The 140,902-nt window shown below is 42.2% G+C and overlaps 8 protein-coding genes across 23 annotated transcripts in view; 5 read left to right on the top strand and 3 right to left on the bottom strand.

The window, feature by feature from the left end:
- Positions 1-18,546: 18,546 nt before the first annotated feature.
- On the bottom strand, positions 18,547-18,810 carry TINCR (TINCR ubiquitin domain containing). Its single transcript, XM_072845961.1, has one exon. The coding sequence runs from the start codon at positions 18,808-18,810 to the stop codon at positions 18,547-18,549; it is 264 nt and encodes an 87-aa protein (XP_072702062.1).
- Positions 18,811-29,447: 10,637 nt separating this feature from the next.
- Positions 29,448-39,378, top strand: TPM4 (tropomyosin 4). 4 transcript variants are annotated; one of them, XM_072845748.1, is made up of 9 exons: positions 29,448-29,766; positions 32,264-32,389; positions 35,551-35,684; positions 35,981-36,098; positions 36,439-36,509; positions 36,673-36,748; positions 37,362-37,424; positions 37,504-37,573; positions 38,125-38,321. In XM_072845748.1, the coding sequence occupies exons 1-9, from the start codon at positions 29,653-29,655 to the stop codon at positions 38,205-38,207; spliced, it is 855 nt and encodes a 284-aa protein (XP_072701849.1). In that variant the 5' UTR covers positions 29,448-29,652; the 3' UTR covers positions 38,208-38,321. The 4 variants fall into 4 exon arrangements, with proteins under 4 accessions (XP_072701849.1, XP_072701848.1, XP_072701851.1 ...); XM_072845747.1 differs by lacking the exon at positions 38,125-38,321 and adding an exon at positions 38,860-39,378 and having other exon boundaries at positions 29,455-29,766; XM_072845750.1 differs by lacking the exon at positions 29,448-29,766 and adding an exon at positions 33,279-33,501 and having other exon boundaries at positions 38,125-38,302.
- Positions 39,379-39,476: 98 nt separating this feature from the next.
- On the top strand, positions 39,477-48,387 carry RAB8A (RAB8A, member RAS oncogene family). 4 transcript variants are annotated; one of them, XM_072845752.1, is made up of 8 exons: positions 39,477-39,881; positions 40,469-40,529; positions 40,798-40,858; positions 41,264-41,341; positions 41,832-41,921; positions 42,586-42,651; positions 43,204-43,254; positions 44,236-48,386. In XM_072845752.1, the coding sequence occupies exons 1-8, from the start codon at positions 39,758-39,760 to the stop codon at positions 44,326-44,328; spliced, it is 624 nt and encodes a 207-aa protein (XP_072701853.1). In that variant the 5' UTR covers positions 39,477-39,757; the 3' UTR covers positions 44,329-48,386. The 4 variants fall into 4 exon arrangements, with proteins under 4 accessions (XP_072701853.1, XP_072701854.1, XP_072701855.1 ...); XM_072845753.1 differs by lacking the exon at positions 44,236-48,386 and adding an exon at positions 44,003-44,229; XM_072845754.1 differs by lacking the exon at positions 42,586-42,651 and having other exon boundaries at positions 44,236-48,387.
- A 624-nt stretch (positions 48,388-49,011) lies between these two features.
- CIB3 (calcium and integrin binding family member 3) lies at positions 49,012-54,329 on the bottom strand. Of its 3 annotated transcripts, XM_072845757.1 has the most exons (7): positions 54,227-54,329; positions 53,368-53,504; positions 53,022-53,056; positions 51,201-51,312; positions 50,691-50,838; positions 49,564-49,759; positions 49,012-49,077 (listed from the first exon to the last, which is right to left on the bottom strand). In XM_072845757.1, exons 2-7 carry the CDS (start codon positions 53,416-53,418, stop codon positions 49,056-49,058), a joined length of 564 nt encoding a protein of 187 aa, XP_072701858.1. In that variant the 5' UTR covers positions 53,419-53,504; positions 54,227-54,329; the 3' UTR covers positions 49,012-49,055. The 3 variants fall into 3 exon arrangements, with proteins under 3 accessions (XP_072701858.1, XP_072701857.1, XP_072701859.1); XM_072845756.1 differs by lacking the exon at positions 54,227-54,329 and having other exon boundaries at positions 53,368-53,547; XM_072845758.1 differs by lacking the exons at positions 51,201-51,312; positions 53,022-53,056; positions 54,227-54,329 and having other exon boundaries at positions 53,368-53,547.
- A 159-nt stretch (positions 54,330-54,488) lies between these two features.
- Positions 54,489-55,807, top strand: FAM32A (family with sequence similarity 32 member A). Its single transcript, XM_072845759.1, has 4 exons — positions 54,489-54,638; positions 54,709-54,847; positions 54,986-55,039; positions 55,224-55,807. The coding sequence occupies exons 1-4, from the start codon at positions 54,562-54,564 to the stop codon at positions 55,290-55,292; spliced, it is 339 nt and encodes a 112-aa protein (XP_072701860.1). The 5' UTR covers positions 54,489-54,561; the 3' UTR covers positions 55,293-55,807.
- A 415-nt stretch (positions 55,808-56,222) lies between these two features.
- AP1M1 (adaptor related protein complex 1 subunit mu 1) lies at positions 56,223-64,660 on the top strand. The gene is made up of 12 exons (XM_072845552.1): positions 56,223-56,372; positions 57,023-57,179; positions 57,561-57,628; positions 58,187-58,317; positions 58,462-58,609; positions 59,193-59,319; positions 59,662-59,804; positions 60,659-60,730; positions 61,019-61,177; positions 61,836-61,961; positions 62,153-62,228; positions 62,831-64,660. The coding sequence occupies exons 1-12, from the start codon at positions 56,331-56,333 to the stop codon at positions 62,851-62,853; spliced, it is 1,272 nt and encodes a 423-aa protein (XP_072701653.1). The 5' UTR covers positions 56,223-56,330; the 3' UTR covers positions 62,854-64,660.
- Positions 64,661-92,284: 27,624 nt separating this feature from the next.
- KLF2 (KLF transcription factor 2) lies at positions 92,285-94,709 on the top strand. The gene is made up of 3 exons (XM_072845760.1): positions 92,285-92,368; positions 92,514-93,405; positions 93,868-94,709. Exons 1-3 carry the CDS (start codon positions 92,294-92,296, stop codon positions 94,041-94,043), a joined length of 1,143 nt encoding a protein of 380 aa, XP_072701861.1. The 5' UTR covers positions 92,285-92,293; the 3' UTR covers positions 94,044-94,709.
- A 6,441-nt stretch (positions 94,710-101,150) lies between these two features.
- EPS15L1 (epidermal growth factor receptor pathway substrate 15 like 1) overlaps positions 101,151-140,902 on the bottom strand; it is a 46,967-nt gene continuing 7,215 nt past the window's right edge. Inside the window, exons 6-25 of one of the 8 annotated variants that reach the window (XM_072845129.1) lie at positions 140,456-140,518; positions 139,393-139,518; positions 137,760-137,819; positions 137,187-137,423; positions 136,135-136,292; positions 135,515-135,671; positions 134,698-134,760; positions 133,024-133,109; positions 132,546-132,618; positions 131,840-132,001; positions 130,783-130,980; positions 130,338-130,502; positions 128,033-128,159; positions 127,860-127,910; positions 127,341-127,477; positions 126,201-126,261; positions 125,735-125,817; positions 124,152-124,284; positions 111,325-111,530; positions 101,151-106,658 (exon numbers count right to left, since the gene is read on the bottom strand). In XM_072845129.1, coding sequence (XP_072701230.1) covers positions 106,512-106,658; positions 111,325-111,530; positions 124,152-124,284; positions 125,735-125,817; positions 126,201-126,261; positions 127,341-127,477; positions 127,860-127,910; positions 128,033-128,159; positions 130,338-130,502; positions 130,783-130,980; positions 131,840-132,001; positions 132,546-132,618; positions 133,024-133,109; positions 134,698-134,760; positions 135,515-135,671; positions 136,135-136,292; positions 137,187-137,423; positions 137,760-137,819; positions 139,393-139,518; positions 140,456-140,518 — 2,493 coding nt within the window. In that variant the 3' untranslated portion in view covers positions 101,151-106,511. Of the gene's footprint in view, positions 106,659-111,324; positions 111,531-124,151; positions 124,285-125,734; positions 125,818-126,200; positions 126,262-126,792; positions 127,021-127,340; positions 127,478-127,859; positions 127,911-128,032; positions 128,160-130,337; positions 130,503-130,782; positions 130,981-131,839; positions 132,002-132,545; positions 132,619-133,023; positions 133,110-134,697; positions 134,761-135,514; positions 135,672-136,134; positions 136,293-137,186; positions 137,424-137,759; positions 137,820-139,392; positions 139,538-140,455; positions 140,519-140,902 lie in introns of those variants that run through there. The other 7 variants (XM_072845135.1, XM_072845134.1, XM_072845131.1 and 4 more) reach the window with 7 other exon arrangements.

The following is a 140,902-nucleotide window of genomic DNA, read 5'->3' on the forward strand; positions in this document are numbered from 1 at the left end:
TTGAGAGGAAACTATTCCCTGGTCTATGAAATTAGTGCATTTCAGAAAGAGGGCACAGCCAGTTCATGGAGCATCCTCAGTTTGTCATTTTCCCCACTGCTCCAATCACTTTGGGCTACCCTGGAGGATTGGGGCCGTAATCACCACCAGACACAAATCAAAGACAGGAAAAAAGTCTTTAGGGAAGTAGGGAAACCTGTGGCTCAAACTGTGTCTCTGCAAGAGCTGGAGAAAGCTGCAGCTTTCTGCAGCCACCTGGAGCTTAATTGCCACTTAAAGGAATTGTCTTCAGCCTTTATCCCTAAGAAAAACAACTATTTGTATGGAGCAGACAGACAGATAGGGAAGCACATTGGAAATCGCTTTGTAGACCTGCTTCCCCTCCTTTCCCCATGTTCAAAGTGAAAGAAAATAGAAACAAAATTCAGTCAACGGTGACAGGAAGGAGAAGAGGTGCTGGGCAGCACATGACCCTCCAGAAGCTGGAATAGGAGAGAAGAGACACTTCCAAGCATCCCCTGGTCTTGCGTTCCTTCCCCAAGCACCTGCAGTTGGTCACTGGCACACACTCCTGATGGACTGGCCCTACGTCTCACCAAGGGCACCCTTCTTATGTCACCTCTCAGGGTAACTTTTGCTGCTTTTGGCATTACTGTAATTAATGTTTTTAAGGAGTTCTCCCAGCATTTGATAGCCCAATGCCATCACTGGGATTCTGTCAGGAAGACTACTTCTTCTCTCCTTTAAAGAAAAAAGGAAGTTCTTTTCTCTTTCATATATACCAGGAGTAACTCCTTGCTGAAATGAGCTACTTGCTGTGGGAGAAAGGCATTGCACTGACAGGCTTGAAAACTGACAACTTACTATTAAAGTACAAAAAAGTCACCTCCCCAGTGATGGTGGAGGCTTAGCAGCAGGAGACTCTTCTCTTCCATTATCCTTTTGCTGTACTAAAAGCTTCAGAGGAAGTTGTAAGAAACCAGAACTGGGCAGGTCTAGCCAGATGTACCCAGAGCTTAAACTAGCCCTGGCTTAAACACGGAATTGGTTTTTTTACCCTCTTCACTGTCATACAGTCTCACCTCGCAACATCGTGTCCAGACTCCCTTCTGAACATCTTTCTGAGCACTTGGTACTGAGCCATCCAGGCCTCTCTACCACACTGCAGCAATCTGGAAGGATGCTCCACAGTAAGAATGGACTTCAGGGCTTAGGGCTAGACCAAGACTCCAGTTACTCATTCTTCCTTTTTTCTCCTTTTATTCCTAATGTTAGTGTCTCATTAGTCTGTGGGTGGCTCTCCTTACTCAGAGCTCTATCCCACATCTACCTTATGCCCCTGTCTCTCCTTCTTCACCCAAGCATCTCTACACACATTGATCCATATACATTATCTGTTGCATTCTCAGCATATGGCTTTCAAGTGCTTGCTTTTAGAAGCACCAAAATCACCTAAAATAATCCAGACTCTCTCCCATACCACCACATTCTCCAATTCACAATCAGGAGCTATCACCAAAGGCTTTATATTTAAAAAACTTATTGTGACTTTTTTCACAATTAAATATTTTAATTCAAACCATCCAGCATTACATTCACATGCCCTGAGAGGCAGAGCAGACAGTGAGAAAGTCCTCAAACTATCAGCATAAAAAGGGATTGATTGAAGGACGGCACTGCGTCAGTAAGACGTGCTCTAGACATTCATATCCCAAATAGGTAAGATTGGCATTTTGGAAGAATCGATTTTTTAGGAAATAACACATTTCCTGGAGTAACTACTTCCCTGGTCAAAAAGCTTCATACCTAGCAGTTTCTTGCTCTCGTTTTCTTGTCCTTGATCCTCAGCTCATGTATATCAGCATCTCTTTACAGAAGTCAATAGAGGTACATCTGTTTATGTGAGCTAAAGATCTGGTCCAAGTCTCAGTCTATATTACAAACAAGTTTCAAAGAGATTCTTGGCAAATGAAGAAGGAAAATAAAAGTCTTTTTGTACTCTAAAATTTCCCAGGAATAAAACAAATGCACAGTCAAAACTATTCAAATGACATTTCAGGAGACCAGTCATAGAATCTATTAATGCATTTCTTTTTAAACAGATGGAGTTTGCAAATTTAATTTGGGCTTATAGGCTAACCTGTTCTATTGCCATCATGGCCAAACCTGATTTCTGACATAAGACCCAGCTCTGTGTTCACAAGAGTCTCCATATGCTGAATTGGATAGGATTCTGCCCAACATAGATAGGGTTTATTTAGAAGAATACCTTAGTAAGAATCTTATCAAGGTTGTATCAGCTCTTGAAGCCAGGTTACATGCATGTTCAAGTAAGTCAGGCATACACCCACCAAAAATCACTTGATTTTTCAGAATACAAGATCAGAATGAAGTGTAGGGCCTCACATCCATACTGGCATAAAGCAGTGCTGTACCCTGGAGAAAGCTATTCTGAACTCAATGTGACTAGTCACTCAGTAAAGCTCTGCACAGCACAGTCCAGTCCACAGCATTTATAGCTAAAGGTTGTAGCTACAAGCTTGGGCCTGATTCCCCACTGCACAGTGTGAACAGTAAATTACAATTATTCCCACTTTTAAGGTCCTTGCCTAAAGAGTTTTATTCCTATAAAAGCAAATAACTGCCCCCCATCTTCTTGTATTGATGGAGCAGAAAATGTCTCTGCAATTGTGATTCTCTCTTGACTCTGTATTTGGTGGTCCTATTACACCCACCTCAATATAGGCTTTATTCTCATGTGCACTAGGATCATTTACAGGCAGCGAGTAAAGAGCGGTCATGCTGCTGAGACTCTCCAAGTAGGCTGGCAAATTGACTTTAGCTGGATTACATGTACTTTGCAGTCCAGTGCTGCCCATGACTGCATATGGTGCATTCTTGCAGAGAGCTGGGATTGGGCTAGGACCCAGTTACTTCTCATTTCTGCTTTCTGTTTGCTTCCAGTTCGTACATGCCAACTTCACCGACATGGATGAAATAAGCCTGTGGTACATGGCAAACAGAGTTACAGAGGCTGTGAGCAATGAGTAGACTGGAGCTTTTGTTTGTGTATCAACACCACAACTGTCAGGTGCATCCTGGCTGCAGGCATTTATTCCAGGTGATGCTGTAAACAACAGAAACAAGATAGCAAGACATTGCATGCCACATAGGGTCTGCAGTGCCAGCAATGAGAAAGCTCTCACAAATTAAGCACAGCTGACCTGCAGGAATAAGCCTAAGCAAGAGTAAGCCATAACAATCACAGCTCTTTGAAAGCCTCTGTTTTGTTAGAGAGACTTTAATAGCTTTATAAAATCAGGAAAGTATTTATTATAACAACTTACAGATGGGAACATAAAGACTCTGAGAGGTAGTGGCTGGCACATTCAGGTGCTGGTTGAGATCCATGCGTGTTTTTTTGCTAACAATCCAGCAAAGGGTGATTGTGCATGTCTCAGGTTGAACATCTACATATTAAAGCAACTATAGACAGGAGCCACTTGTGAAAATCTTTCCCAATTAACTTCCTGAAGATCCCACAGAAAATCAGTGGCAGAGAAATAGAAACAAGGGTTGCTGACCACACTGCTCCCCTAGCTCTTCTCACCAGGAGACTGATTGCAGGCCAGGCTCTGTGGTATTCAGACATTGGGCTCTAGCCAGTCCCTTGAAAGAGTTGTGTCCAGGCAAACAGTTATCCAACTTTCAGAAAACTCTTTACCTTTGAAACACTCTCCATAACTGTTATTACCATGTTTGCCTGGTCACCAACAAGATTTGTATTTGAATAATTGCTTTGCCCCTCCCTGAATCCCATTGACTTAGGGCTTTCGTTTGTTTGTGTGTCATCTTCTCCTCCTCCTGTTTTCATTAAGATACATTTCACTAATTATCCAAAGAGAAACATGAACACAGATTAAATACTAAATTATGTAAGAAGCTGGGGTAACTGAGATTGAAGGGAAGGGGCTGACGTGGCTGTGCTCTTACTCAGACATTGCACTTTTCCAGTGACTTTCACCCAGGGAGTCTAGTTTAGTCCTCTCAGTTTCCCCGTGAAGAGTGCCCCATCAGCAACGGGCTCTCCATGGCCAGCTGCACAGTGGCACAGAGAGGATGGGTAACTTGCCTGTGGGAACAGAGCATGACACAATTTCCTATTAGATCCATTAGGGAGGGTTATGGCTTATGGTTATGGCTCTGTTCTGACCATCTGACTGAACACAGCAAGAGCGGAAGTATGACAATATTTTGCTTATCTACTGAAAGGTCTCCTGTGCATCCTAGGAAATAGCTGGCCCTGACCACTGCTGGTGAGAAGGCAGTGAACTCGGCGTACTTCAGGGAAATCAGAATAGTTGTTGCAAAGGTCTGTCCTCCCGTGAGCTCAATCCTACTGCTCTACATTGTGAACACAGAGGAACAGGAGCAAGTTTAAGTGACTCCAAAACCAAGCTCAGTACTTCAGACTCATCATTTAGATTCTGAAAATGCTAGCGCAAGCAGCGCTCATTTGTTGATGTCTGTTTGCAGGCGTTTATTTGTTTGAAAAGGCTAATCAGCTATCAGGATGCAGAGGCAATTGCTTAAATGTAAAGGAAAAGGAAGAAATTGTTCAAAACTATTCAGATGAGGTAGCATGGTTTGCGTTTTGATGCTGATGTGCAGCCAACTGACAAATGCTGAGCCACAGTCTGGTGTAAATCCAGATGAATTCCATTAGAATCAACAGACTTGCTTCCAATTTATTCTGATGTAACAGAGAGCATATTTCCATTTAGATTTACATTAGATTTGTTTCCTGTTTTCCATAATTCAGTCAGTTTCCATTGTGTACAAAAACAGCCTGGGCCAGATCTTGATCTCATTTGCATTGGATGAAAACAGTTGTTTCAAATGGAGCTACACTGGATTTATAATTGCATAAATGAGAGCAGAATCTGATCTATTCTAAGTGAGAATTTCCCAGGGCGTTGCTGTGTGAGAACACCCCTGCCACAGTGAAGTGATCAGGTTCTTTGGCATCGATTTCAACGGAAAATTTTCATCTAAATCCTGGACCAGAGCCCTGAGCTTGACAGCTGCTGCTTCGCACACCCAAGGTATAGAAGCCCCTCTTTCCTTCAGAAGATAAGCTACCGAGCCAACACCGCCACCATCTCATACCTAACATACCAATACCATGCATTGGCTTAGAAGAAAGTCAGGAACAGAAAGAGCTCAGCCTTGCCTGGCAAAGTCTTCCTCAAAAGATATATTGGCCCTGATATATTTCATTTGTCACACACGTTGTTTATAACCCAAGTTCTCCATGTTGCCTTTTGATTCCTACAGAGCTTCTTCCCTTGAGGCCCTTCTGACTCCCCTTGTTCAGTTGTAATTAGAAATGAACTGAACAATACAATGATTCGCTGGCAGATAAGGCTGTCTGTTTTGGTGACCGTGCTGCTAGCGATAGATTGGGTTATTACTAATAAACAATAAGAGGGTTATTCCTGGCAACGTGTGCAATCAAATGGATTTACTCCTCCCCGTTGAAGCTGCTTCTTTCACTGCTAGTAGGAAAATAAGGCCATTTAGAGTCATTTATGGTAGTTGCAAAGGCTTTTCTGAGTAGATATACAAGCTATGTGTTGCCATAGCTTCTTGGAGGACTTTGAACTCAGCTCATCCATCTGGCTTCACAACCTCTCACTCTTGTTCCTTGCTGTCCTCTAGAAGCCACCATTTCAATGGGACATGAACAGGCATTGCTCTCCCTCTGGATCTTACAGGTACTGTACAAGCTCAGCTAACCCTTAAAGCACTTGCCTCCTGACTGCCAGCTATAATGCTTTATAAGCCTGGATATTGCACCTCAGTTCTCAAAGATGAGTTTTGGTATGAAAACATGCAGCTTGATTCTTTGTTACCCAGGGCCTGGGGAAATGCAAAGCTGATAGGCAGTAAAAGCAGCTACATGAGCAGCATATCGCTTTACATTGATATGGCTTGCCATTTTAAATGAAGACATACCTCTTCCATTTGCATATGCGGGACTCCTGTGTGTTTAATTCCACAGTAACTTTAGGTTCCTTTACAAATTTAAATATTTCTCTTAATTTACAACATTTAGCACCAAACATTGGAAGACAACAATTACAACAACAACAGCAACACCACCAATGATACCACCACACTTACAAGGCTATCAGTATTAGGAGCCCATTATGTGGCAGATTGAAATTTCAGCATCTCTACACTTCTCTCACCACGTCACCTCAGCCCTGCGCAGAGAGACTGGAAATTACCCATGGGTTGGCCTGCAGTATATAAAACAGAGCCTTGAAAAAACAAGGCAATCATCAAATTTCCAGTGTAGGCGGCAATCTGTCTGTTAGGTTTGCACACATACACATTATCAGGGCCCACGAGTGCCTAAAGGCAGTCTTACGCAGAGCAGCTCGGCAGCTCGTGCCTATAAAACACAAAGGCACACCAGGTTCTCTTCTGTCTGATGCTTCACAGCGAGCAGTAACTGAGCGGGACCCATCACGCAGTAACAAAGGCTGACATAAATACTTATTTGTGATTTTGTTCCCCACGGTTTTTATTCCACCGTGCAATTTGCATTACAACTGCATCCTAATTGTCCATTTTAGCAGGTAAAGAGCAATCTGATACAGATTATAATACGTGAGGTGAAGCAGCAACGTTACAAAATAGGTGCTACCAGCCAAAGACAGCCTTCCTGTCTCCCAGGGTTTTGACAACGGCTGATTAAGCAACTGGGCAGCTCTGCCTGGCATTAACATGAGCTCAAAAAAAAATCCAGGACAGTGGTAGTCTGCTTAACCAAAGTAAAAGTGCCATTCACTGGGGCTTCCTGATAGCCCTGAGTGTCTGAGGCAAGGTAGTCCTGAAAGCACCTTTGAGGTGACACGGTGCTACTCTCCTCGGTGAAGGGACAGCTGGGAAGTGACACGCCACAGGGCCAGTACGGCACGATGGCCTGACGGCCCTGCGAGGGAGCATCGGCACAGCCCCTGCAAAGCACCACTGGTCCTGCAGTGTTGCTGGGAGCTCCTGGGAGGTAATGAGGCACATTTGGCCTCAGCAGCCTGTCTGAGGTAGCACGGCAGAGTCGCCATGGGGACAGAGCCCCAGAAAGCAGCATGTGGCTCTGAAAAGAAAGCCATGTGGCTGAAAACCAGGAACACCTGGAAGGAGAGCAATTCCAGGAGGGAACGCTGCACAGCCAGCCTGACTAAGAGAGGCTAACGTGGCACAGCTGCCCTGTGCCAACAGGCCCCTGCAAGGAAATGTGATGCAGCTGCCATGGATTGGAGAGTGTGTGCGAGTGCTTCTGGGGGAGGGAAATCCATAATGAAGCAGCCTCAAAGGAGACGTGACAGAGCCTGCTCGAGACCCTGAGAGCTCAGCCAGCATAGCCACCACATTGAATTCTCCTGTATATGAAAAAATCCTCTGTATTCCCAGGGCTGCTAGCGCAGACTCATTGATTAGAAGGCAGGGCAGGAAATTAAATGAGGCAGGTGAATTAAAGCCAGACTTCACAGGCTGCATCTGTTCCTCCGTTCCCTCTGGGTACAACACTGATGTAACTTTAAAAAGTAAATTTAGGGCTGAGGAAAGCTGCCAGGCTGATGGCCCTGTAAACTGAAGCACTTGATGCATCCATGACTTGGGTACAGGAGAAGCACAGAAGAGCTGCTGAAACATGCCTCAGCCTGAGCTGCCTTGCTGAAATACAGCAGCTGGCAGAGATGGCCTGCCTGGGCTTGTCTTCTGCTCATGAAGCTCAGGAGAAGGAGCTAGCTGGGAAGGCCTGGCTGTGGCTCCAAGGTGGAGGTGAATGCAGCAGCAAGCAGCAGTGCTTTTGGTAATCCTGTCTGTGATACCCCATCAGTAGCAGGATCCCAAAGATAAACGCTCCTGACAAGAAGAAATCCCATCCATGGCGCAGCATGCAAAGTTGCAAACGTCTCCATCTTGCAATACACCCAGGCTGGCATGCAGATGGGAGCTTGCACACCTTTTGGCTTTGGTCCTTGGTTTTGTCCACACCTGTGTTCATAGAGAACAAGGGAAACATCCATTTCAGAGTAGTTCTTACTATCAGCATCTTTCCTGGTATTTGGACATACAACAACAGCCCTATACTCTGCAGTCTAAAGAGCCTGGCTGTTTTTTGATGGACCTAGACAAGCAAGGAGACATAGGACATCTCAAACGAGACCTATTTTGCCACCTACGTGGGTGTCCAGAAGAGGATTCGAAGCATGCCTCTCCCTCTTTGGAGACCCAGCCTTCTTCTTGGCCAGACTCAGGTAAACCCTAAACGTCTAAATTACATTGTAAAAAGTGGCTGTCACCTCTTCTGTGAGCAGCTGAATGATGTGATCCCAGTATTTAGCAAGCATTAAGGATGCCTGAAAATAAGGAGGAAGAGGCATTGTGGGGAGGAAGGCAGTAGAAGAGGCAGTGTAGAACAAGTGAGTAAAAGGTTGTCCCACTGACTTTCTAGTCCTCTCGTCACTGGAGGGTGGCACGGTCCTATCTGCAAAGCATTAAAAATCTCTTGAAGGAAAACAACATAATGAATAGTCAAAGAAAGAAAGAAAACAGTCAGCTCTTGTTCCTCAGAGCATAGCCTCTTTTCTCGTATATCTTGCGTTGGATTATGCATAGAGGGAAAAAACAGAAATACCACAAATACATCCAGTTAGTTTTACCTCTTTTTATGCTGTACCTGTGGCTGTTTCCAGGTGGTTTGCTTTTTTTTTTTCCTTCTTTTTCCCATGTGATAAGATCCATCATTTGAAGGACAGAACCAAACCAGCTCTTCCTGCTCTGAAGAAAGGCAGCAACTGCACTTAGAATAAAAGATTGTCAGGCAGATTTGAAGTGTCAATCAAAGCCTATCTCTGAAAAAAACATTAGTCCAGGCAGCTCACCACACCACCACAGTTAATTTACTCTTTCCAGATATCCCCCTGAGCTGCAAAAAGCCTTCCAGAGCTGACCAGAGCTGCCAGCTACAGGCATGAGGTGTTAGAGCAGATACTGGACCTAATTCAACTCAGGTCAGTTTGCCTTTTGCAGAGCAAAAGACTGTGATTATCAGGTCCAGAGAAGTAAATACTGGTCTCCTAGGCTTTGTGAGGCGAACTCTACCTTTTACTCGAAGAGGGACATCAATTTAGGACTCCGTTGCTGAGTGTGTCCCCTCTTCAGTGGCGCACCTCCACTTTAATATTATTATTATCATCATGATTTAAATTATTATTTATGACTGCACCTAGGGCTGCACAAGGCACTTTCCAAGCACTCAGGAAAGTACTGGCTCTGCTCCAAGAAACTCATTATTTCAGGACAGACAGACGCGCAGAGGCGCCGCATGGTCAAGTGGCAGAAATGCTGACCCAACAGCGCCAGCACACTCTCCACTCTGCGCTTAGCTTGTTGGTTGACCTTGGAAAAGTCACATTCCTTCTTCCCATGCTTAGTCCCATCCCACTCTTTGTCCATCTCAGTTGCTTGGACTGAAACATCTTCAGCTGTGACTATGTTCACATCTTTATCTGTCTTAGAATCTCTTTCTGTGCAAAGCCCAAGGAAGTACTTGGGGAAATATTTTTGTTCCTATGGAAAAAAAAAAAAAACTGGAATATGAGAATCTCCATTTTCAACGGCATTTCTTCAAATGCTTTTGCTGGGAAAAAGAATCAAATGTTTTCTTACTGCCAAAAAAGGTCCAGAAAGGCATGTTTTTCAACTGAAAAACAGAAAATGCAGGTTTGGGGGGTTTGGTAAGACAGTTGCCAGTCATTGAAATTTTCTGGGGAAAGTGCTGTAGTGGTTAAAGAAACACCCATTTTGTCCTGAAAATAAGTTTGAACCTAAAAATCAAGTAGTTGGTCTGTGAGCGGGGGAACTGGTGAAACCCGTTCTCCTTCTGATTTGTGTATTACAACTGCTTTTTATTTCTTCCTTTCTTGGTGCTCCCAGGGCACCCTTATTCCCTCCAGACCTCTCCAGCAAAGTCCTCGGCTCTTCCAACAGCTTCTTGCTTTGCAGGCAAGGGGCAGCAAGTGCAGTAGCTGGTTTGAAGCTAGGCAGGTACTGATTGACCAGCCAGTATCTAAATGCCAGCTGGTCACCTGGCTGCTGCATTTCAAAATAGATAGAGAGCAAGAGGTGTAATTGCCTTTCCTTCAGTAGGATATTAACTTAAATGTCTCTCTTTTATCCAGCTGCTGTTTTTTCACAAAAATTGCAGGAATGTCGGGTCTGTGAGACCTCTTTCTTTCCATCAAACTGGGTTGAATCAGGTCAGCTGGTTCAGAAGTTATTGGAGCAGGGGGACTAGCACGCAGATGGAAGAACAACACGAGGAGGCTCATTGCCTTATAAACCTTGGCTCAAAAATAAGGCAGATTTGGTGTAACAATGGGTCCCTAATGTCAGGTGAGGTAGTTGCCGTAACAGTCACCAACCAGTCTCTGTCCTTTGGACATATAAAGGCTGTCAAGCTCCAGGACTCTGTATAGCGTGCTTACTGCTTATCTGCTGTACAGAGCCTTCAACCTAGAAATCAGGGCCCTGCTGTATAGGAACTGCTCAGGAGCCCAGACAGTCCCTAACCTGAGTCAATTACAGCTGGATGGACAACGAGTGGGAGAAAGGGAAGAATAAATTATCTCAGACTTACACGTAGGAAAACAAAGGCCAAGATCAGCAACTTCCTGAGGAATCCTGTGAGAGAGTCGGAAGGAGTCTCAGATGTCCAATATCCCCATCTAGGGCCCTAAGCAAAGTCCACCTCAGCTCCTTCTCACTTCATCATCCAGGCAGAAGTCACCCTTTCATGGGCATTTCACTCTGATTCACTGCCCTCAGGAGCTGAGTCAGTCTTACCCACGCTTCTCCTTTGGCAGCTGAGGCCACATGGCACGCTGATGAGGAAACGTTATTTGTTGTTTTGTTTGGATTAATTATTCATGGGTACTGTGCTGAAAACACTCAGAGCTGCTTTCTGAGCAGTCCTTGAGCTGGCGTGCGGGGAGGGACTTACCAAACGCTGGTGGCCGGGCTGCCTTTCCACGGCCAAGCTCTCTTCCATCTGCTTCCCTTCAGCCCTTGTCACACTCCCCGTCTCTCATGGCTTTGGCTGTGCTCTTTGGCATTATCTGAATAAGAAAGAGGCAAATGCTTGGAGCACTGTAGACATGCAATCAAAAATGGCATTTGACCAAGGAGGAACTGACCCTGGCATGGGGAGAATATAAACCTGATCCTCTGACTGGTTTGTTTTTTCAGTCACACTATACAGCGGAAGATAAGCCACTTGCAGGGTTTCAGACCTGTTTATCCTTCCACAAAAGATGCCTTCACCCTCCAGATAACGTGCAACTGTCTGGAAGCCTTTTTCCCAAAGGCAAGGCTCTCCCTCTTTAGTGCATCCTCCTGGAAATCCCATTTTTCATCTCGGAATAGGGGAGCCTGTAGCTTTAGGAGCACTTTGAGGATGTTTACAGTAAGAGACAGAGCTTGAATTGCTCTGAACACGCTCACCCGCATGCATTAGCACTAAACAGTCGTTTTCTGGGATGATGGTTCCATAAACGTTTTCTGACAGGGGTACAGACCCTGCATAGAAGACTTAAGGTTAGCAAAAGTAGAATTACTTTCTTAGTTACTCTTCTGAAGACCCTTAGAAATGATCTAGGGCTACCCCCTGGGGTCTCCAGAACAGAGGCTGAAGCTCTTGCCAGTTTCTAGGGGTACCTCTTCAGGGCTAGCATTTGCTTAGAGAGTTCATTATCATGCCTTGGACTGCAACCAAGATACTCATGGCCCGTAGGCAGCAGCTCTACCAGGCAGCCACCCCACCCAGCCGAGCCAGTAAGTGCAGGGCTGAGTCTTCTGACTCCTGTGAATTGCTCTTTGCAATTATGCAGACGAGAAACTGAGCCTGTGCTGCAAACATTTCATTAGGACTTACAGAAGTTCAAAGTTTATGGGGTGGGGTTTTTTGTTGGGTCCTAGCAAAGGACACTACAAGTCTACTTAGGCTGACATCAATTGCTGGTTGGGTTTTCTGCAAAACGCAGAACAGGATTCATATTCCAGCACTTGCTTCCTCACTTGAAATTTCAGGGGATTGTAATAGCCAAGGATTTGCTGTGAGCCCACCCTGTAGCATATCAGCCCCATAAAACACCAGGACACAGGAGAGGGTATTTATCCCAACTGGGCAAAATCCTCACCTGGTGTAAATCAGCACAACTACAGAGAAGCCCAGGAAGCTGTGCCATATCACACCAGAAAAGAACCTAGTTTAGAATATACTTTCCATTCATTAATTCTTTGCCTAGAGCCAAGACAGACCCCCCCATGGGACGCATCAGCTCAGTTTCATCCACTGCAATCCCACGCAACTGCACAGGAGAGGAATTCACATCCTATGGACCATGTTCTCCACTGATGCAACCTTCTGCTTCTGTTAAATGAGCTTCTTGGGCTGAACAGTAAGTAACTGAGCTAAATACAGGTGTCTTTTTCTGGCCTGTATGCTGCAAGAGGTCAGCGGAGGTAATTGCACCGGTGCTTTCAGAGCTTAAAAATCACTTAACTGATTTCAAGGAGTTTACACCAGCAGAGAGCTTGGCCCGTGAGTAATACACATAAATACTACCTTCAGCCACAGAGATGAAGTCAGTCTCCCACCTGGCTGTTGCCTAAGTAACGCATCTCTAGGAGGATATTTTTTAAGCCAGTGTTATTTATCCAGTAGATGGAAGCAGGCCTGTTAAGACCATACCAGGTCAACATATGTCTAAGCATGTGCTGAAGAACTTAATTAGTTCTCCCTGAGAAGAGAGACTCCCAGTGCTATTTAAAGGATCGTTATCCTACTGTGAGATGCCTTGGAGCCTGCTGTTAGGCCTAAGCTTAACAGGGCAAGTCTGTAGTAGTTGGATAGGAACAAAAAGTCTCCCCACCATGCTGAGGAGTAATTGCTGAGCAACCCCGGAAGCTGGAAGGTCAGTGCAAGGAGCAGGCATCACAAAATCACACTGAAACCCTCTGTAAGGGACTTAATTGATGTCTGGGCTGTAATGTCAGCTTTCTACGCAGGGTCAAACTGTGTAGATCCCATTATTTTTCTGGTGTCTCTTTCTAGATATCCAACATCATGTGCTGTGCTTGGTGACTGCTTCTCAGGCAATTCCAGTGAGAGCGAGAAGGGGTGGCAGGATAGTGGAGTAATATAAGCCTGGAGTGAGCCACTGACGAGTGTCTATGTCAAACATCGATCCTTCTGTCTTCACGGGAGTCAAATGTAGGCAGTAGTTTCTTAGCATCAGCTAAACTGGACCTTATGCAAGTGGCTCAGTCATAGTTTTCATGCCAAGGCTCGGTCATAGTTTTCATTTATGAGGCCAAAAATCAGAGACTGTAAACTGAATGCCAATAAGGGAATTAGCTGGGTTCCCCAAAGATGGATGGTTTTGTTATTCTGCCAGGAGGTAACTCCTTGAGTGGACGGACCTTTGGAAAACTAGGCTGAACAGCCTCTGAATGATCAAGCAGGGTCCCAAGCGTATTGAAGCTTGTATAAGCACTGGCACTCACCAGGGACACTGAGGCTGGATTGCAGAAGAGGGAGGATCCTGGACATGCTTATCTTGACCAAAGAGTGGTTTATACATCACATGGGACCTTGGTCTGCTCTTTGAGCTGTCGGGAGTTGTTCCTTAGATGAGTTGTTATGGTAACTGCTAATGCCCCGAGATAGATGTTTTCAGGTGGCTCCAGGCCAGAAAATCAACACCACGAGATTCCAGATAATAGACTTCTGCTAAACTCAGTGCCGGCATCTACTTTATTTAACCTATTCACCAATGACTTATTGAACTCCATTCTCCAGGCGAGCCACATATGATGACAATAGCTGCTTGGCCTCAATGAACCTCAGCTTCCAAAAGACTGAGGGGATCCCACATGCTGTGGTTGAGTCTATGCCAGTAAACTAAATGTGCCTGGGACTTTCTTCTGCATTGAGAGGACAGCTGCTACAGAATGGCCAATGTTTTCATATTAAATTCTTACCCTCCAAATCTGCATGGTCACATCCAGACAGCCCATAAGGAACAGCCCCTGGCCCATGCTAGCTCCTGAAACGCATCTGGACTGGGACAAAACCGCAGTGCAACACTCCAACATCGTAACAGATAGCAGTCGTGGTACTGATTAATTTATTAGTACAGCACTTGTCTGACTAACTGCTAGAAGTGACCGCACAAGAGAGGAGGCTGAAACCAAGCATGAAGGCTCTGTCAATGTGCTTGTGCTTATACCATGTCCAGAGCCAGCTGGAGCTGTACATCCTTAGGAACAGTCAGTGACAGGCACACAGCACATCTAGGAATCGCTCTGGATCACCCATTTCTATCCTCTATTTGAAATAGCTCATGGGTTAAGTGGTGTATTCATCAGTTCAAGACAATATCCCGCCACCTAACATAGAATCATAGAGTAGTTTGGGTTGGAAGGGACCTTTAAAAGTCATCTAGTCCAACCCCCCTGCAAGAGCAGGGACATCTTTAACTAGATCAGGTTGCTCAGAGCCCCGTCCAACCTGACCTTGAATGCTTCCAGGGATGGGGCATCTACCACCTCTCTGGGCAACTGTTCCAGTGCCTCACCACCCTCATTGTAAAAAATTTCTTTCTTAAAACCAGTCTAAATCTGCCCTCCCTTAGTTTAAAACCATTGCTCCTTGTCCTGTCACAACAGGCCCTGCTAAAAAGTCTGTCCCCATCTTTCCTATAGCCCCCCTTGAAGTACTGGCAGGGGTCTCCCCGCAGCCTTCTCTTCCCCAGACTGAACAACCCCAACTCTCTCAGCCTGTCCTCGTAGGAGAGGTGCTTCATCCCTCTGATCATTTTCGTGGCCTCCTCTGGACCTGCTCCAGCAGCTCCATGTCCTTCTTGTGCTGAGGGCTCCAGAGCTGGATGCAAGTACTCCAGGTGAGGTCTCACCAGAGGAGAGCAGAATGCAGCCAGCATCAAAGTGCAGCCAACAGATTATCAACAAGGAGCAGCTAATGCCATACACCCACTATCCAGCACTGCTGCTGACTACACCGTGGGAGGCCTCTTTGGTTGGTGCTCCACAGCATGCAGCTAGCAAGGAGCATCTGGGCAGCTCGCTGCAGCAGACAAAATTCGGGAAGAGTCGTGCCAGTTTCAGGAACTCCCACATCACCACCAGACCAGCTGAGCAGCTACCTGGCTCTGAGGCCCTGCACCGCCTCCAGAGCGAGCCAAACAGGTTCTGCCGTGGCGTGGTCCACGGTGCCAGGACCGATCACGCCACGGGCATTTGGGACGGCCTGCTGCATGCCCTTGTGGATGCTGTTGTATCTGTGCTGGATGGCTGCTCTTTTCATGTTGAGACTCGCTGGTGGTCTCCTTGCATTGGGCACTGATGGCTTGAACACCACAGGCTGGCCCAAGGCTGCTGAGCTGGGGGGGGGGGTTCTCTCTCTGTTGTTCACTCACATTTCAAGTCTTGCTTTGCTTGTTTTACCCACTTGCAAACCATGTTATTGTAATATGTAGCTCTCTAGGGCAGAAACTGTTTTTCAATGCGTTCTTTGCTCAGCTTCTACTGCAACAGGATTGCAATCTCAATCAGTGCAGCAGTAATGCAATTAACAAGCTCTGCACAAGGGGGAATTGCATCCTCAGTGGATGTGATATTCCCAGTTCTGGGCTGCCTGTGTTTTTTCCCAGGGTGAGAGGTCATGTTGACTGAACTCCAAAATGGCTTGCTTGAACTTTTGAACACTAAGGTCCAAATAAATTTTCAGCATTAGCTGGTATGCTGATCCCTTTCCTGCCAAGCTGCAGCCCTAAGTGAATTTTTATGACTAAGTTATAAACCCCAGAAAACACGAGCAAGAACTGGAAATGCTGACTTAGCCTTTGCTAAATGCCAATTATCTACAAAGACATTAAGGGTGGGGGGATGAAAAATAGGGTCATTTTCATGTTTTCTCTGGTTCAGAGTAAACTGTCCTGTGAGCCCCTTGTAGGAACACATAGCATACAGAGTGACCATTAATATTTATAGGCACGACACTGAGCTGCAGACCTTGGCAATCAGAGCAACTCCACTTTTGGAATTAATATAGCTCTGCTTGGCTGGCATCTCAGTACAAAAGAGTAAGTAGGAGACACCAGGATTTTCAGGGAGAACTTAAGAAGCAGATACTGACCTTTGATGGAGAGGGTCCATACTTCACTGAGTCGGTGAAGTACTAAAACCAACTCTTAAATTCTCAGGGCTGCTGGCCAAACCCAGCACCATGTTCTCTATTCCTCTCTGCTCCTGTGGCTCCTAGGCAGTCCCAACACTGCGTAGGCTACTCTCCTCATATTCCCCAAGGTTGCATATTGTTACCCGGCTGATACAAACCAGCATATCTCCACGGACACTATTGGAGCAACATGGATTTATAATACCTAACAATCTGGCCAAATAATCTTAAGGCTCAAAATGGTGCTGTAATCTCAATTGCAATGCAGCACCTGCCTTCTCCCACTCTGTATTTCCTAACTCCCAGTTTGAGTGATAGAGAGCACCCTCTAAAAAATAGTCCTCTGCATGCTGAGGATCTGTTGAGGTGCTGAGTCACAGAGGCTCCACTCAGCCCAGGACTATGTACCGAGCAGGGTGATGACTGCCAAGCATGTCTCAGAAATATCTAGGGGGACCATGCTACAATGATAGCTCAGTCACCCCCATGAGCCTTTAGAGAAATGTATCCCCAGTACCTGGGCATTTATCACTCCTGCCACACAAAATACTTTGGGAGTGGCTGAAGTTGTCACAACCCAATAATCCTTCATGTCCAAGAACTCAAGGAGAGACGTGACTTCAGGGAGAGACTGTCCCCTCTCCACAATGCACCCAGCCCTGGGAAAAGGAATAAGAGATTGGACAAAGGTGCTTGTTCAGGAGCCAGGAAGGTTTTGATGAAATTCAAGGAGAAAATCCCACTAGAAATCCCACTCCTTTTTCATGTACTCACAAAAATTGAGCTGGAGCTTTCAGCAGAAGGCTCTAAATTTTCAAAAATGGCTAGTGACTTCAAGTGGGGACAGGATCTCGTGGTGATTTTTGCATTGCTGCAGTTACGCCCTGCTTTGGCAGCATGTGAGAAGGTGCATAGCACGTTATGGAAATCAGGCATCTGTCAAAAGAGCGTCAATATGTGCACTCCATCAACCGAGTCCCTCAGAATGCTTTTTTACTCTCAAAAATTCAGGCTGTACAATTTAGGAAAATAAACACTGGAAACAACAACAAATAGAAATGCTCCTGCCATTAAAAACAAGGTGAAAAGGAGGAGCTGAGCCAAGTTAATCAGAGAGCTGAAATGAGATGTTGGAGAAAGGGGCCATGGGTGACTTGGGGTTTGCAGTTAGCTGAGCGATGTGAAATCTCTTGTGTCTGGCTGAGCTCTGAAAGGAAATGCTTTATTAAATCTTCTTTGTGTGAGATTTCAAGCTGCCTCTGGACTGGAAAATAGGACCATTCCAGTATGTGGCATATAATCAGGAACTGAAGTCTTTAGAGCAGGATTTTCTGCAGGGGAAACTCTGATCAGCATAGACACATAATTCAGAGGGCTCAGGATTCAGAAAGCTGAATTAGACACAGTACACCCGTGCTCTGCTGTGCACCTCTACTACCTGGTATCCCCAAAATGCTTCACAGAATTAATCATGCTGGCAGCAACAACCAGGCATTAGGAAAGAAAGCGCAGGTGGGCATAAATTCACCCCACTGAATCTAAACTATCCTGTGGGCCAGTGGGTCTCAGGTCCATTATCTCAGCTTTCATTCCCACTGGAACATGGGACTTGCCCTGATTGATCTCCTTTGCACTGGCTATCCTGGAAGTCTCTAGTCTCACTGGGCATAACTGCCACGATCTGGCCACATTTTGGGAAGCTGCGGCCTCTTGCCGTCTCTGTCCAGCACTCATTGTGCTTTGCTGTAAGCTGGCGGCTCACAGCTCTTCCCTGTTAAAGCAGGACTGCGCCACCCCTGAATACTTGCAGAAAGTATCTCCTAAAAAGAAATGGAGAGAGCCAGGCAGGACAAGAAAGAATGAGGATGAGAGGCTCCCAGAACACTCCCCCACATCGCACAATCCCCCTTGCCCTTTTGCACGCCTTGTCTCTCCCTCTGTGCTTGGCCACGTAGTTGGGAAAGTGAGACCTGATCAGCGATGGGACAGGCAGCATCACCCAGATTTCCTCCTCCTCTTACCCCCTTATTTCACACCACAGCATGTCTGGAGCTCAAGAGCCTTGAATCTCAATCCACCTGCTGGAAGTTGCAGGGTTTGATTCCTGATCTGCTTTCTGCAAACCCCAACAGGAAAGCGTCCCAAGGGACTGAGATACACAGAGCATTCCCTTTCCTTTGCACCACCCCTGCTGCAGACGAGCTCCTTGCCTACCTTTTATTGCTGACAAGAAGCAGGACAGAGCCATTCTGGATATTGGCTTCTTTGAGAGTCTCGTGCTCCTCGAGCTGCCTGGAGTTGTAATAAAATGTCTTCTTCCAGGAAGTGACGCCCTCCCGTACTAAGTGAGCCCGTAGGTCCATCACTGTGTCTCTGGGCTTGACCGTCAGGGGCATCATCAGGTCCTCATCAGCCAGGTGCACCTTAATGTGGTACCTCTTCCAGCGAGAAAGGCTCCTTCGCAGCGTGTCCATCCTTTCCAGCTCACCAGGGCCAGTGTGGCAGAGAGGAACATCCAGCTGGGAGGTCGGTAAAGCAGGGATGTGGCTCTGAAGAGGCTGTCTGCCGTGAACAACTTAAAATGTCCTGCCAAACCTGTTCCGCCCAGTTGCCGTGCTGCATGCTTCACATTCCAGGGAAGAGCTCACCTGGCTCCAAGAGCTTGCTGGCTGGGAAACGTCTCCATGAATCATTTCCACACACCCCTAAATCCCACAATAATTATAACATCTTCACAAAGTGCTCTTCATTCCAGTGACTCTCAGAGGACTTTAAAGCTGGATCTCCATAGCCATTAGAAACGTGGGTGCATGTGAGAAATGAATGGGTTTAGTAACCTCATGTCTCCTGCTCTAAAAAGCTGCCAGCTCTGGAGTAGATTAGTTTGACAAAGTAGGCGTTGAGGAACCTCACAGCTATTCAACATGGCCATTTTAATGAGGAAAAGTACTCTGCATAGTGAAAAATTCCACATGGGGGAGAGCCAGAGCACCCTGAAGGAGCCATAGAGCCTGGCTGGTGTGAACACCCCTCATTAGTGCAGCGCAGTTTCCCCCTAGGAGATCTGTATAGTTATTGTAGGCAAACAGGCTGGGACCCTCCAAGAGGGGTAGGACTCATTCATTGCTCATACCATCAGATATCTAATACTGACTCACACATGCTCCTCACTGGTTCTTCATCTTGATTTCCTCTTCCTTTCAGATCCCTGCCTAATTGAAGGGCTGGTCGTATCCTGCTCAAGCACACGAGCAGGGACAGCATCACGGGGCTGCAGGCACACCACGCAAACAGGCAACAACAGAGGCGTCAGAATACCGAGAGGAACAAGCAATACTTTGGTAAATACAACGATACCTCTGAAAGGAAGCAATGCCAGCCACGGGAGCTGGCTGTAATTGAATGATCCTGCAAGGCAGACTCTGGCAGTCACAAGATGATACTTCAGAGCAAACATCATCAAGATAAGGAATTCTTTTTTTTTTTTTTTCTTTTTCTCAAAAAGATCAAGTCACCCTCTTATCTTGTAGGTAATTTCCTGTAGCCCATATTACAGGAATTAATTCCCTTGTCCATTCTTCTCAACGTAGACCAGTATTTTCAGACCAAAGTACTGCAAGATAGTTGACTTTGGAGTCATCTCTTCACTAAAAAGGGGCTGCTCTTGCCCATTAGATAATAAAACAAACTGCACATTTTCAGATATGGGAGCAGTCAGCTCCCATTGAGAACAAGAGAGGTGTCCGCTCTCCCATTGAGAAACAAGGAGGTCTCCACCCTGTCTTCACACCTCCTTTCTTTTTCCCTCCCCAGCACATTATGTCTCTGCCAAGAACAGCAGCAAATATCTTCAGTTACACTCCAGGCAATGGAGATTTCCCTGTGCACTTGAGAAGAACTGAAGCTTCTGCTAGCAAGATTTTCTTTCCAGGTTTGGTCACTGTAAAGGTATGATTGTTTTGGTGGGGACTGGGATTCTTGGCTCCTCACTCTGCCACTGAGTTGCTGCAAAGACGTGAGTCATGTCATGCCCTTGTATTTCTGTTTGCTCATCTCGTGACTGCTGCTTGGTGTAACACGTGTCCATTAAGCACCTTGTGGGAAATAGGAACAGCTTTTAGCACAGTCATGGTCTGGAAGCACTTAAAAATGCCTGGATCTACAGATATGTCAATAATCTTCTTGAAGGCAGGACACCAGCACCCCTATTAGAGAAGGAGAAACTGAGGCACAGAGTGGTGCAAAGCTGTTAGAACAAAAAATGTCAAAGGTTAGGCTCTGGTCCCCATATCTAGGCATCTCAGTGAGAGGTCTCATTTTCAGAGACCTACAGAAACTTTCAAACCTGGGGCCTGGTGTATCCTTCTCCATTGGGGTTACATTCACTTGGGGAGCCAAAATGCATCCCTGGTGTAAAGCCAGAGTCTCAGGGGTAAAGCAAGGGTCTGATCCAATTCCCACTGCCGTCCAAGGGCAGACTCTCATTGACAGCAGCCAGAACTGGATCAGGCCCCAGACACAATGAGGTCTGATGGCTCTGGCCAACAGAATTTGCCCAGTGAGTGCCAAGGGAAGCATAAGGCATTCTCATTTCAGCAGAGCCCGTCTGGTGTCAGCGAGTCCATCAGCTCCATCCTTCTAGCATACGTGACAGCCTGACAGCTGCCAAATACCTCCCTCAGACACCTTTCAGACGGCTCCTGTTTATTTTTAGGACAGCTCTTTCCAGTCAAGGCTCAGATGTGTACCATTACATAGAGAGGGGGGATGGTGGCAGGAAGAAAACACAGCTATGATTTTTATTTCTTTGCCTATGATGTGGTTGCAAACTTTTTTCATGTACCCCCATCCGCCCATATTGAGACCCTTCATTTTATGAAAAGAGATGATATTCTAGCCTATGAAAGCCAGGATAAGGAGAAGCATAGCAGTGAAGTCAGCTTATGAAATATTGAAGCAGTGAAACCCTCACTGGAACACGTGAATGTCTAATGCCAGTTCCAATTAATCTTGAATTTTTCATTAAACCATTATTAAAAGCAAGAGGACAGCAGAAATAAGGGAAATTGACTTGGGCAGTATATTAAGTACCTTAGTTTTGCTGGAGGATGTTTTATTATCTGTCCAAAGCAATTATTTCACCAGCTCCTGATGGTTTGTGGGCTAAACAGAGGTACAGGATAAAGTTCTGGATGGTCTTTCCTCAAAGTTATTTTAATCTCCATCCCCTACCCTGCGCCTTGCAGCCTGCTTGGGTGACGTCTCTGGCATGTCATATCTAGAGGACAAGACATGGAGTCAGAGTTCTGAGAATCTGCGATAATGTGTCACTGGCATTATTTACAAATCAAATAAAAACTTATTGACTTAAGCTTTTCCCCATATTGAGGGCAAATAGAAGACATGCAAACATTCAGAGGAACATTCATTAGGAAAGCCCAAAAAGCAATTTAAAACCCCGGTGGGGGAAGAAATAAAGCAACAGCATTTATAAAATGTTGTTTCCTCTTCTCTTGTTCTCAAAGCTTCCTTACTCCATTGACTAGAGCAAAAGAGAAACACCTGCCTAAATTAGGTGCTTCATTAAGATGCCTCAAGCTGGTTGAGGTGATCCTGGGCCTTATAATGTCTTCTTATAATGCCAGAATAGAGACTCTCATTTCTTAGGCTTTTTTTTTTTTTTTTTTTTTTGGGCAATGTTTTGCTGCTTGCTGTGCTGCTTTCCTTGCAGAGGACAACAGAGCATGTTGCTCTATAAGGAAATAAAGGTTTATTTCCTGGTAGCAATCATAGGGAAATTGCAACATTTGGGGAAAAACTGACCCTGATTCCCCTGGCAGAGCCTATAGGTCTTTGGAGAAACCACTCTCACAGCGCTGGCCTTTCAGGCAAGGAAGATAAGTCTGCTGTTTCAGGAAGCTCTCTGATCCCAGGACTTGCGGTCAGTAATGCTGAACACTAAGGATTTTCCTCTGATGTTTGTTTGGGGTGAGTTTGTGTTTGGGAGCAGATAGGCAGCAAGGGATGAAGTGTGAGAGGTGACTGCCCTGTCAGATTGGCCATGCTATACCTGCAACTCTACAACACTGCGTACCAAAGAGGGGCTTTGTGTTAGACTCCCCCAGGTGCACGATTCTGCTGGCGGGCACATTCTCTACCCCATGATTGTCCTCCTGCTCTGTTAACTGACGGTGCAGAAGAAAGGCTGCAGCGCCGTGAGCTCTTGAGACCCACACTGGACGCTGGGGAGCACGGGGCTGGGAAAGGTTCGCTCACAGGGAGTGAACGGCCACGCAGGACGAATCACGAGGCTTGACATTGGTAACTTAAGGTTGGAACTCTCCAGTCCAGTGTGCAGCCTGCCACCTAATTCATTCAGTGCCCCAGATATTTCAGGTGATGGGGCAGCTTAAGGTCCTAGTATTTATATTCCTGAAGTACCCAGAGGCCCCAGCTAGAGCTGTACCACCATGTGCCAAGTGCTTTACAGATAAGTAAGATGAGTAAGGCCTTTTCTATCACCCAGTGCTTTCCTCCTCCTGAGATGTGCTTGGTTATAAAATGATTGGGCTCACTTTATATGTCAAGTTACATCTACAGCAAATGAACAAAGAGCTAATAAATGATTAATAAATGCTTTGAAAAATGGGTAATTAAATGCAACAGCTTTTTAGAGTCCAACGGATAAGCACAAAATATGTAAGCCCAAGCGATAACGCTTTCTCCTGATATAACTTATCTACAGCATACTGCTCACATCTGCAAGAGTGCTTAGGAATACTATTAACTTCTTGTGCACCAGGAATAAAGAGAGCCTTTCTATGACGGAGGAGCACTTCTCCTGGGGATTAGGGCAAAATCCTCATTGATTAGACCATTTAAAATCCAGAAAAGCTGGAAGGTGCTTATGTTAACATATACGGGAGGTGTGAGCGAAGAGGGAAGGTGACAGCCTCTGCACTGACTCTGTCCTGTCGTCTGCCTGTCAAGCTATAGGGTCCTGTGCTCCCAGGCCAAACGGCCTCTCTGTTCCACTGAATTCCCAGCCACAGTCTCCCATCCTTGCCTGGCACAGGGGAAAATGTCCCTGTCATCCTGCCCTGTTCCAGACAACAGTCAGGAGCTCTCCGTCTGCTCCGGCAGCATAACAGATTTTTTTTAAAGAGATGTCTCAGAAAGGGGGGTTGATCCTCCTTTCATTCTTTTTGGTACACTTGAGGATTTCTGCCGCTAATGCAGCTGAAGTTACCAAGCCAGACAGATCCTGCTGCGGTATCAGAATCGGACTCCAAAAGATCCTACAGCTTCCCCAGCTAGCTGCCCAGCATCAATATTGCATTACTGGGAGCTGGTAGACTCTGTTTGGCATGGAACTGAACTTAAAACAGGCTCCAGAAAAAAAGCTATGTATATTCAGCTTTGAAGGAGCAAACTTGCCTGGTTTTGGAACACAAATGAACCTGCAAGTTTTCTGAGCAAAAGTTGGATGTGAGTTGGTGACATTTTCTGGTGGAAAGGGAAATGTGAAGGAAAAAAAAACAGTAACGCACATGTTAAATGAACCAGTCAAGTGCAGACAATGGAAAAGCTGAAAAATGGGTATGGGGGAAAGCATTTTGCGGTGGTAGTTATTTCTCACTGCAGTTCTTTGTAACTTCCCAGATGGGAGATTCATGACCCTAGGAAGAAGTCTGTATCCTCCAGGGTTTGGCCTGCGGCAGCCCATGACTCACTCGCCTACCAGGTTTGGCAGTAAGCTGAGAAAAAAGCAAGACAGCAAAATGTCTTGTGGAAACAGCAAAACAAGAGACAAATGAATTAATTGCTGGAAGAGCGAAAAAATAAACCTCTGTGCATAAAGGAGGGCCCTAGATGGAGAGAGAGGGCATGCTCATGCCACTGAGGACTCCAGTGGAGCTGGCATCCCAGGCAGCCAGCTCCATTCGTTTGCAGGCAAAATAAATTCAGGATGCCTCAGTCTTAAAAGGTGAGGTAGGCGGAAATAGAAGATTTGAGGCTCCACCAGCCATTCCACCAGCAGCAAGATGGTTTTCCAGGGGCTCAAGGAAGAAAGAGGATTTGTGGATCTACATTGCCACCTAATGGCAAGGAAGAGCTTAAAGCTTTCACTGTGGCCCAGAAATGGGCTATAATAGCAAAGTAACTGAAGAGGGGATGGTCCATACGGATGATTGTCCTTTGGTCTAAAGGACCGCAGAACCTTCTCTGCGACAGAATGGGTCTCACCCGTGAAGGCAATACAGCCAGCCCAGAGAAAGGAAGGGTAGCCAAAGTCTTGGGACAGAGGCTGCCGATTCCTCCTCTTCTGGCATCCTCTGCGCTCCATTCTTTATTAGCAAGGAATGTTAACGTGCATATAGGATGGGATTTGCTTTCTTCTGGTGTACCAGATATTGTCAGTGAGACAGGCTTCCCAAGCAGGTGCATGTTTCAGGTGCTGAGTGAATTCTGCCATCCTCTTCAAAACAGTGTCAAATTCACCATCTCGTGTAGCGGATTGATGCACAGACTCCGATCGAGGGGTAAATCGAAGACCCTTTATTGAACTATTACATGGCTTATATACTTTCTAATTGTACATGCGCTACTGAGAGAACTTTTATTGGTTTATATGTCTTGCTCACGCGTCCTTCATGCGTTCCTTCAGCTAATACGATTGGCTACCTTTTGCAACTTTGCAGCTCCTTTCTTCACAACAAAAAATCACGCGCTCACCTATCTCTCTCCAATCCCATCCACTCCTGCTCCTGACACACAGCCTCCTTCCCTCAGGCATAACCCAAACTCTCAGTACTTCAATCTTGTTAACCCTTTCACTCCTGCTATGCCTAATTCCTCCTCAATCTCGGGTGTTCAGGACCCTGCTGGGAAATGCAGATAACCAGGACTATGTAAGAAAATAGGTAAATTCCCCTTGGATCTAGGCACAGGAAGAGTAGATCTACCGTTTTGGTCGCACCTAGCCCAGTACCTTGTCTGCATCCGTGGTGAGTAATGGATACTTGATGAGAAAGTGTCAGAAAGAGGGTGTTACAGATGGTTACTGCCCTGCCATACCCGTCACACTGGGAGACAGCCCTGCAGGAAGAAACCCCAAAGAAAAGAAATTCAGTGAGATGTGAGGGTTTACGGATTTTGTCATTTAAAAGGAAACACCAGGAAGAGACAAGTTTGATGTTCATTCTAGTGCCACCTTTGCTACAGTGCGCTGCTAATGATACACCATATTATACAGTTTCTAGAACAGAAAATTTACAAGAGAGAGTGGACTGTTAGGAGATATTTACATTAAGAAACCGAAGGAAATTTGGTACAGGGATTGTCAACAGCTTCTTTCTTCTGCTTTGAAATGTTTCTAGCCTTGACACATGCAGTTTTGCATATGAGGAGGAGCTGGAGCTTGGTCAGTGTGAAAGAGAGGAAGGTGATCTTTTATGACCAGCAGTTTAGAACAGAGCAGGAGCTGGGGGAGAAAATGGGGATATAAAGTGTCTGCTTTTCCCAGGTAGTGAAATGGGACATGCTGTGGGTCCCAGCTAACTTGTGGGCAATAAAAAAGGAGCAGGGATTGAGAGTACAGAAAACTTTGAGACATGCCAGACTTCAGGCCACGGGTCTGACCCCCCCACCCCGAGTCTGTTAAAATGCCTGCTGCAACACGCTTCCCGTGCAGCGTGCTGTCAAACAAATGAGCGCACTCGCGAACAATCCAACTTCATTTCCTTCTGGTATTCTCTCGTATTTACACACCCAACCTTGCCAAGCCTTGCTAGGCCCAAAAAATCCCTCTGAAAGAAAAGGAAAAGGAAAAGCAAAGGGAAAACTCCTTATAGCACCCTCCCACCTGCCTGAAAAAAAACAAATGGTTTGGAGGGCTCTTCTTTCTTTCTTGGTTGCTCACTGTTTTCCAAGTTAATGAAAGCCAGAGGCGGTGGGAGTGACAGGATTATCATTACTGAGAGACCAGAGTGAATTTTTCAGGTACTTCTCTCCAGTTCGTGAAGCAGGGAGGGGAAGAAGGGAATGTACCTGGTTGAAGAGCTACACAGGGTGACATGTTCCTTTCTAAATGTGGCTCTGAGTCATGCTACAGAGTTGATTAGAAAAATTATCTTCCTGCAGTAGAAATACAAAGGCAAAAAAAGTCTTGTTCAGTGTTCACTTCCCCAGCCCTGATTCTGAGCCTGCCCAAGCCTGCAGCGGGAGAGGGGCTGGTGAGCTGGCTGGAAAGCCACCTCTGCTTATTCTAATAATCAGAAATTATGAAGAGGCTGTGAGAGCAGCCATAGAAACAGCTCTAAATGCACGCCTAAGGCTACATGCAGCTGTAGTCCCAGGGAGAGGTGTGCACGGTCTTGCATCTGCCGCCATCGCGCAAGTTCCCACGTGCCAGGTCAGACGGGGCAAACACAGTCCTTCCCCCTCCGTTTCCTCCCCCACTCGATGTGTCTCCAAAGCTGCGCCCCAAAACCTGCTCCTTCTGCAAAAGAGATGCAAACAGGGCCTGTGGCACATTCATCCCTCGTGGCGTGCAGGACCACAGGGTGAAACAGGTACGCCCATGCGGGGTCCGGTCTGGAGGCAGGATGCCAGCGATGGCGTGATTGAGGGAGGGAAGCCCCGAAGGAGCCATAAAACGCGGCCAAGTGGTTTGAACTCCCAGGAGCAACGTGTGAGCTGGACCACTGGGTCGCAGCCAGCAGAAGGAAGTTATTAAAGGTGCACTTTGAAGAAAGGTAGTGGAGATTGTCATGGCTGTGCCGCACTGGCTGGCCAAAGAGGCAGCTGCAGCATGGTGGGGGCTGCCAGGACCCTGTGTGTCTCCTCGGGCACTTCGTTGCTGATCTGTGATCACCAGCACTGACCCTAAATCGATGCCCGGGGTTTCACCATCAGCCCAAATCCCTGCAGCAACCCACTGCCCTCGGCCAGGGCTGAGCCAGCAAACTCACGTTGGAGGAGGGCAAGGGGAAATGCGAGCTGTGATGGTAATCGATATGGTTTATTAGTTTTTAATACCATTTCTGTGGGTTCAGCAGCACTGTTAATTTAGGGCCTCACCTCGACTCTTTAAACCTGTTCCCAGGCTCAGAACCTGCGTGTTTTTATCTTTCACTGTTCAAACCATAGGAATAGGACAAAAAATGCCTGTGAGGTCACCTTGTCATAGCAGTACCTGCGGGCCAGAGGAGGGGAGGCAAATATTCAGATTTCTGGGGGGAAAAGCGCATTTAATTACATGAGGTGTACCAGGGAATATGGGCGCACTCCGAGTCGGGAAGAGCCAGCACCGGTTTCCCAGTGAACACTCAATATACAGCTGTTAAAAATTCCGAGCATTGTTTTACATATGGGGAAAAAGAAAAACCCAAGCGCCTGAACCTGGAGTTCTTTAATCGCCGCTAATGAGGGGTGGAGGTACAGGCGGTGCTGCGCATGCCCGGCCCGGCGCTGAGGAGGGGCTGGTACCGAGCGCGCCGGCGGAACGATCGCGCACAGCCCTCTGGGAGTTGTAGTCCTCGGCGCGCCGCCATCTTGGCGCCACCAGACCACAGCGCCTCGGGGCGCTTCCTGGCAGCCATCTTGGGATGGGGGGGGCCGAAGCCCTCTTTATCGGGCAGTGGCTGGGGCTGCTGGGGGTTGGGGTCTTGGTTTTAGTAGCAGTGTGAGCATTGATTTTATTTTGAATCGAAACAGCAGTAAATCTCTCACAAAAGGCAGCCTGAACAGCCTAGCAAGTGCTCTGACTGGCCCAGTGGTGCTTTGGGGATGGTTTGTGGGGCTCTGGCCTTCCTCATGGACATTGTGCTGGTATTAGTTTTGTGTCCATTCTGCTGTTGAACTTAGAGAAATAAGGGGCAATTTTTCCTCAGAAGTCTCACCTGAAGGCCTTTCAGTGCCATGCCAGCTCACCCCAGAGGACGGGGGAGTTCTGGGTCTTGTGCTGAGTCTTTGGATACCTCTCATGGCTGGGGATGCTGTAAGCACTTCTGAGGGAAGGCCTGACAGGCTTTGTGAGGGTGTGCAGAGAGCTTGGGCTGTGTGTGGCTTGGGAGGGAGCACGGGGCTGTGGGGAGCAGAGCAGGGGCAGAATCAGGGGGGAAAGGATCATGGAGTGGTTACTGGGACCTGAATTTGGGAAAGAAGTAGGGGAATACAAGGGCATGCAGGTCCCCCTGCATAGCAAAGTCAACAAGTGCTTTCACTCTCTTCTGGGAAGTGGAGTGAGTAAGCCCTTGCTACAGTCAGGACAAAATAGGTGTCATGGGCTGTGAAGCTAAGCTAGAGCATATGAAGGGATGGAAGAGGGCAGCTGGGGCATGGGGATGTGTTTAATAGGGCTGGGAAGGGAAATGGGGCTCATCCTGGCACCTCTGGATGCTCTCGTTGGTGTCCTCAGTGGAGCTGCTCCTGATGTTCTTCCCAGAGCGTACTCTCGCCTTGCCTGACAGAGAGAAGGTGACTGCTTCATACAGCAGAAGAAATAATTTGCAGTGCTCATCAGACTGCAGTTTCAGGTGTATTTTTTGTTCAGTTCCCTAGTATTTAGTGAGTGACATTTCAAAGACAAGCACTCAAATTCACTGAATGCCTTTGAGCCTGAACTTGGAATCTAAATCTGATCCCTGTTATGTATTATACTATTACAGATTATAGTTCGTTCCTTAACACCAGTGCTTATTTTCACAGCAAAAAAACCTGCTGTCTCATTACATATCCTGCATCTTTTTATAACATAAATTTAGCTATCTCTTAAGTGTAGATTTTTTTTAATCTTATGTGTGAATTTATTTTGGAGTAATCCAAAAAGGTCCTTCCCTTTCCTTCATTAGTCTTATGCCACTATTATAAGAAGCCAGGCCATCCCCATACATCTTTTGGGCTGTTTAATTGCTCTGCAAGCACAGAGGGGTGCTAATAAGCTTTCTTTCAAGCATGTGTTCGTATGTCAACACTTTTGCTTCTGTCAGAAGCTTAAAAATGGAAACAGTTTTCTCTTTAAGAAAACAGGACCCAAATAAGGAGATGATGGAATGGTGAAGATTCCTCTAGTGAGTCTGTTCCAGCTCATTCCTTACAAAGGCTGTGTATGAAAGATCAGAGAAGAGGCCAGTAGATCTGGGTTTTGTCCAGGGGTCTCTGGGTTTAAAGCTCTCTACAACCACTTGAGCTCATTTTCCCTGGGACTTGGCTGGGTACAACTTCTTTCTCTGCCCAAGCTGTTAAAAATCTTAAACTTTACCCTTCAGAATTCTTTCACTTGCACGACAGATACAACCTATCCCTTAGCAAAAATGGAAGCTATCAAGAAAAAGATGCAGATGTTGAAATTAGACAAGGAGAATGCCATTGACAGAGCAGAGCAGGCTGAAACGGATAAGAAGGCAGCTGAGGACAAATGCAAACAGGTAAGTAGAAATAAAATCACTGATTGTGTGTTTGTGCTGTGGAAATAAGTGTAACAAAATACTGCGTTGCAACTTTCTGATTCAGAAAGCAAAATAATTTGAAGTCAGGTTTTCTGTTAATCTTCTTTTGAAGTCTTTTGCCTTTTTGTGATGGTACACTCATACAGCCAGGGCTAGGTATTAACTTCTCTTTTCAGCCATCTGAGTCTTTGCAAAATTAGCACTATCCACAGATTATTAAGAATATTTTGTCTGAGTTTTCTTGAATCTTACATAATTGCCTTAATTTTCTTGTGCTTGTGAGTCCATGAAAAAGGCCTCACGTAATCAAAATGAAAGCTGTATACCTTGAACACCTGTAGGGCTGGTGTTAATACCTCCTGAAGAGTCAGCTGTGTCTAAACAGTAATTGAGCCTCTCCTTGAAGTGAATTAATAAAGTTCACTTGACTAGTCCTTGGTATACAGAGTGCCCCTTAGAGGTACCAGCTGTGACTCAACAATAGATAATGTTGTATTATTTTTTTGTTAAGAATAATCAGAAATATCTTAATTGGAAAGCTCTTCTTTTAACTGAATTATACTGGTAACATTTTAATCTTCTTTTGCTTTTCCATGTTCTTTATTCTGGGTACCTACCTCATATTTGAGCTATAGTATTTTCAGAATGATCTTGAAATATAGGTTGACTACATTCACGTTTCTTATAGCACTTCTTGTAAAATGACCATGTCTTTTCCTTCTACATCTTCTAAATGTGGCTGCTTCTACTGCATCTTCCAGACCACTGTAATGCATTATTAGCATTAATTTGGCCAAATATTTCTTATGTTCAAGTTCAGTTTGAGATCCCGGGTGACGGAACTAAATTTTCAACTGATCATCCATTTAGCTAAAGCAACAGGAAAAAGTTTCCGAAAGGGTTAGCTGCTCCTGTCTTCCCCCTCCACAAGGAGAACTACTTGTCTCTTCTGTGTCATTACAGTAAGCTTCTACAAGCTGCACACATCGCCCTGTGTACATAGTCCCTGTTCCTTTCCTAGCTTCAGAGGTGTTGATCAGATGCTGTTCTGTTGGGCCACGGTTTCCCCAGCAAATCTTTCTGCACTCGCTAACAGCCAGAGCAGATTGTTATTCAGAGCAGCTAATGGTGATTGAATGCTTAGCCTTCCTTTACATTTAGTTATCAAAGGTGATTTCCTACGGAGTGATAAATGACACGCTTGTGGGAATTTTCAAGTATCCATATGAGGGTAATTCACAATAAAAAGCTAAAAGAGAAAAATAAATCTTTGATCTTACTTCTCTTTTCTGAATTGTCTCAAATTTTTCAGCTGTTTTTTTTAATATGGGCCCAGTACTCAAGTAGTGATTTTAATGTCATACACAAAGTAAGCATCACCTCCTTCATCCTGCTGACTGTCCCTCTGTTAAAGCATCCAAGCAAGCATATTCAGTTCTCTCACGCTATCTGGTTACTCCGAGTAAAAGTGTAGCAACATAACAACGTTCAAAATAGCACGCTACCAAAAATGTCGTTAAAGCTGTCTTTGAAGCAAGAATGAAGACAGTCAGTGCACTAAAACACAAACTATTTTGAGTGAACTATTTTGATAGACTAAATTTATGTGAAGGCAGAGCTAAATGGTTAAATCAGTTTCTCTGCAGACTGAACTGTTTTGTATTGCAACTGAAATGATGGAGCAGATGGGTTTGCAGGCCACCCTTATCAGCAGCAAGCCTCCTGATAATGTAAATTCTTTGGGGAGCATGAGACAGTTTGTCATTAAACAGTCTCCCAGCAGGTTATAAATAGTACCATTCCCATGTACAATATGGATTTATATGGTATGGAGGAGAGAGTCTGAACCTCATGGTAGGATGGAGCATACCTTGCCGGCCCACAATTAGTCAGAGAATAAGTCGGGTTGGAAGGGACCTCCGGAGGTCATCGAGTCCCACCTCCTGCTTACAGCAGGGTCTGTCGTGGGCCAGACCTGTTCCCTCCAGCTTCCAGAGTGTCACATTTGCCAAAAGATGATGAGGGGACGACCGCTTGTTTTTTCTAGCTATACAGGAATTGAATAGTTTCCTAATAAATCATCAGGTAATAGTGTTAGAACAAACACAAGGATGTCATTTTAAAACATTTATCATGATGCTGTAGAATTAACTGCTGCAGGGTGTTGTGGAGTCCAAAACAGAAATGAGGTGAAAAAGGGTTTATACCAAGTTATGTAGTAAACCAGATCCTGCGCATGCAGTGGCAGGGAATGTTGTTCTAAGGATGATATGTTCTGAATGAGCTTTCCCTGGCAACTGCTACCTGTTGTTCTCAGACTACCTGCCCCAGCAGAACTCTGATCTGGTCTTTTGTGACTCTTTGTATGTATTGTTAGGTTAAAACTAACAGTAAAGAGAGGTCTTAACCATATTAAACCGTAACTGATAATACGTCAGAATGCTCACTTTGGGTTTTTTTTTTCCTCTCTTGAAAGGTAGAGGATGAGCTGGTAGCTCTGCAGAAGAAGTTGAAAGGAACTGAAGATGAGCTGGATAAGTACTCGGAGGCTCTCAAAGATGCCCAGGAAAAACTAGAGCAGGCTGAAAAGAAGGCCACTGATGTACGTACCTACAGCGAACATTTGCCTGTAACTATGCTGTGTGTGTTTTGCAGTACGTATGTAGTACACGGATGAGAAGAATAGCTGAGAATTTTTGTATTGCAGTACTTTGTTCGGGGGGTAGGAAAGGCAGTGTTGTGTTCCAGGTCCGGAAGTCTCCTGTCCGCTCTGCCAAAATGAGCTCGGGCTGGCTGTTCGGCACCGAGCCCACAGCACGTGCGGCTGCCCCCGGGGGCCGGCGCCGCTCAGGGCTTAACGGGTACCCAGGGAGAATCCGTAGCACTGCACCCATCAGGGGGTTCCGAAACGGGGGGCAGTGTTTGTGGGCGGGAAGTCTTTAGGAAAGGTGACATCTCCTTCAATCAAAGTAAACAAAATGGTGATCTTCTGGGGAAGCTGGGACAGAAGCAGGGCTCTGCTGTGGCATAAGGATGCAGCTTGGCTTCAGCCACGCAGCAGGCTTAAAAACCAGTCCCAGCTCCCCAGCCGCAGCCCCCATTCGGTTTGCTGTCAGAACGGTTGGCTTTAGCTTCTCTCTCGCCTGCGTGGGCCCAGCCACGGCGGGAACAAACTGGAGCGCAGGACGTGGCAGCAGGGTGTCGAACCCCACCTTTGGGCTCCTCAGGATGGCCGGGGGGACCTGGCGAGCCCAGCAGTCCGGCAGCCGGTTGCGCATCACCGAGGGATGCGGCGCCCGGGACAGCGCGGAGCGGGCCCGGGCCCGGGCTCGGGCTCGGCGGGCGGTCTGGGCCCGGGCCGGCCCGCGGGGCTGCAGCGGGGACCCCCGCGGGACCGTGGGGGGAAACGGGCGGGGCGGCCCCGGGGCGCGACTGTCCCGGCGCTGCTTGCGCCGACTCTTCTGTGCTACGTCACCATCCTCCACCTCCAGCACGTGACGTCATCAGCCCATTGAAAGGCGCGGGGCCGCGCGCCGCCACGTGCAGCACCTCCGCGCCCTGCCCGCCGCCAGCGCCGCGCCCATGGCCGCGCCGAGCTCCCTGGAAGCGGTGAAGAGGAAGATCCAGTGCCTGCAGCAACAGGCGGATGAGGCGGAGGATCGCGCCCAGGTGCTCCAGCGGGAGCTGGACCTGGAACGGGACCTGCGGGAGAAAGTGAGACCGCCCGGGCTGCCTGCTCGCCTCTCTCGGTCGCTCTCTCCCGGGCTGCCCTGCTCCTTCCTTCCTGTCTCTGGCTCTCTCTCGCTGGGGCGCGCCTGGCTCTCCCCTGCTCCGGGAGGACGGCTCGGCCGCCGGCTGCCTTCATTCCTCGGCTGTCCCCCCCGCTGCTCCGCTCCGCAAACTCCCTGCGGAAACCGCTGGCGCTGCCGCAGCGCCTCGCCCGCACCGTCCTCCGGGGGCGGCGGCCAGTGCCCCGCGCCCGCGGCTTGCCGCGCTTTGGGCCGTTCCCTTCGGAAAAGGCTTTGCGAGCACCGATCGGCATCGGGAAGCGGTGACCAGTTTAGTAGGAAATGGCTGTTTAATTAGGAAAGAGCGCTGCATGACAACGAGCGGGGAGTTCCCGCCTCTGGGCGCCGCACCGCTGGCTCCAGCGCAGCTGGGAAATGTCCGAACTGCTGGAAAATAACTTTCCCTCCTGGTTTTCACAGAGAAATGAGCACTCTCCACTAGTGCGCGGCTCTCCCGGGGCAGGACAGCTGGTTTCATTTAGATTTATGTGTGATCAGCCTTCCCGGCATCTTCCTGCTATTTTATCACATGTCAGCGAGTTAGTTTTACCGTATAAGGACTGCGGGCTGCTTCTGGGAGAGGTGGAGCCAGACTAACTCCGGCTTCCCAGTGGCCCCGTCTCCATAGCTTTGGAATCTTGCTTAATTAAAATATGACTTAAAAGTGGCCTGCCTAGTGGAAGGAGTTGCAGACCGCCACATAACAGATGCCAGTTTGCTACGTGATCGATGCCCTGTGTGTAAATCGAGAAAGTTAAACACATAGCACTGGGTACAAAAACAAATGAAATGCAGGATAATTTATGACTAGAGGAATCCTGGGTCAGCTTCCATTTGGATCAGTCACTGACATCCTTTCCAAGCTGGTACAGCTATGAATGGAAACCACTTCCTCCGGCTTAGGAGGAGCGGTGGGTAACCAAATTCGAGAAGCTGCAGCAAAACAAATATTTTTTCAAAGTGTTTAACATAAAGCATAAAACAACTGCCCTTCCAGGATCTATAGCCCATAAAAGTGAGGGTTTTTTCAAAAAAAAGTTACTTTTACACGTGGCAATCGTGCTCAGATTTGGGGGCGATTAAGTGCACAAACCTGGCAGCTATTAAAGTAGGGGTTTATTTTCCTTCAAATAACAAGCAAGGAAAGGAGCCGTGTCTTAACAAACACAACGTGTTTATGGACACCAATTTGTTCACGTTGTATGCGAGCATTTCTCCCAACAGCCTCCCCATTTATTACCTAGTCTGGGTTTTTAAACATTAATAGTGTTTCCAATTACTGTGCAGTTTATTCAATCATATATAAACAGACCTTACTATTAAGAAATGCTTTCTGCCTAATTCCTTAAGTACCACAGGAAGCAATGAAAAAAGTGAACTTATTTTAAGAACGTATCTAATTTTGCCCTATTATGTTACAAAGAAGACTGACTCTGCCATGCTGAGGCCAACTGTATCTGCCCAGCTGACCGCGTAAAGATTATATAGCATTTGCAGGCAAAGGAGCCCATAATGGATAATGAAATGGCTTTAACTTCAGCAGTGTGCTGGGACAGGATATTGCTGCAATCTGTGATGAAACCAAGAACATAAAAATCAACTGTGAAGTTTTTGGAACAAGCCATTATGGAAAGAGTTTGGTTTTTAGCTTTGGAATCCTATGGGTAGCTCCTGCCCTGTAAAGTGATCTGAAAATAGTTCTCCATTGGCAGTCGGGGTCTAATCCTCCATTGCACGGCAGGAATGATAAGTACCATTCAAAAAGAAAGGAGAAGCACATACTCCATACCTTGAAATTCCTGAGATGCCATAGTTTAAACAAACAAAAAGCAGAGACAGGAAGGTTCCGAGAGCTTCCCTGCGCGTACCAAGGAGGAGCCTGTGCAGTTTTAAGGAGAACCGATTAGTTGAGAACCTTTGTCAGCCAGCGAGTGGCTTGTATGTAACCTCAGTTCTGGGTGGCTGTTTCATACAGGCTGAAGGTGAGGTGGCAGCTCTGAACAGACGTATCCAGCTCGTGGAAGAGGAGCTGGATCGTGCCCAAGAACGGCTGGCCACAGCCTTGCAGAAACTGGAGGAGGCTGAGAAAGCAGCGGATGAGAGCGAGAGGTATGTTTCCTTTTTCTTCTTTCCTTTTTTTTTTTTTTTTTGTAAAAAATTGAATATGTATGAATAAAATATTCCTGTACGATTTAGTATCTGCATGTGCTAATGTGCCTTGCGGGTCAGAGACTCAGAACTTTTTTACAAGCTTGAACGAGTAGTTCTGTTAGCCTCGAAGAACATGATAGTGTGGTCGTAACGGGCCGCGTTTTGGTTACAAATATTGAATTCCACTTTAGGACCTTTGAGATAAAAGTGCTAAAATGCTTCTACATTAAACACACTTGCTTTGACTTCTGCAGAGGAATGAAGGTTATTGAGAACAGAGCGATGAAAGATGAAGAGAAAATGGAAATTCAGGAAATGCAACTGAAGGAGGCTAAGCATATTGCTGAAGAGGCTGACCGCAAATATGAGGAGGTAAAAAGGATAAGGAAATCATGAAACACCCCGGAGAACCGAGAACAGCTTTGTTACTCCTCAGTTTAGTCTCTCTTTGTACGCTTTTCACCGTGTGATGGTTTGACTTGGGAACATTCCCAAAGAGGAGTAGTTTTAATAGTGACTTCAGCAGCACCTTAGATATTTAATGCTCAGAACACCGCAAAATCTAATTTATTTGGGGAAAAAGTCTGTCGTGTCTGTGCGTGTATGTTTTAACCTAATTCCGTTGCTCAGAAGGAAAGCACGAGTGTAGTGCTTTGAGAGGAACGTCTAAGAAATGACAGACTGGCTTGACACAGCTGGTTTCTCTTTACAGGTCGCCCGTAAACTGGTTATTTTGGAGGGTGAACTGGAAAGAGCTGAGGAGCGTGCAGAGGTGTCCGAAGTGTGAGTAACTTCAGCTACACGGAAGCAGTTTAGAATACAGTACAGCTCAAAGCTGTGTTGCCTTACAAAAATCTACTACTGGTAGGCAGGCATGTAGCATGTGTAGAACAGCTTAAGTTATAACAGGGAGAGTAGTAATTTATACTGGTTTTTTTCCCTATAGTAAATGTAGTGACCTTGAAGAGGAGTTAAAGAATGTCACGAACAACCTGAAGTCTTTGGAAGCTCAATCCGAAAAGGTTGGTTCTTTCTGTAAACTAAGGGATAGGGACAAAGTCAAAACTTGTAACTGAAATCCATAGAAATAACCCAGAAATACAAAGAAAGTGAAAGGGTTTAGCCATCTGCCTGTTTAACAGAGACCGCTGATAACGCTGAATCAGCTCGGCCCAAACCCAGGTCAGTAACCTGATAATTACCAAACCAGGACCTGAATCGCCCTTTCCCCCCCAGCACGCTGCTGCCTGCTCTTGATTTTCCAGTCTCGCTCTTTCTGTGGTTTCTGCCCTCAGTAACAAGGATTGTTAAAACTCTGGATTTCATTAAACGGTTGTTTCTGGCTAGTCTGAATTGGTGTGGCAGGCTTCCTGGTCTCTTGCACATGCAGCTATTGTTGTGCTGCACAAGGTCAGCCCATTAAGGTCTCAGACGACGCACGAAGGAACTTTGACGTCCCCAGTCTTAACATGACGGTTTGTGAACCCGAGTTTGAAACATCTTGGCGGAGAGAAGAAAAGTATGGGAAGGGTGTTTGCAGCTGTTGTAAAAGGAAAAGTGGTTATAAATAGTCACGGATTCATAAACATTATTGTTGCTACAACTTCCCTTAAAGAGTGTTTATTGTTTTCACAGTACTCGGAAAAAGAAGATAAATACGAAGAAGAAATCAAGATTCTCTCTGACAAGCTTAAAGAAGTAAGTTTGTCCGTCCCCAAACTGAATTTTGGCATCTTTTTTTTAACAGCACCCAGTTACTCTATTTCATTCTTTTTAGGCTGAAACTCGTGCTGAATTTGCGGAGAGAACAGTTGCCAAACTGGAAAAGTCCATTGATGACCTGGAAGGTATGAAATCACCCCAGTTTCAGTTACAAGTGGTCAATTTCAAATCGGAAAACAAAATTCTAGGAGAGGGTATTAGCTTTTATTGGGAAGGGACGGGAGCGCTCCTCAGGCGTATTGCTAGATCAGTGCGATGTGTCCACCGGACACGTCTGTCCCGCGTGGTGCCTCCTGGCTGGAGGAGGCTCTCCTCAAAGAGGTTCTCCTTCAAAAAGTTGGTAACAATAACCTGATTTTGGCCAACTCAGATACTGACAGAAAGAGCCCTTGAGTCCGTGTAACGAGATCACAACCCTCCTTCACCCAATTACTGAAAAATCATTTTGAGAGATTAAAAAAAAGGAAGCGTAGGTGAAGGTTCTGACCCGCAGCGGTGCGGGTGTTTTGCTTTCATACCGATGCTCGATTACGCACCTGTTTTCTTCTCTTCTTTCCCTCAACTGCTTTGGCTGCCGCCTTCTGCCTGCCTCTGCGTCTCCTCCTCCGCGCCTCTTCTCTGGACTGTCTTTCTGCATTTCTTGCTGAAACGCGCCTTCCGCCCTCGCCACCGATAGACGAGCTGTACGCTCAGAAGCTGAAGTACAAAGCCATCAGCGAGGAACTTGACCATGCCCTCAATGACATGACCTCTTTGTGACCTGCACGGGGGCCGCTCTGCCTCGCTGCGTTCCTTAAGCTTTTCTTGCCTGCAATCCCTGTCACTTCCGTGCAACTTCCACAAGCGATCCTTCCATCTCCTCTGTAAGAACTGAGCTCAATAAAAACAAGATACCTCTACCTTTCAGCTTTTGGGCTTCATTTCCTTCTAATTCACCTCAAATACACTAGTAATGGTACTGAAAATAAGTTCAGCTCCTCGTGCCGGGCCCGGGCGGATGCAGTCAGCGCAGGTGCCCCCATCAGCCAGGGCAGGGCCCGGCGCGCTGGCAAACACCCAAGTTGTAGCGTTCCCGAGGACGCGCGTGGCAGCGAAAGGCTCCGAGGGCCTTCGGTGTGTACTTGTGGTGCTCCCCCTGCCCGGTGAAAAAGTCTCAGGACAATGAAAGCTCTGAAGGACGCGTCCTGTGCATCGCGTGGTCAGTCGAAAGACAAGGCTGTCGCATTCCGCGTAAAACGTGTCCAAAAACCTGGCTAAATGAGAGCAATTACCAAAAAGATTGGCCCCGTTTTGTGGCTGCAGTTAGAGTTGGCTTGAGTGTGAAGGTAAGTGATGGTGGTTTTTATTTAACGATAAAAGGCTGTAAGATAACGTGTGGTTTAAGTCTTGGGTTTTTCTTCTTTCTCGCTAGAAAAACTCGCTCAAGCAAAAGAGGAGAACTTGGGGTTGCATCAGACACTGGACCAAACGCTAAACGAACTGAACTGTATATGAGATGGCGGAGAGCTCTCGGCGGCCAACAGAAACCGACACCTGTATCCGCGTTTACCGTATCGTTCCCCTCTCTTTCTCTCTCTCTATCCTGGGAAAAACAACCGAGTTACGGACAGCACAGACGCGCGGGAGGCTTTGGGCGGAACTCGACGGCGGTCTCGCACCTCTGCCGCTGCCAGCGCGGCCCCGAGCCCCGCGGCACGCCTCTTCTGGAGGCGGCGAGCACCAAGACTCCCGCAGGGTGTGGGAGAGCGCGAGCCGTGCCGGAGCCCCGTGAGCCCCCCGGTTTGTCACCTCCGCCGCTTATCGGCCGCGCGGCTGTCGCTTTTCCTCACGGTCGCTTCGTCGTTTCTGTGCAAGCCGCCCCCCAGCAGTACCGTCGGCCTCCGCGGTGCGCCTGTTACTGACGTTTCATATTAAACAATTTCTTACAGTACCGAGGTCTCCTCCTGGTCTGTTCGCGTGACGTCACGAACCAGCGGGCAGTTAAATACGTGACGTGGCTACTTAACCGCCCCGCCCAGCCCGGCCTCGCCTCGCGGCTCCACCGCCGCACGCGCCTTCCGCCCGCAGCAGGAAGTGACGCTCGGCCGGCTACGCGCAGCGGGGAGGGCCGCCAATCGCGCCGCCGCTTACACGCCGGGCGAAGGCCGCCCGCCAATGGCGCGCCGGCTCCCGTGCTCTTCCGGTCGGGCTCTGCGGTGACGCGCGCTGGGCTCAGCCAATAAGCGCGCCGCGGGCGGTGATGGGCGGCGGGCGCGGCCCGTGAGGCGGCGCGGGGGGCGGGCGCGCCCGGAGGGGCGGTGCCCGCGAACATGGCGAAGACGTACGACTATCTCTTCAAGCTGCTGCTCATCGGCGACTCGGGCGTGGGGAAGACGTGCGCGCTCTTCCGCTTCTCCGAGGACGCCTTCAACGCCACCTTCATCTCCACCATCGGTGAGCGAGGAAGGGCCGGGCGGGGGCTGCGCCCAGCCCGGCCCAGCCGAGGTGACCGGCCCGGCCCGGGCCCCGCCGGCCGGTGGCTCCGCCTGGCGCGGCCGGGGGGCGGGCGGCGGGTCCGGCTCCGGGCCTGGAAGCGGCTCGTTCCGCCCGGAGGAGGTCCCCGGCGGAGGACGCGGCTCCTGGCTCGGGCGGCGGGAGCGGAGGGGGCGGGTTCGCCGGGGGCCCCGGCGGCTGCCGAGGCTCGGCGCTGGGGCAGCGGCGGGCGCGCGGCCCGGCCGTGCAGCCGCCCCGAGGCTCCGGCTGCCGTCGCTCGTAAAGGGCCGTTGCTGATTGACTGGGCGCGTCCCGGCAGGGAGACGGGCAGGGGCTGGGCCGGCGCCGCGGTGCCTCGGGTCGCCCTTGGCTTCGCTGCTGAGCGTGGGCTGCGTCCGGGGGCTCGCCGGGCCTCGTAGCGGAGGGGGAGGGCGCCCTGGGGGTGCTCCTCCCGAGACAGCGAAAACCTGAGCAGCGGCGTGAGAGGGAAGAGCGTTAACGTGGTCTTCGGCAGACCCCGTGAGTGACTCGGTTGCTTCTCTTTTCAGGTATTGATTTTAAAATTAGAACTATAGAGCTAGATGGCAAGAAAATTAAACTACAGATATGGTAAGACTTTTCTTCTAAAGCTCCCGGGGTTGATGTCTGATAACGTGGTGTCCGTACGGGGTGTGTGTGGGGGGGTTATCATCATGTTTTTACTCCTGTTGTACTCTTCAGCAGTTAACGATAGCTTAGAAACTAAGTGACAGTTTTAGTGTTGCTTAGTGACATCAAAAGCCCGGTCCAACAATATTTAATGAAAACTTTTGGTGGCTTTGGCTCGAGCGTGGTGGCGTAGGTGGTTTGCGTGAGCCCTGTGTTCTGTCTGTTGCAGGGACACAGCCGGGCAGGAGCGATTTCGAACCATCACAACCGCCTACTACAGGGGAGCAATGGTAGGAGCGATGCGGGTCGCGCTACACCGAAACCGGGCGGTTCAGCTTTCGCAGTCAAATCAGCTGGGTTTTGGGTGGAACGCACACAACTGTCTGTCTTCCGCCATGGAAACTCTGCCTAGCTAAATGTTTATGGTTGTGCTCTCATTTCAAGCGGTGCCAGAGCTGTGCTGGGACCGCGCGGGCGCTCCGAGAGGCAGCTTTCCTCCGCGACTCGCTCTATAAATACACGTCCCGCACGCCTTACCTGGCGAGGCAGACGTAGAACTAGTTCTACGTAGAACTGTGAACCGGCTTTTTTAGAAACAGTCTTTGTTAAGTCGCTCCTTTCTGCTATGGATAAGGCTTTAACTCTTGCTTAAACTGACGCTAGCTGAAACAATCTATCTCCTTCTTAATCCTCAGGGCATTATGTTAGTCTATGACATCACCAATGAAAAATCTTTTGAAAATATCCGGAACTGGGTCAGGAATATTGAAGAGGTAATTTCTCTATTCACTTACTGAATATTAAAGATGCTATTACTTCCTCCAGAAGCCATTGAAACCCAAAATGCCTCAGAATTGTTAAGTTTCTCTTGCATTCATGCGCTGGAGGGTACCTGGCGAATAAATTGAATGAAAATCAGCAATAACTTCTGAAATGTCTCGGTTAACAGTAATTCGTTGCGCTGGCACACGAGAGCCAGCTGTGGGGACTGTCACCTTTCTGGTGATGAGGGGACCTGAAAGATGGTGTTTTCCTGCCGCGACAAGCGACCCGAGAGCTGTCGTTGTGGGGGACGCGCGCTGGGCTGCCAGCGCCTGCGGGGAGGTGCTGGGATGAAGGGTTTGGGGGAGCCCGTAAACCTGCGGAAGACGCTTAGCACCGGCATCTCCCCGTGCAGTACTTGCTGTGTGCCTCGTCTTGTCAACAGTGTGTGTCTGAAAACACCCAAGCCAAAGTCCTTTCTTTGATCTGTTTCTGTCTCAGCACGCCTCTCCAGATGTGGAAAAAATGATCCTTGGGAACAAGTGTGATGCAAATGACAAAAGGCAAGTCTCGAGAGAGCAAGGGGAGAAGGTGAGTGCCGCAGCTTTAACGTAGGTCAACTTGGACTTTTCAGAGTATGAGAGTTGCATTCGTTACTGTCTGTACGCTTCTTTAGCACCATGGTGGTATTTCGACACGAGCTATTGAACGTTTCCCAAGCTGTAGTCGCAATACATTCCCCACTCCGATAAAAAGAGGAGTCTGTGTTAAGAATTCTTGTCGGTCGTCTGGTCGAGATGTGTTAGGTGCAAAGCAACGAGCTGGATTTTTTTTCTTAGAAGAAGGAAGAAAAAGCACAACCTTTAGGAATTGTCCCTTTCTGGCTGAAAGCCACTGGGACAAGGTAGACAGGATTGTCTTTTCTGGCATCAGATGTGACTTAGTCAAGGTAGAGAAGGTGCCTCTGCGCACTGCGGATGTTACAAGACAGACAAGGTATCTATGCACGAACAAAAAAATTAAAAGGCAAAGGAGCAGATTAAAGTGCACGCAGGGCATAAAGCAACAGAACGAAGCCCAGTAAGAAGAGATGCTAACGGGAACGAGGTTTAGTTCCTGATTTCTGCAAGTTGTTCTGCTTGAGTAAATCCCCAGGTTGGTGCGAGTCACGCCGGGGGGCAGGTCCGGCCCAGTCGGTTATATTTAGAGCTGTTCCTGCAACTACCCAACTAACGTGACACCTGCTTTTGTTCAGCTTGCTGCAAGTTTTGGAATTAAATTTATGGAGACCAGCGCAAAAGCAAATATAAACATAGAGAATGTAAGTACTGTCACCTGTCTCTTATATTTATTGTCTTATTTGTGCAAACAAGCAATAGAGATGCTTGCCTGTCCTGCCTGGATGCAACGCTCAGTTTTTAGATAGTTCAGATTTATTAAGGACATATCTGTGCATTCCGCGAAGGCGTTGTCTAACCAGCGTTATGCTAATTTATTTAAATGGCACTTGGTGCTCAGAGCGTAACACGAGGGTGTTACAGCAAACTGTGTTAGAGCAGCACGCCGAACAACGGGGCTTATATCTTTGCGTTCAGTAACGTGATCGGTACAGGGCGACGTTTTGCCGCTCTGTCAACCCTGGGCATGCCCGCCGTGGGTGGTGTGTGCTGCTGTGGCTTCCAGGCTCAGAAAAAAGTTAGCGGAGTTAGAAAAGGAGTGTTAAAACCTGGAGCAGGGGGGCAAAACCTGAAAACTTGACGTTCTTTGGGAGTTCAGTATATGTAGAAACTCGGGAAGGCAGCTTATGGCTAAATAAAAATGTTAGAGTATATTTTATTTACCAGGTAACACTGAACTGTTCTACTTGTCACAGGCATTTTTCACTCTTGCAAGAGATATCAAAGCAAAAATGGACAAGAAGTTGGTGAGTAACCTTTACTGGGCCCACGCTGTCTTTAAATAGGAAGGAAAACCCAAGCAAAAGCCAAATAAATAGCAAGTGCTGTTTCACAGTGTACAAAAATATTCAGTGGTCTCTTTCAGGGGGGATGCGCTGAAGGTTATAGAAGTGTATTTTTAGTTTTGTCAAGCTGTGCTCTGACCTTGGCTTATAATAATTGTCTCTGCGTTTCAGGAATTAGCCGAGGGTTTCTAAATAAAATTATCTTTTATTTGTTTTATTGAAAGTCAGGTGAGCGGTAGGGCAGTGTAGTGACGTTTCTTGCTCTTGCAGTCTGAAAAATGGAATCCTATAAATCAGGCATATAGGAGGCCCACTTCATACTTCAGGGTAGTCTTCAAACTAGTACGTTTAGTTACGTTTTATTTTTATGTTTTATGTTTTTTATTCATTCTTTAAGGAATTTAAAAATAGGTAAAGAACGAATATTTTTGGTAACTTTTGCAAAAGCGTCCTGAGAAATGATTGGGTTATCTTCTGTGCAACAAATACACATGGATCGATATCAGTTTGTTCCGTATGAAATGAAGCTAACGAAGATGCCTTCGACTTTTACCGGGCATTCCACCTTTGTCTGACCAGAGGTGTGCTGACAGAGCTGTGGTGGTTTGGGTCTTGCTGACAATTCTGAAGTGTTTCAGCAAAAGCCAAACGTGTCCTGTAATTTTCTTTTTTTTTTTTTTTTTAATCTCGGCTGTCTTTGAGTTTATAGAAGGAAGAAGGACAGGCGCAGCGCGCGTCAGCCGAAGCCAACAGAAGCAGGTGCAGTTCTCTGCCTTCTCGTAGTGGCTGACGCAAGGCTCGGATAACCGAGTGAAGACTCCTGTTGATTTTAGCGATGGGTTTTGTAGATGCAGGCTTGATTCGACAAAACGAATAGATGACGTGTGGATGCTAGAAGCTGTTAAGTGTAAATGAGTAACTCCGTATTCTTTGCGTCTTCAGGAAGGCAATAGCCCGCAAGGCAGCAACCAGGGAGTCAAAATCACACCAGACCAGCAAAAGAAAAGCAGCTTTTTCCGATGTGTTCTTCTGTGAGGGACACGGCCTTAATCTGAGCATCTGCTCAACCGAACTGGACTGTGCCTGTTCTGAGTGAGATGTCCTCTGTCTGTGGACTTAGCATTTTCAACATACCTTGTCACTTTGTGACCATCTGAATAAGAAATTGTTTATTTTAGTAATTGTCTGACTCTTCAATTTTGGAGATGAAACAAGTTTATTTTTGTCAAGATTGCCACTGGGCATGTGTATTGTCTAGCAGAGGGAGTACAGATCAAATGTGACCTGTGTACAGCACCTTTGCTGACAGGCTTCAATCTTTTTGTTCGTATCTGTAATGTATCCAAATTAGAAAGATTAAGTTATGATCAAAATAAGGAAGTGAAATGCCAATATTAATAAAGTCCAGGTATGTGTACATGATACATGTGCATATCCACATCTATAGATGCTTACAGAACGATCGCATCAAAACGTCAAATAAATGCACTTAGTAAGCAGTACAGGCTTATACCTTTTCAGAAGGTACAAGGAAGCTTTCTGCATCTCCACCTCTTTGCTACTACAGAGAAAACCCTTTATCTGCCTGGTACTTATTCAGTTGTGTTATTCTAGACAATCCACAAGTACAATTGAAGTTTAAAAAAAAAAAAAATCCTCCTCAAAGGAATATCTATTTTTTTACAAAACCAAAGCGTGCTGTAAATATAATGGATCCTTACCATCAGGAATGACTTTATCCGTGTTAGACCTGACCGTGCTTGATTAAGTACTCCAGACGTTTAGACACGTTTAACAGGAAATGAACGCTACAGAGAGTCCCGTGCCCGTGAGCTGGCGTCTGTTTGTAGAGAACCAGACCCTGATTCGGGTAGGGATGCTGCCTCCAAATTTGTGATGTTACAACGGGCAGCTCTTTCTTCTCCAGTTGAGAATGACTCTAGATCTGTCATGATGTAGTAGCTGGTTTTAAATTGTGACAAGAAAATGTATTGCACTGCTTCCAGTTGTGTGTTCTCATGCACACTTGCTCACATATGCAAATAAATGTTGCACATATGAACACTTTCTGAAAACAAACTTTTTTAAACTGAGATTTGCCTTGCTGCTGCGTATTGATCATTTCAGATTCCAGGCAGCAACAAACCTGTTAGTGTGCATCAATGCAAATGATGTTTAGTCCTCAGTGGAAATATTCTATGTATTTATTCCTATAAACACAGTCTATTACATTCCGATGTATAAAATGTAACAGCCAAGTGAAGCTCCTAGGTAGCTAATTGCTCTCGGTTCGGAGGCTGCAAGCCTGACTCTTAATTAGACTGACAAAAGGAGCCAGTAAGAACCATCTGCTTCAAAGTCTGCTGTCAAGTGATTGGAATTTCAGTGTATTGAATTCAAATGAACGTATCAGCTGTGTCCTGCAACTCACTGGAATTGTTAACATGCTTTGTTTACATTGACAACTGCACTTAAGGGTAAAATTAAAGCTGATTTTAAAGTTAATGAATTTACTCACCAGTTTTGTTTTCTTCAAGTTTGTGGTATTACATTCTGGCCTCAAAGTAGCACTCGTTAAGTGTTACTGCAGTTAAAGATCGATCAGGTTCATAATTAAACTTTATAAATCTGCAGCATGCAATTGGGCTCAACAGGAATATTGCCTGTTTTGCTAAAATGGAAAAAAGAAATTTTACTGTATAAGTTACTCATTTATAAAAATGCATTTTATAGGCTACCAGCCTTTTTTTTAATTTTAATAGCTAGCAAATTACAATGAGTTCTGTTCAGGATTAAAATCATACGTAAAGCTTTCCTCTTTCCCCCTCTTATGATGGGGGTTTTTTTTGTTTACTTGTGGCTTTTTAGTGTGAGGACTTGGTGAACGTGCGCCATGGTGGATTACATGCAGATGTATTTGTAGGATAAAATCATGTTGAGCTACTGAAGAGCCTTCTAGTCAGTATGTGCTTCAAAGTGTAGATAATACAGGGCTATAGATCGGACAAGCAATGCTTCTGTCTTGAGATAAGGATGCTAAAAAAAGACTTTGTATGCTTCAAGAATGACTGGGGCAGAATTGGGGAGGTGATTAAGGCATGGTCTGAATGTTGTTTTCCAACACAAAACAGATCTGTTTAATGATTTGTTTCTGGCTTAGTAGTACATGTGCATTGTCTCACATCCATCCTTCTACTTTAATATAGCCAGATGTTGCAGCAAGACTTGTTTTTTCAAAGTGACTGGAAAAATAAGTGGTTAGTCTAACTTGGTATCGCAGGCTGTCCACCGTGATACTGGGTATTGCCCGTTGACAGTATCTAAATCGGTAATTCATCGTGAGATGAGAAAGAAAACTGTATTAACTTCCAAGTGGATAAAACTTGAAGGATGGAATTGTGTTCTTCACTCCTCATTTTCTAAATCCCGAGTTACTCTTTTTGTATTCAAAGCTAATTCTTTGTGCGTGAATACCTTTTGTTTAAACTTACACTGGTTGTTGCACATGTTTATGTAGCTAATTTATAGCATGATTTCCTCTTACAAAACGATTGGTTTTACTCAATGAACAACTACATTATTGCCTGATCTCAGGAAGTTTCATACAGTTACTGTGACTACAGTCTTCACTGTACTTCTAGGGTATAGAGACTCTACGCAGCAATTAAATCAATGTAAGCAATATGAAACCTAAAACGCAAATGTAAGACAGGAAAAGGTTTAAGACCCTGCAGTTGCATGTGTGCTTGGCTACGTGTCGCTAAATACAGACATCACATCTTGGATGAGCACAATATGTAGTTGATGTTTCCGTCACGTAATGAAATTACTGTGTTTTTTAAGTATGACTGTTAAGGAAAACACAATGATCAGAAGAGGTACTGCGTAAATACATACAGTAATGTATTTATATCTAAGCTTTCCTTAAGGAGGAAAAACTCTGAAATTGAATACAAAATTTGTGAAACTGAGGAATTTAAGTGGATACGAAAAACTAACAATGTGCTTACTACACCTTCTCAGTGTCTAAATGCCACTAACATTTCAGGTAATCAATTAACACTTGGTTTGTAGAGAAACAAACCCATTTTTGAGCACGTTCTCAAATTCCCTTTAATGAGTATAGAATTCTGTGGTTGACCTTATTTTTGAGGCTGGTTGCAATATTTCAGATAGTCTTCACCCTTTCAGGTGTAGACCTGTCAGTAGCTCGTCTGTCAATAAATGGTGGAACTGCTGTTTTAACACTTTGCCATTTTAATACTTACATTGTGTAAGCCCTGTGCTGATGGGCACATCTAACGTTCCTTGACATCAGAGCCTTATGCCAGCATCAGACTTTCAGCCTCAGATTTATAAATCCTATGGATTATTACTGCTGCTGAAAATGATTTGGTCTCTCCTTTCATGTGAGATGCTAATCATCTCGCTGACAATTGTTAAGGGTTTTATTATTGTGGTGGCAGTCTTTGGCTGATGATCATGCTCAAAAGCTACCGTGATTTCTTCTTCTCTTGGACTTGAAATGGCTGGGGTGTATGCTGGAGAGGAAACGGACAAACAGCTGTGTAGAGGATGGTCTCCATTTGTGCGAGAAGTTCATAGGGGTTGGGGAAGAATGATGACTAACTTCTGTCTTCATTTATAGATTAAATAAAGGTCTGTTCAATTGAACATTAATGGTAGCGTGCAGTCTGATTATTTCAGGCTGCCTTATTCTTTGACCCATCTCTTTCACTGATCATTGGAGTTTTTGTTTCTGTAGGCAACACACGTGTAGTGGGCTGGTCTCTCTAGCCTTTCTGCAGGAATCAGACGCTCTGCGTTGAGTGTGAGTGGGGACTTATGACTTTGTGTTGAAGGGAACTTAATGCATCCCAATATTTTTAAAAATAACTGTAAACTGTGTTTTTAGAATGACCACTTTTGGCTGCCACCCTTCCCACATTACAACTGCTTTCTTAAACACTTCTCATTGATTTTCATGTTTGTATTAAAAACAAAACTGTTGTTTATTACAGTATGTATGTTTTTACTCTGTTGTACAGGACCCCGAGCACTGCATAAATAAACTTCTTATGAAAAGAGAATTTTACAAACTTAGTCAGTCTTGTTCATCATCCGTGCATATAGATTCTTGGGTGGAAATTAGGGTATTTCTAAAAATAGAAAAGAGGGACAGGAACCCAGGGTAGGCTGTTTCGTCCTTTAAAGTATGTTGACTTTTCATTACAAATTCTGAAGTGGAGAGCTCTTCTCTCTATTCTTCTCAGAACCTGTAATGGGCTTCTGTGACACACAAGGAGAATACCTGGGAGAAGCTGATTCACTGGGCCATTTGTTAAGACTGTTAAAGCTGATCAGAGGAGTTGCTTACACAATTTTGGTTAACCATAAGGTTTTTTAAACTATTTTCAAGGGGGTTTTACTGGATAAGGCATTTTCTTGGGAATTTTTTTAGAAGATATGATTTGATACAAGTTCCTTTACTACCTGGTGATGTCTGAACTTCAAAGAAATATTTCCCATCTCACTGTCCAGGCCAGATTTGCTCTAGCTGGGGGCGGGAAATCTTGATGAAGAGCTTAATGAATGGTTCCTTTTAAAGAGGTAAATAAGAGACAGAGTTCTCTGACTGGTTCAGTTACCAGAAATTGTCCTCTTTACTCCTCTCATTTTGCTCTCTCATGGACGGTAATCTCAGGTGAAGTAATAGTTGTTGAAGGTTCAAGAAGTGCTTCCATCTACATGTTTCACTAGATTCAGATTCGAATGTGAAATGTGCTATTAAAAAAAAAGAAGTAATGATCACTTATGTATCACTCTTCTCTATTCAAAGGGATTCACTACAATTAATCCCAGGACTGTACTTTATTTTGCGAAGCACTTGCAAAGAATAGGTACATGAAATAAATGCAAGATTTGAGTGCTGCTTTGTGCAAGACATGCATCAGAAACCATATTAAGACTATGTTACGCATTGAGTGAGCTCATCTCATATGCTTATCAATGGAGCCTAAGTACCAATATTAACTTTTTAAGTTATGAGGACTTTTTGTCATGTAAAAAGGTTCAAAAAGCAAGTCAAGAAGCCTCCACACTTTTCCAAGCATCTGTTTTCCCAGTCTTTGCGGTGGGCACCTCTACTAGAAACTGTCAGGGAAGAGTGATGATCTGTAATGGCTGAAGAGACATAAAACACACACTTCAGAGCCTTCTGACAAAAAAACTCAGAGCAATTTTGTGTTAGAAATTAAAAGCAAATATTACCTGAGGAAATCTGGAGCTTGTGTTATCATACGTTGAAAGTCTTCCAAAGAAAGCTTGCCGTCGTTGTCCACATCAGCTTCGTAAATCACCTTTTCACATACAAGGCTAACTTCTTCTGGCGTAAGTTCATTTCGGGTTAATTTGTTAACAGTTTTCTCTAGATCTGATTTGCATATGTAATCATCATTGTTAAAATCTGTCAAAGGAAACAAAATGAATTCAAAGTGACAAAAGTCAGCATTTTACATGGTTGACTGCCAAGACCTAATAGGAAGGGTTTGGTTCCCGGGCCGTAATGTATTTATATAAGTAGAACTTTCAAATCAGAAATGAAGTCTTGCAGTTTTCCATATTCATTTGTATAAAAATTCAATAACAAAATAAAAATCCTGGAATCATTTCTCCTTATCTTGCATAAGGGTAAGAATGATAAGTAGTTTAATGGCTAAACATAGCCTAGCCATAATTAAATGATTCTAGCAAATCAGTACTACTGAACTAAATGCAAGAAATAGTATGAAGTTAAAGGAAGAGAATGGGCTGCTCAGTTTTGGTGAGAGTTCATGCTTTTAACATCTTTGCTGAATCATGTTCAGTTTAAATCACAAAAAAATATTGGTTGGTTGGTTTGATATATTGTTCAGCTTTAGCTGATCATGAAGAAAGTAACTGAAAATGGTACCATAGAAAATAAAAAAATCTTTAAATTTGTCCTTGGAGAAAAATGCTACAAGTCTGTTTCCCTGCCTCCCACCTCCCCCTACCAAAACCACCCTACAGATTTATGGGCAGCCAGATCCCTTGTGCTGCATTCTTCCAAGCAGTCCCTCAGACAGAAATATTTCTTAAATGTTTATCAGCTCTTGAAAACTGCAGATAATTTCAGGTTGTAAATTTTGTAGTAAATCCTAACCCTAAATAAGTAAGAGAAGAGTAGAGACAAAAGGATAAAGAAGACCAGAAGTTTCTAGGAGAGCGAACAGGCATTCAAATGCAGTGAAAAGAAAAGCTGTATTAAAAACATACCTAACTAGAAATCATTATGGTGGCAAAATGAATATTTTTGCATCCCTACATGAAGCTGCAGGATTTCTCCAAAGTTTACTTTTTATGCATGTCTCACTCACCATAAATTTTAAAAGCATAATAAGCTTTCAAGTCTCTGGGAGCCATTTCACTCAGCACTGAAAACATATCCAAAAAATCATCTAAAGTCATATTGCCGTCTCCATCCTCTGAGAAAACCTCTGCTATCCGCTGGCGAAATGGATTGTCCTGGGAAACAGAACACAGGAGCAAGGAAAGGTGGTCTTTACTAGCATTTATTTCAGTGCAGATAAGACACAATTGGAGCAGTTGTTGTAACCCCTTTTTGGCAAATACTCCCCTTTCTGCTATTATGTTCTTGTCTAATGTTGTATCAGAGCTAGACGCAGCTGCAGCCTTCTTTAACCTTTGTGCAATTTCAGGGTCTTTTCAGGGAATCACTAGAAGCTTCCAGAAAGACTTTTGACTTCAGTAGCCAAAATTTATTTGTATTTCAGCCTCCCAGCAATTAGTACTGGATGAATTATTAAAAAAGGGTAGAATAAACTGAAATGTGTCATTCGATTCCAGTTGTGTTCCTTGCTCTGTACCTTCAGCTCTGGCATGCTGCCAATGAGTTCATAGGGAAGTGTCACGTCTGGTTTATCTGTGTAGTGGAGTGGAACTAGCTGTGGGGCTAGATCTCGGTATCTGTAAAACAGTCTGAAATAGAAAGAAAGGCTTGTTTAGGGAACAAGTTATTTAGACCTCTGAGAACAACGCGTTTGCCTTTTCCATATCATTCTTCACCCCCTGAATCCTTTACCAGATGGGTGATACCAGTCACTAAATAACATTTAGAATGCTCTGCAGTTGTTGGTGGAAGAGACAGTATTAAAAAGAGCAACATAGCGTAACTGGTGAAAAATACAAAGCCTTCATGCTTACAGAACAATTGGGTGAAAATGCTTACACAGGTCAGGCAGCCAAACCACTAGATACCACATATCTGAAAACAGCTTTTTACAGTTTCAGATTCACTTCTACATTGTCAGCAATGGTATTCAGGCATGTAGTGTAGTTATGATTTATGTGTTTATGATAACAAGGCACAAGACCTTCAACCTGAAGGTCCACCTAATCAGTTTCCAAACACACAAAAACTTGTGGCAAGGCAAAAGGGATCTGTTTTCCACGTCCACAATGAATGTGACCAAAAATAACGGGCTTCAACTGGAGCATGAAAGATTCAGTTTAAATGTCAGAATAAAACCCTGAATGCCTAAAGCTCTGGGCAGGAAGAGAGATCTGGGACCAAATCTGCCAGGTTTTTATCCACCCCAAGTGTCTTCCTGTTTTTCCATAGAACTTGGGTTCAAGAGACAGAAAACATGCATAATAATTTGAATGTATTCATCACTTTTTCAGCATGCTATTTGCTTCAGTTCTTGTGCTAGAGCAAGGATCCCATTCACAGTGGTTATCAACAAAACAATAGGACAGAATTTTAAAAGGGATCCTTATCAATAATAAATGTCTTATTCATGACGCAGTTATGGTTCTGGCCTCTATTTTCTACATGGAAAGGCAGACAGATTTAGATTTCAATTATTACAGAACCATCCCTATTTTATCCTGTATGGAGTTCCTACACAGATATCAAGGTTCTAAAGAGGGACATGGTCTGTACAAAATTGTCACTTGTGCTCCACCCTTCAGAGAAATTAGCAAAAAATGTGTGATGACATCTTGAGAGATGCAGAAACTGAACACTTTCCTTTCTGTTAATATGCCCAATGGTTAGGAAAGGCAAATGCAACTTCAATATAATGTACGTTACTATCTGGGTAAGTATTTTTTACAAGTTGAGGTTTTCAGTGCAGGCTCTCAGCCCCCCGTGAACAAAATACTGAACCTGTCTTTATCAGATCCTTTGGCCAGAGATTAAATGGAGTGTTCAATGAGGTGTGTGAAGGCTTTCGGAAAAATGCACCTTAGAGTATCAGGATAATTATTTACATGAAGACATGAAAAAACTGTGAATAAAATTTGACACAACTGTTAAGGTTTTCATAAGACAGGTGAAGGATCCCAAAGAGTAACAGTGTACTTTGAAGCATTTGTCGTAAAACAAGGTGAAGGGAACGTGGATGTCGCTGGCAAAGTATGCACTACAACATAACTTGTTACATTTATTTCTGATAGAGCGACTGGTACCTTAGTACAAAATTCAGAGTTCTGGCTCAGTTTAAGATAGATAACATAGGTTTTGTACACAAAAAGGCAACAAAAAAGTTCAGATTGTCCAAAGGTATTGCTTTAACTTTGTGTAAATCCATTTTTAAATTATTTTTTAAAATACCTTACCCTCTATGTAACCTGTTTTTATAGCAATCTCTGTACTTTACACACAAAATGCACACGAGACTCACCTCAGAATTTCTTTCCTTGTAAAGAACGTGCAGTCCTATGAAATAAGAACAGATGTAACATGTAATGACAGTTTTTAGCATGCATTGGCCCAGACTTCTCCAGTACAGTCACTTAAATGGAGTTATATTGTCATATATGTGGCCAAGCATTAATGCTCTTTCTTTTTGGCATATAATTAGGAGTATTTTATAACCCTTCTTCTTGATGTAAGAATCAAACTATGTTACTAAAATCTTTGCTGTAATTTAGTACTCCTACTTAGTAATTTTTAAAAGAGATTGTTTAAAAAAAGCCCTCGCCGTTATTCAATGTTCTGTCCAAACAGCCATTTAGTTTGGTTTATACCTGATATGCATCCAGTTGCTCCGGAGTGAAAATGGTTTGCTTGTTGCCCATTTCTAGCTCTGAATGCTGATTCCTGTCCCATCATTCCTTCCTCAAAGGCACCTTGATAGGACGTCTGGATATTCAGTTATTAAAAGCTGCAACAATGAGGTTCAGGTATAGCAGAGGATCAAGTAACCAGCTTCCCTATTCCACAGGCTGCAAAGTATCATAACAGGAGCATTTCATCAAATCTTTAGCCTGGCTCCTTAAGGCTCTTAGCCAGCATCACCTGTCTCCTGTGCGCACAACAAAGAGTCATGTTACAGTATTTAGCAAAACAGCTAATAGCTGCTTGTTTGTGTCTTTGAGGGAGCAGGTAGACTTCATGGTTCGTACTTTTTAATTCCTTCAGATATGGTAAATTACCTGGAAAGTGTTAGTAATGTCTTTCTTTAAGAATGAACACCAAATGCTAGAAATTAGTAACAGTGATGGTAAGCCCTTGTCCTTTCCTTCTCACTTTTCCCTGTAATACACATCGTACACTAATGCTAATGGTAGTTTTTCCTAGAGGTAGTATCTAAAGTTCGCTCACTCCCTTTATTCTGCATTATCTGCTAATACACATTACCACTAGTTAATGATTATTAGCGTGACATGATATATATATACTGATACATATATAGCCTTTACACTGAAAATACATGTGAGTATATAGTTCATACATGTGAACAGAAACGTGAAGTTACAGGCTGTGTGAAATATGAAAAACAAGGGTAGGAGGAGGAACTGACTGCACAGCTACAGCGTGTGGCAGGCTGCCTTATTTATTGATCCCGGGCAGGCTGTAAAATTTTCATTTCTTGGTTATTCCTACCATCCGGCTGGGTGGGCCCTCTGTCCGGTGGAAAATCTATTCCCCTCAGCAAAGGAACGCCGGCCTCATTCATCGGCGCGCCTTCAAATAAGCAAAAGTTATTCAGAATTGTTCTGTTCGGCATGGAACGACGTGTGTGGGGAGGGCTGGGGCTGTTTTTTTCTGGCGCAGCCGGGATCTCCGAACTTTGCTCTCAGGGCGGCTTCGGCTTGTAGCGGTTTTCCCTCACAGAGGGAGAGGACACAGCGTTGCCGCGGCAACGCGCCGCGCGCTGCGGGACCCCCCGCTGCCTGCAGGGGGCGCCGCAGAGCGGCGGGCGCCGCGGCGGCAGAGCCATGGCGGACTACGAGGCGGTGCAGCGCGGGCCGCTGCGGCTGAAGGGCAGCGGCGCGGCCCTGGGGGCCGGCAAGCGGTGAGGAGAGGGAACCGGGGGGACCGGGGAGGGCAGCCGGGGCTGGGCGCTGACCGCCCTCTACCCGCAGGAAGAAGAAGAAGGCGAAGGACAAGGCCCAGATCCTGGAGCAGATCGTGAGCAGCAAGAAGCAGGAAGAGGAGAAGAAGCGCGGCCTGGACAAGCGGACGCCGGCGCAGGTGGCCTACGAGAAGATGCAGGAGAAGCGGGTAGGGCTGCCCTGCCTGGGCCAGACCCCGTCTGGGGACTCGGGCGGGGATTTAAAAACCCCAGTCGAGCCCTTAGATGCGGCCCCTGAGGGGCTACAAGTGCTGGAAGTAACTGGCCTCTCTTGTGTCTTCCTCTAGCAAATGGAGAGGATCCTGAAGAAAGCGTCGAAAACCCATAAGCAGAGAGTGGAGGTAAGCTAAATTATCCCGATTTGCTCAGGCCGGTGTGTATTTATCAGCACGCAGGCTCCTTGGGCTGGAGGAACTGTTTCGCCTTTGTGAAGCACTGAAGCAGGGAGGCAGAGGGTCTTGTGGTTCAGTGGTGGTGATGTCAGTGCCAAATATTAAACGTTTTCTTCCTCTTTCTCTCCCCTAGGATTTCAACAGGCACTTGGATACTCTGACGGAGCATTACGACATTCCTAAAGTCAGCTGGACTAAGTGAATGGACTGCTTTTCAAGGCCTTGGATCAGGAGTTGTGTTTTGTTTGTATTGAACAGGGTTGCCATGTAAATCTGTGCATTCTCCATATTGTATGTTTAATATATCTTCTGAGCGTTTATGACTTTGTACTGTCTTATTTAATTGTTTTGTTTTTGAAAACCCAGTATTCAGTGAAGTCTCTTCTTGGCTGATGAGCTCTAATTTATATAGGTGCAGAGGGCTATCTTTCTTTTAGTGCTTAGAGCAGGATTAAGGCCAAAATAAATTGCTGGAAAGTGTTCCTTTATTTGATACTAACAGTTCGCCTTTTTGGAAGTGAAGAGTCTGATGGCCTCGCATAGCCTAAGCTTCTCTTGAAAGTTATAGGAATTGTATAATTTCTATCTAGAGTTCTTTTTGAGGTGGGGGGGTCTGCTATAACTTGTAACTTTGATGTGACTTCTTATTAAAATGCTGCTTTTGTCATTTTTTGGTGCTGACTTACCTATAAAATCAGAGGCAGTGCACTGATGAAACAGTCGTTTGTGTGTGGAGTTTTTGAAGTGCCTTGCTTGCCTTTACAGTTCTTACTCCCTTTGAGAGATGACGTGTATCTTGATGTTTAAGATCCTAACATGCCTCTTAAACCCGAATATTGTTCTTGAACCCGAATATTGTCCCTCTGCTGTCACTGGTTGGGCCTTGGGTGCTCAGCCTCTGCCTGGGGCTCGCACCTCAGCCTGCCCAACCCTCCCCTGTGGGCTGCGGCCCGGCGCCGTTAGCGCCCAGCCCCGCTCCTGGTGCTGTTTGGGCGCTGTGGGACCGATTCCCAGCGGGGAAAAAGACCCCGGGGCAGCCCACACCGGGACTATTTAACAGGCGGTGAGTCGCACTGTTCATCCGCGGCCGTGGCGGAGCCCTGCGCGTATCCCTCCCGCGGGAGCCGGGCCTCGTTTCGTCACTTCCTGCCGGAAGTGCCGGTGCGGGAAGCGGAAGTCGGTGTGTCTGTGGCCGGGCGACACGGCGGCCCGGGCGGGAGGCGGCGGCGGCGGGGCGGCGATGTCGGCCAGCGCCGTCTACGTGCTGGACCTGAAGGGGAAGGTAAGGCCCGGGCCGCGGGGGGCTCTGCGGGGCCGAAGCGGAGGGGCCTCCCTCGCCCCGGGCCGCTGAGGGGGTCGGGCAGGCTCCGGTCTGTGAGGGGCCCTGGGATGCGGGGGTTCCCCGGCCTCGTCGGGGTCTGCGGCAGCCGCTTTCCCCTTCCCGGCCCCTCCCGGTTTTACATGGCACTGCAGGTCCGAGCTGTGACAGGGGAGTCGTGGCCTGTGTCTCCTCTTGGCGGTTGCAGATGCCGAGGGAGGCGGCTGCTGGTAGCAGACGTGCCAGCAGGGCCCTTGGGCATCCCACCGGGGGTAATTAATCTCTGCCTTAATTGGAGGTAGTTTGTCTCAGAAGAGTTGCATGTTTACCCATCTTAAAAGCATTATGAAGGTGTGTGCAGCATTAGGTGCAGAATAACTCTGGAAAATATTAATACATGACCTTGCAATGAAAGATTAGGATTTATGTTCTAATCAGCAACGTATTTTGGCATTGTGATTTGCATTTATAGAATGCACAGAGGCTAGAGTGAAGCTTGGTGACTTAAAGTTACTTAAAGAGGCCTTCCAAATATCTTGTGCATTGGTCTTGCGTGGTAACATCATCTCATGAAAGAGGAAAAAAATACACGGATTTTGTTCCTCTCTTTATAGGTTCTCATCTGTCGGAATTACCGTGGAGATGTGGACATGTCCGAGGTGGAGCATTTTATGCCAATCCTTATGGAAAAGGAAGAAGAGGGGACGCTTTCTCCTATTCTAGCACATGGAGGAGTGCGTTTTATGTGGATTAAACATAACAACCTATATCGTATCCTTTACGCTGCACATAGCTCGCATATGCTGATGTGCCGAGCGCTGCTGTATTATGTGTGTTGTTTGTGTCTAAATGCAAAGCTGGAGAATGTGTGAAGCGACAGAAGGAGGCTCTATTAAAGTCATTTTATGCTTTACATAATGTAACGTGCACCAGCAGCGCAGGGTGCAGAAAAGTGGTTATATTAATTTCACTGTAATAAATTATTTCCTGAATTTTTATCTTCCTATCTCGCTAGAGCGGAGGTACTGTTAATTAACTAATGCTTAGGTTTTTTGGCTAACTCTAATTGCCTAAAGGCTTTTAAAAATGCACTTGGTAAACGTTTTTTTGAATGGTGACTTTGAATGCGTGTTCCTGAACATCCTTTATCAGTTGTTGCAACTTCTAAGAAAAATGCTTGTGTATCACTGGTGTTTTCATTTTTATATAAAGTAGTTCAGGTGAGTATGACATTTCGAACGTAACCTCTGTCGTCTTTTCAGTTCAGTCTAAGTCTGATCTAAATCGAAGCGCGTAGAGCTTTCACATCTTTAAAGAACTCTATGGTAATAGCATTTTTACTTTATATTTGATTATTTTGTAGAACTATCTTCCTAACCACTAATAATGGAATTGATATTTTGTAGCTGAGTAGGCAAAGGATGTGACACAATGCTGTAAGTAGTTGCACAAGCCCTGAGAACACAGAGGAGAATTGTGAACTTGATGCATGAGTAGTGGCATATCATATAGATTCTATGTTTGGTTCATCTGTACCTGGCATGAAAAATATTTTCTCCAGAATAAATATTTTTCATAATAGTTAGAGTTGCTTCTAGGATTCTCTAGCTCTCTTTTAATTGAGGTGGGTTTCCTGAAGCTAATCTTCTGAACAGAATGCTGTTTGTGAATTACAGGGTTTGGTTTGGGGCTTTTAAAAAATTATTATTTTAGATGCAAGAATGTACTTCCTCAGTTAAGTCCTCCTTCTTCCCCTCTCTCCTGTCACTTTGTTTCAGGTTTTTTCTGAATATTTCAAGGAGTTGGAAGAAGAGAGCATTAGGGATAATTTTGTTATTATTTATGAGTTGTTAGATGAGCTTATGGATTTTGGTTATCCACAAACCACTGACAGTAAAATTTTACAAGAGTAAGTATCATTCTGCATCACTTACAGTGACAAACTCCTTGGAAAGTTTTGAGCATTCTTCCATATGCAAACAAATGTTTTGGCTTGGTCTAGTTATCAAAAAAATTGATTTCATTTTTTCATGCTGATTATGTGGCTGTAAAGGTACATCACTCAGGAAGGTCACAAACTTGAAACTGGAGCTCCACGTCCGCCTGCCACTGTTACAAATGCTGTTTCATGGAGATCAGAAGGGATAAAATACAGGAAAAATGAAGTGTTCTTGGATGTTATAGAGTCTGTTAACCTTTTGGTAGGTACCTTTAACTTTTAATGAGAATTGTAATGGGAAGCGTTGAAAAGGGCTTATTGTCTGAAAACCTGTAAGCGTACAATAAAAAGTCAGACTGACTGTGGCTGGTGTACTCTGCTGCTTAAAACAATGTCAGTCGTGAAGACTTGAGTGCCCACAAGGACATCCAGTAGACAAATAACGCTTTGCTTGTACGTATTGCTAATTTCTGGTATGTTCTTCACCAGAAGGGTTGTCAAGCATCGGAACAGGCTGCCCAGGGAAGTGGTGGAGTCACCATCCCTGGAGGTATTTAAAAGATGTGTAGACGTGGCACTTAGGGACATGGTTTAGTGGTGGACTTGGCAGTGCTAGGTTTACGGTTGGACCTGATGATCTTAAAGGTCTTTTCCAACCTAAATGATTCCATGATTCCTTTCCTCCTCTGTCTGTGCCCATCACCTCCCTTACCTAATTCTACTCTACTGGATTAATTTCTCAGGAGACAGACATCCAAGAAAACTTGGGACATGGGGATGGGGTGGGAGTATATCATGACATATCACATCAGAGCAATCTCACCTTTCTTTTCTTTTTTGTTTAGGTCAGTGCCAATGGAAACGTATTGCGGAGTGAGATAGTTGGATCCATTAAAATGCGAGTCTTTCTCTCGGGAATGCCAGAGCTGCGCCTTGGTTTAAACGATAAAGTTCTCTTTGATAATACAGGCCGTGAGTATTTTGGTGATATCTCAGCAATCATGAAAGATGTTATCTGAAGTCTTAGGTTTTGGGATGCTTGAGGTTCAGCTGAAAGGATTTGTTCTAAGATGATAGAAATACTCCCTTTATCAGGGTAGAAAACCACACGAGGTCTGTGGTAATACATGGTAGCCATCTAGGCTTCCTCATCGCTTATTTTTCATTGGGACTTCTGTAGTCCTAAAAACCTATAGCAAGCTAAAGAAAGTATTGGCTAAAACGTCAGCAGACAGCTACTTTGCTGTGTAACTGGCTGTGATGAGACTTCGGACATAATTTGTGTAGCGCCTTGAAATGTGTATTTTCTGCTAGGTGGCAAAAGTAAATCAGTAGAACTGGAAGATGTAAAGTTTCACCAGTGTGTTCGTCTCTCTCGCTTTGAAAACGACAGGACAATTTCTTTCATTCCGCCTGATGGAGAGTTTGAACTCATGTCTTACCGTCTCAATACCCACGTAAGTTTGGATGTTTGCATTTTTTTATGTTTTAGATAAAGTTTTAGATTGTAGGCAGAATTGTTGCAAGGCTTTCCCTTGTCATTAAGGCTTAATTACAAGGGTTTAAGGCTTTCCCTTAATTTTTTTTTTCTTAAAGTGTGGGCAGCATAGTAGTTTTCAAGTCAACTGTTACTAGCAAAGCTTTGTGCTCACTCTTTTTGGAGGAAGTAAGAATGAGTTTAGAAGTAACTTGGCAATAAGTGTCTCTATTTTCAACTGCTATTGAAACTGTTTCTGAAATATCGTTCCTGTGTTAACTTTTTTTTTAAGCTAATGTGATGAAATGTCTGTGTAGCAATTCATTGTGCTTGTCAGCAATGGTATTTATGTCATTTAATTTTATTAGAGTATGCTAGCCACAGTGATAAGGGTAGCTTTCCTTTCAGAAAAGGAAAAATTCAATATAGAGAAGGTCTATAATACGCAACAGGAGACAACAAATGAAAAGTTTAGTATTAATTTTTTATTTTAAGGGCAGTAGTTTGAATTAGAGTTATTTTTAGGGCTTAGTCATAGTTCAGTCCCTAGTGTGTTGAATTATCAAATATTTTGGAATGCAAGTGTTTGTTATTAGGGATTAATTTGAGATATACCTTTTTAAGCCTGTGATTCTTGTAACGCTTGGTCGTTGGTATATCAATGCTTGCTCATTTGTATAATTTTTTTTTTAATAGAAACACAACTCGTTTGTCATTTCGAACACCACAGACTTTCTGTTTTCTGTGGGGTTCATGTGTTGAGTGTAGCTTTAGGGGAAGCAACATTTTCATGACCGTGTCAAAGTAAAACTTACAACTGTTTTCCCCCCTTAGGTAAAACCACTGATCTGGATTGAGTCCGTGATTGAAAAACATTCCCACAGCCGCATTGAGTACATGATCAAGGTCAGAAGTTCAGAAATAATTATGGCTAATTTTAGTCTTCTCTTTCATTTGCTTTCAAAGCTTGACCAGCAGTATGTGCATTTTTGTACAAGTATTTAGTATTTCTGTGGGACATGCATATTTTTGAAAACTTCATTTGTAAGTTATGATCTCTGTGTTACAGTTCTGTTTCTCGGTGTGTAGACTGGTGTGGAGGGGATTTGTGTGTCTCGCAGCTTTCCAAACTCACTTGCATAATGGAAATATCGAGAGGCCTGCTTTTCTGATATTTTTTTTGTTCTTCTTTAGGCAAAAAGTCAATTTAAGCGTAGATCAACTGCCAACAATGTGGAGATTCACATTCCGGTTCCAAACGATGCGGACTCGCCAAAGTTTAAAACCACTGTTGGAAGTGTCAAATGGGTTCCAGAGAACAGTGAAATTGTCTGGTCCATTAAATCTTTTCCAGTAAGTGTTATTTTTAGTCTTATTGCCTAATAGTGTAATAATTACTTAATGTTAATATTTTATGAATGTTCAGACCCTGCCTAAAGTAAATTCTAATAGTATCAGACAAGCAGTATTGGCCTCTTCCTCTTTTCCCTTGGATGAAGGCTTGGAACTTGCTAATAGATGTTTGAGATACTGTTGTTTATAAATTTTTTTGTTTTTAATTGGGATAATTTTTCAGAACTAGGTTAGAGAGCAGATTTTTGAGCAATGTCTGTGGATGGTGTAATCTCTTGGCCTAGATTTAGCAGCAGCTGTTTTAGTTTGTCAGACTGTGCTTCTTGGGTGGTTCCATGAGCATGAGCTCTTTCAAATGCTAATGGTGCGGTAGTACAGCTGTCTGTCACCATTTAAGCAGAATGGTCAGTGGTACCCTTGCCTTTTGAGTATGAGGCTTGAAGAAAATCAATTATGCCTCAGGCTGGTCCTGATTTGATCTGTATCTTTAAAAAAAAGTATTTTTAAAATAAAAACAAGAGCTCACTTTTAAGCCCTAGTGAAGAGCTGAAATGAATAGTGGAGATCAGCAATTTGACATTAAGAAAACCACTTGTATCGTTGCAAGTTTTTTTATTTTTTGTTTCAAGAAAAAAAAAAATCTCTCCCTTTTGGGTAGGGTGGAAAAGAATACCTGATGAGAGCTCACTTTGGACTTCCAAGTGTTGAAGCTGAAGATAAGGAAGGAAAACCTCCCATTAGTGTCAAGTTTGAGATTCCATATTTCACCACTTCAGGAATCCAGGTTAGTAGTTGAAAATAGAAATACTGCTAAGTTAACATGCTAAAACACAAGTTTTTCTCATCTTCTTGATGATTCGTGTTCAATGTTATCCATAAAACATATTTTTGACCAAAAAAATTTTTTTCTTTTTTTGCCAAATGCTGCTTGGCTGACATGGGAGGCTTTATTTCTTAACATATCTTTCTTTCCAGGTTCGCTACTTGAAGATAATTGAGAAGAGTGGCTATCAGGCTCTCCCGTGGGTTCGTTATATTACCCAGAATGGAGGTAAATGGAAGACAATAGACTGTAGACGGCTCCAACTTGTGTGTTTTGTTTCTCCAGCATACACCTACAAATAGAAACACACAAAACCAGTTTGCTCATATTCTTGAGTATTAAACTATACGGTTTAGATACATGTTAGATTAAGGTATGCTGCTTTTTCCAGTCACCTTTTTTTGGTGTCTTAATGAAAGACCCAATGGGATAATTCAGTAATGCTGTTCAGGTATTTTGTAATTGAGCTGGGATTTGGTGAGATATTTTGAATGTAAATTTAAAAAGAAATTGCTCACATGTATCATTCTGCCAGCTTTAAGATGTATAAGACACTGTCTACTAAAAGATACTAGATTGTTAGCAAGTAAAAGTGGTGGGGTTTGGTGGTGGTGGTTGTTGTTGTTTTTCTAATCTAACTTTTTCTGGCATGGAAGCATGACAGCCTGCAATTACCTTAATGGCTTTAGAGCTCATTATCATGGCCATTCTAAGCAAAGATCTGGTTTTATTTTATATGACTTCATCCCAATTTGCTGATCTGCTTTACTACTTTTAGTGAGACAATTTACTAAAACTGGTTTTTGGATTGTTTTTTTTCCCGTTTACAGACTACCAGCTTCGAACACAGTAAAACACCTCACAAGCACCACAGACGACAAAACTTCAGGCCTAGAATTTGTTTGCAGAAGCTTCTGTGGTACTGAGAGCTGTGAATGTTGTTGCCAAGGGTCTTGTTTCTGCAATCTTGGATTGGCAGGAGAAAGATTGGAAAATTACTGTTTTCAATAATGTGTTTGAGCATTTGAACCATTAGTATTGATTGTGTGAATATTTATTTCATTCTTAGAACATGCTGATCTTGCTGCTAAATGCTAATTACGTTAGGAGTAGCAGTTATCTTGAGGAGCCAGGAATACAGAATGAACCTTGAGAATGTCTTGTCAATGCCTTGTCCGTTACATTCGCAGTTTCTAGTATTCATGTTTTAGGATCGCTAAAGACATTGGCAGCATTATTCTACAAATTAGGGAGACGATTGTGCAATTAAATGACTGCTGAACACTTAGTTGTATTTAGCCCAAGGTATTTATTTTTTTCTGGGCATATGGGTGCCTTAACTCATTCAAAGCTCTGTTAACTTATAAAAATTTACGGAATATGAGTTAAAACTATCTGAAGTCCAAAAATACTATTTGTTCTTTTTGCATGGTTTCAAACCAATTAATCGGACAGAATAACTTCAAGTGAAGGGTTTGGAAACAAACAAAAATATGGGTTTGTTGAAGACTAAGTTAACTGAGACCAAGAGATCACAGAAGTAAATGTCTATGGGAACGTCTCTGTGGAAGCATGATGATTGCTAGTGCGAGTTAGTCGAAATGCAGACTGAAGAGTTTCAACCCTGTGATACCCCTAGGGCATGGAAACCCTATGCCAATTGACTAGCATTTGCCTTTTTTTACCTGCTATTCGTAAAACAAGTTCAAAACTGTAATATGTAGGCATAAGAGCTTAGATTAATTATTAAAAAAAAAAAAAGACCAAAACCATTTTGGAGGTGATGAAATTTGGTAGGAAGATTGGTTTTTTATTAATATTTTCTCAGATAATAGTAATATACTCCAACCTCTTCCTGAAAATTGATTGTTGTTTATGAAGAGACTGATAAAAATACAGTTGCCATCTTTCTTCCAGCTTGCCTTTGTGTTAATTTAGGGCAAATATTTCCCTTTTTTGCTATAGTTCACTAGAATTGTTTAACTTCATTTGCCCTAAGGGGGATGCTTCCTCTCTCAGTCTTTTCAGTTTGTGAACAGCTATTATTATAACTTCCTGGCAGAATGGATAACAGTTCAGAATGTTATACTTAAAGGTATTATTTTTTTTTACATGCCATTTCATTTTTTTTCTGAGAAGCTAAGATTGGCATGGGTGTACATAGTTTGATTTTTCAGAAAAATTTTGATGGTTATCAGTATTTTCTTTAAACAATTTTTAGACTGTTTTGGTTTGAATTTAGTACTCCTGACAGATGCTAAACTTAAACCATCAAAATCTAAATATATGTCTGCAAACATGATGTAGTACACTGTGCGCAAAGTTCTCCACACCACTCTGTTGACAGTCCTTGACTCTCCCACAAGATTGAGAAGATACTTCAGTCAACGTCCCCACTAAATCTTTGTAGACTATACATATACCTGTGATACGATAAATACTATTAGCAAAAAATCAACTAAATTCCCCTGAGATGCAGCTGCTGTAACGTTACAGGAAGAGCTGCCTCAGAGAGGACCGATACCTGAAGGTATCTAGGCAATAACCAGACAGCTGGTTAGGCAACGATAGGTGTGCACATGTATATTCTGCAGTAAGGTTACTGTATTTGTCACCCAACAAGCTTGATGCTGAAACAAATTAAATAATCTTGATCAAGATTTTGGTTCCACTACTCATTTTCATTTTAACAATTAAGCTTATGACTGGACTAAACATTTTTATATTAAAACTGTAACTGGTTGACAAATCACTTCCTGATGACTCTCTTCTTCAAAGTGTTCGCTTTAGTTATTTGCCTGTAAAATGTGACTTTTAATAGCTTCATTTGTTTTCCTGTTGAAGGTTGTATCTTGCGGACCAGAACAGTGTTTTCTCATATTTTGTCACAATTTGACTCTGTTTTGATGATGGGGCATCAGCCGTGCTTGTCCAGGAAGTAATAAAGGGCAAAAAGTCCTCTTTGAATCAGTTGTGCTTCACTTGCTCTTTTTTCAGTTTGATCTACAGCAAGTTGTAGCCTTTAATCTTAGAGTACCCTCAGTTGTTCTAATATGAGGCCTGGGTAAGTGGAACTGAACCTCGTAAAAGCTGAAAGTATTCATATTCCTGACTTTTTTACCAAATACTGACAAAATCTTTGCTTTTCTATTGTTCTCTGCAAAATTCGCCCATGCACCATCAAATTAGTGCTCATTAGCACCCTCTGTTTCAGAAAGCAAAAACCAACCCACCTCTTCATCCATTCATTGTTGAAATGTAGGGTCCCTGTGTACTTACACAGGCATAAAGGCAGAAACAGAGATGTGATACTATTCTAGCACTAGCTCTTGTTCAAGGAGTAACTTTTTTTTCTGTAAGTTTTGTTCTTTGAGCAACTGCTAAATCTTTCTTATCTTGGTGGCTTCTGTTCTCCACCTAGTGTGGAAAAATGTAAATTTGATGGTCTGCCACTATGTTACAGGTAAGTGCCTAATATAAAATACTTTTAAAAGACAATTTGCCTAATTCAAATAAGCAGTAAAGTGTCTCAGCTGCGCTTTCAGCTCGACGTGGTTTCATAGCTGCGTTACCTGGAATTTGGAACATCAAAAGACTAAACTTCTCAAGTGGCTCTGAAAACACACGTCTGTTTCTAATACTAAGCCAGCAATGTTTAAATGTTCTCCGCAGTCTGGTTTTTTGTAATTAGCTGGGAAGCAGGCTATTTTCTTCTCAGCAAGCTCAAGTGTGTTTCCGCTGCTCTATCCTTAACACGGACTGCTGGATCAGAATATTTCAGCAGCAGGAAGCAGTCCCCCCTTTCCCTCTCCGCAGGCATGCAAAACTGTAACCTCATCTACGCATTATTTAATTGCTAACTGATTAGATAGCTGTTCCTCAAGGTGCGTCAGCAGCACTCCCCCATTGGCGTAAATAGGTAGCTTTACTTCCTGTAGCGGTGGGTATGTGTATCTGATATCTTGGCTTTCTTAGAATGAAAAATTGCAACAAACTGCTGTTGGGTTTGTTTTTTCCTCCCCTCCATGGCCAGTTCTGCCAGTAGATGGCATTCTGAGCACGCTGCATGCTTCCCATTAACTATCTGAAAGAGTTATACACTCAAACAGTATGTAGAAGATGCATCTTTTGATTTGGAAGGTATTTTTTAGTTCCTCTGAGTTCATTAAAAAACCCAAAAACTAGAATATTTTTTTTTTAGGCTTATGCAGTATGATTCTTGGACTTCAGTAACTTTGTGATTTAGTTTGAGAGGTTTCTGTTATGGTTCTTACTTCTTTCTGTTACTCTCACGTGGCTGATTATGGTAATGCTGCAAAACAGAGTAGAGGGCATCAGCGCAAAGGGAAGGGATGAGCCGCTCTGCAGAGCCAGAGAAGCAGCTACGCAGAGTTGTACGCTGGTGGTGGTGGACATCGCTGGGTCACAAAATTAAGACTCAGCTGGTGGTCTGAAAGCTCCTGTTTGATACAACAAATGAGAGAGTATCTTTTTTTTTTTTCCCCCCACTTGACTACCTCTAGAGAAAATTGGTTTTGTCTCGATAAAAGAAGCCAGAACGTACCTCCCAATCAAGTAAAATGGGTGCATTAGAAAAGCTTCATTCCACCTCTGTCTTCTAGCTAGGGAGATTCTTTCATTGGTTTTCTTTTACATGTTTCTACTCTTCCTTCCTTCTTGCCATCCGTCCATGCCTGTATACTGTTTGGACTGCTTGTATTTGCTTCCCAACTCTAATTTGAGATGGTTTTGTCTATAAAACATTCTTACGCATAGAGACAATAAGACTTTATCCGCAGTGGGTTTGTCTCGGGTTAAGAGATTGCACCTGTTTATTTCTGACTTTATATTCTGTGACATGAGATGGGCTAAACCTTGGCACCTCTATCTTTATCTTCTGCCAAATGCAGTATGTTGCAATTTGTTCAGCGCTTTTTTCCCCCTCTGTGGTTGACACCCACTGCTGTTTGTAATTTCAGCAGCCCTGGCACCACAAGGGTTGATGGCCTTGCAGAAAATAGCGTGAGAGAGCAAAGTTAAGGGACAATACGAATAATCTTAATTGCTATGGTAATTAATTATACAACAATGTCATTTGTGCTACAGGAAAAGTTGTACTGAAATCATGAACGATCGTAAACCTTTTTTTCCACTGAATTTTGTGCAATCCGGAGTGTAATACAAGTCATGCCCTCCCTGTGCACAGATAAAACTTGTTTCTCTTGTAGTTACAGCACATTGTCTTGACTCAGCGTTTATGAAAGCAGAGTTAGTCACGTCTCTCGCTGTAGTCAGATGCAGGAGGTTCTCTTTTATAGCTATTTCGCTTTGTTATTAGCGCATTAGTTAAAGACTTTGGGTCCTCCTGTATTTCCTCCTTTCCCGGGGCTGGTGAACCGGGCTGTAACTCTGATCTCTTTGGCTTTGGCAGCGCAGGGTCTGTGTGCGGATCGTGGCCAGCTCTGGCTGTGGGCTCTTATGACGTGACCATTGCTCTGGGCAGCAGCGCGTCCGGCTCTGTTCCTTGCGCACCATTTCCTAAACAGAAAAACGTAATGTGTTTTTAAAGATAGGAGTTGTAGCTAAACTCGGTTCTGTGTTTGTTCTCCTGAAAATGAAGGATTCTTGTTTTATTAGGAGGTGTTCTGGGCTAAGTTCCCAGGAACTTGGTGCCAACAGCCATCTGAAATTGAGATCGTCAATAGCCCTGCAAAATCAAGGGCATCGCACGGGAGGATTAAAGCCACTTTTCCCACTTGAGCTGTTCTGCCGCTCTGTGGTTGTTGGAAGACTGGTTGAACCAGAGGGTTTGGATAACTTTGAGTTTAGTGTCAGAAATTATGCCCAGCTTAACCTTATGACCTCTCTCCTTCCTCTTCTCCCTTCGAGCTGCCAGCATGTCTTTATGCTCGTTCTGGTCTTGTTGACTGCCCTGGCAGTTGCAGCATTGCACTGTTGCAACTTCGTTGTGCTGTAGGTGGAATTACTCTGGGTTATTCTCAAAAAATTACGGACTAGAACCTGGAGCCTACAAGTTAATTTGCAGGCTGATGGTCAAATAAACAAGCAGAAACAGGCCTGAATCAAATGATCAGCAACGTGAAGAACAAGATGCTCCCAAAGTCAGCATGCTGGGCTACGGCCTGTTCTGGAGAAAGTTTTGTAGGCTTAGTTCAAATCTTGGCTGTGGATTTGTACCTTGGATCAAAGTTTTGTTGCAGGCCCTTCTCCAATATAAAGCAAAGAAACGTAAAACAACAAATATCTAGTGAAATCCAAACACGATCTGCTCTATGTTATGCTACAAAAATGAATGAACTCTGCCTCCCACCCTCTCCCACTGTGACTTGCTGTGAATAAGCACTGCTCAAAGGAAACTATCGCAAGAAGTTCTGCCTCTTTCCAGCAGGAATAACAATAGAGCAAGGAAAAACGCTGACTAGTTTCATCTCTGTTCTTCCAGTTGGGCAGGTACAGGTGAAGAGCGGATGGGGTGTTTTAAGCAGCATTGAAAGGACTCACCCTTAGCACAAAACTAAAGCCCGAATATTCAATTATAAGGCTTTAGAAGTATTTTTCTATTAAGTTAAGAAAAACTCTTTTCTGTCCTTCATAAGGAGCATCCTATACCTCATTTGAGACTTTCTTAGACCATCTGAAGCAGCATGGTTGTCGCACCACAGATTTTGAAGGACAGAAGAATATCTAGGGAAATCAGGCAGACTAGGCTGAATCCATAAATCTGTTATGTATGAATCTTCAAGCCACTGGGTTACAAGTCCTTGACGTACCTGTTGGATCGCAAGGAAGGCTCCACAGAGTGATTCCTTACCGGCAGACTCTGGATTGCGCTGTTAGGAAATTGGGTGTTGAGCCTATGCTCCAAATCGGAGAGAAGACAAATCTCACTCTGGCTTTTTCCACTTTAAGCCTTAGTTAAAGAGCTTGTAGCAGCTGCTGGTTCCTACCCATGTTCTGGTGAGTGTAAGCTTGCTGCACCAGCAGGGAATGAGGGATTTGAGAATCCCATAAAATCCAGGAGAGAGCAGAGGTACTGGGTTTCTTGTCATATCAATATCGGAGGATTTGCCCTAAGGGCTTTGTGAGTGGGCTGGCAAATACCAGTTGGGTGTCGGGTGGGAGATCTCAACTGTGCGTTAGAAATAGACAGTTAAGAGGTAATCTAATACCCAAATCCAGCTCTGGTTTTATATTTTCAAGAAGTTCTTCCTTAAAGCTCCTGGAGTGCTGCGTTCCAGGCTGTGTACTGGTGACGGCTGTGGTCTAGCCAAGGAGATGGGACAAAGCTACACGGACAGGAAGAGTTTGAAGAGACTTCAGTATAAAAGCTGGAGAAAACGCATGGAGGAAGGGATATGAATGCGGTCTGTTTAGAAATGCCAACGTTATAAACAAATGAAATCTGCTTTTTCATCTTCAAATGTAAAAAAAAAAAAGTCTATAAAGTTGAAAAGGAAATGTTTAAAATTGACAAAAGAAGATATTACAGTGTAAAATTCCACCTTGTCACTGTATTTGTTTAGAAAAGGACTTAACAGTCAAGCACTGCCCCGTGCCAGAGGTAGGAACCCTTTGCTCATAGAGCTGAGCTCTCATCTACGTTCCAGCCACCTCTAATTACTCCCTGACCAATAGCGAGCACATGGCAGCAGAACGAGTGTTTATTTTCTTTCTTGCTTATTTATTAAAACAAAAGCACAAGACAGAGCACTTCTACGTGTTGTGAACTCTACAATTGTTAAAGTTTCCGAGAGGTCACAAGGGTCCCAGATAACATTAGCAGCTAAATGCTATGTTGTCCTTTTGTGTTATCAACAGGAAACATCTTTACCGGCACAGGAACTACAGCTTTGTAATTGGCCTGGTGCAAGAACATGACAGTATTTTCTCATCCTATCAGGACTCGGATATTTTGGGAGCTGGTATATAAAGCTCGCAGCACACAGTGTCTTTTGGACATTAGGAACAGGTTCATGTGAGAAATCAGTGTGCTTTGCTATTTTAGTAGTTGCTATAGTTGCAGCATGAATGATTTTTCTTGCCCTGCACGGTTCAGGGTGGTATTTCATTACAGTCCATACATATATTTTTGTTATTTGAGTGCAGATGGACACATTTAAAGTAATGAACATGGTGATATAAGTCTTGTAAAGAAGCCTTTAGCAAATAAACAACGAATCCATAAATCATATCAATGCAGGCCTTGTTTAGCTTTCATTAAATACTCGCAGACTTCTATGGTGCAGGATTGAGCTCTATCCAAGCAAATTTCAGATTCGCTAGATGATAAAATGTTATATTTGGGCTCTGAAATAAGAAGCATTCCGTGCGCTGAATGATCTATGTGTTGAAAGGAACAGCCCTTCTGCCTCATGCAGTTAATGGCAAAAAAGTCTGGTAACATCTATAACTAGTATTAGATCAGAGCAAATAGCATTTAAATGGAGCTGTAAAGAGCTGAGCTGGAAGGGGGCCAATATTGCAATTAATATTCTGCACAGAATTACACCACTCGCTGATTATAGCAAACCTCATTCGGACCATTTGATAAAGCCAGAGTGGTTTTTTCCATAGCTGCCATCACTGTTTTGATCCAAAGTAACTGTAACTACTGAGAAGGAAAAACGACAACAACAAAACCCCAGCATGATGCTAGCCCAAAATTTGTCCTAAAAAGTGCATAATGAGAAATTCTAATAACGGGGGGTTCATTTTAATCCGTCAGAATAAACAGCACTACAGAACTTTTACTGCACTAATCCATGGCTGCTTTTATAGAGTTCCCAAAGGCAGATTTTCTAACTTCCATTCCTATTACAATTTTTCTTACACATCCCTTGACTTCAGAAATCCATGTTATTTCTATATAGGAAATACTTTGGTAGAGATGGGCGAAGGGATCATTTTGTTATCGATAAAACTGACTTCTACTATTAGGAAAGTCAGGATTTTGTTTTCCGTTTTATTCTATAACACACAAAAAACCTCAACCCAAAACTCAGCAGTCTGCAGGCTCGTTTCAGCACTTGGTCGGTCACACGAGCTTCATTTGGCACAAAGCAGCATCCCTCACCGATGCCGGCCCGTGCTGCGCCTGCCCTGTCCCAAACCGTCCTGATGTCTCTGGGCAAAGCCGGAGCCGTGCCACGAGAGCTGGGGAGCCGCAGCGCTCGAAAGGCTCTGGATTGCTGTGCAAAATTACGTCCCCAGACTTATCTCTGTGTATTGTGTCAAATACCAAAAATATCGGGGGCTGATGACAACAGGAGTTATTTTGGAGGGACTGACACAGATGGGGCATTGCAAGAGCTTTTTTTCTCACTCTTGCTCACTCTTGCAACATGCTGGTGGAGGTGGCGGGAAAGGAGGGAACATTTTGGTCTTCCTGACTTAAGCATTTAAGTAATCAAGCTCTCCGAGGCAGCAGTGTTGAAGCAGCTTGCTTTTTTTTTTTTTCCTAAGCAGTATTTCGTGACAGTATAGCCAGAGGGGTTTAGATTAATGAAGTGAAATTTTTTTGTAGCAAACACAAGTTTTTTTTTTTTTAATTGGGGTAGGAACATTAATTCAGCAGAGAAAAGAAACAGCAGCTGCAATGGCTGGAAGTTAAAGCTAAGCAAAGTCAAGTTAGAAAAGAAGTGTTTGCTTCCAGCAGAGAGTGTGTGTGTTTGTGTGCATGTGTTTGCTGCTGGAAGAATTGATGCAGGGGAGAGCTCAGAGGTCCTTGCGTGACGATGGGGGTATCTCCTCCAAAAGATGCACCTTCTCCAAAAGCTGCGGTCCCAGAGCTGCTGCTGCAGCAGCTTACGTCCATGGGCGTGGAATGGACTCCGTGCAGTGCATTATATTAAAGGTGATGCTCTAAAGGACCATAGCGGTCCCTCGCCTCCAAAACTTCGGAGTAATCCTTCCTAGAGGTTTCTTCCCCTGCTGAGCTCATCAAAGCTCCTGCCCTCGCAACAAGCCGCACACCTCCACACTCAGTTTAAATTTCCTGCAGGTGCCATGGGACGTCCCCGGCTGAGAGCGGGGCACCACGCGCTGAGTCAACATGCTGCACGGAGGGAGGCTGGTGCCCGGGTGCCTCCGTGGGCAGCCTGCGGCAGGATTACGTCTGCTCTCGGAGAACTTCTCACCCACGTTTCCTGCACCAATCCTGGGTGAGAGTGGCGGTCGTGCAAGGGCATGGGGGAAGCCAGCGGCGGGGGAAGGCATGACGGCGCATGGTATCTCCCGTCCTGCCTTGTTGGGCAGCTGGTACCAAAAATATTCTGTTCCCTGCCCTCCATCCGCATACACAGCCCATTGCTGGAAATACTGCCTCGTTTTTGGACTGAGTACCAGGTATTTTCCCCTTCCCTCCTCCAGGACATTAGTTACCCTATCCTTTGCCATATGGGTTAGAAGCTGTTGGCTTCATGCTTGCATGGGGGATGCTGGCCTCACGTCTCCTGGCTTCTGACCGCCTCCTCTCCCCATACCCACAGAGTGAGAGAGAATATAAATAATGAATATTATAACGTTACAGCTGCTTTTCCCCTGCATCCGTAGTGCATCTCTGAAGGGAGACTCTCAGCGTGCCTTTTTATGGTCCAACATTTAATCGTGCCCCATGCTGGATCCCATCAGCCACAGCCTTCAGTTCAGAGCCATTAAAAAGCTCTGTAAGCAGAGGAAAGGTTTCAAGACCATATTGCAGATACGGGGCCATCTTGGGGCACAGGAGGAATTAGCAGGTGTCGGTCACAACAAATTTCCTCCAAGGTCTTATTCCTGGCAGTGTGAGCACTGCTCTCCAAGGCTGCCCAGGTGCTGCAGAAGAGGTTATTTGCACAGCAAGGCACTGCGCTGAGCCTGTGTCCTATAAAGCAGAGCTTAAAGGGCTTGGGGAAAACCTGCTGGAGCCCGGGGAACGGGGCATGACTGAGCGGTGCCAAGCGAAGGTTCATGTTTTGGTGGAGCCTGACAAAAGCGGTTGCTGTTAACTGGAGTTACCAGTGCGGTGTCAGTGCTTTCTACGAAGGAAGCGCGAGTACAGCTGCGCTTTGCTCACAAGAAGGGTGAGGCATCCTACTTAGATTTAGCAAACCAAACCTTCTGCAGGGCTTTGAGAGGCTGCAAAGCACAAAGTTTGTAGCACCCTCAGGGTGGCGAGGTATCTGGGGCTGCAATTCTTCGTCTCTTTTTTTTTTTTTTGGGTGGCTCCGTCACTGCTTTTATCTTGGTCTACAACAGGGGAAGGACAGTTGTAGCTAATTCCCACAGGCCTGCAGCGCATCAATGAAATAAATTGGAAAAGCTCCTTAGAGAAAGGCAGAGAATTATTGCTATCAGTGTGGCTGAAAGTGAAAAGGCTGAAGAAGCCTTTGGCCCACATGGGGAGGAGACCATCTTCTTGTTTTTCTGATACTCTTGAAAAGAAACAAACAGCTGCTTTTCATTTTCTGTGTTAACCAGCACCATGGCTTCAGCAGGGGTCAGCGACGGGGTTGCTGTCGCAGCCGTCACCATGCTGCATGAGGCTGAGCTGAGCGGTGGCACCGCGCAGCAAGAGCAGCGAGCCAAAGGCACCCAGGAGCAGGGAGAGGGGCTGGGGCACAGTGGTGGGAAAATGTCCTGAATAGTAATTTTAATTTTTTTTAAAAAAAGAAGTCAAATCCAGCTTGTTTTAAAGCTGGATTGCCTTTTTAGCCACCATTAGAATGAAAGCAATTGGGCATCTATTAATTCCCATTCCCATACTGGGGCGTTGAACCTCTATTTGCACTAACAAAGAGCCAATGCTGAGCACGGTGCAAAGGATAAACGAACCTTTTCTATTATTCTGCAGAAAAATACACTCTTACAGTCTTCTGTAAAAATATCTTTGGGCAAAACAGATTATTTTGACTTTGGACAACATCATTCACGAAACGCTACGCCACAAGTTTGGTCTGAAGGAAACCACACACAATTTGACTCTTTTTATCTCCTATCAGCGGCGGAGAGCTCAGTGTGGTTACAGTTCTCCTCATTTCTGAGAAGAGAGGATCATATTTAATCATTGTGTCAGTTGGCACAAACACCATGTTTGTAGTGAAATGCTAAAAAACAGCACATTTATCTTTCCCTTGATCAAGATTCGTACGATAGACGCTCTTAACGTTAAAACTCATCAGTAATGAAGCATTTGAAGGGCTCAGCTACCCAGCTTGTTTACTGTAACTTATTTTAAAGAATGGTCTGACCTCCCCTGCCTAATATAACAAATGCAGTATCAGTAATGTCCACCCAAGGGCATTCGTTCCTTGGCAGACTTCGCTTTGGCTCGAAGATGTTATTCCTGGAGGGTTTTTTTGGGGGGGATGACAATGACTAACGTGCTTCACTGAGCAGCACATTTCAAAATCCAAAGTGCCTGTAGGGGTTGCCTCATAGCACGTCCTTACCAGCTGCACAAGCGGAGAAGCCAAGAGTAATTTGGAGGGAGAGCGAGATTTTGAAGCCCGGGGAGACCACTGCGATTCCCCAGCTGACCCACACCAGAAGGGCCAGAGAATTTCACCCGCCGTTTCCTGCAGCGAGCCCATCACCTTTGCTCAGAGCACTGCAAATCTCAGAGATATGCTATTGCATATGACGATATTACATCACCTGCTACTTAAACAGCCCTGATTCGTATTATTTTATTGGCACTGACTTGTGCTGCGGTATCGAGAAGTCCCAAGCACAGGAAAGCCTCTCCTGCACCGCAAAGTGAACAAGCAGCGAAGCGAAAAGGCAGTCCTTGCCCTAAAGAGCTCACTTATCACTCACTTCTAAATCCAGCTGGGTTTTAATCTCTTTTGTAGGGCCAGCCTCTGTACAATACCCACCTTGCACAGAAAGTGTCAATGATAGGAAAGGCTGAGAGCTCAAGGAGACGGGCAATGCTGTTGGTGAGGTGCAATGAGTTTTGTGTGTGCTCAGACTGCAGTTTCAAAGAAGACAATAAGTTTAAAGAATTGCTTTTCTGCAGGAACGGCTATTTGAACTCTCAGCTCTCGGAAAACCAACAGGCGGAGGCGACAACGCCAGGGTCTCGCTGCCTGGCACCCAGGCACTGCAGGGACAGGGGCTGTCATGTCCTTCTCCAGCAGCGTCTCACCCAGCCACAGCAGCACCCTCCAAATCAGCTCCAAAGGAAAAAAGGACCATTGCTAACAGTCACGCTGATTTACGCTGTGTCAGCTCAGCCCCTGCATCAGGTGCTGTACAGCAGCTCACGGTTTGTGGGACCATTGCTTTCATAGAGGTTTGAGTTTCAGTGGTTTCTAACAACTTGTTCGGTTGATACGAAATTGTGGAGGAGTTGAAAACTCAGCTGTGCTCTTGGCAAAACCTAAGCCCAACAGCCAAGTGAAAAGCCAATACACAAGGCAGCGCTTAGCCCGCACCGTGTCCCTGTAACGACTCGTTACGCCCCTGAAGCTGCCTGTTTTCTTCCTGCCACCAATATCCCATTGCCGCCCCAGTGCCAGTGACTCCTTAAAGGCGTCTGGCCGCACTTTGCAGGATTGTCCCTTTGCAGAAGCATCTGGGATGAAAAATTGACCTGCTCCTCTGCTGCCACAAGCCCATTTACTTGGGAAGCGCTGACAGGTGGCCGAAGGCACAGGCAGTGGCAAGATGGAAAAGGCACAGCGTCAGCGTCGCATCTCATAGCAACCCTCCCCACAGCACAGCTGATCTGGCAGCATCGTAGGAGAGGTGGGGTTGGCTTACAAGCAAAAAAATCCCAGTCAACCAAAAACGCCCAGATGAACTCACGATAGGACAGCTCGTGAGATTTATAGCGGTGGGGTAACCCTGCGAGGGGTTGCCTTGTGCTTTGTTCTCCCACCTTTTTAAGGCTGGAGCCTTGGACGGGCTTTCTTGGGAGGTTTAATTGGGGCGTGCTTGTTTTGTGCCATTTGTTGCTGAGCTAGTGATGGTTTCTGTTGTATTTATACATACATTATATGTATTTATACATACAACAAGGGGTTTTGTGGTTTTTTTTTTCCAAAAAAATATACTGAAACATTTAATTCCAAAAACCTGCACTATGGCTAAATAGCTTCTTTTTGCACAGACAGCTCTGTCTATAGAGTCAAGAGCCCTTCCCCTGTTGTAGCCTTCCTCCAATGCACCTCTCAGATAAAATCCTTGGGGGGATATATATCTATATGTGTGTGTGTGAGTGTGTGTGCATGCATCTAAATATAGGTTATATATATATGTTTTATATATGTTATATATACGTAAATATATATAATTTAATCAGAATGCAATGACTTAACTATGCTTGCTCTAAAAATGAAGTACCAATAAAAGATGAGTTATTATGTTCTAAGTCTCTATCAGTCAGGAAACTGGACCTTTGCTAATATTAACAATTGCAGCACCTCATACTTACTGTCCATGACAATATTTTATAGAAAAGCAGAAAGCACTGAGTGAAAAAAAAAAAAATCCCAACCTGAGGCCAGCACAGGCCAGCTTTTTCACTCGCTGCTCGCAAGGAGGGAAACAACTTTCATTTACGTGGCGGCTGCGAGGGAGCAGGTGTGCAGCAAGCGGCCGACCGAGCTGGAGCTCAGTTTCGAGGCTTGACTTTCAGGGAAATGGGACCAGAGATGCACACATCTCTCAGTTTCACTGGCTGGATGGCATTTTATTATAACCTGGAGGCTTTTCTCTCTCCGGAGGCTTTCCTCTCTCCTGTCTCAGTGCGTCTTAGACGAAGGGAATTGACTGTCCTGTTAGAGTAAATGGAGAGCTGATGCTCATACGGTTGATTTAATACTTTGATACTATGTTGACTGAACCCAGATACAAATCCTAAAGACAAAGCCGTACATCCTGAAGCATTCAAAATGCTTTATTTCATCTGTCGTCCCATATTGAAGTATTCTGAGCGTCTCAGGAAGGCTTAAGCATCTTTGGACATGGCCATTTGGGCTGGACTGCCAAAGAAGCATCTACAAAGATCCAGGATAAATCCACCCCACCAAAAAAAAATCATTGCTGTGCCATAGCCCCTAGGCTGAAAACCCAGGAAAAGGGCAGCTCAAGCAAATGTTTGTTGAAAGAAAAAAAAGAAAAGAAAAACAAAACTTGGGGGGAGGGAGGGGGTTGGCCAAACACATCTCTTGAAGTTTTCTGCAGGTGGTTTCAGTTTCAAAGCCACTTGTGTCCTTTACTACAGGGTATGTGGCTGTCCACAGCCCCTTGAAGTTTACTGATCGACTGTTAAGCTGCTGGAGCTAATAGCAGGGCTTTATATAGGCGAGTTGCGGAGAGAACTGACAGTTCGGAGGCCTGCAAAACAGCCTGGGTGGATTCAATTACAGCTTCAAGATGAGCAAGTAAAGCAACAACAAAGGACAGTAGCTTCAGCCTTTGAAATGCCAGCTTACAGCATGAGGGCAGTGAAAAATAATACTTCGTTAACTTCTTGTTTAGGAAAAAAAAGCAGAACACTTCCTTTAATGACACATTAGCTGACAGTGGTGCTTTTATGACTCTTTTCGTAGTCACCGATGAATCACTGGATGGAAGCGTAGGGACAGACTGTTCCTATCTAAAGGTTGCCGTCCCGGTGGTTCACTGTCACCCGGAACGAGGTGCTTCTCTTGCTCTCTCTCATGTCATCGTCATCAGCAATTCAGCTGGTCCAAGCTCTTGCAGGGCTGATCAGCCCAAGATCACCTCTGATAACTCCAGAAGTTTGTGTGTCACCAGCAGAGCCATGGACGACGAAGGCAACTCCATCCCCGGCCCAGGCTCTGGGCTCTCGACACCCTCACTGCCCGCGTTTCAGCTGTGTCACTGCCAGCGTTCCAGCTGTGTCACTGCCACCGCAGCTCGTGCTTCCCTCCGTGGCAAGCCAAGGTGTCTCTGGAGCTTATCAGGCTTTTCTTCCATTGTATTCCCTCCTAATGCGGTTCGTATGTTTAGACGTTTCTCTTCGCAGGCATCCGTTCTTTCCAAATTCCTTACATTTTAGATTATATATCCTTGGTTTTGATCTTTTGCATTTAAAAAAAATGCTTCCATTTGAAGCTTAATAGTGAGGGCTCAGTGCATCTGCCAGAGTTCCTGGCACAGCTAGCGTCCTGCAGGAGCAATTACTTTCCAGTGAGTCTCTAAAATTGCTTATTTACTTTCACTTGTATGCCAAAAATACTTTAAAATCAGGACAGTTTTTTCCAGTTACACAATCACCAGAAATATCTTGAATCCATACGCTTCCACTGTGGTTCAATAGTCAATCTGAAAACAGTCAAAACAGTTTATAAAGTATGTAAAAAGTGTTCTCTCCCAGAATTAAGGCTTCAGAAGCACGGCTCCATGTGTCCAAGTCAACGAGCACTACAAAGCAAAATCAATTCTCCCTCTTTTATAACAACACGGGGAAAAGAGACGGCAAACGCGAGGGCAGCCAGTCTCTGCTGCTCTTCAGCAGCTTCCTGAGTGGAATTATCGCAGCCAACCACTTCTAGAAAGTCCTTTCATGTCTATTCATGTAGGGTTTATTTACTGCTCTTGGCGAAAAAAAAACGACAGTTGATTTCTGACAAGCCGTGAGATTTAGGATATTTTTCCATTAGAGCTTTTTAATTAATTATAGTGAATTTAGAACATTAGTGTGGGACAGTAGCTGCTCCTACTCCTTCTGATTTATCAAAAGCACTGATAAAACCTCGTTTTTCGACAATCCTAGTTTAAGTATCAGATCCTCTCCCCTCCCTGTCTTGAGGGCACAGGTAACAAAACGTACAACGATCTTCTAAAGATCTCAAAGCACTTTGCAAATTGAGGGCTCCATTTGTTTTCCTTACTCATGCATATTTTAAATTCCCTTTTAAGTTTCAACGGTTTGCATGGGTGTAATTCAGAGCAGACTGGGGCCTTACATATTTTGCATACCAACGAGTTATGTGAGTCCAATTTCTGAAAAAAAGATTATATGAGCATTATGATGCAGTTGAGCTGGAAAAAATTACAACAAAACCAGAAGGATTTACTTTGTAATTTTAAGCGCATGTTCGCAAATGAAAGCAAGCATTGTGTCCATCAACAACGACCAGAACGGAATCAGCCTTTCTCCAAACCTACTGAAGAACCATGGTCTTAATTTGTAGGTTTAAGTTACTGGCACTCTTTTTTTTTTTTTTTTTTTTTATATATATATATAAGGCATCTAGACTTTAAATGATATTGCAAAAGTAGAAATAGCATGATAAACCTTCAAAGCTGAAATAAAAAAGAACCTGTGTTTTAACTTAGTGTTGAGTATTTATACAGCCGGCACCATTTAGTCCGGCATGTTTGAATGAGTGCAAGTCTGTGGTTGCAGTTGTGTATAAAAATATTGTAGCCTGCTCCTGCTTTAGGAACTAAACTTCAGTTCCCAATAGCTCCCTCTGTAATTCTCTTTCCAAATAAAAGGAAGAACTATTCCTGGCTCGTAACGGTGTATTTCTGTGGCTTCTTGAACTATAATGAAGGCAGTCTGGAATGTTAAAAATTACATACTCAATGCCAGTTCTTAACCCACGGTAATTTAGGCTTTAAATGTTTTGAAGTTTACATTTTCAGTCTGTTATTGTACAACTTTTTAATTAAAATGTTGCTGTAGTCCAGATCACTAATGCTTCTTGCTCAAAGATCCATTAACATCTATCTTAAAACCACTACTTAGGGAGTTTGATAATTTTGGTATTGAGGGCTAAGGCCATCTGCTTGGAAAATTATTTGGTTTTTATTTGGCTCCTTCTAATTGTAGAAATTCAAAGACATCTTTGATATCCACTGGATTCCAACAACGGAAACATCAGTTCTCTTTCTGTAAATGCTTGAGTGCTTGTCTCTACTGTAGACTAAATCTTGATGCAGTTCAAGAAATAACCTGCCAAGCTTGTCACCGATGAATCAGGTTTGGATTTTCCCTGTGCACTGGAGAGACAATATGTACCACTGATGCTCATTATCACCTCTGTGTTTTCCCATTGAAATGCTACTAAATAAATCAGAAAAATGTGACGAGCTCACTTGGGGCTTCTAGATGTCATCATAACCCAATAATAGCTATTCTTAGGATTAATAGTACCATGGACTCTTCTTGTTATGATCTGTAGCAGAGAGTCTGTAGACATTTATGCCCTGAAATAGGCCTTCACATTTATATCCTATGTACAAAGAAGTGAGACTTTAACCTTAACTCTCAGCTTAAGTTAAAAATCCTCTCGTACCATGTGTAAACAGTGGGAATTTAGTCCCGTATCAGAGAGATACAAAAACCTGAAAGTTAACATCACAAGGCTGGGGTTTTGGTGGGGTTTGGGGTTTTTTTTGGGGGGGTGTTGGGGAGGTCCCTCCTAAAGCCAATGTCAGAGCTGACCCAGTTTTTGAAGGAGATTCCCACAAGGATTTCTCAGCAAGGCCCCCAGAAACATATCAACTGGCTACAGGAGTAACTCAGCAGGATAGCAATGGCTTTGTGATAATTCTGCATATTGAGGGGGAAGTCAGAGCCTTCCAGCTGCAAAGACCCGTGTGCTTCCTTGTGCCAAGTAACTCAGCAATTTAATTACATTTAGCCCAGGTTTAGATTCCTCTTTGGCCTGCGGCACTTGAATACATATCATGTGTGTGTGTGTGTGTGTAAACATATACATACTTCTCTACAGGTCACTATTTTAGGCCTGAGACATTGGCCAGCCCACAGTGGCCATCTCTTAAAGTCGTCCACCTGAAGCAGGTCTGCTTTGTCTGACAACTCATTAAAACCTACAGGGCCCCACAGCAGAATGACCCCCAAATATGAGACAAGACACAGACACTGCAGTCCAGGAAAGCAGCTTTCTAACAGCAGGAAGCACCTAGTCCACCCTGCGCCTGTACAACGTACAATTATACAGCTATTATTCTATTTACATTTACTAATTATTGTACCATAATAACAATTTCCAGCATAGCATCCATGGGATTCTTATGCAACTCCCTCCGTGCACTGCAAATGGCTCCTGAGAGCTTAGAGAAACCTCTGGGCAGCTCTAAGCAAGCAAGGAAACAAAGTCCTTTCCTATCTCCAACCCCAAGCCCACAGTCGGTCAGCCAAAAGGTACACTGAAAAATAGAGTGGACCTTGTTAGTCTCTGACTGTGTTGCCTGTGGAGTACCTTGACTCTTATCACCCTACACCTTGATATTGTGTACCAAGAGAAGCAAACCCCTCTGACATGTCAATTCGAATGAGCTCTCTTCATACCAACCACATGCTTTTATTCACAGTACATCTCCTGATGTGACATTGTATTCTGCACCATACCTTATTTTTAGCTATGAATTTTGTTTTTCAGGTGTAAGTAAAATGAGGTGTTATTATTTCCACATAATCAAGGCAAAAACAGTTTCACTTTCTTTGAAGCTTTTTATCTCCCTACAACTGGATTTGAATCTCTGACTTCATCACCACAACCCCAGAGCCATAACCACAAGGCCACATGGTCCCAGAGCTGTTTTTGGAGGTGGTAGTGATGTGAGTTATTTTAGAAGCTGCTAGCTATAAATTTCAGTTATATTTGAAGGAGGGTAAGTTAGCTTTGAAAGTCCTTGGTGAGTCTGTCCTTCAGTGACTAGCGGGCAATTACTGAGGCCACTGGCAAGAGCTCGAATGGAAGGCTGTCCTGCAGTTTCTACCATAAACCACCGAGTACAAACAAACAGCAATTGTGAATGACAGTTAAACTAATTGTCCTTGTTGGTATTACTATCCCAAGACGGGTTGTGACGCAGAAAGTCAATCTGCACAAAGTCAGTTTTTCATTACAGTGAGCTCCAAATAGCATCAAAACAAGTCCATTTTAGACCGCTTGACTGCGCGTGATAAATGCAACCCAACCGCCTTGCTTCTTTTTTAAAAAGGCTTCACCCTGACCCTTCAGTTCATGATGCATTTTTGCACTCTTGGTTTCCTGCCTGAAAATAAACGTGAATCTGCTATTGCATACCCCTTGTTGCATAAACTACGCGGGCAAATGCTATGAGCTATGATTGCAACTACAAAACTTACATTTGCAAAATAAGAATCACTTGACAAAATGATACCCTGAATTTAAAAGACTTGCTTGCCAAGATTCATTCAAAGGAGAGTGCCCCTGGCACAGCCAAAGCCAGTTGTTGGGCATGATGTGAGATAAAAGTCCCAAACAAGCAACGAATGCACAGCAGAATGAGTTGCTAAAAGCTACAAAACGTGGGATTCAGCTCTTTCACATCTAAAAACTGTTTACATTTTTCTTTTCTCATAAGAGTAATGTTCAACTGCAACAGTTAACCACATCTGTGTGAAATGTAGATAACTTTGGGAGTAAAATGATTTCAATCAGAATAAGGGTCATCTGAGAGATGGTGGTAGTTACTCATTCAAGATCATGCTTGATACACCCAGCTCCCAGTTCAGTATTTCGTCGTCACTGGTGTAGCAAAGCAGCTGCTTGAGCAGCGTTATTGAGACCAGTAAAACAGACATTAATTTTACTCTCTTCCTCATTATATAGATGACCTTTCCCATTGGAGATGCTCTCACGCAATAGCCAAGCTCTAAGGGAAAGGCAGAGGGCAAAAAATGTTGCTGTCATACGAAACCAACAGAGATGGTCAACCTAAAAACCAGAATAATGTATTTTTTTCTTTCTATAAGGCATAACCTAGTGGGTCAGGGCATGACTGAAGAGGCTGAAGGACTGAAGAGAGTCCTTTAAGAAGGAAAAAGAAAATAGGAGGGAATTCCACAAATCTGTAGAGCTAGAGTAGCATTAACTGCAATTGCCTTTAGCCGTCTAAGAACTGGCCATATCATCCCAGGGTGGGATGAATTCTCCATCACTCTCTCCTTAAAGTAGAAACAGAGCCTTACAATTCCTTCGCCTACATGCTCAAGCTGTGGATGATTAAAACTGGGGGGGAGAATAAACACACCTTACTGCCCAGCTAGCAAGAAAACGGGCAGGTCAGGGAAATCCTCCTGCTCCAGTGAACCTGCTCCCGACGACCATGCTCGTCCCTCCAGTGTCTGAGATAAATACTGGGACTAGAGAGGCCAGGTAGATGTTACAGATGATTCTTGTTCGTGCCCAGGGCAATAAATAATCCTTCAGGCGATGCTGACCCAGACAAAGATGAGAAATACTGGAAATACTCCTAGAAAATCAGAAAATCACATAAGTCTAATATCTTGGAGTTATCATCTATGGTTCCATGTCATTATTACTGACAGATATGAGAAGACATGGTAAGATTTCTTAGAATGTTGTAAAATGTCAACTCAGGAGAAAATAGCATTCTCAGCACCGAAGGTCACATCTATTCTGATACTTGAAAGCATTTTTGGAAGGAGGAGTCCCTTTGGAATTGCAGTGAAAAGTCTTCAAGAAAAAATAAAATACGAAGGACTAACGTTACGCATAAAACGCATGGGTAAAGGCACCGATAAAGTGCAACTGACCTCTTCTGTTGTCTCTCAGGAAATCAGAAGTCAGTTGTGCCTTTTATAACTATTATTTAATAGTTGAGGAATGGCAGCGTTTAGAGACTTGTGCTCAGCGCTGGACACAGGCCTTTTACTGAAGAACTCACAACAGCCATTTTGTCCTGGTTTCCAGGAAGGAAAGGTTGCTCCTGGAGCCTAAGAAAACCGTCACAAAAATCTCGAAGGAAAAAGGAAAAAAAAAAAAAAGGACCCAAACAAACAAGGAAATCATTTCATTAGAACCCATCTTTGGAAAAATATAAAAATATTTTTCCATCCACAGAAATAACTATAAATAATGTTTGAACTATTAAAAGGGTGAACGCAGAAAAAGGCTATTTACATAGGAGCGTTTTGTGCTGTTTCAGTCTAATTTGTCACTGATGTAGGAGCCTCATACGTTAGCTGGAGGAAATCCAGAGCTTTCAAAGGTTTTCTGTCAGGGCTTGAAAAGTTGCCAGTTTTTTTAATGGAGCCGAGCAGTCTCAGGCCTGTTGTTCTCAGAGATTTTGTGAGCCAGGGCCGCATGTTAGCAGGAAACAGAGCCAAGTGGGCTTCCTGAGCGTCTGAGAGAGGAAACACTGTAATAAGCATGGAGGCTGTGGTTAAAAATAACTCTGGTATATAAAGGCTGCAAAGGATCCCCTCTCGCTCATACACGCCGCTGCCTCTTGGCTGGCTGCTTCGCGCTGATTTCATGTGAATGAGACGCTTTGCCATCTCATCGGAGCAGGTGGTTTTTAAGCAGAAGAAGACAGAAAACAGTCGGCGAAGAAGTCGAGCACAAGATAGCTCTTATTTTGCATGTTTTCAGCAAGCAGGATCCTAGGCTTTATTTCAAGAGCGTTGTCAGGCTGAGCTAAGCTGTAGCTCCGGACACAGTGTTTCGGTATCTAACTTTAGGCTGAAGTAAAAGTTATGTTGAAAAAATAACTCGGTTTTCTGTGATATGAAACTTAAAAAAAGGGAACAGGGTGAATCATGCAAACTCTTGAGCAATAGGAGAAAGGGCCCCCTAAATTGTTACCACCGGGCCCAGTGTGGCTTGTACCACTTCTGCTACAGAAGCTTTAATCCCACCCTGTGCCCCCCTTCGCCCGGCGTTGGCCAACTGGAGGAGCTAAATGTGGCAACCACCAGCTGAAGGGATTGGCCACCATCAATCAGTGTTTTGCAGTCCCCATGCATTGGTTTCTCACCAAGCAGAAGACTGCCTGCTTCTCCTCGCTGAATTCATTTTGCATAGAATTAGAGCCCTCTCTTTTCTTTCAAAGGCAATGATTTTCCTTGCAAATGTGGGATAAAAAACACACTGGTTATTTGGCAAATTAAGGCACCTTTTTCCCTGCTGTAACCTGACACGAACATCCATACTGAACTCCATTCTGAACACTTCTTTGTAGCCCACATTATGCTGTAATTGGCAAAACACATTCTTCCCAGGCTTGTATTTTTATTGCAAACATTTATTTGGCACTTTATGTGGCAAATGAAAAGAAAATTTCACAACTCGTTCTACAAAGTTGCATTGTATTAGGCTGTCCCTTGAAAAGCATTTTATTGCTCAAGAAGAGCTGTAACCGTTTGAGGGATTTCAACAGCGTTATTCTCTTAAACTACAATTGCTGTATATACTATAGCACCAAATATCCATAATTTTGATCAGTATCAACCCTGACGACTCGCACGTAATTCCACCCTAGAGCTTATTGGCAGCAATAAGGCATATCAGCTGAACAATATGGAGTAAATTTTCAGGTACATGAAAAAATAAGCTGAAGTTTTTTTTCTGAATAGAAAGCATTTTCTACAAGACACAAAGCACTGTTCCTAAGCTCAGATGTATCCAGGAATTTAAATATATAAATATCCTAAAAGGTAGGCATTAATAGCTCAAGAGAAAAAATGGTCACAACAATGGACATAAGCGTCTGGAAAAAAGTCTGTCCCAAAATATCCCCCTGAAGTTTCAAAGCTTAATCATAATGATATAACTAATTGTGATCATGGAAAAAAATATATATCATTCTGAATACCTCAGTGATCTAAGTCTGAAAAGGATTTCATAGTCCAGGAAGGCAAATGAGATCAGCTGCTCTATACATACAGCCTATCATGCAAAGATGCCTGTCTTCCTCTCACTGGCTAATTCACTAAGCTCTGATTCATACTTCCATGTATTCAAACAGGGAAAGTAATTCCAGGCAGCGAGCAATACCAATTAACAGTGTCACAGTTAATGAAATGCTTGCTCCAGTATTTCCCATTACTCAACTGAAGGACATATGACTAATAAATAATACAGGTGCAGGACAAAGAAGGTATTTTATAAATGAGAACTGAACCCCACATGTGCACCACGTCAAACAAGGCTTTCCACCCTACCCCCTATATGAACTCCTACTTTGTATATTTGGTGAATAAACCCCCACTGATCAGATAAAACCATAACCTATAAAGATGTTCTGCATGTCAGTGAGGGAAAGGAACCCAAAGACTTCCTCACTTCTAAGTAATTCTCTGCTTGTGGCAGGTTTTAAGCTTTGTCCAGTCTTCTCTCCCCCTCCCCCCGTTAAAACCTGTGAACTTCAAAGTGACAAAAAAAATCTGCTAAGAAGGCCATCTGCATCTGCCGTGCTGACTCAGACTGCAACAGATCTCACAAATTAAAAAGAGAGAAAAGTGCATCTGATCACTTCTTTGAAGTTCCCTCAAACAGAATTTTTTCCTGCATTAATTAAACCCCAAACACAGTTCTCGCTTCTAAAACCAGTTAACTTCGCATGTCTTCCAACATTACTAATTGTCCCAAGCAGACACAAGAGATAAGACATCATTTTACTTTTTCTCATGTCATCTCCAACCAATTATGTAAGTTCTCCCCTAAAATGCAGACCAGGAAAGACGTGACTAGTATGAAATCTCACAGTGTAACACCCACTGTATTCCAGAATTAAACGAGTTTCATCTTACTGGGCTTCCAACTTTGTGGAGGCTACTACATGTTTGTTAATAGTAACAGTAAGTTTTCTGAATGAAACCGCATAGGTACTTTCTGACTTATGCTCCTATTATTCCACACCCTTATTGCCCATTTCTTCACTAGAGACTTGATTCTGTCATAAAAAGTATTTGGCAACAACTGAAAACTGCTAGTTATAATCGGCAACTGATATTTCAAGCAGTTTCACTGATATGATTAAACACGCTTGCAGAGTTTTTGAAACTGTGGTATCATTTCGCAGTTCTGTAAAAAAATAAAAGATCTCTCAAATGTGTTTTTAATTGACAGCTGAAAGGGACATCTGCAATACGACATATGTGCATTCAACACAGACATCAGTAAAAGCTGGCAGAAACATAACTACATACCTAAGCAAAGCTGGTAATTAAAAAACTGGCATAGATTGTTTAGGTTTGAAGAGTCCCCAAATCAAAGATGACAAAAAATCATTTACAGCTGAACGCTATCATTCTTCACGCAGCAAATTCAGGTAACAATACATAATTACCTCGATTAAATTCATTAAACAGCTGATTTTTTGCATGATTTACTGAACCATGACCGTACTTTAATGACGGGAACAGTATTTTCTTGCTTATTTCTGAGAAAAGTTTTCTTTATATAATTTGACTTATTATTGAAATGGAATTTAAGCTTCTTTTTCCTTTGCATCGATGGAAGTCTGCCTAGCTAAAGCGTGCAGTGGTTGAAAGTATCAACGCTTGACTTTTGCTAATCTTTGTGAACTAAGTTAATGAGGCTTTCACCAAAACGAATTCAGACTGCCATCACAACGAATGGAAATGATAGAACTGTCAATAATCATGCTGAAAAAGCGGAAGTGCCAAAAAATATTTCTGTTCTCTCTTTGGGATAAAGCCAGATGCTGTATTCAGATCAGACAATAATGATGTTGAAATACTTTCCATTCCAGTAACTAAGGAGGATGTTAAAACAACTGCTACTCATCTCAAACAATATTAAGTTGCCAGGTCTGGGTAACTTAGAAGTGAGTGTTTCGAAAGAACCAACTAAGGACTTATCCAGATGGTTAATGTTTATTATCAATCACTTTCAGAACAGCGGGGAAGCCCCAGGTGACTTGAAGAATGTTAATATTATGTCAATATTTTAACAGGGTAAACAGAATGACCCAGATATGCCTGTCAGCGTTATATAAACCTGGGCAAAAGACTGGAGGGACTTGATACATGAAAAGAATTATAAGTAAAGCTGGTTTAGTTAACGACGATGGCTTTTAACAATGTTTAAATAAGGCAGCGGTGCTGACGTAACAGGCAAAACTCTGTAAGGATTTGCCTCGGTGCAGGATCATTTTCGCAGTAAGAAACAAGAACGTGACAAATCAGTATGGTGTGCACACGCGAAGTGGTCCAAACACAAGCTGATACATCTTGAAATCTAATTTAAATTTTAATCAAGCAGGTTTATTAGTTCTTGATCTTTTTTTTATCGTCACTTACCACTCAATGTCGTTAACAATGACCTGGAAGAAAACAGAAACTGTTGCTGATAAGGTCCTAGCTGACGAAGATCAAGGAAGTGCAACATAATTTGAAGAAAGAACATGCCATTGTTAAAGAATTATTACAACTGCTTCGCTATCCAGGCAGGAACAAACACCACGCATGGCCATACGGACAAGCTTAAGGCCATCCTAGGAACAAAAAATGCAAGCCGCTCTGCTTTTTGGCATAGACAAAAATTTTTTTACCTAGGCCAACAGGTAAAAAAATCGGGGCAGCAAATTTGCTCCGCTGGAGATGGCAAATGTCAGATGCCGCTTTTCGTGGTACCTTTTCGCAGTCTCTACCTTCCATCTGTGCAGCCCTAAATAAGCTGGGTTCCTCCCAGTTGTTCCAAGCATCTCATGATGCTTCCCAGCCCGTGCACCGTGGCCCACCAGCACTCCCACCAGGCCTCCCAGGGCTCCCTTCCACCTTCCAGTCTCCCCCCATGCCCCCTGTGTTCCCCTTCCACCATTGCCATAAATTAAATCTCGTTGAAAAGCCTCGAGCCGGCCCTGAGTGCAGACCGTATATACATGGTGGCGGTGCCCTTGATTGGGAAGCTGAGATGCGATGAAAGAGCTGGGGGAGAGGGAGGCTTTGCGAAACCGTTACTCGTGGGTGAGCGTCAGAGCAACGCCACGACTGAAAATGCGCAAGTGCAGTCCTTGGCTAAAGAGGGGTGACTCGTATTTGTCTGCTGCTCCACATTTTCCGTGCTCGAACCTCAAGAAAGATTTTGAAAACATGCACATAGCTCAGAGGAGACTCACAGAAAATATTAAAGGAAAATATGGCACGCTAAAAACTTAATGGGCCCCTTCAACTTCAGCTTCTCAAAGAGATGGTTCACCTTTAAGTCCCTGAATAGGAACCAGCTCCAGTCATGAAAGGTCTGGTCAAAAGGGCTCCTTTATCAAATTAATTCATGATGTTACTTTAATCAGATAAAAGAGCTACAGGATTAAATCACTCTCCCCAAATTAAGACACGCCTCTCAAAAAAATACCTGTATCTTTTATTTTATGTGGTTGTTTATGCCATTTTATCAACTTCCTTGAAAGCAGACTCTAAAGTACTCCCTCAGACCCTGCAGTTTAAATTAGCAAAAAAAAGTGTATAGTCAACAGAACTACAGCAATTGGAGATGCAGGCAGGGAAATCCTCTGATAATGCTTGTCTCGTTTAAATATGAAGTGCGTGGTCCAGCGTTACTAGTACTGTGACTTTCAACAGTGGTGCTAAGAGGTCTCATTCTCAGCTCGTCTACCTTCGCTCTAGGTGCAGTCAGGACCTTCTGAGAACAATCCCATGAGAAAGGAGCTTTCTGTTTGTTTGTTTGAGTTCTGTAATGACTCAGAGTGCTCTAGCAGCCAGGTGACGTGGGCATTCTCACCAACCCATCCAGCTGCAGTGTTTCACCAAGAGTGCAGTTCATCACACAGCCCCAGCTTTGAGTCGTCTATTAACATGTGGAATCTTGATTGCAATCCCTTTAAAAGTTTCTCTTGATGTAAAAGCAACAGAGATCAGCAGCAACACCTAGCAAAATCAACTTTGCCGTACAAAAATGGCTGAGCCTGTGTTTACTTTGGCTGGAAGACAAACCACACATCATTTAGCTCTCCTCTATCCACAGCAGATTAACAAATACTTTCTAATCTCACATTCTTCACATTTATACACCAGTGGCATCACTCCTGATCTATGCTGCCATAAGTGAGATCATTGCCAGGGTCTTGGGTTTAGGTATTTAAAATAAGCATTGCATACAGCAAAAAGCCAGAAAATGTCAGCCCCACTATCATGGACCAAGTGGAAGGTCATGGCAAAGTTGGACTCCATTTGTGCAGAACTAGTGACTCACAACGTAAATAAATTCTCATTCATCTCACCAGGTTTAGTTTTTTATACATAGTTTAGTAGCTTCACTGCTGTAGTTTTTTAGCTTCACCGCTTTAATTGGAAACAAAAAGAAACTAAAGGCAGTGGATTTATTATTTTGTGCACTTGGCTTTCACTCTCATTACCCGCTAAACGTTTCCTTTATGCAACGAAAAAACACAGTTAGGTGACAGAGTCAGTGCAGTGCTATAAACAAATGTCCTTCCAGTGCCTACTGGAAGACAGCATCCAACTGGAGCTTCTCCGTGTATACACGTACAGTTGTATATCCTAGAAACAAAATATTTTGTTATAGCTGTTGCTGAAATCATAAGCACATAAACTGACACAGCCATTCGGGGTGTGTTATCAAGGGAACATTCACATTCATTCTGAATTCATCAGCGTATATTTTCTTGGCTGACTCACAGCACCATATATACGTATTGTACACTTACTAACATTTTATTAGAGGAAAAGAGTTTACATTGAAAGATTACACAAGTGTGACATTACATAGCTATGAGTCATACATCTTTGTGTACTTCGTTACCATGCATTCAGTGTATTGATTCTGCTCCAGTCACAGAAGTTTGGCTGCTCCTCCTGGCCATCCTGTGAACTTTTAGAATAAAAAGTATAGAAAGTTAAACGAGAAATATTCATTATTTTGCAACATGTGTAGCTATTGAAAAGATCATTTACTCACCCTAGCAACCGTGCTTTCCTGAGATGGCTGCGTACAGCCACAAGCCTGGGATGGGCTCTAGCGAACATGCTCCAAATGCTTCTGAGAACCAGAGCCCACCAAGGGCCATCGCTCTTTCCTCTCGTGGGGCACAGAGCGTATAAAAGTGAGAGTTGTTCTCCTACACTCTTCTGATCTCCGGCTCACGTAGAAATCCCTTCAGAAGTTATTGCAAAGGAAATATGGAGGAGGTAAGGGGAAAGCATAGCTCTTTCTCTGAACAGGCTCTCAAAGAATCAGCCTGTCCTGTGATAGACCATCATTTTTCCTCTTTTAAGAATTGCCACTTTTGCTCTTTCGCTCTTGGACGACTGCCAAGCAGCCGTGATCCTCAAAAACAGGAGTCTGGGGCACGTTATCAAAAATTGTTAGAGAATAGCTCCTTCAGACTGGGCATCTGAGCTAGAGGCCAAGGTAAGGGAGGAGAACAGTCATCCCTTCTGAAAAATTCAGCCCAGGACCATAAATTGGCTACGAACAGAGGAGATCACAGGAGCTACTTGCATTATTTCTCTCCTAATGTCATAAGGAAACGTTGATTTTGGCAATCTTTGTGCAGCAAATGGAAACTCTGCTAGAGACCTGGACTTTCATTAAATGCAAGTCTCCAGCATTTTCCTCACCGGGACGCCGTACAAGAGTGGCATTAAGCAGCTTTCCGTCAGTACTGAGATGGGTCCGTAAGACCTGAGGGTGACCAGAGCCTCCGTCACCAGCTCACCGGTGCGTTCACCCACGCGGAGCAGGGCATCTGCCTCCCTCGCTGTGCTTGTTCCACCTCCCGCTCCCACCCTCGTTTTCTGGGTACAGTCCCACCACGTGCCCCAGGGACAAATCCAGGCTGTGAGGGGTGGGGGGATCCAAGCCCTCATTCACGGTGTCTTCCTCAGTGTCCCCGGGGCAGGGACCCCTCAGTGTCCCTCATGCCACAGCGGGTCCCTCACGGTGTCCCTCAGCACATGGTCCCCTCATGTCGGGGAAGGTCCCTCAGTGTCCCTGGGGCTGGGACCCCTCAGTGTCCCTCTCCCACAGCAGGTCCCTCACGGTGTCCCTCAGCACACGGTCCCCTCATGTCGGGGAAGATCCCTCAGTGTCCCCGGGGCTGGGCCCCCCCCTCCGTGGCCCCTCGTCCCTCAGCATCCCCAGGGGAGGCAGAGGCCGCCTCAGCGTCCCCTCAGCTCACGAGGGTCCCTTGGCGTCCCCGGGGGCAGGGACCCTTCAGTTTTCCCTCAGCGGCCGCAGGCAGCGGCCCGAGGCGGGGGTCGCCGCTCCACGGCCGCCCCTCGGCCCGCCGGCGAGCCCCGCGCCGAGGCAGCGAGGGGGCCCGGCGGCCGCGGCGGGCCCGGCCCCGCTCCGCTCCGCCCCGCTCGGGCTGGGACCGCCGCCGCCGCGTCCTTTTATACCGGGGCTAAATTTAGGCTGCGCCCGAGCCGCTGCCTCCCGCCCGCCCCGTCCGGGACGCGTTTCCTCCGCTCCCTGCAATTGGCTTGAGGGCGCCCGCGCCCGCGTTATAAGGTGGGGAGGGCGGCTCGCCGCGCCGCGCCGTCCGCCGTCCCGCCCGGCCGCACCATGGCGCTGAGCGACACCATCCTGCCCTCCTTCGCCACCTTCGCCAGCCCCTGCCGCGAGAAAGCCCTCCACGAAGTGAGTCTCGCCCCCCTCCCGCCGCCGCGCTGAGGCCGGCGCGGCTCATCGCACGGGTGGGCGGCGGTGCCGCGGCCCCGCTTCTCCCTAACCCCCCCCTCCCCAAACACCACCTCTAACCTTCTCCCTTTTCTTTCTCTCCCAGAGGTGGAAGTGCGACCAGGAGGCCAAGACCCCCGCCGGTACCTGGGGCGGCCTCTCTCCGCGCAAAGAGGATGAAGATCTCAACAACGTGCTGGATTTTATCCTTTCCATGGGCAGCGACGGCTACGGCCAGAGCGCAGCCGGTGGGGACTATCCCCCTGCCCAAGGGGAGAGCGGCGGCTTTTACCAGACAAACCCGTCCCCGGGATGCTACAGTGCCCTGGAGCAGGGCAGCCCCCCGCCCTACAACGCCGGCATCGTGCCGGAGATGATCCGCTCTGAGATGGACTCCAACTACTGCCCTCCTGGCAATGTCCACGGGCGGTTCTTCGTGACGCCCAGCTTCGGGGGCCCGCAGTTCGTTGAGAACATTAAGCCCGAGCCTGACATGGACAATTATGGACCGGTCCTGGGTCTGGTGCCCCAGGCTTGCCCGAAGATCAAGCAGGAGGGCAACGCGACCTGCATGATGGCCTACGAGCAGCCCCGGGTGGCCAGCTCCCCGCAGATCCCCGGGGCAGAGACGCCCCCGCTGAGCCCCGACGATCTCATGGTGAATGACTGCCACACGCAGATGATGTGTCCCTCATCCGTGTCCTTCCAGCAGAGCTACCACCCAGCCTCCGGCTTCCACCACCCGCAGACCCATCTCCAGTACCAGAACACCTCCCAGTTTGGCCTTTTCGAGGACAGCCTGCCCTTACAACCCTCCGCTCCCAGAGGCATGCTCACCCCTCCTTCCTCCCCTCTGGAGCTGCTGGACTCCAAACCAAAAAGAGGACGTCGGTCCTGGCCACGGAAGAGGACAGCCACTCACACGTGCACCTACGCAGGTTGCGGGAAGACCTACACCAAGAGTTCGCACCTGAAGGCCCACCTCAGGACGCACACAGGTAAATACGACTGGTCGCCTTCATCCGGAGATAACGCTGCTTGCCGGTTGCGATAGCCGCCTGTATAAAACAGTTTGCAGCCTGAGCTTTAACCCTGTAGTCTAACTCCAGGAGTAGTCACGGTTGAGCTATGACAGGTGATCAGACCTATAATGCCTAAGTGTTTTCCTATGCATAGGTAGGTCAAAGCTTTTCTAAGGGTTTCCAACGCCCGTTCTCAAACGATTTTCGTTGCAGGTATAGTTTAGCAGAAACAGTTCCACATTTCACAGATACAGGTTTAGCAAAGGAGTTGCTAGAGCAGTCTCGTTTGGCTTAAAAGCACTTGGATCTTATTGTAGAAGGACTTGGTAGCAAATAAAAGGGTACGCTGAGATAAACTCGGAAGGTTGCCTAGCATGTGATGCTGCCTGTACGTGGGAGTGCCGCGCTGAGTCACGCTCTCTGTGATTTCTCCAACAGGTGAAAAGCCCTACCACTGCAACTGGGAAGGCTGCGGCTGGAAGTTTGCTCGCTCCGACGAACTCACCCGTCACTATCGCAAGCACACCGGCCACCGGCCCTTCCAGTGCCACCTCTGCGACAGGGCGTTCTCCAGGTCAGACCACCTGGCTTTGCACATGAAACGGCACATGTAGCCCTAGAGACTCTGACCTGCCGACAGTGGACGTTATTTAACTGCTCAGGTGCAGAAGCGTTAAAAACTTGTAGCTGGTACTACGTAGGGAGGCACCGACGCTCTAGCGATGGAAGCTGAGGAGGATTTGACACAAGGAGACTTAGCCAAGTCATCTCCTGCAGAGAATTTGACGTGACTATCAGTGAACCTGCCCGTCCTGGTCAGGAGACTAGGGGTTATTTATGCAGCTTCTGTGAAGGGTAAACTCCATAAGACTCCATACAGACTGTATAGAAGAAGCTGTAAATATGTTTTTTCTGATTCTAACTGCCCCGTCCTAAGCTTTACGAGACAATGTTTGTATGGAAACTGCCTGAAGTTGACCCTAGAAGAGGTTAAATGAATGTTACTGTAGCTAACGATGTTATTTTAGATGTCGGTTGAAGGCATGGCTAAGAGAACACTCCTATTGTTAGACTGTTTGTTTCACAGGTGCAATAATATTCTTGTTTGCCATGATCTACACTAGAAGTACAGGGCTTGATGTCTTGTAAGAAAATAACCTATTTTACTGTAATTTTTTTTATATATTGTAAATAATTTTATACAATGAGAAATATTGTATATGTAAATAGAAGACAAATGGGTATTTTGCCTATTTCTGTTTTTATAAAAACGTAATTTTTCAATGTTTGAAAACATTTCATCTTTTTAATAAAATAAGTTTTTAACTGCTGTGATTTTTATTCTCCTTTGACATATCCCTGTTACTTTTTCCCCTGCTGGCTGGACCAACAACCACCTGGTTATGTTTTAAATTATCAACAACCGTAAGAAGAGGCTTAAAAAAATCTGAGCTATGGGTTTTTCTAAAATAGATAACAGAGTACGTAATTCATCCTCAATGGTAAACAAGATACAATATGGTGTTTTATCAAAAAATCAAATAGGAAAGTATATCACATTCAAAATATACTTCCTAAAAATGGTTAAGTAAGCAACACTATAATTTCAGTCTCATTTCTAGTTTATGCTAGACTATTTTAATAGCATCCTTAATGTTTTCCAGATGCAGTTATAGTTTTGCCAGCAGTGTGTGGGTTTTTACTATAAATTTAAACACTGCATTTTTGTAATTACGGAGGCTTATTTTAAGGCATTCTTGTACATAAATTATCCTTGCTCTCAAGAGCTCGGTGCAGAATTCCAATAGAACAGTAGTGGAATTTAAACATAAATTCACAACACAGGTTAAAATACCTTCATAACTCATTCCCAAAAACTTAAATTCACTTCATAATTCTGAATCCCACCTATATTTCAGGAGTTAAGAAAGATATTTACTATTTTGAAGGAAAATAAGTTAGCCAGAATCTAGATTCTGAAAACTAATTTGAAATAAACTGGATACTGCAGTAGCTATAGCAGTGAATAGTTGCAACAAGTCAAATGAAGCCCCCCCAAAAGCTCTTCCACAGCTGTAAATGAGATCGTAAGTCCAAATAGTATAGCCATGCAATTACTCTGAAACTCTGATGAGGATCCTCTGTTTTTACAGCTACAGTTTAGTGGTGAGCCTTGGTATTTGTAGAGCAAAATCACTGTTAATTAAGTTATGCAGACTCAGCTTAATATTGGAGCATTTTTCCTTGACATCTGGATACTTGGGACTTGATTTTAATCAAGCTTGTGACATTTTTCTGACTTTACAAGTTGGAATACGCAAGAATGAAATCAACAGGAATACATTTAAAGTAACTACAAATATAGCTATTCTTCTGTGAAAGCAAAGTCTGCAGTTGTTCATGTGGCACAGATGTATTTTGGGCTTCTAATCATTGACATGGAAGAATGAGTTCCACATTTCACTTTTATAGCTCTTTCGAAGTGAAATATAAGGGAGATTTAATATTTCTTCATTAAAAACAAACCTCATTTATTTGCTAGAAAAAAAATTGCACAATCTAATTCCAGAAAGTGAGGATGACTTAAAGATGTCCTAAAATTAGCACATGCATTGTTGCAACAGTTCTAGGTATTTCCTTCTCTTTCCCCATAGCTGAAGATTTTCACATTTCAGCATGTCCTTCGGTGTTTATAAGCTTAAGAACGCAATTTTTGAAATTGTCTTACCCTTACCTTTCCATAGTCACCGGGCTTTCCCTCGCTCTTTCAGAAGAACTGGAAATGTTTTTAGTCATTCCCAGGTTTCACTGATACAGTGCAATCTTAAACTATTCCCTCTTTCATAACGTAATTAAAAGAAGACGCAGAGGTTTGACACCTCGCTGCGGTGGGTACGGCCACCCCTCAGTGCGCAGCCCCACATCTGGCTCGGGCAGGTCCCCAGACAGAGCTCTCCAGCAGTGGGGGAGAGCCTGGAAGCATCGCGCCATGCGTAGCCAGCTCTGCTCGTCCCCAGCCATCTCTGGTGACCTCTCGTAGAGGCCGGGTACTGGGCCAGGTGGCCCTTTGGTCTGGCCACCTTTCTATCCTCCCAGATTACGAGGGTGAACGAGAGCTGTAGGCGGTGAACCGGCACAAAGCATGAACGCTGCACAGTGCCTGCATGCAGAGATAAATGTTACTGCATTCACCAACCCTTAAAAACCCCCCGCTTGTGTGGCTCCTCTGTAGCAGCCACCGCGATGGCATGCGTGCTCCTCCTCGGTACCTCTGCATGGGACCGTCCACGCTTCCCTGTGCTCCAGTGAATAAATAGTCCAGCTGTAGGGGTCATAACCTCTGCTACCTCTGCTTCTGTTCAGTAGAAGGTCTTCAGATAAGACACTTGTTATCTGCGTGATACCGTGTTACCAAACAACTCTCAAATCGTGCACGGTGGAGACATGCTCTGCTGTGTGCTGTTCATGACATAAAAATGAGCAGGTTGTGTCCTCTGAGCTTTTAGATTTGTTGTGACTCAACTGAAAACAGGGCAAAGCCATCCTCTTACATATAAATATATATAAAAAAACCCAAACCATATAAAAATATATAAATACAAGTCTCTGAAAAGGGGGGGGGGCCACAAAACACTAATAAGAGCTCATGACCAACTTTATTTTAATTGTTTAAGGGAGGGCATATATGAAATTTGCTGTGTGGTCTTTACAGGAAACTGCAGGTTCTTGAATCTCAAGATAATCTTGTAGCAGAAAGAAAGAGATGCTGATCTCATTCTTCTCACATTCTATTATGAGTAATTGCCAACTCTTTTTTTTTTTAATTGCCTTAAATTAGTACATCCAAAGATGTGCTGATGTGATTCCACCGAGCTACCAAGCCTCCCCTGGCCAGCAGGAAATCTCTAACACTCTGCAATGTCCTCTCGTAATAGACCATCGGGTCATCATCTTTTAAGTAATTTTGTTCTAATTAACACAAAAAACCCAGAATCCCAGATGCCTCCCAGGGAGCATGCAGCAAAGACCTGCCCTCTCCATCTGCAGCTATCCTGGATTTGATTTTGACACACTAGGGAAGGAAAAAAAAAAAAAAAAAGAAGTTGTAGTCAAACCCGATAGGAGGAAATGTAGAGTCCGTTGTAAACAAGATTTTCACACATATTCGTATAAGATACCACAGTGATGGGCTCACTATACTTGCAAGATAGATTGCCAGATTAGATAGAGCACGTTAAGTTACAGAAACTACCAAATCCTGCATAACGTTCCTAGTGAAAGTTTTAGCAAATATTTCTGAATTCGAGACACCATCCAGAGGAGTCACTGTTTAAAGTCAGTTAATTCCACTCCAGGTTTCAGAGCGTGGTGTTTCGCTACGCTGAAAACGGTTTTTCTCTCACCTGCTGACTTCAGAAGAGTCAGTTAAATCTGTACTACATGGGAACTCATCTTCAGAAAACACCGTAACGCAGAGTCTGTTGCTGCTGAAACAGCCCCAAGAACAGAACGGCGTCCTGCCGCCCCAGGGGCCGTTGCAGCCGCTCGGTCACCTTCCAGCTCTCAAGGGAGATGCAGCACCCTGCAAAGCAGCCCAGCGCCACACCAGCACCCTGCAAGCAAGCGGGCAGGGCGCTTTCAAATCCGTTTTTTTTTCAACCCTGAAGTGGAAGGCTGGACTAGAAACCCTCTGGCTTTTCTGGAAGTTCATTTTAGAGTTGCAGTTTTGCTGGGGGAGTTTAAGCTTTAATTTTGTCCATAGCTTACTGGGTGCAGGGATGGGGGATCTCAGCCTGTGCAAGTCCTTGGTTACTCGCAGCCGTTTACAAACTGCCTGAAAACACTGACTCGCTCTACACTTTGGTCCTCCATCCACAAGAATTGCCAAAAAAAGTTTGTCCATCCTTCAAATTATAGGACTGTGTGGTTCTGTGGTTTTCTGTGGTAGAAGCTCCATGGTTTCTAAAGCTATTTTGTGCACCTATAACACAGAGTAGCTGTTAGGCTTTTCTTAAATTGAATTTTCGAAGCCAGAATCCCAAGCTCTAGCAATTTCTTTTGCTATATTTAAATAAAACAACTACAACAAAGTCATGTAGCCATCGCTATGGTAACTAGCAGTGTTGGGGGGAAACATAAAGAGGAAAATTCAATCCAAACCCCGTGTAATTTAATAGGGAGAAAACGATCCCCGTTGCTAACATCCGAAACGTACTTGGTGGCATCTACAAACCTTAAAATTCCTGCGTGTCCTTGAAGCAGCCGCTCTCAGCTGGGTCTGTAACGGGTCCCACCTGCCCAGGACTCATCCTGCGTGCCAAGAGCAGAGCAGTTGGAGCTCCTGAAACCGGCTGGGACTGCAGCAACCCCCCTCTGCCATGACCGAAGACCCAGGCTTAGGCACACCTCCGTTCAGAAATGTGCTTCCCATAGATTTGGAAGAGAAGGAATAGATTTACAAGCCAAACACGAGTAACCTAAAGCACGTAGCCATACACAATTCCCAGGCCCTGGAGGTAACTGGCTCAAGTTATTGATTCCCAGAGACCCCTTAAAGCTCTGTACTATTTGATCCCAACCAAGCAATTCCCCATCACTTAGGCTGAGGTTGGGAATAGCCTCTGCCTCGAAACAGTCCTCTCAGCTTGAAGCGCACAGAGGCGGCAGGGATTTATCCTAAACTTGTTAGGCAGAAAATGTGTTTGATTTAATCTTTTGAGGTCTGACTTTTCAGCCACAATTATTTGATCTTATAATATTTTATGTAGATACAAAAAAATGAGTCATATGCACTGCTTTATGTATGAACTTTAACAAAACCACCTTTCCAAGCACAAGGAGAGCAGGAGCAACAAAGTTTTCATTTACTCTGTAACCACAGTTAGCATTAGTTACCTGCTTATTCACCTGCTTCAATTATAATTCCTTTTAGCAAATCAAAAGTATTCTGTCCTTTGTAGTAAGCATAAATTCAGCAACGCAGAAATTGCAGATGAACTTACAGGTTTATAATTAAATACAGTATCCCTTTAAATCACTTTTACTTCGGTTTCTTGCACTTCTTACAGCTCAGAGCATTCCTGGAGTTCTGACCTATCATTATGTCATCAGGAAACATCTGGAATATGACATTGGACATCCCCTGTGACATTTAATACATTAGGCGAGAAGCTACTGAGCCTAAGGCTTAAACACAAAACACAACACACCAAAAAAATCCTCAAATCCCCAAACCCACTTTTTTTACAGCCCATGCATGATGACAGCCTAAGTAGGTTTTGATATATTAATGATTTTATATTGCAAGCACTTGCAAAATAAGGGATATAGGATGCCTGGGTGCCCTTCCTGCGGGTGCAAGGGATGGGCAGAGAGTGCAAGGCTTTGTTCTTCTGTACAGTTTCCTTCTGAAAAGCTGTGATTGAGGACATTTATGGGAAGTTAAACAGCAGAACTATATTATGTTTGCAGCTGGTGCAGAGCGTTATGAGAACTCATCAATAGGGAAGGCTATAGCATTTGTAAGAGATGCTGTATCAGCACTAATAAAAAGGTTTTAATTGCGGTCATTACATTAAAAAAATGCTAACCAGACAGGAGCTAAATGATGTTCAGAGTGACTAAATTGATAGTCATGTGCAGCAGACAGGAGATTCAGCAATTTTTTCCCGGTAGCGCCTCCCCAGGAAAAATATGACTGCAATTTCAGTGGCAGGGATGGCAGCAAGGCTCAGACTTTCACAACACAAGCTGGTCTTGGGTCATATTTAGGCACAGTCAACAAATGCTACATTTGTTTTTGAGGTTTAACAGCTGGGCTCGTAGCTTTGAGTTCCTTTATATTCGAGTTTCCACTTGCAAATGTTTCTTCTTGAACAGGATGCCTACGCTTTTCTTCCCCTCCCAGTGAAGAGCTTCTTGGCCTCGACACGATGCCTGCTACAGGGAGTCCTTTCGGATTAGGCATGGACAACGGAGCTCGGGCAGGTATTTGGGAAATTGTTCGGATGGCTACGTTGTCAGACTCCAAAAACTTGAGTGGGAGCAAAACACGGAGCTGCGGCCCAGGTTTTTGTAAGCGAAGAGCAGCATTACACGACGAGAGAACGTGGGTAGGAAGTTGTGCCTGTCTGCGACACACTACAGTCAAATCCTGGCTTCAAAATGTCAACGTACTAAAAATATTGCTGGAGAGCAATTTCAAGAGAAACCTGCCTTGGCAATCTATTGTTAACCATGCCCATGTGTGCAGAAGCAGAGTAAATAAAACAAACAGATGGGAGAATAGTGAGTCAAAGTGAATAATGTCGAATAGTCCGATAGTGAGGTGTGTTTTTCCAGCAAGCAGAAAGGGTTTGTCTCTGGTGATCTCTCTAACCCCTCCCAGTATAAATTGCCTGGATGTTTAGCATTGCGGCACACAAATTGTTTTGGAAAGGGTGCGGCATTGGATTTTCTGACTGGTCTGTACAGACCAAATGTGGCCGGGATAAGGAAGAAGGGGAAGGACAGAAGGGAAAACAGCGCATGGAAGGCACCAGCCAAAAGAAAAAAGATCTCAACGCAGAGAATCAAGCAGTTGTTCAAAGCGAGATTCACAAATTTGACACAAAAGCGTGTGAAATTGTGGGAAAAAAAAACCGTAAAGAAAGATTGCCGAAGTCTCAGCGCTCCAAAAAGTAACTTTTCATTTATTATATTAAACAATAACATTTCTCTTATTAAACAATAAACACATGAGATGGGTTAAAATTAAAATACCTTTCAATTTGTTATGATATTTGAAAGATAAATATAACTACAATAATGTACATATTTGGAAATATTAGTCAAATTTAGGTCAACATTGTAGTTTCCACTTTGAGTTTCCACCTTTTTTAGGTCAGACTAAAGAACGTCATGTTAAAAGGGACACCAGAAGAGCACTCTATAATTGTAACAGCAGAAGGAACCATAGTCTCTGGGAGTTTTCCTTTTAAAGTTAAACTTAAAGGGGAAGGCAGAAGCTGGAGAAATGAAAATTCCGGTTTATAACAAATTAGCCTTTATTTATAAAACTTTCAAGTAAAAAGAGCAGTATATCAACTGATAAAACAGGCGTGTCAATGAATAATAGTTAACATATTTACTCTAAAAATAAATCTTCTATGATTCCACCATACTCCAAGCAAAATTCTTTTCTAAGAAAAGATGTTTGTTGTGAAGTCTACAGAGAGATGCAATGGCTGACACACAACAAAAACTTAGCTGTTCCACCAGTGTAGGAAGATATTTGAACTAGATCATTATTAGCACAGATCAATTCACTTTAACAGAGTTCCAACTCTAAATAAGGATTAAACAGAAATGAAATTCCTGAGAGGGAGGAATAAAACGCAGAAGAAGGGAAAAATCAAACTCTTACACGAGGGAAAGCAACAATTCTACTTGGACCAATTCCTTGGGCCTCGGTTCTACAGAATAAATACTCTTCTCAATGGAGAAACACTAAAGAAGAAATAGTAACCCCAAAAGGATTATAAGAAGAATCCAAGAAAAGTGCATTATCTTTGAGCATAAGATGACAAAATAATTTCTACAAAAATTTCTGACAACAGATTTCACAGACAGGAATTAAAAAAAAAAGGTTACACAGTCAGACACAGCTTGGAATTTCCTACACTTTGAGAGCACATTACATGAAACAAAACACAGTAAGGACTGACGATCCTCATAGGACAGAGATTTCATAAGGAAAAATTTGCCAATATAAAAATATTTCATACAGCATTATCGTAGAAGTACTACTTTTATGAGCATCTGTTTTTATTGCAGAATGACTGGTATGTTTTACAACAAGACTATTTGAATATAACTTAGGGAAACCACTCGAGGCAAATGTGAACGTACTGGTCTATAAAGGATAATGTGGGTAATTCAATACCTGTGTCCTACATGCAAAGTTTGCATGCGTAGGTTCAACGTGAATAATTGTCCGTCTTTCCTGTTTTAGCTGTTGTGCCTCGGTGCCGTGTGCAATTCATGGTTTTCCATGAGTCATTCCAGCAGTGACGATACTCTGTATAAAACACACGTGTGCCACTATAAAAGCCTACTAAACTCTTTGTGATTGCTCAATGTCCCACAGAGTCTAATAATTTATCTGAGTAGAAAGTAGAATCACCTCCACTCTTTCCTCAAAGCCAAGAATGCAATGGATAGTCATTCCTCCTGAAGTAAAAGCTTAAGTGGAAATGGAGGAAAACCAGAGCTGAAATCCAGATGACAATTATATGCAACCTATATCACTGGAATGAAGCAAGAAAAACATGTTTTCCACCTTAGTGTGCGACTGCTTGGGGTATAAGCGTGTACGGGAATAGCTCCTTAAAATAATTTTTAAAAAAGGGGAAAAAAGAAAGAGAGAAGTGAAACTACAAGCAAATGTAGGAGAAAAATCATTGCCTCAGCCTAGAGAAAAAAGAAAAGATGACGTGACCATCACATGCAAGAAGATCCGAAATTGAGCCTACAATTCAAAAAGACACTTTAAAAACTCAAAAGAATGTGCAATCACATCCAGTCAGATGATACCTACTTTCTGCCAGGTTTCCCTCTCACACTTGGCACAGCTAGCCAACGCAGTTTTTCATGCCAATGAAAGTAATCTTGAAACAAATTTATTAGTAGTCATTTCTCCTTTTTTTTCTTTCACCAGAACTTTGAAATTCTAAGAGCCATGATCTAATCTGCATTTCTGTAAAAATTCCATTTCTGTATCCATCTCTGTTTAGAGAATACATACATACACACAAGCTTTAATATATAGAATATATATGCATATTCTACATATTCATTGTATATACACATTTTATGTACAGCACAAGTAACTATATACTAGACATAGTATGTGGACATATATAGTATATACACACACTATTATTACATTATACAATACACTATATATATATACACACATAGACACAAATAATATGGATCTCATAATGTACACTGTATATGCATTGTGTATACTCACATTTTATATATCTTGCATTGTACATATTTTCTCTGCCCAAATAGCGATAGGCCTATTTGTGCTTTAAATTTCACTGTTCTGGAGGAAGAAGATGATCAATGTCTTGCGATAAACGTTTTCTCTTAGAAGAACAAGTGCAGGTATTATACAAAACAGTGAGTTACAAGCCTAAGGGAAGAACGTGGGTCATCTTCCTTTTTACAAGGAAAACTGTATTAAATACAATGGGGAGAAATCACAGCTAAGTTTTCTTCTACCGCAGTGTCTAAAATTTTGAATCAAGAGTGTTTCAGTAAACCTAAGGTTACTAAATCTAATACATTGTGCATAGAGGACATGTTCTGTCCTCGTTCATTTGCTTGATCTTCCGTTACTGTCCAAGCAAATATGAAGAATGAGTCAATAAGGAAATAGGAAAATAAGCAATTAGTTCTAACACTATATGGAATGCTAGATTAATTCACATTTCTGGCTTCCTGCTGAACATCTTGAAAACACCGACTCATTGCCTCAGAAGCGTTATAAATTACAGTATTTGAGAGCACTGACAGAGTAGCAGAAAGTCTTATTATGGTACGTAACTCAGAAAATGAATCAAGCTATTTAGCTCATCCACCCCGTCCCACTGGAGTGACGTCATCCAAGCAGTAGTCCAAAAGTGGTTTTCCTTTCTAAAATGGCACTACACATGAATGGGGTTTTATTGTAGCAGAAGAGACACCACAAAGACTCAGGCCCAAATGAAAATGAAAAGGAGAATCTTACACATGGATACAACTTGTTTAACTTCACTGAGAATCCTGCAGCCATTCCATTTTGAAAATTGCTCTTTCATAGCAAAAGTTTTATCTCATATTAGCTACCGACAGACCCAAGTTTGCTCTCAGAGACTTCAAGTCCTGTACACCAACAGCAAAGAGCATTTGTTGACATTTTAGTATGTTTGATTGTTTAATCTAACATATTTTAGAGAACAATTACCACAATGGGAAGGGATTTCAAATCAGGTTCTGTAAAATTAGAAATATCTTCTACTGCATTCCAAAGGGGTCATTAAAAGGCAGTATTAAAGATCATTATATGGTTGGGTTTTGATACTAGAATGCCTCTTCTCCCCTTCTGAGGGGAATTAAAGATTCACATTATTTGTAGTACCGTTAGCACAGGAGACACACAGCAAACAGGGAATTGTGACTCCTAAAACTGCATTTTGAGATATGGGGTTTCGCTTTTGTCATATGTATTGCTGCATACGTAAAGGGATGGATGTGCCTGTGTACGTACACACAGACATGCACTCGCCCATATACCTACTCACAGAAGCCTGAGACAACAAGTACCACATCTTAGCTGCATTTCAGAGCTGAAAACTACTAAGAAGATTAAAATGATCCGATCTGATTCTTATCTCTGTGTAAGGAAAGCATCCAGAATAAGGCAATTACAACAGAATGGGGAAAGAGCGTTCTCATTCAGTGAACAGGCACTATCTTTGTATGATGAAAAACAAAAGCAAGGAAGCAAGGACATAAAAAATATAAATGCATTAAAGATGATGAAGGAATATACCACATCTTCAAAAAAATAGAGAAAATGTTGTAAGATAAGGGCTGCATCAGTAAAAACACAGACTGTTAAGCTTTGTATTCCTACACAACCAAGGACAGGAAAGCAGATATACATTAAGGACATTTTAAAAATTTTGTGCTAGATGCCTACTCTGTTTAGACATAAAAGTCCAAGGCAAAGACAACTGAAGTTTTAGAATTCCTGTAATGAGAAAAGGCATTTTTAGTAAGTAAATCATTCACAGACTTATCATAAGGACTTATTTTCTATATGACATGTAAAACACATTCTGTGTTATCCTTACCAGGTGGAAGTATCGAGTTCTACAGGTGTATATAAAATCTGTTCCTACTTGGACTTACTTACTACTGCAAGCCGTATTTTAAAGCCAATCCCGTCTACCAGTACTTCTACAACTTACGCATGAACGTGTATTTGGCAAATAAAATCTGTTTCAACTTGGCCTTTTTTCAGCTAAATTATGTTTGATCTGTAACCCCATAATGTAAAATAGGTGGAATTCAAGAAACAGAGGTAAAGACGGTCTCGCACAGTCAATTGGGTAACACAAATAACACGGTCTATGTTCTGGCAGTCGGAGCAAAAGAGGGTAAAATGAGTTGTAGGGATGAACACTGTTCAAGCTTCGTACGTTTTCCATTGCTTGATTTTACATGAAAGCAGCACTCAAACTTGTATCACAACCCTGCAATCATATTTGCTTGAGATAAAGCAAGATTTTGCCTAATGATTTAATTGCCAAATTATTTGTCCCATTTACTACAACTGAATTAACTCCCTCTTTTACAACATCACGTACAATTATTAAAACTCAATGCAAACAAATGTTTAAATTAGCAGAACGACTCATTCATAGAGGCTTCAAATTCATAATATTTTATACAGTTCACTATGTTTGTACTCATCATATAGAAATTGCCAGATTCTTTTGTAAAAGCCACACCTCCTGGATAAAAAGGGACCATCCAATACTGAATTTTATGCTGAAGACTTTGACGTACACGACGCAGATGACATACTGATTAGCCTACCATGAATTATTAAATAAATGTAACAAGTGAAAGCTAATTCTATAAATATTATATTTTTATGACATTTTCTTTGAAATTCATACTGCGGCCTCAAAAACCCAATGGAATTCAGGTAATAAAAAGCCAGATTCACAAGTTGCAGTTTACTATATGCAACATTGTCGTCCAGATAAAGAAACTTTGCTTTCAGTATCTCAGGATCATACATTAAATTTCTTACAAGCAGTAAATTTTATCTAGAACGTATAATACAGCTTATACAGTGTTTCCTGCATATTATGCACTTGAAAAGCCACACAGAGCCCAGTTTGACGTGACCAGCCAGTCTTGTTTAGAGTTGAAGGTGACTAGAATTATTTTCACAACATAAACCAAGAATTTAGTATTTTTATAAAAGCCACGTTTAAAGGTCTCACTTGGACAGGGTGGAGCCAAAGAACCTCTATTTAAGAGTTTGGCATATCAGCCTTACTGAGCGCAATAGCCAACTCAAGGTCTTCTTGTTCTTGTCTCCGCAATCGAGCTAGTCTTTCTTGCTCTGCTTTTTCACTCTCACGCTTTGCCCATGCCAGCTGCTGTTCTTCATTTCCAAACTAAAAAATGAAAACGGAAAATAAATTAATAAATTTACTAAAAAGCTAGAAGAAATTATGTGAAAAATACAATGAATCAGACTTATTAAATATATGGATCGAGTATACCAAGCTGTCTTAGAGTAGTTCTTCTGGATTAAGATAAAAATTCACTCACTGATTTCCTCACTTCATCCTTTAATTTATTTCCTTAATTTCTTCCTCCTCCCACCAGGAAACTAACCCATCTGGGCTGCACGTCCCTGCATCCATGTCTCAGTTGTGTATGAAAATGGCCAGGGGACTGGAGCCAAACAAAAACTCCACAAATACAAAAAAAGCAAGTTAGTGGTTTGGGAGCATAGCAACCTACATCCATTTTTAAGAATAGTAAATAGCTGGTAAAAACAAGAGTTATTTACTCTTGCCTCCATTGCAGAGAGTTTTATTGTAGTATTTCCTGCTAAGGGTGAGGAGTTTTAATAATGACTCTGGAGACTGCCGATTTGTGGGAAGTTTCACCACCAAATCAAAAGTTACAAAAAGTGCTTCTGTTACTGTTCATAAAATATATGCAGAGTTTTTCCAGTAAGAAATAATGTACGAGAATCCAATTTACTTCAGCAGAAAACACTAAGGAAATATAACACATTATAACATTCAGCTTCTAAGACTGTTCGAGCTTCCCAAAACACATTTAAGTACACTGCTGCAAGACGATTCCAAAACTATATTCCAGTATTTACCACTGAAGTATGCAAAAGTTTTGCTTGTTTGAACTTTTTGCACAAAATATTAAAATATCTTAGTGAAATCATAACAGTTTCAAACTAAAATATAATCCGTTACTGTTTAATTTTAGCATTTGCTGAAGAGGATGATGTTAACAGAAGCGTTCGCACAGCTGCATGCAAATGTTTGCATTATATCCCACTTCTAAAATTTGCTTTGTACTATCTTTTTTTGAATGTTCAGGAAAACATATTATTTGGGGTTTTTTTTGAAGAGAAAACTAGATGGAATTTATAGTTTCAATTTCAGCTGAATGTATACTGCAAAAATTGCCCTGTGGTCCACAACATAGCAACTTTGAACACAGCAAAATATGCCATTGCACTCGCTGATACGGCTACACCTTCCCAGGCAAGCTCGAAATATCGAACCGGGTATTAAACGCAACTTTAAGGGCTAGACCTACGCCTAGCTGCCGATATACTACGCGATGGCCCCCACCCCTGCCTTTTCCACTCTGCATTGTATCTATAATTCATATTTTTTAAATAAATGCGTCTATTTGAATTTCTTTCAAGCCAAGTCCAATTCTCATTTACTCATAATTTAGTTAAATTATGCTTTATCTATGTGCTTCTGGATGCTCACAATTCCTCATTTGATTTCTCTCAATATGATTTTTCAGATGATCTGATGCAAAAGAAGAGGACTATTTTAAAATTACTTTTCTTCAAACAATACCTCTGCTTTCATTGCTATCAAAATTTAGATGAGGACCTTTGCATTCAATGTTACGGAAATACAATAAAAATGCCACACATTTTATGACATTTTACTTTTAAAATGAAGAAAACCTACTATCATTACTCATTTAAATAATGTCAGCTGACAGGTAAGATTTAAAAGCTCACTAAGATTTTAAACAGATTATTTTTTTCAAGATACAGTAAAGACGGATTCAAATGGAAGTAGGACTTCTCCACTTATTCCAAGAATTCAAAAAGATCATATAGCTGAGATGGAGAATAAGTTACTATTTTCAGAAATACAATAAGCTTTGGTCAAACCCTCCGGGGTGTCTTTTTTTTTTTTTTAATGTTGAGAAAACAGTTTTACTTATATAGCTTACATCTTACGATAAGTCTTCCAAAGCTTATGAGAGTCTCAATTATGACTTGTTTATGGTACACAAGTTATATTTTTGTGGTTAAAAGTGCAGAGGGCAAAGGAAAAAAAAAAGGGGGGGAAACAGGCAAGCGATTCATTGGAAAGAAATGTGGATGTGCCTTATTACAAATGGTTAGCATAAAGTAAAATTTTCAGGAGCATAGCTCTGATCATTAGATAGTGAAATATGCAACAGTTCATTAATGCCACTGATTCTTGCACAGATTGCCTATCGAAAGGTAATGTAACTGAATTACAAGTCATTTAATACAATAACAAATTCTTTGCATGTGTCCAGGTTTCAAGAAGTCTATAAATATGTATCACATATCTGTCATTTCATTAAAAACCTCTCTTTTTGTTTATTTTTTTTTTTAATTTTTCAGAAGTACAGCTAGACCCAAGGCATAAATGAGGAAAACAGCAGACTGCAGCCAAACTAATCAAATACACAAAAAGCTACACTGACTTGTGTTTACTAAATTACCAGCTTATATTAAGAGAAAAATTTTAGTTTAGTTCTAAGTGCTCCGTTTCTTGGAAATTTAAACACCTTCTGTTGGTGGAAAGATTGCTTTTCTTGTTGTTCTGTAAACTGAAGCTGGAACCTAGAAACACCTGAAATATGAGTTACCAAAAGACTTTGTTTTGTTCCAGAGAGTCATATGTAATGCCAGTGGAAAAGTTAAGAATGCAATGAGAATATACTTAAACTCTGGGTGCATGAATTTGCCAGTGTCTCAAAAAAAAAGCCAAATTTTCTAGAGTGCTACTAAAATCTAGTGAAGGTCCTCATGTTACTTCTTTGCAACAATAAATAATTCCAATTAAAAACCAGGTTATTCAATTATTCAAACCTACACGAGTCTATGATTCTGTTCTCAAATTCCATGGACTTCAATTGTGTGTCAAAAAACCTTCCATAAGTAAAACTGCTTTTAGTTGCCATTATGAACAAAGTTTCCCAAACATTAGGCGAAGACAAGCACAATGTTCTTGCTGATTACAAGGTAACTAGTACACTTAAGACTTCATACAGAAGGATTCGGGATTATCAAGTGTAGCAACATAAGTGTGTAACAGGCAAGCAAAAAAACCCCCAACAAACTGAAAAGAATAGGGATCAAGTCTCTCTTTTCAGTCAAATTCAGTTAACACTTCTTTTTTTTTTTCTTACAGCAGTAGAAAGCAATTCACAAAACTGATTTAAAAATTAATTTCATTTGATAAAGTGCCACTTAACAGTAATTATAAGTGGCTACTGCTCAAGATCTCATTTTTCCTACTTTTTCCTTATCTTCTAAAGTTAATCTCCTGAAAACCTGATGGCACAGCAAATTTAACACTAGAGCACCCACTGGGATGGGGATCAGAGATTTTGGTTAATCATTTGAAACAGTCACTCAGTGTAAGCCACACTTTTAAGTTAAGAAATGCAGTCTGTAAGAAAGACGACAATAGCTGGGTAACAGTCATTCCGTTCCATTATTTGTCTTTCATTCAAGGAAGAAATTAGATGTTGTTCAAGAAATTTCAGATAAAGCAAGTTTTGCGTCTTGTTTTTATTAAGAATGTCACCATTTTGTATACAATCACAGAATTTAACTGTGCAAATTCAACAGGCTAGTACTAACTGTGGTAAAGCATACATAATATCTTGAACTTTGACGTCTTCAGTATCATAGATAAATTAAAGCACTGAGGCCAGATAAAAGTATGCACAGATGACCTCAACTAACAATATCAAATAGGAAAGTGATACACATTTACTATTAACTAATGACTAGGGGAAAAAACATTAAAAATAAGCAACCTGAAAGATTCGGCTTAAAGATCTCCACTTGTCGAACACTGTGAACTGTGTCCATCAGAGTTAAGTAACAGATTAAGTTGGCAATTTTACTGCATGGCAATGTGACAGAACAAAAACACATGAAAGGAGGAAGAAGCCTGAGGCTGTGGATGGAACAGATTTCTATCTACTCATGGAAGCAATAAGAACCACACTACTACTACATTTACAACGATTTCCAATTCAATAACGTACCTGCCAGCACTAAAAACAAAGCCAGGCTTTTAGAAACCCTCATATTTTTTAATGAATGGGTACTCAGCTTTGCTTTGAAACCTTCTGACACTGTCTTCTGGAGCGCAGTTTGGACGTTTCTATATTGGTTCTACAAAACAATTTTGCTTTCTTTGTCTAACAAGGGCTTTTCTACCGTATCAATAATGGGAACAAAATTCAACAGCTAAATTTTCCGTCTCTGTCTCATATACGTATCTTTATGACCACATTCCATCGTATACAGCAAACATTGTGACAGGATTGTCAGAACTTTTTTCACAAACAATTACAAACACTTTGTGGAATCTTTCCCTTTAAGGATTTGCTTCTCAGGATATGGTGAAATTGCTATATAAATGTTTTCAACAATTGTTTTTGAATCTTTACATCATTGGCTCCCAAAAATCAGTTTACAAAATAGCCTCCATGCAACAAAAACAATACACAGATTCTGCTACAAAGAATTTGTGAGTAAAGGCACACTGTACTAAAATAATTTAAATGCAAGTAAACCCTTTAAAATTTAGTATGAAACTTCTTTTTTATTGAAATAATGCCTTTTTATTACAGAAATATTAATACAAAAACAATGAGGACAGCATGAAGGTACTAAGAGACAGAAGCCAGTGAACAGTAGGTTTGCAGTTAAAACAAAAACCCAATAGATTGCTGCAAGCAGAGCAGAAAGTGGTTTGCTCAGAGACAATGAACTTAACTTACAGAGCTGAAGTCTGCAAACCCCAAGGAAGAGTCTTTAGAAGTTTTACTTGAAGAGGAGGGAGCAAATGGATCTTTTCCACTAAATGGGTCCCCAAACCCCTTTTTACTTTGAAACGGGTCACTGCTGTCAGCCCCAAATGGCTGGAATGGATCATGGGGCTTGGGAAAATCTGAAGACCCAAGGTGGCTTACAGGAGTACTTTTACCTGGAAAGTTTAGGAAAAAAAAACAAAAGGAGAAAAAGAGAAGTTACTTACCATGGACAATGCAAACCCCTTAAATAGGAAACTGTGCTGATATACTTTAGCATCATCCATTCTTCCTGGGGTGGTTTAAAATGTCACCAAACATAATGGTGCTCATTTCTCAATGCAAATCATCTCAAACAGTTGTTTTATTTACATGGATTTATTATCTTACTTACACATACTGCAATATTAATACCATCAAGATTTAAAATGATAAAACCCAATATAAAGACATTTGGTCAGAAGAATTTGACAAGTATGACTTTAGTTCATTTTCCAGGATTAGAGACATTTCAAGTTTACGTTTGGGATTATATAAAAGACAAAATACTTATATAAATATATATAAAATTAAAGATAAATAATTATCATGTTAAAGAGAATTAAATAGTAACTTATCTGTGACTTTACAGAATGCATGCATTCTGGTTTTTTTTTTCCTGGAACTGATTTATCCTTCTACCACCACGCATACAAGGGAAAAAGAGACTGATTAAGAAATCACCTTGTTCTGGGGTGCTTGCTGTGCAACCCACCTTTTGTAGGGGACTGCTTGTTCTTATATTCCACCCCAATAACAAATGAAGTCACAGGAACTATTGTGTATGCTCATAAATAATGGTTGTATATTTTATTAGTTGCAATTAGAACCTCAATGGTTAAGTTTTAATTCCCCTTGCAAAAAGTACTATTTTGTTAGGTCCAATAACTAAACAGATAAATGCAATTTTTTTTTTTCTCTTAAAAAAAAAAAAAGAAGGAAAAGATTGCTCCTGCCAAGTACACAATCTAGCCTCCAGGGAAAATACTCCTTGGATGAACAATCCTGATTATAATGTGTACTCGACAAATGATAAAGGAAAATCTTGAAACATTTTTAAAATAAAAAAATATTTACAACTTCCTGCATAATAACCTGAATTACATACATTATTTGCATTAATAAAGCTATCTTTTTTGAAATGTCCAATTCTTTGAACTATAATTTAATAGGAATCTTATAATTTATTCACACCAGGATACACATACTAGGAAAGCACAGAGAAATGGAGTCGAACCCCCAAATTTCAGAGTATGTACTTGACATGTCTAAGACATAGCCCGATAGCTTTTAAGAAGGTACTTCGGTAGTTGCTCATGAACTTTATAATATTTGCTCAAATCTGTGGAAATCCTAATTTCTCAAAGAGAAATAAAGGTCAGCAAACTTGCACTAAATAAATAACCTATCCAGCAGCCTGTCTTCACCTGCCGTTAAATCACAGGTCAGCCTCTCCTATCCCAGGGGCCAACCAAAAGTCCATCTTCCCTTGCACTCACCTCGCCAGACATACAGCCCTCTGCCATCAGCAGGCTCCGCACCGTGCTGGCGGCACCTCCTTAATGATTGCACGGGCTGCAGGGACCTATAGTCCTCAAACTCAGCCAGGCACAGATTTACAGGGGAGCTGAAGGAATCATGCAGACTCTTATCTCAGTGCTAACATCATACTTGGGCCTGCAATACAGTGACCGCTTGCAGGCACTGTGCTTCAGGGAAAATGTGAAGCGAGAAAGTCCACAGCTGAACAAGCAGAGAGAAAGAGGCGTAGAAAACAAGACACATGCAGTAGGAGATAAAACTGGATTTGTTTAGTCTTAAGAGTATTCAAGGGGATCACAGTCCTGTAGGCAAATCTTTCATCAAGAAAAAGGCTAATGGATTTAGATTTTACCAAGGGAGATTTACATTAGCCAATCTGTAACATTTTCAAAACTTAAGAATATTCAAGGCTGCCTAGCGAACTTGTTGCATTCCATCATCGCGTCCATGAGGTTTGAGAACCGGTTTCTAGAAATCACACTGCCTTGAAGCTGGAGGATAAAGGAGATCTCTTAAAGTTCACTCCAGTACTATTTTTCATGGTTCAGTACATGCTCCATCCTGGTTAACAGATGTGGCAAAGATACACGGATACCCATATTAGCAACCACATGCGGGACTTCTTAAGACAGGCAGATCAGACCAGTGATTTGTCCTTCATGGAAGGAAGTGACAAAATATACAGGAAATACCAGCAGCATTTGCTCTCCCCACAGGCATGGACCCTCCTTCACCACAGTTTCAAACTGTCTTTCCTATCAACAGAAGCCACGTTTTGTTCTCCAAAATGGATTGCTGCATTTACATCCCACTCATCACCACGGCCTTTAGGAGATGTCACCTTCAGTCACAGCTATGCAGTGTTAGGGAACTAAGCACACCTGGTAAGAGATGAGTAACTCAGCGTTTTGTAGGTAATTCTCCAGATAAAAGAGCAAATTATTGTAAATTATTTTAACTTATTTTATCTTATTTTAAATCACAAAGAGAATTAAAGTATCTGCATTTCTAATTTAAGGTCAAGGCAAAACAAGAGCCCTCGACATTTTTTTTCTCCTTCCTCTATTGCCAGTTACTAGCAAGCAAATTCCCCTAGTACCCTTCATCCTATATTGCCCCAAACCACTTTTGATTGATAGAGACAAAAATGACCCATTTTAAGCTGCCCTTTTCTTAGGTTAAACCTTCTGTTGCCGAAACCACTTTGTGGAATTGGTGACTGTTAATACAAACGCAGGGTTTGCAACGTATTTGCTCAGCAAACCTGTTTGTTCGAGGTGGCCTGTTTAATGTTTTTGCACGAAGCCCCTAGTGGTTTCAGAATGTACACAAAGAGCATCGGGGTTTCTCGTGCTTCATCTTCACAACAGATCACAAAGAACAACTTTGCTGTAGAGGAAATGTCACCATGAATACTAGAGTAACTGCTAATAATATTGAAAATTTTCATTTTATGTCCCGAGTGCCATTTTCTTCAGTTTTTTATATGTTAAAGAATAGAAGAGGGCTAGAATTTTGTTATTCTGAAGAAAAGGTGAAAGAGGGAAACCCTTATAAAATCAGGTTTACTTTTTGCAGAGCAATTTTAATTGCAGTGCCCATGCTGAATACGCCAACCCTGGCACTCAGGACAGAGTCCTCAACGAGCTCTCTTTTGCTACACTTTGTACATTACTGATAGTTTGTTTTATCCTGCCACACTCAGCAAACACGGTTTTGAGGCCTGGCAGAAGTTTGCTTGGTTCAGTTCGATGTTCGAATTTACTCATTTATTAGCCACAAATTAGTAATAACACCACCAGAATGATCTTTCTGACACCCTTGCTGGCTTACACCAAGTGTGAATCTCCCAGTGCAGTAAGTGTACACTTCAGTACACAAAGATTTTTGTATTCCCACATTTAGTATGTCAAGAATGTGGGTACAGTATTTCTATAATGTAAAGCAAAAATACCCAAACCACATTAAAAAGTCACCAAGTGAACTGAAGGACATTGGTAAAATCGTAATATTGCAAAATATACTTTTAGTAGTAACTGAGATTGCATTAATCTTGCATTCACTGGAAAATGTTACATTTTTACGTGATCCTGCTCATCGTTTTTGAAGTATGGCAGTACGAAAGTGCAGGCAAACAGTTGTAACCCTTACTTATTTGATTTTTCTGCTAATAGTTTCAGGGGAAAAAAGTTCAGAAAAAAGCAAAACAGGTCCTATTCTGAAACCACAGCAGTTTCAGCAGTTACCCAAGTGGTGCACCCAAACCACACCGAGGGCTCACTTCAGCAAAAAGAGATGATGAACAAAATGGTTTACCACAGCAAATGCTGTTAACTTATAGTGAACTCCACCCATGCGAAGGGTTTATCTAATTTCATACCCCACAGCAAACTTTAGGGTTGAGATCTACAGTTCAAGGCAAATATAATCTCACTGGTAGGATGCAATTACAGAATTTGTCTTACTGAATTTCAAGATACTGACAATGAAAAAATTAAGTGAAACATTTATAGTTTTGTCTATATTCTATGTTTCAACAATGGTCCTGCCTAGAAGAGTATCTTACTGAATGATGAGAAGCAGCATGTTTTCATGTGTTAGAGACTGGATTATTGCATGCTCACAGGCAAACAGGGCAGAGTTGAAATGACATGACTTTAAACTTTCACTAAACAAGCAGTCCTTTCCAGGAAACTCTCTAAAGTGAAAAATATGCTTTAAGAAGTCAGTCATGCTACATAGGATAAGTAGTGACAGTGTGAGTTAAGTCCATACCTGCGATTATATTTGAACACAATAACACCAATAGCAAGGTTCCCACCTCTCATGTCTTCTATATGCCAGAGGCAGTGTTACTCTAGAAAACTTTGGAGACCATGCAGTATGTAAGGTGCCTCCCAGCACATCTTTCTCCTGGCACTTTACCAAATTTATGTATCATTCCTAACTTACTCAGCATGTTTTTCACCACGCTGTAAAATTATCCAGCTCTTCCACTGATGCAGAGTAAAACTTTCAAAAACTGTGAACTTTAGGAACTTACAGAAAACTTATTACTAGTTTTCAAAATGTGCTTGAAGGTTAGTTAAATTAAAACCAATTTTCTACAGAATACTCAAAGATACTTGTCCTCCAAAGGGGCTATTTCTGCACTGTATTTCAAACTCAACTGTTTGGCCATAAAGCTCTTCACACAAAACCACAATATAGATTTTTAGTGACAGAAGAAAGAATTTTTCCTATGCAAAAAAAATCTCAAAACTGTTTTTGCTTAGTATTTGCAAAATTCACACCTTGAGCTAGCCTGTGACTCTGAAAACCTTAGCTTAAGAGAAATATTCTGAAAACTATGAACTTCTTGAAAGGTGAGGTTAGAGAAATCGTTATACATTCAGCCCAACAATCTGTTCTGAAACAGATTCTGAACAACCTCTTTCAACAATCGGTACTGAAATATCTTTACTGTGAGAGATCAGCATAAACAACAGAATCAAAGCGTGAATGGAATTTTTAGTTTGTGGCTGGGCAGGTGCTCCACCCATGAGTCATTTATCCTACACAACAAGGGATGCCTGTGTTCTAATGCAACTGTCAGGTCTTCTAGAAGGCATGAAAAACAAAAAAAAGTTTTCCTGTCAGTCACAAACTTTGAGGCTGAATTTTTCACTCTTGGCTGCAGATGAGGAAAAAATAAAGGTAAACAGGCACTGTGCTACTTGTGAATAACCTTGGGTACTCAAGAAGCTCTAAGGAAACAGGTGTGTGGTACCACTCAGAAATAAACATCACACTCCTGTACTCCTGCGATCATGCAATGAATAAAGAACAGACCTCTGTACTCTAGCCCAAATCGTTGATCCCCACAACTTGAATATGTCCATGCAAATAAATGCAAGGGAATTATTTTCCTTTTTTTCCCTGATTGCTTAATATAATTTAACCCCTGATTACATCTATTATACCTAACATGGTTTCTTTCTTCTTAAGATTATCTCACTAAATCCACAGAGCAAATTTCTAGGCAAATTCATATCCTGGGGACATTGTACAGGGTGCAGGTCAAAAAGAATGGCCACAAAAATGTGATGTGTTTAAATACTAAGTATTCACGAGACATAATTTTCTTTCAAGAAATGAAATCAGTAAGTGCACACAACAAAGCTTTCAGGCTTTGGTTTGCATGTCTTTTTAAGCAAGATACTGAACAAACTGTGAAGTCTTAATTTTCATCTCATTGAGACACTGAAAACACAGCATAGGCAAACAAACACTACTAAAACAACATTTATATGTCCAGTTCAAAAAGTAGCAGAGATCTATGCTCTTTTTTCCTCACTGACAACTATCAGTATGAGGTCAATGTGAACTGTCAGTGCTCTTATACTGCTTTATAGATGAAAAATAAGTCTAAAATGGTAAAAACAGTCAAACCATAAAATGCCTTAAATTTAGAGAAGTGACACATACGAAAAAGAACTATATTTATCGTTGACATAAAGGAGGAGGAAGCATCAAATATAAAGGAAGACAGCAGCAGAACAGGGCTGCACAAACATTGCTGTTCCGTGAGCTGCTTGCACTGCCCTTCTGATTTGTGCAAGCATAGTGGTGGCTGACAGCATTAAACATCTGATTATGTGCAGTAGTAGTTAAGAGGCATCTAAAATGGTTCAAGGGATGCAAAAGACATACCACAGAGCAAATCTAGCCCAAAAGCTTCTAGTTAGACAATTCTGGTCCAGGTAAGCCTGGAATATGTGTGCATACCCCCATCTGGGTATCCACTCACTAAAGCTCTAAAGTCAAATTGCCTTCAGAATATTTTCTTTCAGTATACATTTTTAATCATGAGCACTTAGTGGGCACATCTATCCTAAATTTACCTTCCAAGGTCCATGCACCATATGAACAGAAGGGAAAGCTGTTCTGTGAGTTCGCTGTTAAGTTTTTCTTGCATTTCTAGCTTCTTTGGGGCTGACAACAACCTTCTCCAGCAACCACACTTGTGAGGAAAGGGCAAAGCATCCTCACCCAAAACTAGGGAATTATTATTTCTGTAGATGATGGATTACAACATGCATCACAGCTAAAAGAGTTTTCAGATTAGTTCTATAAAATACTAAGATCCTGAAGATCTTAATAGATCTTTAATAGATCTCAAAGCCCTGACCCCTTTTCATTTTTTTTAAGCCACCAACAGGTTCAGATATCATTTCTCTTTATCTGTCAACTGGCAAGATGAAAAAAGTAGGACTTGATCAGCCAGATTTTGCTTAAGTCAGTAGAGGCCTTTTCTAACTTCATTGGTGGGACAGCAAAATACATCTAGCAGTTTTGCAATTTGTGATTTGGTACTGATGCTGAACCCTAACACCTTGGCTGGTTAAATTTATTATCAATAGCATCATTACTATTACTTGGTAGTAACTTCTAGTCACTCATATTAAATACTGTGCAAACCTTTGTGCTTGCACTGAGCTCTTCTGGGGCTCCACACAAGCCAGGCATCTCTGAGGGATTAGAATCATACTTCCTAATTCAAGGCAGGCTGCTTAGTGCCCTATTCTGTCTTCTCAAGACTTTTTCCAATATTCTGACATTTCAAAACCACTATCAGTCGTAAAAACAATGTGAGAACGGAATCTAAGTCCTTAACTCAAAGACAGAGGTGTTAACCACTAACCTCTGAAATGCCAATTTATAAATTCAGTTGCCATCATATATCAGAGCTACAAAGAATAAATGGATCAAAAAACAAAGCCAAAGTTCTTTGACAAACTCACTGTATGCAGTCTGGAATAATAGCAGCTAAATAAATCCACTAATTTCTTTCTTACATGGGATGAATTCAATATGTAGTCCTTTGAATTCCCAGTTACATGATATTTTTCTGCTATTTATGTATTGGCATCCCAAAGAAAAACTGAATTTTTCAAAGTACATTAGCACTGAAGACATTCACTATTAATACAATACCCACCACCTCTATTAGTCACTAATATACAATACATTTAATATGAATTATAACATTTACACAGGCTAAAAATAGCTAGTGATAAAAATAATTGGTTTTATTAAATAATCATTGCAAGAAGAAAGCACACTGAAATTGGAAAGTACGTTTTCTTCCTGCGTTTTTAGGATTTTTATATTCTTTCAAGGTTAAAAAGGTCAAAACCACTATAAGCAAGCAATAAAAATTTAGAAGAGGTTGAAGGTTACACACTGGTTAGTGGTGAAGGTTCTTCCACTAATATCACTGGTTAACAGTACTGTTATAACCGCAATGTGGAATGCATGGTGCTGCATTTAAAGGAAGTGGTAAGGGTGGGGCAAAAGCAGTAGGTCCCACGATCAAAGCACTAGAGCATTGAATTTTACTTATAACCCAATCACTGACACCCACACAGCAACTTCCTGTACTTTAAAAAAAAAAAAAAAAAGAAAAAGAAAAAAGAGAAAAAAATCTGTTTCTCTCTTTTTGTAATCAACAACTTTTACCTAGAAACTAGCTAGAGGTGAACTCTGACTGATTTCAATCTGCAGCTCACGGCAGAAAACATAATTGTTAATCTGTGAGAACCTACAAAAATAATTTTAACTGACAGGTTTCAGTGTATCAGCTCTTTCAGACTTTTTTATTCTTAACTACACAAAAGTCCTACAAAACCCAAGAACTAGTGTAAGAAATATAAAGCGACCAGAAGTTCAGTAGTGCTAAACACTACAGGTTGACTCTATGACAGAAAATAAAATGTACTTATAAATCTAAAAAACTCAGCTATGTTGCAGGACAGCTTGAGAAAATAATTTGTACTGGAATTTAGATCCTTGTCACAGGACAACTTTGCTTAAGTATGTCAATATACACTACTATTATTTTTGTTAATGTAAGTAATTAATATTGTCTTGTTTTCCGTTTATCCCAGTCCATTATGCAAAGCACAGGCCTGTTAACATCTGGATAATTTTTTGCTGCTTTTTGAGCATTATTCAAGATACAGCATCAATAAATCTAGAAAACCTTCCACTTCTCTCCAAAGAAACCTTCAAGTTCTCCAGTACCACCTGGTGAACATCAAACTACTTCAGCCAAGTCCCAGGGGAGCTGGACGAAACCTAATGTCCATTAGAAACTTCATGGAATATGAACGTATTCCTGAAGAGAAAGAACATGCACATACTCCCTTGGGGATTTTTATTAGAACAGTCTAGTCAGAAAAGCTAAGGAGCTTTTTCTTAGCTCATCTTCCTCAACCTAAAAAGAGAATCTTAAACCAGGTAAGGGACAGAGATACTAATTTTTCAAATCTTTGCATGTAACAGATATGTTGGAGCTTTGATGCACACTGGTATCCAGGCTTGCTGCTTCTGAAACACCTTCTCCTTGTCATTCTCTATTTTTATTCACTGATTTATTAGCCTTCCTTCAGTTCTCTTTAAAGATTCTGCACTTTACCTTTAAACAGTTATAGTGAAAAAACACAACAGAGCATTTAATCAGAAAAACAAACATACGAAATTTCTCTTAGACCAAGCAAGGATCAGTTTAAGACTGTGTAACATCTAAAAGATCTTGAAAGACTTTGGTTCAAAAAGCAGTGAGAAAAAAGGAAAATGATTTATGAAGAAGAGAACAAGTGTAAGCCTGAGATTCAGCCTAAAATACAACTTTAAGGAAATAATCTCATGATTGTCATCCCCTCTCTTAACCTTAGTTTTTGAGAAGGGAAAGATACAGATCTCAAGGGTGTCTAATCCATGCCACACAGTAAGTGTTTGCCTCCCCTTGCCAGATAGTAACAACCACAGACATTTGTGAACTGAAGTATCTGCTAATATAGCCAGCAGATCATAGCTGCTTCTCAATGTCCAAGCTTTGAAAAAAAACAAACACCAACGAAAACCAACCAAACAAACCAAAACAACCAACCAACCAAATGAAAACAACCAACCAATCTTCACTTTACAAGCAGCCAGCAAACAGGTCAGGATTTATACAGCCAGTGACTACCCACTTGCAATCCTGCTACTGAGAAAGCTGGCAGTAGCAGAAAAGTTCCCTTAAGCATGGTATGAAGACTGTCTCCAGAGCCTTTATATGAGAGCAGCTAATCTGAACTACGTATTCCTTTCACAGGTTTTTCCAGGTACATCTGAAGGCCTTTTGATCTGACGTTCACCAACTGGCAGACAGAGGCTCTGTCTGAAGTGTTTCCCTGGCCCTGTGTTCAGTTCCAAAGGTTTACTCGGCCTTTGTCTTCGTGAAGAAACGAGACCCGATGCACAACTCCTCATTCATCTGGACAAAACACAGACACATGGGCAAGAAGGGAACTGTGGCACATTTTGGCCGTACCCTGATCATCCAAGACACCCTGCGATACCTCGATGGATCGATCAGATAATGCTTGCATGTCACATAACTCCTAAAAAACTTTGCATATAGAAAAGCACTGAATCAGGAACAGTACTTGGTGGATTTTGCCAGTTTCCCCTATCAACAACTACTTGGGAAATCAGACAGCTTTCAACGCTCTGCAAAAATATTTATTAGTATTTTCTACTTGATTGTAGAGTGTTGAGGACAAGTAAAGCTTTATATTAGATCTTCATTGCACCTGCCTATCAAAATGCAAGCAAACCATACAAGTGCTTTTCAATATTAGAAATCCCCCCCAACAGAAAGAACAGTTTTACTGAAAAGAGTAAACTGGGAACAGAAAGGCAAACTACAAATTTGTCTGGTAATAACTAGCATTTATTCATCCTTCAGCAAGATCTTTATCACCTACTTGTTTTTTAATTAAACAGACCAATGAGAAAGGTAAGAAACAACGGAAGTTTCTTGTCTGTTGTTTGTTTTCTGAGCAGCGTTCCCATTTCTAACACACATTTGTACGCCTGTATCTCTTGCTAGAATCGCAGTATATTACTATATAATTTCTCATGCTTTAAGTAACCACTGAAGATTGCCTTAGTTGTGGAAGGAAGGGAGGAGTATAACTGCATAAGCACATGAGGCTCATTTGCTTTAAAAAAAACCCTGCTTTGTTTCCTCCTTAGTCTATTTTATCATAACAACATTTGCTTTTGGTAGAGCAGCGGAACCTTACAAATATTGTGTCTCTCAAGAAGAGGGGAAGGTACACATTTAAACAAATTTTTTAAAAGACTGATTAAAGGCTGAGTGCACATGACTAAATTCAAAACAAATTATTAAAGCTAAATGTTCTCCAAAATTCCTCAATATGTACAGAAGAGGGAATGAAGAGACATAAATCCAAAAAAACCCCATGCAGGTGAGTCAATCCTATGGCATGTATTTCTCATCTCTGCTGTTACTGTTACACTGTATTTGCTAGGAATAATCATGTTTCAAACAAGAAATAGAAAGAAACCACATGAAAGAGATAATATAGGTAATTTAGTATTTGTTTGACTCATTCAACTTTATATAGGCCCTTTAAACACTAAATTATTTTATGTAGACATTTCTTAAAAAGAAAAGGATGGCCACTTACATACTTCCCTTGAAAACCAAACAAAGAAAGAAAAATAACATCATTCACAATGGCAAATAAGATTACTTTCAGCTTTTATATTTCTGCTTTTATTTATTTGTGTCCTATTAGTTGGTATTTGTCAACATTATATATTATGGGTTTTTGTAATTACTAAAGGCTCTCTCATACCTCAATAGTAGAAAATATTTACACAAGGCAAGCATGGAACAGACCGCTTCAAGAACTTTTCCACAATCCTAGAGCTTTTCATCTGTAGAGTGGATGAAAAGCTGAACATGAGCTGACAATGTGCGCTCGCAGCCCAGAATGCCAACCGTATCCTGGGCTGCATCAAAAGAAGCGTGGCCAGCAGGTCGAGGGAGGTGATTCTCCCCCTCTACTCCACTCTGGTGAGACTCCACCTTGGAGTACTGTGTCCAGCTCCGGAGCCCTCAGCACAGGAAAGACATGGAGCTGTTGGAGAGGGTCCACAGGAGGCCACAAAAATGATCAGAGGGATGGAGCACCTCTCCTATGAGGACAGGCTGAGAGAGTTGGGGTTATTCAGCCTGGAGAAGAGAAGGGAAGAGAAGGCTCTGGGAAGAACTTCTAGCAGCCTTCCAGTACTTAAAGGGAGCTTATAAGAAAGATGGGGACGAACTTTTTAGCAGGGCCTTTAGCGACAGGACAAGGGGTAATGGTTTTAAACTAAAAGAGGGGAGATTTAGACTAGATATAAGGAAGAAATTTTTTACAATGAGGGTGGTGAAATATTGGCCCAGGTTGCCCAGAGAGGTGGTGGATGCCCCATCCCTGGAAACATTCAAGGTCAGGCTGGACGGGGCTCTGAGCATCCTGCTCTGGTTGAAGATGGCCCTGCTCATGGCAGGGGGGTTGGACTAGATGATCTTTAAAGGTCCCTTCCGACCCAAACCATTCTATGATTCTATGATTTCCTGACAAATTTTCATCAATACTCACCTACACAGAACCTCATAATTTGATTTCAGGGTTTTAGCATGCATCATCATCTCTTGAGCAATAAAAATCATAGTAACAAGAACAAACTAATGCTGCTGCAATGGCCTGCCTATAAGTCTACTGTATTAAATAATATTTTCCAAACCTTGGATCAATCTATGGGATAGTTAATGACATCTTCAGGATAACCCGGCAAAGATACAGCCATACTTCAGACTACCTTGCAGACATTCGGCAACACAGGAGCCAGAGAGAGTACTTTGGCTTTTGGTAGATCCTATTGCCCCTGTTGGATTTTTCTTCTAAGATTTATCTAGTTCTTTTTTAAGCGCACTTCAACTTTTTTGAATTCACCATATTCTCTGGCAAAAAAAAATTCCTAAATTTAGAGTACTGTATAAAAACAAACCTCTTTGTTTATTCTGAAGGTGCCATTTACTAATCTAATTCGTTGCTTACTTGGAAAAGACAGAATTTTTTCCCCCCATTTTCCCCTGCCACAAGTGATTTTACAGATCTGTCATACCACTCCCTAATCATCTGTTTTCCAGTCTGAAGAGTTCCAGTCTGGTTTACCGACAATTTCTGCCAATTTACTGATAAATCTCATACCTTCCTCCATGGTTGAAATATAAGATAATGAGATAGAAGGCTGTCAACTTGTCCTTATGTCCAATAATACACAGAAAACTGGGGGAACTGGCTATTAAAAAAAGAAAACCTCCTTACCACTGGGCGGCTTGGGTCGTGGAGGGACATTTTTCTTCGGTGGTAACGCTGGTGTGTCTGATTTGCTTTTGAAAGGGTCATCTGAGAATCCCATCCCTCCAAAGGAGGAGGCAAAGGGGTCTGAAGCTACTGACTACATGAGAAAAAAGAAAAGAAAAAGAATGTAAGCACATTGTTAAAGATCTGTTGTTTCATGAAAGCTACAAGTAAATGCAAGCAAAAGCATTGACTTCAAAAAACGAGGACAGATTTACAGAATTATGTCAGTGGTGTAAGATGCTAACACCCACTGACAGAGGTGCTAAGATTTCATTAACATTCAAAAGTACTTATGCTTTTAATCACTTAAGTACTTCTAGAACTTTTAGTCCTAGCAAAAAGCTGATGAGGAAAATAAAAGGAAGTAAAACTCTACTTTTTACTATTAGGCAATGAAAGGTCATACTACAGTCTGGCCTTCACTCTGATAAATAGAACCATGATAGAAACTGGAAAAACATGGTAGATTTCAGAATGGATAGCTTTTTCCAAGCTTTTCTTAAGTTCCACACAGCTATTTGCCTTTTTTGTAAAAGCTCAGCAAAAATTCCAAAACCATATTTTTTAATGTTTCCTCTATTCAGCTGGCTCTTGTGAAGGTCTCTCCTATTGATTAAAAAAGGCACAAAAAAATTATGCCATGCAGGGAAATTTACCATCCTGAAATGAAGAATGAGGAATTCTGTAAGCAAAGCTAAAGCTCGCAGTCAGATCCTTCGCTAAAACTTCTAACTCAAGCCAAACCCATCAATATTTGTAAAGACTGTTGCCACCTAGTGGAGAGCTAAACCCCCCACAAAAACCACTAAGAAAAGTTAGAAAAAAAAATACAAGACGTTTAATTAGTCAAAGTGATATGATTATCTGTTTTCTAGTAAACATTTACTCTGCAATGTTCAAGTCTTATTGTGGAACTAAGTGTAAAAAGTTGGGCAACTGGCGTTAACCGTAAATTCCAAACTCCATCTCAGAAAACTAACAGCAGGCTGTGACTGACCCAGATGAGGAGGTAAGGACCTAGTTCTATTTGAAATACCCTATATACTCAGTTTATACCAAGAAACCAAGGAAACAGCAATTCTGTTAGGAGCTATGAAATGTCAGTACACCATGTTTTCCACATTCCTCTGGTTCCCTGTATTCATGGAGAAGTTTAAGAACACATCAGGATACTATGGGAGATGAAGTATCCAAGAAGCAGACTTCAGGACTTGGAGGAAGGTTGGATGCTGAAATATATTAATATCTGGAACAACTATCTTTTCTTACAAGTAAGAACTAGAAGTTATTTCTTTTGCTCCTCTGGTATTTGAAAATGTTTGTGAAAAGTTGATCTATCCCTGCTGAATCTACCGGTCTTGGTAAGACTTTGCTATATCTGAGATGGATGGAAAATGCTTTGCTAAGTAACTGGTGACGTTAATCGGAAAAAAATTAACAAAAGTGGGTCGTCAGCTGAAAAGTTACAATCATCTCACACCCTTAAAAAAAAGTATCTGTACATAAATTTTTAAAAGGACAGTTGCTTTCCTTGTAACCTTTACCTTTGACATCTGACTGAAGTCTGCAAATCCCTCACCGCTACTGAAAGCCCCACTTCCAAACGGATCCAGCGTTCCAAATGGATCTGAAACAGATGCGGGGAAAAAAAGTTATTTAAAATAATACTTAAGAATTGTGAAGAATGCTTGGTGCCAATGAAGTACAAAACTAGGCAGGTGATTAAAAAACACTTGCATATTGACCTGGCATGAGATGTTAAAAGAGAATTCCATAAAACAATAGGTTTTCTACCAGTTGTTTGGAGGGGGGAAAAAAAAAAAAAAAGAAAAGAAAAAAAGTGAAGTATATAGTGTATGCAAAGACTTAATCTTCATAATCCATAACAGGACCACAATGATATTTGCCAACAGTTCACAAGACACTTTATTCTCAACTTTTACATTTGATTCTTCTTTCATAAAGAGATACCTCCATATTCATCTTCATGAGAAAATTTTTTCTTCTTACCTGGACCTTTTGAAGAGATACTGGAAGACGTAAAAGGATCACTGCTTTCAAAAGGGTCAGGCTAAATAAGAACAGATATACATAATTATTGTTCTGCTGTACTGCGCACTTGTCTTTTTATGTGTATCAAAGTCTCTAGCCTCAAGACAAATTATTTCCAATTTCAGACCACTCTGTTCAGTGGACACATAGTAGGATAAAATCGACTGATTATATGAAATTTGCATTATTAGTGCATTTGGCTATTGATAGCATTGAGCAAAACACCAAGTACCTCAAGCGAAACACATTCAAGTGAAAAGTGTATCACACTGAAATACAAGCAACATTAGTTACCAGGGCAAAATAAGAAATTACACCCAGAAGTGCTCAGTCTTTAAGCAACAGAGACTGAATATTCAGGTCAGGCATTTACATTATTATTAATTCAGAGTCTGTATATCGCTTCTTTTTAAATAGATGGTGTCTGCAGTTGCTCTTCAGTTTGAAAAGTCTGTTGTTATCGAAGTACAAACCTACGTTGCACGAAACTAACCTCCCAGTGACCGATACTGGAATACTGTTCTAACACTTGGGTGGCAATAGTCAATGAATGCCAGAAAGGTGAGAGAAAGGATTAATTAAAAAACAAAACAAAAAATCCATATCCTCCCCCCCCCAAACCAACCACACACATACATGTAAGGACAGCTTAAGAACTGTGACTATACATTTGACAAACGTGTTCTGTGCAGTCCTTCCACTGTGTTGGCTCTATTGTCTGTTGGTGGCTCAGTAATCCTTTAGCCAGATCAGTTCCTCGATCCGATTCACTATGTGACTGCACAAATAGAAACATCGATGGAATGGAGGTAATGGTGTGAATGAGTGGGTGCTGGTGGGTTGAAATTCCCAACAGAGAAAAAAAAAAAAATCCACCTAACTGCATCTTCATGGTGAACATACATCATTATCATGGAACTGGAAAGAACAAACTGCTGATTGCCTTAACAATCCATACTTAATTCTAAGAATAAAATTAATCATATTTCAACAGTTAGGAGAAAAGTATTTGGTGATATTTCATTCCTTTTAGCTTTCAGACAATAAGCTTGTCAATAGTAAAGAAATCTATTATGCGTAGATTTAAGAATTACTGACCTTTGAGGGTAAAGCTGGGGGTTTTGTGAATGGATCTGAGGTAAATGGGTCACTCTTCACCTGTTTCTTGAAGAAATCCTCAGGGGCAGAACTACGAAATGGGTCACTTTCTTTAAATGGATCCCCTCCAAATGGATCTAGAAGGAGTATTAAAAGGTAAATAGAATGTAGCACCTAGAGTGTCCATAATGAACCACTCTATATTTGACCTCATACTCACTGATGTAATTTTTCTTATAAAAATACGCAATGATTTGGTAAACCTGATAAAATTCCAGATACCTCTCTAAACAGGGTATTTACTATGTTTGAACAAGTACATGTTTATATTAAGGTTATGGACTTAATAAAGAGTTACAAGCATGTTATTCATATATTGATCCTGAATGCACACCCTGTCAAGTTTCTACGTTCCCACATGCAAACCAAAAATCTGAAGCCAGGGAAACCTTGGAAATCTTTGTGTTTAGCTACAAATTATTTATATCACATCTGTCCTGTCATCAAAAGGGCTATTACCTGCTGGAGCAGGTGGTTGTTCTGCAAAAGGATCATGCTGGAATGGGTCACCTATGCAGAATAGAAAAATCATTTGTTTTACCAACTATTTAGCAAGATGATAAAAGTTTGTGAAAATATCATTTACTCAACAATTGGTTTTCAAGGTCTCAGGTAAGCCATTGGTCACTTACTGCCTTTGAAAGGGTCTGCTCCCTTAAATGGATCAGATTTGAAAGGATCTTCTGACTGGAATGGGTCTGTATGCAATTCTTGTGTATTATTGGTAAACATCAAGGCTTTATTCTTAAATGGATCATCCTAAAAATTAAGAGGAGAAACATTACAGCAACTTACCATGATTAAAATGCTCAGTAACCCATTCAGCAGAAATTCTATGGTATTGCCTGTTTAATGATCTTAAAAATTACTTCCTAAAGAACTTTCTGAATAAGTGGCTTCTAAGCAGAAGTAATTAAACAGTAGAAAGAAATATGTAGCCCGAGGCTACACAGAACATCAAAAGATAACAATACATATAACAATCAAAGGTTAAACTGTTTCTCATAATATATTCATGTTTCTCATTAATATACTAAATTCTCAAATACGTAAATAACAAAAACAAACCGAAGCCCCAGCCATCACACTGGCAAGAAATTCTCATCTCCCAGTTATTTTACACCTCAGCTTCAGGCAAGACAGTTATTTAAAAGGAACAGATACACAAATCATTTGTGGACTACAAATACAAGAAATTACTACTGAGTAGTCACACTCAAGATTGCTTCTTGTTAACTCATTCTTGAGCTTAAAGCTCCAAGTACTGATTTCACACTACAAAGCACTACACGGCAGGAAGAGCGTCACCCCAACATTTTGACGATAGAGAGGTTTGTCAGCAGAGGCCAACGTATAGCTTTGTCACCTTACAAAAAAGTCCTGCATGAACAAGTAGCAAACTAAAGTTATGAAACCTCTTCATCGCATTTGTCCGCATCTCATACCCCTGTCTTTTGTCTGTTTTGGGTCTCTTTGATGAAACCAGTCCTTGCCACGGTAGCCATATGTGCATACAGCACCTGTACAACAGAGCTCCATTGACAATCAAAGCCCTTCAACGCTAACGTAAGAAATATCTAATAACAACTACCCACTTACACTGCCTCCAACACTAGAAAGGTACGGGATTTCTTTCATCCCTTTACAAGGTGCAAATGAAGAAGTCTAATTAATACTTCTCAGAACAGCAGGGAGGGAGGTGGGGAGAGGAGGCAAGAGGAAGGAAGAATTAAGAAACAGGAAAGGGGCACAATGGTTTAAAAGATTTACTATGAACATATACCGGAGTTTTCTTCCAGTAAGTGATTCTTAGGTTTTTCAAGTAAGAGAAACATCTGGAAGTTTCCACTGGAAATTAAACATAATGTTTACGCAAGCCATGCAAGTACAGAAACCAAGCACTAAAGTGTTTTAAGACCATGTCTCTCAATGTATAGTTGTTTTTAATCTATGCTTTTCTTCTTTTGAGCATTTTGTTTTTACAGAGAGTGTAAAGCAGGACATAAAGGCAGCATGCCTGCTGAATATTTATTAATACACTGTACACGATATAGATTTAACTTCATACTAAGCCCATAGTGAATACTGTGCTTACAACGATTCTGGAAAATATGTTTCCCTAATGAGGAAGCACCAAGTAGATGCGCAAGTAGAATCAAGCAAGTATGCAATTTTTATATTTAAAGCGAAGAAATAAGCTTAAAAAATGAAAAATCTTGTGATTTAGAGTATTCTTAAATATCCAAATCAACAATAGATACCCAAAAGAAATTGCCTGGAAAAACCTTTAAGAACCTGAAGGATCTTATGAACTGGGAAAAATACTGATTGAAAGAAAACATAATAAATGAGATGAATGATGCTGGAATTGTTTAAGCAGAAGAGAACTATCTATGTATTTTGGGAAGGGAACATGTTTTTTACTGAAATATGTAATAAACATAGCTCACTGCAAAGGAGAAATTTGTACAGCTTCTTTTGGAAATAAGAAAGAAATACATGATTAAAGGGAAGTTTACAGCAAGAGAAGGTGTCAACTTGGTAAACTGGAGAACTTGCAAGAAAAAACCAAAACACTTGAATTGGAAATAAAGTCCCACCTACTTCCTGAGACTAAAGATGTGACGGGTTACAAATCAAGGGTTAACACGACCTTTTCTTTTTGTTTCCATAATTACAGTTTGCTCCATACTGTTACAGTTAGACAGGCACAAAATCTTAGTACAAGATCTAACTCAAAGCTTAAAAATCAGGTTTTCCAACAGCATTAAAATCTTTGCTCTGCCTCGCACTGGAGATTGCCACCTTTCAGAGAACACAGCATTTGCTAATGTACCAAAAGCCAACTAAACAAACATCTTAACTCTTTCAGATTAAGTGCAAGTAACAAACCTAATTATTGTAAAATACACTAAACAACAGTAATTTTTTTTTTACCATAGCTCCATAATTGCTTCTTTCCGTCTGCCCAAGGCCTTCACTTATGTCTGCTAAATTCGTCAGACTACCACCGTGAATCCCATTGAGAGTTTCATTATATTCTTCTATACTCTTATTGACTTCTTGATGACTCTCTTGAAGTTGAGAAAGTTTACTTCTTGCCTAAGCAGCGGAAAATGCTTCAGTATGTTACACATTCAATAACACAGTCATTCTCGCATTCTTGTTAAACATGGTTGCCAGACAGTTGCATTTCCCCCCCCAACCAGAGCTGAACTTTTCCTGACTCAAACTGGGAATTAACCTACTAAGCACCAGTGAAAAATGCTTATTTCATGAACCAGTATTTTTTTACTCGTCGGAAAAATAACCTTGCTAGGTGATGTTCAACTCTTAGCCTTCCAAGAAGCAAAAAAGAAGTTGTATAAACTACAGTGAATACCTGGTTTATTTCTTCCTGTGTTGATTTTAAAGATTTGATTATTGTTTCAAGCTGCACTTTTCCAGCCTGGATACTCTGCTCTAGCTGAGTTTCTTCTTGCTGGAGGCGATTCAGCTCTGCTTTTGCTCTATTAAGGTCATCTTCCTGTAATTTTAAATCTGATTCCTGAGATTGAATCTGCATTTTTAGTGATGAAATCTGAAACAAAATGTTATAAAAATCAGAGTGAAATTTGAAATAAATGTGACTTAATACATTATGAATTTATAATAAATAATAGAAAGTTGTAAAGCAACCTATCAACTGCCAAGGAAGATAATAAGAACGTAATACGAAGAACTGCATGCTTCTTATTATGTTACACAAAATCCTTGATAAAAGCACACAGGACATTCAATAAAACCAAGATGTATTAATATTTTAAATGACAGAAATACCACATGAATTATAAAGGTAATTAAAAGGTGTTTCTTAGATGGTTACCTTGTAGTTTTCAGAACTTGGCTCCTTTTCCATTCAAACATTTATCAGGTATTATAAAGTTGATTTTTAACTCTGATAAGAGTTAAAATCACACAGTTGCATATGACTCTCCTTGTACACTTTCTTAAATGACGTTATGCACTAAGTTTCTACATTAAGATAATAGCTACATTGGCAATTGTATCCCCCTGAAAGCCCACTTTTAACTTGGAATACTGACAAGGTTCACAGTGATCAAAATATGCACCACTGCCCACGGACTGTCTAATGGCTCAGGAATAACGCTTCTCAACAACCCTATTAGGTTGAATAAATGTTTCATATATTCACAGAACAATAACAATTTATGCAGAAAAGAACCCCTGGAGATCATCTGGTTCAACCCCCCATTTATGACCATTATGAAAGGCATTTAGGTTAGCAAAATCCTTTCTTGGACCTCTATATTTGTGTGGAAATTGCTATTTACGGTAGAAATGAATGAACAAAGCAAGCTTATTCATTAAATAAACAGAATTTCCTTCAACAAAAGACACAATACTCTTGAGCATGTCCAGAATTAACATACACTCACCACCTGTGTTTCTTCCTGGCATTTCTGCCTTACATCATTCAGCATATCTTTCAGTTTGGCTTTCTGCTGGTCCATTTCATCCAGGCGGTCTTGGGCATCTTGTTTCTGAGCCTCTAGCTCTTGCAAGTTACTTGTCTCCCTGTCTAAATCATTTTGCAGTTCCTGAGGAAAATTCCACAGTTTGTAACTTACATTTAGCTGTTGTCTTATAGGAATGATCAACCACAGACAAGCAGGCTAGCAACTCCAGAAGATTTTCATTTTTTCATGTCATATAGGCTATTCCCTGCACACGTACGTTTTGTTTCTGCAGGAACTTGTATGAGACATCAGGAAACAAATGAGTGCCCCCAAGACGGAAAGAGACTGTGACACAGAGCACATGTAATTGAGCTACCCTAATTATCAAAAACAATGGTCTTGAACAATGACTTCCTAAGTTACAGTGTTAGTCAAGCACTAATAAAAAAGACATTTCAAACTGTTCACGTATCATCTTCTATTTATATTAACCAGCATCAGAAGAAAACATTTCTGATGGAGAACAGGAAAATAAAGACCTTTTGTAAGTTAGAGGAAAATCCCATTAAAAGAGGAAAGACTTGCCCAGAAGCAACATAAGGAAAGATAGAAGAAAGAATGCTTAATTCCCCGTATATTATTTTAGATTAAAATGAAAACTAATAATGATAAACAGAGTTTTTACCTGAACTTCATTGGTTTTCTGTCTGATTGATTCTTCCTTTTCCCTAATGTCCTGCTCTAGCGAATATTTTTCTCTGAAAGATAAACAAGCACATGTATTCATGATTAGTTAAATAATACACCACACACATGCACGCACACAAAAATCAATTAAATATTATTCTGGAAACACCACACAGCCAAAAATGCCAGCCCATATTCTGATATATTCTTTAAAGAAGTAAAGGTGTATACATATCAATTATTCTTTGAAAAATACTATCTGTTCCATAATCTATCTTCTGAAGTCACCTGGGAGAATCCAGGCTGGCTTTACAGAATCGCCTAACTGTTGGGTATCAGTGGGAGATTGGCCACCAACTTCAGTGACAGGTAATGATAAACTGACTAAAAGGAAACAAAAGTAACGGACGCATCAGTACTATATACTTCATTGGTTCTCCTACTCCAAGATTTTGTTAATAGTCCACAACTATTACCTCTGCAGTTGTGCAATTTCTTGACTAATATCATCCAGTTCCTTCACGCCTGTAAATTCTCCTGATCCAACAGAACTTGAACTATCCTGTTAAGAATGAAATAGTCTATTAAAATGCCAAGTCCTGACAGAAGATCTTCCTTTACAAAGGCTGAGGACAAAGGCGGGGGACAATCCTCATTATATGCATTTGCAAAATTCTATGGGAGACATCAAATTACTATGCCACAATCACTGAGCATGCCACACAATTCCATCTGCGAGACAGGAGAATTTTCTCTATGCCCATTTAACAGATGGGATAGTCGAAATACACAGCAGTTAAAGGACATGCACAATGACAACAAATAAACTGCAGGCAATGGTAGAATTAAAAGTCAAAAACTAAAACCCCAGCTCCACTATAGTCAATAGCAAAGCTTCCAGGGAACTTAATGAAATCAGATTGTAATTTCAGGCTTCTTGAGCCCTGCCACAATTTAATGTCAATTTCTGCAATTATACCCAATTTCCTGCAGTGCAGGTCATTTCTACAGCCATTCAGGTGTAGATCAGGGAAGATGCAGAGGGTATCCCTTGCCTTTGAGGCAAGAAAATCGTCATTAGAAGTTCTTAAGAAAGGATCTCAGCATTTGGTGCAAACTTTGTCATTATTATAAAAAGGATTGCTAGTTCTTTGAAAAAAATCACTGCAACTGAGCAAAAACTGCAACACTGAACTCACTGCTAGTATGACAAATCAGGAGACCTACCATTTTAAAATAGCATTTTAAAAAGAAGAAAGTACAGTTTGCTTACTTTGCTCACTTTGAGATTGCTGTGATAACCACAGAAAGTTTGGCTTTATTCAACATAAAAAAACGCCAACAACTCAACCAACAAACCACAAACAGATAGCATAGTAAAATGTGACATTTTTTGCAGAAACAATAGGTGAATATCCAGCTTAAATAAGTTAATTTTAAGTCCTCATTTTTGGATGAGCATTTCTTTTGTTAATATGCCATTTAAGTAATCATAAATAACAACAACAATCCAGACTAATTCTTCAAGTTAGCAAACCAAAAGCTTCTGATATCACTTTTATATTTTCAGACTGGATACAGATTTGCTGAGAGACCTGTACTGTATGCTGTACAGGATCATAAGAAGATATTACCCAATTTGATTATGAAATAAGTTAAAATGAGCTGCTGCATTGTTTAGGATAACACAATTCATTGTTCCACATTAACTGAAAACTAATCTGTTATGTTCACGGTAACACACAGTTTATTTCATGTTATATTCAGCTAAAACCACAGTAGGTGAAAAAAAGTTCCAATGAACTGAAAATAATGGGAAGCTTAAAGCTCTCGCACCAAGGTATATTTATTGCCCACAGCTTCAGAGAACTAGTACACGAGTAACTTTAACGTGTCAACCCTGAGTTGCCTGTCAAAGAACTTCTTGACAGACCAATGCATCTCAAATTGCTGAAGAAAGCAGTATCACCAGGTCAACAGCCAATACTGGTAACGTCACCCTACCGTGACATTATCACCATGCCAAGAGCAAGTGTCACAGAACACAAGAGCAAAGAGACAGGAGAAGGTGTAGAAATAAAAACTTTTTAAAAGTTACAAGTAGCGTACATAAACAAATTTGCATTCTTTTGGACGTTACAATTACTCACACGACGCATTTCTGTTAGTGCTGAGATCTCAGTTCCTACAGGGGTCAAGTACCCTGACAGAGTCTATAGAAAAAGGATATAGGAAAAACCTTAAAAGGACCAGAGCAACAGCAACAACTAAAATATATTTAGAGGCTCAAAAGCCTTCTGGTTAGGGAAACTAAAAAAAGTAAAGGAAAACACATAATTTACAGAAAAGATGAATGTGTTGATATGAAAGAAGTATTTATTAATTTCAGAAATACACTAATATTAAGGAAAGGAACGAAGCAGGGTTCAGTAAAAGATTAGATGCTCCAGTAAAACGGTATTAACAGTGATGGATATAGGACTGCGGACTGTCATGCTACAAAGGATGAATCAGCCACCAATTCCCAGAAACTCAGAAGTCATCACTTTTCATTTAGCCATCAAAAAAATTTTACATTTTCATGGCAGGAATTTGGTACCGATCACAGTCAGGGACAGGCTACTAAACCAACTTTTAACAGTTGCTTTTAACAGTTCCCTGAAATTAAAAAAACCCCTTCTCTATGACAAAGGAGTATTTTTCATGCTAGGCTTTTCTCAGCATTATTATTCCTTTACTTATGGAATATTCTACTGCATTCTTCTTTACTTACTGTCTCGTGTTGTTAAAAATCTATGTATATTTTCAGATGTTAAAGAATTTTGTAAGAGGAGATAAGAAAAAAAAACCCAAACAATTCTTTACCATATTACCAAAAAAAAAAAAAAGTTACAAAATTAATACACAAAGCCCATTACTTTCAAAGCATGTAAGTTCAGTGTTAGCTACAAATAATCAATGACCTACCTGTATGGGAGTGTTCCTCTCTGTGGGAGGGATCATATCTGGGGACAACACTTGTGGAGGATCAATCCCTTTACTGACCTTCTGTTGAATGAGATACATTGCTAGTGCAAACTGATCTTTGCTTAGCTTTCCCATCTGTCTTGTGTCTGCCAAAGCCCTGGTAAAAATAGATCATACTTATAAACAAGAAAAGCTTATTTTTCCCCTACCAAGACGCCTGAAATATATATATATACATGTAATTTTCTTTTGATTCAGCCTCATCGGAGCTTGCTTACTCTAGTGAATGAGTTCCATAAACAGAGCAGTATTTTATTAGACATATTTAACTGAATAGAACAGCGTTACTCTGAGAAAATATTCAGAGCACTAGAACTTCAAAGAACAATCACAATTCACAGACTGAGCTATACACCCCTCCCAGAACAGCAAAGCAAGTACTTATTTCTCCCTTGTTTTTCCATATAGCCCACATATTGTAGTATGGCAATAGGACAAGTAAAAGAGGTTGGGCTTTTTTGTTGCCTTTTTTTTTTAGTGTTAGGATCACAATTCTGGCTGGATAATCTGACTTCCCAGATCAGCAAGTTACAAAAATACAGCTACTAGGGAATTCTTACCATATATGCGCTAGGAGATTCTGAGACAGACCTGAATGCATAAAAATGTCCTTTACTTCTTGGCCACTCACAAAACCATCCATGTCTGTGTCTGTTTTTAAGAAAATTTCATCATATCGCACTTTTTCAGACGTTGGTACTACCCAATTCACACATGGCTGTAAAGCAAAGTTTTATATTTCAAAAGAAGATAGACAGTCTTTATCAACACGCTGAGTATGTACAACATTATTCAGTCAGATGAGCTGAACACCTTGCACAATCAAATCTCTCTGGTAAATAGGCAGTTCCCCTCTTCCCATGAATGTTTTAGCTTAAAACTTTTTATCTGAATTATAAATACTGATAAACAGCTATTCATCAGTTGAAAAACATTTGTTCTGTGGAAATATGGACCCAACTAGGCATACTAAGTCCTCAGGCTAATAACACAGGAGCTTTAGAGGGTAGATTAATGATTTCTTTGGTACTAAAACAGATACATGAATAAAACCTTTCTATGGTTTCACTTTCTATGGAAAGTGAAAATTCCCCATAAGATTTGCTACCTCGTGGTCACTCTGACTGAAATTCACCTGCTCTTCTTGCATTCTTCCAAGTCTTACCATTCTCATTTCATTCCCTCCATCCAAATCACCCACCAACAAACACATTTTCAGAAAAGTGCTCACATAAGGCAGAAATCAAAAAGCAGTTTTATCTTTTCCTGCAGTTTACAGGAAAAAAGGGTGAAAAGGTGGGGGGGAAGGAAGAAAAAAAGAAACAAAAGGGAAAAAGAAACAAAAGGGAAAAAGAAACGGAAAAAGAAACGGAAAAAGAAACAAAAAGAAAAAAAGAAACAAAAAGAAAAAAAGAAACAAAAAGAAAAAAAGAAAAAAAGAAACAAAAAGAAAAAAAGAAAAAAAGAAACAAAAAGAAAAAAAGAAACAAAAAGAAAAAAAGAAACAAAAAGAAAAAAAGAAACAAAAAGAAAAAAAGAAACAAAAAGAAAAAAAGAAACAAAAAGAAAAAAAGAAACAAAAAGAAAAAGGGCCTGGGGGGAAGATTTGTACCTGTGCTTGTTTGATGTTGTGCTTGGGAGACAAACTGCCTGTGCTGTTCAGACTGTTGACACTCCCATGAGACGGGGTAGAGCGGAGGCTATCTTTTGGTGGAGGACTTGCAGGGAGAACAGGAACTGCCCCAGGAAAGACAGGCGTCTTCTTTCTTTTAGAAGGTGGTATGAGAGAAGGGGGTAGTAGTGAAGGAACTGGCTCCTTCTCAAGAGCTCTATAAACCAAGTGCATTGCCTGCAAAGGCAAAAAGGTCAGATAACGTTAACAATTAGAAGAAAAAGCAACAAGATTTTCTGGTATCAGTCATTTACATATTAGTAAAACAAAGACAGTAAGATGAGAGATGTAAACCAGAGCAGATCATTTTGAATGTAATTCCAAAAAGTTTAATCATGATGACACAGGCAAGAGCCAGTGGATGGATTTGAGAAAGATCATTTAATAGCTCCACGTGAACAATTTAGATTCGAACAGCTGACTGTAGCAGAGAAAGCTGCAAAGCTCTTGAGAAAAAGCTGAGCTATTTGCTCTAGCAGACACACTGTGACTGAAGAATTTAAAGCAACCTACCACAGCAAATTCGTCCTTGTCCAGGTGACCATCTTTATCAATATCACTGAGATCCCAGACCTACAGCAATTATGATAAACACAATTATTTAGAGAACAAGTTATATTTTGTGCTTTTGATGTCAGTCATCATCATATTAAGCATGCTCCCTAAAGACTCCTAATAGATTTTTGTGAAGATCACATTAGTTATATTAGACCTAGCTAAACAGTTTCTGAAGAAACAGACTGGATTAGAATTTTCTGGCAACATGAATCAACACGGGCTCTACAAAATTCTGGATGCAACACAGGCAAGTTTTTCATCTTTCTACGTTGCAATTAAGGAGTCATCAAGCTGACTAAAAACACCCAGAGGTGGCTTTCAGAATTGTCCAGAGGGTGTGGGCTAGCAGATTGTCCAAATCTGTCTGAGAAGAAAGTTAAAATGTTTTCGAAAAGTCAATACATTTCTAATTTGCATTCCATTCCTAAATTTCCAGTTTTCATTTTTAGTCAAAAAAATATGTCCACCACGCAGAATTCTCTATAGGACAGAATTTAAGCATCTATCAACTTTAGTTCATTATTAGGTCAAGCGCAGTCAACGAAACTTGCAGGAGATTTAGACGGATACAAAACTTTGTGTACTCTAATACTCAGCCATCGGCTAACACTGTTTAATCATCAATATAACTTGGAGACAGCACACTAGTGTGGACAGAACGCCAAGACTGAGGCTGAATCATCTGAACTCTACTCCCAGCTTTATCACTGGACCCCTGTACAAATTTAAGCTAGTTGATTTATCTCCTTTGCCCATTTCCTCAGTTCCCCTATCTTGCCTGCATACTTTTCTGGAACAGGAAAAAGCTTCCTGCATTTCTGCCGTGACAGTGACAAGATAAAATACAAAGCCTTTCAAGACTGAGTACTTCACAATATCCGAGAACAGAATTAAAACAAGTCATACTTAGATTTTTGTGGATAATATAGAGAAAGAGGCAGTCCTTCCTGAAGAGATGAAGGTATATAACGCAGATACAGTTCTTACATAGAATGTATTCATTCTCAGTCATATCAATATGCAAAACATTAAAGAATACATCTTTTAAATGGAAGTAGAAAAATACTTTAAGGTTTGCTTCTCGTGCAAATACGCAATGGATGCACTAAACTCAGATCTCAGAAGTATTTATAAATATACATGAAAAAAATACTTGACAATTTGACAGCTACAATAAACTAGGATGTTTTAAAGTGTTCTCTTGTACAAACAGTGGACAGATTTAATGGCATGTCTAATAACTTATATTTGGAAAAATGACAAAACAGTGGAATATAATGTTACAAAAACTATTAGGGTTTAGGAGAGCTTTTTCTTGTTTCTAAACAACCGAAATCAACATTTCCAGCTCTTAAAATGAACACAGAGATAATGAAGCCAATCTACTCTAGGGCCCAAATAACTACTATTATTCTTATTTCTAAGTGGAAGACTTCAGAACCTATGTAATGTTCTTGCTATATAGCATGCACTTGATGTAAAATCTCAGCCAAAACCTGATCTATGTTGATAAGTTACATCTAAATATTTAACATTGCAACTACGAGAAGCTAAATAGAGAATAGCTAAATCTAAACAGCATACTTACCCTTCCTAGGATATCAAGAGGTAGCTTTGAATTCATCAGTACTGGTTTTACTTTGTCTCCTGAAAGTAAACCATTTACTGGCAAAAGGCTTTCAAAAATACCATCAAACTTTGCTTTTTCTTCCACCTAGTTGGTAAGAAATAGCCTGAATAAGTAAAAAAGTGTGCCTGTGTGAGTGTTGAAAATGAGATCTTGCAAGAAATTAAGACTGGTCAGTAATGTATTCATTCTAAATTTCCAAGCTTTCTTGCAAGTGCCACCAAGCTGTATTTAAGTGTAAACCCCATGGAGCTAGATCGAGAAGCTTAAGTTCAAAGCGAAGATTATGATAGCTAAGAGATTTTAACATGCAGCATACAAGATGTGTTTCTGTAGTGTTCTAAAAGGACAACGCATTCTGATTAAAACGCTGCTGACCAGATTTTAAACAAACTTTGACAAACTCTGTAGAACTAAAACCTATTCTTCCCAAATAATTTGCTTCCCACTTTAAAGTACAACATGCAAGTACCAAAAATAAAAATATTTTTTTTAAAAAATCAGCATTAGAAGTTATTTTATTAAATTTCTACCTTTTGGAAAATGCTTGCATTTGAAAATTAACAAAATACAAATATTCCCATGTGTGTATCAAAAGTTACTTTTTTCCAATGATATATATTGTGTGTATCACTGAATACTAATTAGAACATATGAACTCAAGCTTTAAATTAATACTTCAGGATGGATTTGGTGAAATGCTTTGCTGTTCTCAGTGGGGTTCCTTTATACAAACATGAAAGTGCCTACTATTAGGATTCTGGAAGAAATCCAGGCAGAAGATTAAAATTCATTGTGTCTTAAAAACATCACACCAGGGGTTGTCAAAGACTTGTTTAAGACTTATTTCAAATATAAAAGTACAGCTCAATATTCTCTATTGTGCACAAGTCTGTCATCAGAAACAGAGGACTTCTGAAATGGGAAATATATTTGATACAAAATTCTCTCACTGGGAAGATTACAGACAAGGAAAATATTTACTTTTAAAGAATGGATGGAATGTGTTGTCTTTTACACTTACCCTAACAGCCCAGTGAGCCTCTGTTGAAGGTGGTGTTATCAGCAAAGGACTGCTAGTGTCATGCTAAAATTAAAGAATTTTTTATTTTTATGTGTATATATATATATATATAAAAACACACACATTTCCATCTCTAATCCTTACTAATTCCTTTAAGAGATGGTTATAGACATGAAGCTTAACTACACTGAAAAAAAGAAAAAAGGCTGCACATGTACCCAAATAAAAAAGTAAGTCATACTGATTTATACTATTACAGTACTTCGACAGGGACATTAGGTGCATGAGGTGCCCAAACACAGAACCAAGACAAGCTAAAGGAGGTTCCACAGCAGCTACTGCAGGCAAAGCTGCAGTCATGCCCTTTACTACACACTCCTGCTGACCTAGCCCAAAAATAATCTTTTGTTTTTCTTTTCTTTTTTTCATAAATTTAGAGTTTAGCCA

The sequence above is a fragment of the Ciconia boyciana genome, chromosome 24 (genome assembly GCF_034638445.1).
Source record: "Ciconia boyciana chromosome 24, ASM3463844v1, whole genome shotgun sequence".
Classification (NCBI taxonomy): domain Eukaryota; kingdom Metazoa; phylum Chordata; class Aves; order Ciconiiformes; family Ciconiidae; genus Ciconia; species Ciconia boyciana.

Coding starts and splice junctions, on each gene's coding strand:
- TINCR (XM_072845961.1), bottom strand. CDS start 18,810: ATGGACACGCTGCGAAGGAGCCTTTCTCGCTGGAAGAGGTACCACATT.
- TPM4 (XM_072845748.1), top strand. CDS start 29,653: ATGGAAGCTATCAAGAAAAAGATGCAGATGTTGAAATTAGACAAGGAG. Junction 29,767..32,263: donor CTGAGGACAAATGCAAACAG/GTAAGTAGAAAT, acceptor CTCTCTTGAAAG/GTAGAGGATGAGCTGGTAGC. Junction 36,099..36,438: donor CTGACCGCAAATATGAGGAG/GTAAAAAGGATA, acceptor TTCTCTTTACAG/GTCGCCCGTAAACTGGTTAT.
- RAB8A (XM_072845752.1), top strand. CDS start 39,758: ATGGCGAAGACGTACGACTATCTCTTCAAGCTGCTGCTCATCGGCGAC. Junction 40,859..41,263: donor CCTACTACAGGGGAGCAATG/GTAGGAGCGATG, acceptor CTTAATCCTCAG/GGCATTATGTTAGTCTATGA. Junction 43,255..44,235: donor CAAAAATGGACAAGAAGTTG/GTGAGTAACCTT, acceptor TTGCGTCTTCAG/GAAGGCAATAGCCCGCAAGG.
- CIB3 (XM_072845757.1), bottom strand. CDS start 53,418: ATGGGCAACAAGCAAACCATTTTCACTCCGGAGCAACTGGATGCATAT. Junction 53,057..53,367: donor AGCAACTGGATGCATATCAG/GTATAAACCAAA, acceptor CTTATTTCATAG/GACTGCACGTTCTTTACAAG. Junction 49,078..49,563: donor CAAGCTCCAGATTTCCTCAG/GTAATATTTGCT, acceptor TTTTTTTAATAG/CACATTTCACATTCGAATCT.
- FAM32A (XM_072845759.1), top strand. CDS start 54,562: ATGGCGGACTACGAGGCGGTGCAGCGCGGGCCGCTGCGGCTGAAGGGC. Junction 54,639..54,708: donor GCCCTGGGGGCCGGCAAGCG/GTGAGGAGAGGG, acceptor CTCTACCCGCAG/GAAGAAGAAGAAGGCGAAGG. Junction 54,848..54,985: donor AGAAGATGCAGGAGAAGCGG/GTAGGGCTGCCC, acceptor GTCTTCCTCTAG/CAAATGGAGAGGATCCTGAA.
- AP1M1 (XM_072845552.1), top strand. CDS start 56,331: ATGTCGGCCAGCGCCGTCTACGTGCTGGACCTGAAGGGGAAG. Junction 58,318..58,461: donor GACAGTAAAATTTTACAAGA/GTAAGTATCATT, acceptor GTGGCTGTAAAG/GTACATCACTCAGGAAGGTC. Junction 60,731..61,018: donor GCATTGAGTACATGATCAAG/GTCAGAAGTTCA, acceptor GTTCTTCTTTAG/GCAAAAAGTCAATTTAAGCG.
- KLF2 (XM_072845760.1), top strand. CDS start 92,294: ATGGCGCTGAGCGACACCATCCTGCCCTCCTTCGCCACCTTCGCCAGC. Junction 92,369..92,513: donor GCGAGAAAGCCCTCCACGAA/GTGAGTCTCGCC, acceptor TTTCTCTCCCAG/AGGTGGAAGTGCGACCAGGA. Junction 93,406..93,867: donor CCACCTCAGGACGCACACAG/GTAAATACGACT, acceptor TTTCTCCAACAG/GTGAAAAGCCCTACCACTGC.